Source organism: Amblyomma maculatum, chromosome 1 (genome assembly GCF_055883805.1).
Source record: "Amblyomma maculatum isolate TAMU_Amacu chromosome 1, ASM5588380v1, whole genome shotgun sequence".
Taxonomy (NCBI): domain Eukaryota; kingdom Metazoa; phylum Arthropoda; class Arachnida; order Ixodida; family Ixodidae; genus Amblyomma; species Amblyomma maculatum.
This window is the reverse complement of record NC_139344.1, coordinates 431,251,360-431,358,621: the sequence shown is the minus strand read 5'-3', so window position 1 is coordinate 431,358,621 and position 107,262 is coordinate 431,251,360. Positions and strand designations below refer to the sequence as shown.

Here is a 107,262-nt window from a genome sequence, read left to right as displayed (position 1 = left end):
GCAGTTAACACGTGAAGTGCTGGAAGCAGTGACAATTATTAATTATGGGGAATCTTTCATCTGCACCGCCTCTGTGGCGCTCACCGAAAAAGAGATAAAGTTTGTCAGACGGTTCTATAAGTTTTCAGTGCCCTAATTTTTCTTTTTATTATGTGTTTTTTTTTAAATCTACTTCATGCCGGGTTCAACTATTCCACCATGACTCTGTGTTTTGTGTTATCGCCCCTCGCTCCCCCACCCCCTTTTTTTTCCCTTTATATTTCTTACACCTTTATTTAAAGATCAGTTGTTAGTTCAGCCTCTTGTCGTCTTGTCTTCTCGTTTGTGCGTTTTTACTGTTAGGCTGTAGTTACACACTATCATGAACAAACTAGCTCAGATTCAGATCACCCTACAAGCTATTGAGCGAAAAAATAAGATAATTTTAAAAGAATGAACATCAGTACATAGAAAAATATGAGACCCCGTACGAGGTTGCTTTTACGCAATCTCGGCAGACGAGGTGCACCCATGGGTGTCTTAGCCCGCTACTAAACACCGCTGCCAAAACACGTTCCTCTACCACTGCAGAAAACACTTAGGGGGTGTCTATATTCCGAAGAAAGTTTTGCTGCGGTCATGGAAGTTCCGGAGCAAGAAAGCACTACGCTCCTAACACGTCCATGGCCTTTTCAATTTCTTTGCCAGTGTTAGCAGCAGTCGAGGAAATAACAGCGCTAAAGGTTCCCCTTTTGCCATACTGGGGTCAGTCCTGGCGATGAAGTTCTAGAAAGGGCACCTTAGCCAGTCCGGCGCTGCTGATACATTCGTTTCCGCTTCTTAGCTGCTCAGAGTCAGGTCGCGCGCAAGGCGTGTAGGTCGCCATGCAGAAGCGGGAACGTCGGGTCAGCCGCAGTCAGTAGACGAGACGCAGCCTGCTTGTAACGTTAAAAAGAGTTCGGCTATGGCGAAATATAAATACTTGAGACAAATTGCACGCCGCTAGAATTCTCAAACCAATAGTCGTCTCTGACACACAGTACACTAGAGTGGAAGTGCCTCAAGCCTAAGAGAGAAATATCTCGCCTGTCTCCCGCCTTGGTCATGCCCGGACGGTCGACGAAACTGGCCATAGAGTATGAAACTGGCGCCACAGATAAACAACGTGGCCGTAGAGAAACACAGCAGCGCAACCAATGCTGTGTCTGCAACGTTTAGCTAATTTACTTGCATTAACTAATATCGAAGCTATGGTAATTTTTCTGTCTATTTTGTCTTTTTCTAAGCGGAGTATTATATATATGACTGATTATGAATGGTGATGATTGTAGTCACGAATGCGAATACACGCTGAGCTGGTCGTTATCTAAAGGGTAAACTATCCATCTGACGGACAAAGTCACTCGGATGCGCAGTTTCTCTTTCTCTTTTTTATTTTAAGGATGCGGGATCAAATCCCGGCTCCGGTGGCCTCTTTTCGATGGAGACGAAAAGCAATGCTGTGCTATGTTAGTGCAGTGTAAAGAAACCCAGTTCGTTGAAATTTCCGGAGCCCAATTCACTACAGCGTCTCTCATAGCCGGAGTCGCTTTGGGGCGTTGAACACCGCAAGCCAAACAAAGCAATCTTCTATAATTTTGCGGGAATAGTAGAGAGGCCTCTTAGCACACGGTGATTTGTCCTTCATAAACCAGGTTGATTCGACGCGTGAGTAATACCTTTCGATGCTATGTCTAGTTCGTCCGCCGCTCAGATTTAGGTTGGAATGTCATCAATCCATCAAACTTCCCAATTGCTTATTTGATCTAGCGTGAGTAGCTCGTAGGCCTGATGCAGATATCTTAAAGTTGTCCTGGTAAATTATTTTCTGTCTTCTTTGCAACATGTCTGTTCTGCAAGTTTAAGCGGATACAAATTCTTCAGTAGATGGTTCTTAGGAATCTTGGTCGTGGGAAAAATTCATGTTTCATTTTAAAAATATGGAAAACCCACTCTGATATACCTTTTTTTTTTTTTTTTTTTTTACAGGTTTATGCACAAGCTGGTGGAGCCACATCAGTGTGTCAAGGACTGCAAAGCCAAAGAGATCTGCTATATACAAGCCGCCACGACAACAGGCATTCGGGACTGCATGATTGACATGGGTTTCAGCCCGATTTAGTGCGCCGGTGATAATTTTGCTTTCGAACTTGTGCATAGGACAGTGCCTCGGCCACATACACCGATACACGGGCACACGAGCGCTCTTCCGCCTTTCATCTATTCCAGTATCATCATCATTATCCATGAACGAGCACCCACCCTTTGTATAGCCATAGAGAGAGTTGTACAGAATGTAGTTTGTAGTGGTAGTGTCAATATTTTTTTTTTCCTAAAAATGCGCACTGTTTTGCTCCTATGGATGAAATGACTGGGTCCCATTTCCCCTTGGGTCCTACGTGAAAGTATGAAAGAAATAAAAGTATACGTGGTAAATAAAATGTACAGAAAACGTAAAAGTTTATTCGCTCGTAAATTATACATGCTGGTACGACGTTCTTTTCACAGGAAATGAGAGACACACGTATTCAATTTTTCAATGCAGAACATCGTTATTTCGTAGTAGTGACATTTTCTACCGACAAGCTCTTATTCTGATTTGGCCGTAGTTTATACAATGGTGTTCCAAATCAAAATGTCGGAAAGGAATGTCATAATTGTGGCAATCAAATAGGTTGTTCTTAAAAAAAAAAAGCTTTGATGGCTAGCTGTGACTTGTTATGGAAGCCCCCTCATCGCCTTAGTGTTTGTACTTCTCGAGTTAATGAATTATTCTTCTTTTATGTCCTGCATGAGTGAAGAAGTCTTTTTTCAGCTTGGCGCACCTACAAATCAATCGTCGGAACGTGATTTCGGAGGTGAGTACATGTTACGGTGAGTCCACATACTGAGTTCAGCATCGCACTGCTCGTTTCCTAGGCTGAGGAAGTGCGCCAACGACAAGGTAAGCTCGCGCGCTGCAATATGCAGTTTTGTTGGAGCGGCTCTGCCACGAAGCAGGCACGCAATCGGCGAAGTGGTCAGTACTTAGCAGTCAGTTGCACCCAACGTTTTGCTCGCGGAATATGCAAGCCATTTAATTTACTGGTATTTCCTGAAACACTCCCTAACAGGTTTGCTTGAAAATTTCACCCCGAACATGGAACACCGTAGAAATCCCTTTCGAGTATTGTGTTTACAACACGATCAGGTCACACACACACACACACACACACACACACACACACACACACACACACACACACACACACACACACACACACACACACACACACACACACACACACACACACACACACACACACACACACACACACACACACACACACACACACACACACACACACACACACACACACACACACACACACACACACACACACACACACACACACACACACACACACACACACACACACACACACACACACACACACACACACACACACACACACACACACACACACACACACACACACACACACACACACACACACACACACACACACACACACACACACACACACACACACACACACACACACACACACACACACACACACACACACACACACACACACACACACACACACACACACACACACACACACACACACACACACACACACACACACACACACACACGCGCGCGCGCGCGCGCGCGCACACACACACACACACACACGCGCACACACACACGCACACACGCACACACGCACGCACACACACACACACACACACACACACACACACACACACACACACACACACACACACACACACACACACACACACACACACACACACACACACACACACACACACACACACACACACACACACACGTGAAGTGTGTGCAAGTGACCTATATATGACAGCCATAAGAATACTGATACATGTACAGTGGCGTCGCTAGGGTCACTTGCACCCGGTGAGGAGACGCGGCGCTGCATCCCCCCCCCCTCTGTCCCCGCGATTTAGGCTCCGAATCGCAACTTCCTTTCTACCTCCTCTGTGCTCATGATTTGCATGAAGTAAAGTTCACTTTGCACCCAATCACGCAGTGCGAGTGGCATTTTCTTTTCTTTTTAACACTTATACGCAACGAGCGTGCCCGACGATTGATATTTCAGTAAAACATCACATCAAAAAGCACATGCATCCGCAAAAGGCAGAAACATAAGCACGTGTAAGTTGCGAGAAAATTCACTGAGCAAAAGGCTTAAGACAGGTGATTGCCCAGTATCAGACCATAAGAACAAAGTGGCGATGTGAAAACTACGCGATGTGTAAACATTATAAGCGTGTGCAATCACTGTAGCCGTATGTGACAAATATAACAAGGACGTGAAGTGGTAAATGCTACAATGGCTATAACGGAGTAGCAACGCAACTTCTCATACATATTTGGAGACTATCAAAAAGAATCAGCGAAGAAAACGTGATAACCCGTATAGAAGCGCCTTCCTGTGTCCCCCTTGAGTTAAGGCATCTTTATTTCAACATCGCAGAGATGTTAGGGGCGTAGCCAAAAAGCCTACCAAGGGTTTGACGAGGGGCCACGCCCCCATAAAAACACTTGGTAACTTTTGTGCGACCACAGACGTTCATTTCTTTGTCTTATTTTCTTTTTTACAGAAAAAGCAACACAGCGACACGACACATCAAAATAATGCTGGAACAAGGACATGCACGCAAAACAGAAGGCAAAAAAAAAAAAAACGGTTTCGGTCAGTTCATAAAGAGTATAGAATCTGCCTAACGTAATCAATCTATTGTGGTTAACAGAAGTGGCAAGTTGAAATTAATGCTTTGTCATCCGTAATTTGTTCTGGGTTGCGGAATGATGAAATCATTTTTAGCACGCTTGTGATAGTTACGCTTATAACGATGGCTACAAGAATATAGCCTAAGAATAAGTTTCCAGCGTGCAATAAACAACTGGACTTATGCCGGTAATAATTTCGTTCAGAGTAAAGTAATAGCCAACACAAACTATGTCGTACTATGCACGTTATCACGCGCGCAGGAATATGCGTAGGAATGACAAGTGAGAACTAGAGATGCAAATCTATAACTCAAGGACAACTGGAGCACACAGCAATGAACTAAAGTCGTCAAACAGACAAGTCATTAATCAGGATATTTAATGGGTATGCCAGAAAACCCGACACTTGTAAAAGTCACAAGGAGCAAGGAATTATGTCTGCCAAATATACAAAATTTAAAAGGCTTACACGTATCCCTAGAAGGCCTTCGTTAAACAATCAAGAACCGACCGATATACAAAACATTTGAACAATTAAGGCCAGTTTTCGTCATGTAAATTATTGCAAAATTATCACGGATATTTTAAAAGCGGACATTCCCGCAAGGAGCGCAAAGCGAAAGTACAAGCAACAACTTACCGACAGAGTAAAATTTCGGTGATACGAATCCGGTTGATACAAATTTCGGGATGATACGAATTCAAGAAATTCCCCGGCCGGAGTGCATTGTTTACAACGTGCAAAATTTAGGATGTTCTGGTCACTCCGCAACCTTGAGCACAGCGCGATCGCCAGCCGCGCTGTATGTACGCATCACAAGCAGTTTGCGGTGATGCGTGGTCCGCGCTTCGTAGACTGCGACCACTTTAGTCGCGCTGTACGCTTTGCGAGCAGTCTGCGGCGCCGCTCGGCCTGCGCGTCGCCATATTTTGTCGTGCTAAGCTTATATAGTAACTCTAGACGTGCCGTACGCACCGCGAGAAGTCAGCGGAAGCACGACGGCGACGTCGCGACGTCGCGACGACGCGATTGCCTGTCGCGCTGTACGTCTGCGCCGCGAGTGGCGGGCTGTAACCGCGCGACCGTAATAAACCTTCTCGGACGTAAACAGCTCCGTGCAACTGCCTTTCCCATGATTCTGCAAACTTATTCTCTTTCGTTTTGATGATACCAATGTTCAGGTGATACGAATTCTTTCGAGACCCCGTGAGATTCGTATAACCGAGGTTCTACTGTTACAAAATGTTTGAGCGTTTAAACACCACTTTTATTCATGTAATCACGGTTATATTAAAACCAGACATTCACGGAGTGCAAAGAAAAATCGAACTCAAAACAAAATTTTGCTTTCCTGGCCGTCAGGACTGCAAAGCTGCTGATACCTTGATCAAAATCGGTGCTTTTCGCCAGCTCACTTTCAATCGATAATAATGCCAGATCTGATAGCCTGGACTGAGCCAATGTAGATCTCAAGCAGTTTTTTCATTAATTTCAGCTTAGAAAAACTTCTCTCAAACCACCACCACCACCACTGACACGATGCCACAGACAGACCTATGGTGAGAAATAGTTTCAGCCCTAATGACAGGGTGGGAAGGCAATCTACAATCCCATTCCGTAATGAATGTCAAGAAGTCCAGTGCTGTCTAACTGTTGGCGACTTCGAGGACAATACCGGCTGTGCTTTGAGGTATCTCCTTATCTTAAGAATTTTTATAAGAGCGGTGTCAGACAGTCCGTCATAGAATTCGGTAAGTTTTGAAATAGACACTTTGAGTTCTTCCTCAGTTGAATAAAGAAGGCTATTTGCTTCAACAGGTCCAAAAAGAGTTGCCACGTCTCGAATCGCTTTTGGATCTTGTGCAGAGCTCGGCATAAAATCTGTTAATGCACTCCAGCATCGCCCTCTTATTTCTTCCTGCAACGAAAGTCCCAAATCTCTGGCTTGTTCACTTGCCATCCTCTCCTGACATGCCTCTCAACAGCAATTCCAAGTTCATTGCATTTTATGAGCGCCTGCTCAACCACATTTTCAACTATAAGCGACCACGTTTAGGGCCTGCAAGCTTTAGGGCCTTCAACTTTGCTACTGCTTTGTCAAGGGATAGTCATTTTGTCTGCAAATAGAGTTGTGCAGCATTGACGTCGTCAAGTACTGAACACCACGGGGGCAAATAACAGGTGCCCTCCTTCTCATTTTTGTTTCTAGTCAGCGTGCAGTGATCAGGCTTGCAACACTTGTTGCCCTGTTGCTGTTGCCCTGAGCAACAGGCATTCCCTGCCTTTCGGCGTTTTGGAAGTGTGAGGCGGATTTGTGACTGGGCCGAGGGGCAAGGAAGGTACAGGAGATAAATGAACAAGACGAAAGACAAAAAACTGCTGGAAAGATGCTGCAGCGGTCCTACCTTGGAAAAGGAGAGTGAGGTGGGTACACACGTACATAGGCGCGGTCCAACGTTAAAATGGCGTGGAGTCTGTAGCATAAACTGTTGAAACTTGCGTTTTTCTCCTTTTTTTTGCACCCTCGAAATGTGTACGGTTCCTTTATGTAAATATGCTCGCCTGACACTAAACAGGCGCCTTTCAGTAATTAATGGCCGGCGACACATCCTCCCCGGCTCACCCTGTGCGGGATGTCATGGGAGAGGGGCCAACGCCGGGACAAGCGGACCGCGGACCCCCTTCGACCGGAGGGAAAAGGAATGCGGGCAGAACGAACGGGGAGCCACACCGATGAGCATGCTCCCCTTGTTCCGAGCTCTTGCTCCACTTTTAAAGAAGTTGTATTTGGTTCATTAATGGTTTGTTGTAAATAAACGAAGTTACTTACAACGACGACAGCCTAAACGAAGTGAATCAGTTCCAACATAAACTAAGAAATGTGTTTTCAAGCGCTTCTCACAACAGAATAATTCGTTCTACGAGGAGATCACACTTGTCATTTAGTGTCTCCACCAGTGCGCGCCTTTTCGTGCCTTTACACAAAATTTATTTCGCACCCCCCCCCTTCCCTCATCTAACTGCTGCACCCCCCCCCCCCCCTGAGCTTTGCACTCACTGTGGACAGCACCCCCCTCGCGACGCCACTGTACATGTATATGCTAAACGACATCATTTATTAGGCCTCCTCTACGCGTAATTTGGTAGGTCTGAAAATTGCAGGATAAAAAATATACGCAGAAACAAAAAGTGGCGTATTTGAACGTGTTTGAACGCATCGCTATACACCAAGCATTCAGTCAGTCACTTCAGGCGTTCAGTCGTGTCCGACTCTTCGTGACCCTATGGACCTTACACGCCACGCTTTCCGGTCTCTCACTATCTTCTTAACATCACATAGCTTCATCTGCAATGCCTCGAGAATGCCATCTAACCATCGCGTTCGCTGCCTACCCCTTCTCCGGCGACCCTCAACCTTTCCCAACATCAAATCTTTCTCCAGCGACTTCTCTCTTCTCATCAGATGACCAAAGTAGCTGAGCTTTAACTTTAGAATTTGACCCTCCAATGAGCAGTCAGGGTTTATGGTCGACAATATCGACTGATTTGATCTTCTGGCAGTCCAAGAAACTCTTAAGAGTCTTCGCCAGCACCACAATTCAAACGCGTCAATTCTTCGGCGGTCAGCCTTTTTCACAGTCCAACTCTCGCATCCATACATCACAACTGGAAAGACCATAGCACGGGTTATACGGATCTTGGTTGGTAGACTAATGTCTCTGCTCTTTACTAGGCGGTCAAGGCTAACCATTGCTCTCTTTCCCAGAAGCAGGCGTCTCCTAATTTCATTGCTGCAGTCTCCTTCCGAGGTAATCTTGGCGCCCAAGAACAGAAAATCTGTCACAGCTTCCACTTCTTGTCCATTGATGCTCCAGGACTTGATAGGGCAAGACGCCATGATCTTCGTCTTTTTAATGTTCAGTTTAAGCCCAAACTTCTCACTCTCTTCTTGTACGCGCATCAAAAGTCTCTTGAGTTCCACTTCACTTTCTGCCAATAAAGTGGTATCATCCGCATATCTAAGGTTGTTGATACGTTTTCCAGCAATGTTCACTCCAGCTGAAGACTCGTCCAGACCGGCCTTCCTCATGATGCACTCTGCATATAGGTTAAATGGGCAGGGCGACAGTATGCAGCCTTGCCTCACCCCTTTTGTCAATCGGAAACCAATCAGTAAGGCCATGCCCAGTTCTGACTGTGGCCTCTTGCCCTTCATAAAGGTTCCTGAGGAGACAGATGAGGTGAATTGGAACTCCCATCTCTTGGAGAGCTTGCCACAATCTGCTGTGATCTACGCAGTCAAACGCTTTCGCATAATCAATAAAGCAGAAGTAAATGGGTTTCTGGAACTCTCTTGCTTTTTGCATGATCCAGCGAAGGTTGGCAATTTGGTCTCTAGTTCCTCTGCCCTTGCGAAACCCAGCTTGCACGTCCGGAAGCTCCCGATCCACATACTGCTGCAGCCTACCTTGCAGGATTTTTAACATCACCTTGCTAGCATGCGAAATAAGCGCGATCGTGCGGTAGTTGGAACAATCTTTGGCACTGCCTTTCTTTGGAATGGGGATGTAAACTGACCTCCTCCAATCATGTGGCCACTGCAGGGTTGTCCAAATCTTCTGACATAATGTATGCAGAGTGCTAACAGCATCGTGGTTGAGGTTTTGAAGCAACTCAGCTGGAATACCATCAATTCCGCTAGCTTTGTTCTTAGCAAGGCTGGCTAAGGCCCATTTAACTTCACTCTTCAGGATGCCCGGCTCGAGATCAGTAATCACAACCGTCCTATGTTGGGTTTGCACATCCGGGTCCTTCTTGTACTGTTCTTCTGTGTATTCCTGCCACCTCTTCTTTATCTCTGAGGCTTCAGTGAGGTCCTTGCCTCGTTTGTCCTTTATCACGCCCAGCTTAACACAGAAGCTTCCTTTGATATCTTTGATTGTCTTATACAGAGCTCTTGTGTTCCTTAATTGGCTGTTGTCCTCAACTGCTTGACACTGTATGTTCAGGAAGGCATTTTTATCTCTCCTTGCTATTTTCTGAAAATCCGCATTGAGAACCTTGTATCTTTCTCTTTCCCCCATACCTTTTGCCATCCTCCTTTCCTCAGCTATTTGCAAAGCCTCTTCAGATAACCAGTTTGCTTTTTTGCATTTCTTTTGCTTTGGAACTACCTTAGTAGCAACTTCTTGTATTATATCACGAACATCAGTCCACATCTCTTCGGGCTCTTTGTCTTCTAGATTTGTTAGCAACCAAGCATTAGTTGCTAACAAATCATTAGACGTTCTTGAATTTCTCTATAAAAAGTTTACAAAACGTGGAGGCAGGTCGGAGGGAAAGTCGGTTGAAAAGACGATATGATCTAGCCAGCATAAACAGATATTCCATTCTAGGCAACACAGTACGGTGTACGTCATTCTTTTATATGTGGCTGGGGCGTTACAGAGTCCCAATAGCATAACATTAAATTCGTACGAATGTCTGGGGTAGTAAAGGCGGTCTTCGCACAATCCGCCGCGGCCATGGGCACCTGCCATTACCAGGAGCGCAAATCGAGAGAGGAAAAGAATTCTGCGCCTTGCAAGCAAGTCTATGACATCGTCGATTCGTGGAAAGGGGTAGACATCTCAACGAGTAATTTTGTTGAGGCGGCGATGATCAATAGAAACTGGTATATAGCCATCCTTCTTAACTAGCACCACAGGGGACGACCATGGAGTACAGGAATCTCCAATTACTAGGCGTTGCAGCATGTCGTCGACTTGTTCGGCAATAACACGACGCTCAGTCGGCGACACGCGATCCTGCGCTGGTGGACAGGTGGGTGAGTGTCAGTGTCGATGAGTTGGGGAACGGTCGTCGTGCGGCCCAAGGAAGATTGCGGTGTGTCGAAGAAGCGGAATTGGTGTAGAAGGTCGTCAAGTTGCTCGCAGCGGCACGGCTCTAGAGCGCTGTCCACAGAATGGCCAAAAAGGTCCTGCTGCAGCAAATCGGATATCAAACGACTTGAGGTCAAAGCGACTGCTTGGAAACAAGGAATGGAACAGAAGGTCCACGGGCTCGATGCGGCCGAGGCACTACTCTTCGATCAACATAGCGGGAGACGCGAGAAGATTGGCTACCATATGTGTGCAGGCGTTGTTCATGTCAAGGACGGCAAACGGCAACGGTAAGTGGCGGCGGCGGCCGACAAGGTTAGATGGCACAAAGAGGAGTGTGGCGGCGGTGACAGAAGAGGCAATGGGATGGGATGGTTGTGTCATGAGCTACGAGGAGTTCGGACGCAAAACGAGGACACGGCTCGTGGAGCAGGGCATCAGACGGTGCACATTTGGTTCAATGAGCTCTACTTGAGGACTGGCGCAGTCAATGATAGCATGATGCTGGGACAGGAAATCCCAACCGAGAATGACATCATGAAAACATATGGGGGAATGACGAATTCGATAATGTACAAGGCACCAGCAATGATGACGCGAGCAGCGCAGATAGCTGTCGGCTATATACTGCGAGCGGATGCGGTACGAAGCGATAGTCCGACGAGAGTCACCTTTGGGAGGGAGCGGCAGAGTTTGGTGTAGAAGGTCGTCAAGTTGCTCGCAGCGGCACGGCTCTAGAGCGCTGTCCACAGAATGGCCAAAAAGGTCCTGCTGCAGCAAATCGGATATCAAACGACTTGAGGTCAAAGCGACTGCTTGGAAACAAGGAATGGAACAGAAGGTCCACGGGCTCGATGCGGCCGAGGCACTACTCTTCGATCAACATAGCGGGAGACGCGAGAAGATTGGCTACCATATGTGTGCAGGCGTTGTTCATGTCAAGGACGGCAAACGGCAACGGTAAGTGGCGGCGGCGGCCGACAAGGTTAGAGGGCACAAAGAGGAGTGTGGCGGCGGTGACAGAAGAGGCAATGGGATGGGATGGTTGTGTCATGAGCTACGAGGAGTTCGGACGCAAAACGAGGACACGGCTCGTGGAGCAGGGCATCAGACGGTGCACATTTGGTTCAATGAGCTCTACTTGAGGACTGGCGCAGTCAATGATAGCATGATGCTGGGACAGGAAATCCCAACCGAGAATGACATCATGAAAACATATGGGGGAATGACGAATTCGATAATGTACAAGGCACCAGCAATGATGACGCGAGCAGCGCAGATAGCTGTCGGCTATATACTGCGAGCGGATGCGGTACGAAGCGATAGTCCGACGAGAGTCACCCTTGGGAGGGAGCGGCAGAGTTTGGGCTCATAACAGATACAGCGGCACCAGTTTCGATGAGAGTATGAACGCCTAATAACATTCGCGGGAGGGAAACGAGCACTTGAAATTCTGTCTAATGCGCAGTTCGTGCCTCGTGAACTTCGGCGTTTAGTTCTCGGCTGAGTAGCGGGTCTTCGGCGCATTGGCGAAATTGAGCGGCGACGTGGTGAAGGCGAACAACGAGGGAGGAAGACCGGAGGATCAGGGAGTGTTGTTGGAGGACCCGATGGGACTGGGAACTGGGGGACCAACTAAGGTGACGGAGGCCTTACACCAAATGCCATATATAAGCGGCACCGGCAGTAGCATGGAGAGTGCCAAGGGATGCCGCAGTGAGAGTAGATAGGTCTGTTGTCGGAAGTGCGCCACGGAGATGTAATTTGAGGCAAAGGGGGAGCAAAAGCTGTTGGTGCCAAACGTACGGGGGGGGGGGGGGGAGGTGAGAATAGGCATATGCTGGCGCAGGAAGGGGACTTGAAGCGAATTCGGCATACGGGCGACGCAGTACCTGAGCAAGAGCCGGCGCGAATGCTGGAACCTAGCTCAGTGGTGCAACGCCGGAAGAAATAATTGTAAGCGCAGAGAACGGCATTGAGGGGGCGACCAGAGCTGCTTGAGGACCGGAATTAGGGACGACTTCTGAGACATGTCTCTGGATTGCACGGCGATGCTCCAGAGCAAGGCAATTTTGTGACTCCTTAACATATGGCGGCAGAGACAGTTGTCGCCCTACCTCCTCACGTACAAAAACCTTAATGTCTTCGGAGAGGCAAGATGACTTCCTTTCCGTGGATACTCCAGTTAGCGAAGCGTCAGGCGGGCAGCAAATCAAAACACGCTTCTTTGGGGTGCTCGTCGTAGCTTTAGCAGAGGTAGAATATTTCAGTGACAGTAGTGGCGCCCTTGGATATAAGCATATTGAAGGCGCCGTGATCAATTCCCGTGAGGACCTGACTTAGCGTATCTGCCTCGGTCATGGCTGGTTTAACGCGGTGACATAACTCAACAGTGTCCTCATTGTAACTGCTCTCGTTCTACTGGTCAACTGCGCTCGCGACCGAAGACGATGTTCCGCGCGTCGTTTTCGGGCGCCGGGCGGCTAAAGACCTCAGAAAATGTGGACTTTGAGTTAGCTCAGGTGGTAATGTCTGACTCGTGGTTTCGAAACCACAGATTAGCTACGTCGCTCAAGTAAAAGCTGACATTGTTTAGCTTGCAATTGTCGTCCCAGTTATTGTGACGGCTAACCCGTTCGTAATAAGACGTTGTCATCGCTGCTTCCCCTGTACGTAGCGGCGTCGCGTTGATGGATACCAGTGCAGGTGACGGGCGCAGCTGGATGCAAAGATTTCGGCTCTGTCATTGGGGCAGCCAACGTTCTGCTGCGAAGTTCAAGGGCGAGATGGGCACAGCGAACCTCAGATTGACCTTCGCCAAATGGAATGTGGATTTAATAGCTTGGGGGTGAACGTCTGTTGGTGCCAGTAGTTAAGACCCTGTAGGATAGAACTGCCAGCCGCAGGGCACAGCTTAAGCGCGAGAGATGGGCGCTGGAGACAAGTGACGGTGATGGCGATGCCGCGGCGCTGTCTGTTTTATGTCTTCCTTACAATGGCCAAAGTATAGATGTCATGCTGCCCCATAGGATACACATTCAATGTGTTGTGGGTAGTCTTATCAAGATGTGCAGCAGGCCTCCGTAACAATTGGCCCAGCCGATACGGCGCCCATGCAGCTTTAAATCCAGTGATGTCTTTTGAGGGTCACTTGCATTGTTCGTAATTGCATATGACTAGTGACACATTGAATGTTACTTGACCTCGGGACTACTACAAGCTAGACGCTGTCCGCAGCATGCATTGATTGTCCAAGTTAACATGTAGTTACAATGGTGGTATACATTAATGCAGTTTCTTTCTCGTGACTGAAAAAATGCGCGTTCATTTATTTAGGAGCGGTCTACAGATCGCGGAAGCCATGACAGATTTTCTCTTCTTAGGCTCCAAGATTACCCCGTAAGGGGACTGTAGCCATCAAATTAGGAGACGCCTGTTTCTGGGATCCTTTCTAGTTGTGATGTAAGGATGCAAGAGTTGGACTGTGAAGAAGGCTGCCCGCCGAAGAATTGACACTTTTGAATTGTAGCACTTGCGGAGACTCCTAAGAGTACATTGGACTGCCAGAAGATCAAATAAGCCGATATTGTCGACCACCAACCCTGACTGCTCATTGGAGGGTCAAATTCTAAAGTTAAAGCTCAGCTACTATGGTCATTTGATGTGAAGAGAGGAGTCGCTAGAGAAAACTTTGATGCTGGGAAAGATTGTTGGTCACAAGAGAAGGGGTAGGCAGCGAACACGATGGTTAAATGGCATCCTCGAGGCGCTGCGGATGAAGCTATATGATATTAGGTAGACAGTGGGAGACCGGAAAGCTTGGCGCAATATGTTCCTTAGGGTCATGAACAGTCGGACGCGACTGAACGACTGAACTGAACTGAACTTACAGATCGGGGATAGAAAACGTTGACGAGCGCCCAATGTTATGGATGAAAGAAAAACTTCGTTCTGCCGAAACTCTTACTCCACCGCTCTCTTCCCTGTCTGCTAAAAATGAGTTGCGAAACGTTTCCTTAAATTGTCGAAGATGGTACAGTGAACTCTGTAATTGACATCGCAAGATCAATGCATATTTTTTCTTTTGATGCATTGGTACAATATTGTTACTTAGCTGTATTCGCTGTTCGTGATGAGGTTGAAGAAGTGCTACAGACTCCGAGACGACGACGACGCTGAGTGTTGTGAAATCGGTGCCCTCATCAACGGTAGTTGTGCGGACAGCTTTAGGACTGTAAATCTTCCACGTAACATCTCTTGGTGGAGGTGAATCTATTCGATCCCCTGTCACAAGCTGGATCTCCGCAGCGGCCGCCACATCGGAACCACCACGATGACTACCGACGCCTCTACCTCTACAGCCGCCGCCCCTGCTGTTGTAATGGCCCACCCCCGTGACCCCGGAACCTTCTGCGGGTCCGACGACGTCGACGTAGACGACTGGCTAGCCCTATACGAGCGCGTGAGCAAGCACAACAGGTGGGATGCCACATTCATGCTCGCGAATGTAATATTTTACTTGGGTGGGACCGCGCGGGTGTGGTTCGAAACCCACGAAGACGCGCTAACATCTTGGGATATTTGCAAACAGAAGCTGCACGACCTATTCGGAAAACCTATTGGCCGCCACATTGCCGCCAAAAAAGCGCTCGCCTCTCGGGCCCAAACGTCTACGGAGTCTTATCTCACTTACATCCAAGACGTCCTGTCTCTATGCCGCAAAGTCTACCGAGGCATGCCTGAGGAGGATAAAGTCGGCCATATAGTAAAAGGCATTGCCGACGATGCCTTCAACCTCCTGTTGTGCAGGGATTGCTCCACCGTGGACTCTGTGCTACAGGTGTGCCGACGTTTCGAGCAGGAGAAACAGAGGCGCATATATCACCGTTTCGACCGGCTGCCGAACACGGCTGCTAGCTCCTCCTGTATCGATATCCCGACTCCTCGACCGCCTGCGAACGACAGCACTTTGACACGCATTGTCCGCCAAGAGCTTGAGGCAATGACTCCCGCGGCCTCGCTGTCGCATACACCCGACAACACACTGGCTACCATATCACTTATTAAGGCTGTTGTTCGCCAAGAGGTTGCGAATATGGGCCTCCCTTCTACCAGCACCACCGACACTACGGATTCAGGACCTGCCCCTGCAGTAATTGCTGCCACCTCAACCAACGCCGGTTTCTCGCCCCGATATCTGACCCTGACCCATGTCTCGACTTATTTGTGCTCCACGAGAACACACTATACCGACGTAATATGCGACCAGATGGCACAGACATTTTGCTCGTCGTTCCACAACACCTGCGTTCCACCATCCTTGAACAGTTCCATGATGCTCCCACGGCTGGCCACTTGGGTGTCTCTCGCACATACGACAGCCTGCGCCGACGTTTCTACTGGCCGGGGCTCTACCGCTCTGTCCAGCAGTACATTGCCGCGAGTGAACTGTGTCATCGTCGGAAGAAGCCCACAATTTTGCCTTCAGGTCATATGCAGCCGATACCCATACCAACTGACCCATTTTCCCGTATAGGCGTTGACCTCCTTGGCCCCTTTCCAGTTTCCACCTCGGGGAACAAATGGATCGCCGTCGCCACCGATTACGCTACTCGGTACGCTATTACCCGAGCCATCCCGACCAGCTGCGCCACAGACGTCGCTGACTTCCTTCTAGAAAACGTAATTCTTCATCGTGGTGCTCCTCACGAACTACTAACTGACCGTGGCCGCTGTTTCCTGTCGCGAGTGGTTGACGAAATTCTCCGTTCGTGTTCCGTCCGCCACAAATTCACCACCGCATATCACCCCCAGACCAACGGCCTCGCGGAACGTCTAAACCGTACCCTTACAGACATGCTGGCTATCTATGTGTCTGACGACCATCGATATTGGGACGTTCATCTCCCCTTTGTCACATTCGCCTACAATTCATCTGTCCATTCTACCGCTGGATACTCCCCATTTTATTTATTATTTGGCCGACACCTGTTACTACCCTTCGACACCTCTCTACCCGCGGCAGACGCCACCAGTACTTACACCAGTGATGCCGTCACCCGCGCTCATGATGCCCGCCGGATAGCTCATGCCAGTCTCTCTGCATCCCAAGACTCTCAAAAGATCCGGTACGACAGCCGCCACCGTGATGTCCACTACACTCCTGGATCTCTCGTTTTGCTGTGGCTCCCGTGCCGTCGAGTGGGCTAGTGTGAAAAACTTTTGCCCCGTTACACTGGCCCTTACTGTATTTTGCGCCCCGTGACCGACGTCAGCTACGAAGTTGAATCTGTGGTTCCGAAGTCCACGTCCACAGCTCCAACCTCCGAAATAGTGCATGTGTCCCGTCTGAAGCCCTATCATCAACGTTCTATTTCGCTAACATAGATCGCACCGGGACTGTGCTTTTCCCGCGGGGGAGGGGAAGTAGTGTTACTTAGCTGTATTCGCTGTTCGTGATGAGGATGAAGAAGTGCTACAGACTCCGAGACGACGACGACGCTGAGTGTTGTGAAATCGGTGCTCTCATCAACGTTAGTTGTGCGGACAGCTTTGGGACTGTAAATCTTCCACGTAACAATATTTTTAAGGAACATAGGAGTTCCTATTGCCCCCCATCAATGAGGGCAAGACGGCGACATGACCACGTAATCGCATCCTGGGTCACTGCAGTCGAGTTAGGATGGCCTCACGGCTCACGTTCACATTCTCGCTCTGCGACGCTTCTGTGTGTCTTTCGGACAGTTCCTATCTCAACAAAACCAACCTTGCTTCTCTAGCAGATAGCGACGCACGCATCCGAACAAACGAATTCCACTCTACATAAATCCCATCTGCTCACCTAATTTTATATTAGCCGACGGCATGCGGCCGTATTACTGTGATTGCACCTCACGGATTGATTATGTACTCTGGTTTTCGCTTGCTCGCTGTTACGAGACGCGGCAGGCTTCGAGATGTATCTCGAAAGAATCCAGCCACGTGCGAGCGCTTGTACAATGTTCCAGGTCATGCTAGTCACCGTTCGCAGTTTTATCTAGATCGTTCTTCGCCGCCTCTAAATTGAGCGCTGAGCAGTGAAACTCGCATTCAAAAATCGACTTCCGCCGAACATGCTTGCTGCTATCGCCGCCATCGATGGCTTAGTTCTTCTGCGGGAACAAGTCAACCCAGTAAATATTTTATTTCTTTAACCTGAGATTTCACTCTTACCCAGACTCCATGTTTCTTGTATCTCACTTATACCCGTCATTTTCTATTCAATATCTCTCCGTGTTACCCTCCACTTAAGTAGAACCCTTTCCTAAGCCTCCGCGTTTCCGCCCTTAAGGTGAGTACCGGTAATATGCACCAATTATCTACTTTCTTCTTAAGCGACATCAGTAAGCTGCTTGGGAGGGAAGGAAATCAACATAAGCCGCGCAGTTGGAAACTACCCTTCTTTGTATTTATTTTATGCGTAAGCACTCTCTGACACAGAGCGCCGACCATACAGCTGGCCACGATCAACTATAGCGTTTATTGAGTCTGAAAGTTTTGAGAGCACTGCAGTATTGCAGTGCATGTGCGAATTAAGGTTCACGTGTTATTTCTTCGACTCTGTAAATGGCAGAAAAATTAATCAGCAGGACATACACTGATAAAAAAAGTTCGCAGAAGATGCTTGTGTTCACAGACACAAGACCATAACGCGATAGCGTTGGAGACCAGCGACATATAAAGCCCCGCTTTAATTAATCCGTATGTTACCTGTTGCGTAGCCTCCTATCTCAACAAAACCAACCTGCAGCTGACCCAGTATCCAAGAGCAGTTGAAGGTTGATTCTTACTCCACCTTCCGACCTCAGATACGCAATCCGTGTTGGCAGCTCCTCCCAACTTTCAAATATCACGCGGCCTCCTTAAGTCGCCCCCCCCCCCCCTCCAAAAAAAAAAAAAAAAGCAATGTCCAACTAGACCAGCTGCCAGCACCACGCCCCACAGATTGCGTTCACATAGCCGGCAGCGACACCGGATTTTGTCAGCAACATGACCTTTAAAGGAAAGCTGCATCACGTTTCGAACGTTGCGCCATATTCAAATTTTAAAACCTTTACAGGCTGTAGGCAATGCATGCAAAGTATTTTTTTTTCGCTAGCATTAAAAGTGATGACATAATCCACGATTAAAAGTCGAGCTTCTTCTCATTGCAATGAACAGATGCGGTGAAGTTAGGCGATGACTTAAGGGTGGTAATAAATATTTATTATTTTCGTTGAATTTGCCTAAATCATGCGGTACCGTTAGGAATGGCTCGAAACAACGTTTTTAAAGCTTTGCTTGTGGTATCATTGGCTTTAATTTTTCAAACCGAGCGTTCCTATGCGCAAAATATACTGGTACCGTCAGTGACATCATCATGCGCCCCCACCCGTCGATGTGAGCTGAAGAGATGCCTGATAGACATAGCGATTTTAACCGGTAATTTCGCCACTGTTTCAAATGCTAGCAGCAAAACATTTTATGGGCCTACATTCCATGCTATAATAATTCGACCACTAAAATTAATCGAAAATAAAAACCGGGGCACTTTAAATTTAAATTATCGCTTTAATAAGGCAGCTAATTAACTTTTAAACAACATGCGAAGTAATGGTGTTATCACCTATGTAAAGAAATGACAGAGACGTAAATGTTACTAAGCAGCAGCAATCTTCTTTTACATGACCTGAAACACATGGCACGTTGTTTGGTCGTCGATATTTCTTTCAGTTTAAGATCTAGAGCATAATGGGGTGATGATATCCTTGTGGTACAAAAAAAATCGACACTTCAATGTCACTTACAGGAGGCCAGATCGTGATTATTTGAGGTGGTGAGTCTAAGAAAGAGAGAAACAAAGAGACCGTGTGCTCGATTTCCATCTCGGTCATTTTCATAAAAGCAGCTAGCTGTCGATCTGAGAGCTCCTGCTAACTCGGCTTACCACCTATTCTCATGACACGATATGTTCGGCGAAGCAATCACATGTTCGGTGACTTCCACGAGGCAAAATGAAACGAGCGCCGGCGCCCAACCGTGCCTCCTATTTGTCAGTGCCCGGAAATATCACCGGCCGACTCATATGTCCCAGCAAAAAGATCGTTACTTTTGGGTCCTGGTGTTTGACAACTGTCAAATGCCAAAGGGGGGCTCTTGATCCTTTGTGACTGTCAGGTTTCAAACACAATGTGCAAGGATTTTAAAGTTTGTCGGCTGCCAACCACCACCGGCCAGAGCTGGCCTTGATATTTAGAGGCTGCGACTTTTCAAACGGCCGACGTCACTGACGCTGACGCAGAATTTTTTCGACAAGCCTACTGACGCTAGCTTGATAAAAAAGGGTTTAGTTAGGCTAGTTTGTATAGATTCATGATGTAAACAGCACAAAAAACAAGGGACAGGACAAGACGAGCGCGGGCTCGCAATTAAAGGTTTGTTCGCTAAAACCTTCAAAATCACAACGAATGAAAAGGAATCAAAACGACAAACACCAAAATATACACCCTGTACTATCCGGAGTACCCTGTACTATCCGTACACCCTGTAAACCTTGTACTATCCGGAATATAACCTGTATTATCCGGAGTACCGCAAGGCTCTGTCCTTGGCCCTCTTCTTTTTTTTTTAATTATATAAATGATCTTTCTTTAAATTCCTCTGTACAATGCCGGTTCTTAGCTGATGACTGCATGCATTGTGTACCAGGACATTGAATCAGTGCACGATCAGGCTGTCCTGTGTGATTATCTTTTGGCAATTAGCCAGTCGTGCAACTCCTGGCGTATGAACCTGAATGCCTCAAAATTTGCTCATATGATGGTAAGAAGAAAGAAAAAGCCGTTATTACATACCTGAAAAATTAATAATGTGAATGTCAGACAGGTTGACAGTTTTAAATACCTGGGTATTAAATTGACTCAAAGTTAACGTGGAGCGCACATGTCGATTATGTTGTTTCGGCGTCACAGAAAAAGGTTTGGCTACTAAAACACCGTATGAAGCACTGCACCAGTGCAACAAAACTTGCAGCCTTAATAACGCTCGTCAGGCCATTACTAGACTACGCAGACACTGTGTGGGGCCCCCACACCAAGAAAAACTTAAATTGAAGGGATGCAAAAGAAAGGAGTAAGTACAACGCTTACAATAGAGGTGTCTCTGTCACGGACCTCAGAATACGAGCTGGACTCCCAACGCTAGAAATGCGCCGTAAACTACACCGCCTACAAATGCTGTACAATATTATTAACAATCATGTCAGAATCAATTTTAACACTTATATGCAATTTATTGAATGCAGAAAAACGAGAGGAAAGCACAGTAAGACAATTGTAATGCCGCAAGTTAAAACCAATGCTTACCGCTTTTCTCTCTCTCCCAGAGCTATTGCCGAGTGGAACGCCTTACCTTACGAAGTTGTTGATGCGTCATCCGTTGAATCTTTTGTAAATGCCGTGACACCTTATCTGCAATAGCAAACATTTCCTTTTAACGATGCTTCATTTTTCCCTCGCCGTCTGGGTGCCTTTCAAACTTTGGATTTTTTTCTTGTGCACTTTGTATGTCAACCGCATGTCAATCGGTGCCTTCCGAACTTTGGATTTCCTTTCTGTGCATTTTGTAAGTTAACTGCATGCTCTGTTTTCCGGCCGTTAAAATGTAACTCGGCCCGGTTTTAAGAACATTGTAACGACTCCTGCTTTGACTGCCAAGAGGTAGTTGGCAGTATTTAATAAATAAATAAAAATAAAAAGTAAAAACCTCCCAGATGAGCATTTAACACCCTCAAGCACTCTCGAGAAAAACAATCTCTCTATCGAAAACCAAAGCAGTCGGCTTGCTTCAACTATTCAACTATTTCCCGTATCTTCTGAGCTCTGTGGGTGTATAGTGCAGGTGTGTGAATAAACAATGTACCGCACTTTTTCTTTTTATTTTGCATCACTGTACACCCCATACAACTCAGGTCATTACTATTGTACAAAATTTTCCTGTGTTCTTGTAAGAGCTTGTTCAGGCAACATCCGCTCTCACTAAGGCAACAGGCTCCGCCGGAAAGGAGAACACCATCCACTACACCTGTTCTACAGGCCGCAATCTTATCCCGGTGCGCCACGCCACACCCTTCTCTTTTATTGGCCTCATTCTTTCTTTCAATTGCAGGGCATACCTGTTTGCGTTTGACAAGAACTGAAACAAACACGCCAACATTATATCTGTTTCCCACGTCTTTTAGACAATGTAAAATGGAATATATACGTCTTTGCCAAAAGCAGACAGGCTGCGTGTTCTGATTCTCACATGGGCAGTAGAGAACTCGTACAACGTTTGAAGATGTAAATCAGTCGAAAGTAAAGCGAGTTTCTCTCCTCGCGTTTTAACAAGTTGTGATACTCTGGGAATATATGTTGGCTTTAGAATACACGCGAGAAGCAAAACATCCTACCTAGCTCCTATTGGCTATCACTTCGTCTTGATATCCAGCAACCTTAACTCTAGACAAATTAGGCATGGACGATATCTGTATTGGCATGATTGCATGACTTCGTCAGAGCAATCCGCTGGCACAAACTAATAATGCTGTTTTCCTACCAATTCAGGATATCCTGAGTGTGAATTGAGAAATGCCTTTCAGGATCTCGGGTTGTGTTTCCAGCATACATGGTTCCGTTCGAATTGCAGCTTCACATCCAAAAACTGCTGTTCCTCGTTAACTGGCGCCTCGGAGGTGAACTGTAAACCTGACCCGCACTCCCTGAACACATTCAGGATGTGTAATAATCGAGGTGGAAAGCGCCCACGTTCTAGATAATCCAGACAGTCATCGACATATCTGACTGTCTTAATACGCAGGCGAAACAAATTCGTTTTCAAATTTCTGTTATTGCACCATAGAAAAATGTCACTCAACACAGGAGCAACGCTGGACCCAATAACTCCTGATTTGTAAGCAAATAGCTTGTCTTGCCACACTGACCTAGCGTCTGAACACGCGTTGATAGGAACACAAAATATTTTGAATAAACAAAATTCCCAATTACATCCGGTTAATAATTGCCTGGGGCGTAACGTGATGAAAAAAAAAAGTGCAGTACATTGTTTAATCCCACACGTCTACTATACACCCATGCAGAGCAGACGACATGGGAAGTATTGAGGCTTTCCATATCGCTAAGGACCAACACAATTGCGTCAGCAAACCAACTGTTTTCCTTTGCGATAGGGAGATTTCCAGAGTGCTTGAAGGTGCTGTGCTCTTATCTGGGAGGGTTTTAGCGGTTTCTTTTATGGTGTATGTGTTTTTTACTTCTCTTCCTTCACCTGATTGTTCATGTGTATAAGAAGGTTTTACCGAATAAACCTTTAGTTGCGAGTCAATGCTCTTCCGTTGTCCTTTGTTTGCGCTGTTTACACCGTGAATAGTTTACGTTACTTCACATCTTCTGTAGCTTATTGGAGCGGACAGCGCCCTAAGTTTAACAATGAATACAATAAGTTTTTTTTTTTTTTTATCTAGTTAGCAAGAATACAAAGATAGCCTTAGCAGCGCCGCATGATGGCTGACAATCTGCTTTTGTTTTGACAGAGCTACAGTGGCCGGGGGTTTTAATAATTTCCTAGGATAACGTAAAGCACACTTTGTGTGGACCATGGTCTGTATGCTAAGTCGTATGATACAGTATTCTAATTGCGCAGTTTCGCTATCAGCTATTTTTGGCTAGCCTTACCAGATAAACTTCTATAACGCTAACCATTGCCAGCTTCAGTCCTCTACAGCAGCTTGTCTGAACAAACGTTTTTACCTCCTTCGCTGATGTGACAGGCCTGACCACCAGCCACCTTGTTTGCTAAATTATGCCGTGGCGGCCACCTACAGCACCATGGTGAAGAATCCTATCATGACGACAGGATTTGTAGTAGGCTCTGGCAAGCATGGTGAAGGTGCACCTAAAGACATGGTACTGAATGCCTTCGACGCTGAGATTAGTCTGGCTTCTGTATTTTGCTTGGGAATGAATTCCTTGCATTCGGTATTCCACCCGCATCGTCCTTGCAAGCGATGGGGATGATCTTGCACAACGCCAGTCGTTCCTTGTTTTCTTGTGTTGGCGTTTTCGTATTTCATCGGTAAAGTTATATACACGCTGTTCACCTTCAACCGATGAATGCCATCCTATACACGCGTAATCGGGTTTCTTTCTGCATGTGAGTATTGGCTTTTTAAGAGTGCGCATAAGAAGCCTCTTACTCCATCCATTCCATACTATTCTGTGCTTCGCACGTTGCGAAATATTAGGCGGTGACAGTGGAAAAAAAGAAGCTATGTGTAGAGGCAGAATAAGAGCTGATGGAAACGGACAAAAAAAAGGAAAAGGAGGAACTGAAAAAGGAAGGCCGAGATTGCCCTCCATCAGCCGACCAGAACAGGCACCTCTTCAGTCTACTGAACAGGCACTTCTACATTTATTGAAAACGTATAAAAGCAACTTCTAACTGTGGGTTTATTATAGACCTTAGAAAAGCATTTGATACTGTGAAACATGAGATATTCATAGAAAACCTAGAGATGTGTGGAATTCGGGGCATTACGGTTAGCCTTACGGAGATATACTTACAGGGCAGATCCCAATAGGTAATTATTGACATTCAATAATCGACAAAAATGGAGATGCTACATGGAGTCTCTCGAGGATCAATTTTGATACCTCTACTGTATCTAATATACGTCCACGAGACAACTCTAATACCAGGATCCCCTCGGCTAATCATGTATGCAGGTGAAAATAAGATATTTTTCACTAGAGCAACGAAAGAACATCTAGAAAAAATGGTTATTGATTACTTATTAAAACTATCCACCTGGTTGAAATTGAGAAAATCGTATAGGCCTAAATGAAACAAAATCTGAAGATGTAATCGCCAAACCCGTCAGTAGGTCATACCTCAGCTCTATTAGCATCAGATATGCATTGGAAACCTGCTGGAGGAGGTTCCTGAGCAGAAATATCTGGGGGTTTGGTTTAGCAGTGATCTTTCAAGAAACTTCCACATCGATAACCTTAAGTCTGATTTGTCATGAGTAACAGGTTGTCTTTACAAAATTCAAAGCTTAATCCCATCTTGCTTAAAACATGAATAACCGGCTGCATATTAGTCTGGGGCACAACTAATGACTACAGTTACTATAAAGTAATTACTTTACAGAAGCTGAATTACGCGTATGCGAAAATTATCAAGATGATAACATAAACCAGGGACTTACCCATTATTTCTGACGTACAGTATACTTAAGGTAGACATGGTTTACTACTTTAAGCTGTTGCAACTGATACATAAGAATCGTTTGCACAACACTGCTACAGAGAGAGTAAGCTTGTACGCAATAAGGGATCCTAAAATAAAGAAAATGCATCTTACCGGACCAAATTATGGTCTCCAAATGCTGTCCTTCAGGTTAAAAAAATGCGCTCAATAGAAGAAATATCTCTATAAATTAGGATGAATCCTTTTGTTCATTTAAGAAAGATTGCAAGATAGTTCTTTTATGTAGTGATATTACATATTCGCAGTTATATTACCCAGCCCGTGCATGCTTTTGCTGATTTGTTGGCCAATGTTTTTTTGCTTCTATGTTTGCTTACCAGTGCGTTATTGTACTTATATCGTTTCTCCATTGTATATATTTGATTGTGTTATTTCTTTACCTGACCAATTGTTTAAGTGGTCAGAATATCTCATCACTCTGGCATAGGGTTTTGTACTCTATATTTTTCTCGTAATTGTTTTTTTTTTATTTCCATACCTGTTATACTCACCGTAAAATTGTACCAGTTATGTGTCCTCATCCTGTTCATATAGTACCTACATATATTTTTTTGCACACATTGTGCACAAATGTCACTATGGTCTTTTTTCCTTTTATGCCTTGATCAAGGATACTGTTGCGTGCTAGCATGCCGTAATATTTTAGTTTTCAAGCTTAGTGATCATGTAACAGGGGCTGAGGCCCCGTCAGGCGATCGAGCCTTTAGCCTCAGCCTCCCCTTAGGCAAACGTCTGAGCAGCAAAGAAAGAAAGAAAGAAGGAAAGAACGACAAAAAGAACGAAACAAAAAAGAAAGCAAAAACGAAAGAAAGAAAGAAAGTTTTAAGCGCGCTTCGCCAGTTTGTACTTTTAGATTATAACGGCTACTATCATACGAATCATTCTTAGGGCGCAGCTTTTCATCTGAAACGAATGGCATATGTGTACAGCAGTTCACCTATAGAGACCAGCAGTTGATGGAAAAACTGATTGAGTGCGCGTTCGGAACAAAACCACTGTCTTATTGAATGGAAATAGGCAAGGCCATTCGTTGGACCACTGCTGCTTTGTTTTCTGTAAACATGGATTTTATCACACTGAAAATATGTTTTATTTCTTAAGCACTAAGGCAGCTGAATCCTGTAACTGCAACAACGAATTCAGCCTTCCCAATATGTGGACTATGTATGAAGCGTAGAAAAGACAAGCGCAGGCTAGTCCCGGTATATGAACGAATCGATATCAGTCAGGAAGGGCATGGCCGTTTTCGTGCGGTACGCTTCCGCAGCAGGCTTTAGAAGAGCATTAAAACATCGACGAAGCGCTTATGAGGGCGTACATTGAGTAGAAAATCAGAATTTGTGTTGTGTACTACATATGCCCCTTCACTGCCGTCACTTCCGTGATCGTGGCAATGTTGTGACGTGTACTAGCGTCGGTTCCTGCCCAAGGCGTGGCCATGGGCGCATTGTCTTTCCGGTCCGCCGAGCACGACGATTCTTCCCAGGGAGACGATAGTGCACCAAGACCAGACGTGTCCTTCTTGAAGCGTCGCTTCTTTTCCAGGCAGTACAGATTTTCATACTTACACAAATCAAATGAATTTCTGTATATTCCTTATGTGCACCAAGCAAGCGACTCTTATACACATTTCAAAGCGTGTTATATTTGTGTCATTGCAATCTTAGCTCTTTTTCGCTGTGCTGCCGCTCAGCACTTTTTGAAGCAGAAATATATATGCTCTTCTTCGCGGATAGGGATGATGGCTTTGTTTCTTAATCATTGTTTTTTAATATATTTCAGGTAGAGGTCTGTTCTCATGCATCTACGTAAAATATGCCGTACTTTATCAAGGAGCCAGGAATGTTAGAGCAAGAGCAGGAATGTCGAAGAAAATGAATGAGGGCTGAGGGGAAGACTAGCAGGGCTAGACAATGTTCCAGTAATGCATCCTTCTCCTCGTTCTTTGTATACCGGGTGTTTTGTTTTTAACTATTTACAGATCGCTATTTCAAACGCTGGGACAGATACGTCAAGGCGCACATTATGTACATTATAGATATCAGGGATAAAGTAACTACTCAGCTAAAATTAACCAATCAACCTTTTACTTCTGTCTTTAGAGGCCAATATTACATATTAAAAATTACCGCCAAAATTAGGGCTCAGCCCCGTGTCTATATTTTTGTTATCCTCAATGCAGTTCCAAATATGTAACGCCAAAATTCCGAATTTTTAGATCTTAAAGCTAGCTTCACGCCCCGCATTAAATCTTTGTGGGACCAACATCGGCCGTAGTGGGGCAAGAAAACGGACATACCCACATGCTGCCCCAATCGGCCCCTTGCAGGTTTCTTGAGGGCAGGTGAAATATGAATAAGGGCTCAATTTGGGCAAGCCCTCGTGAAGCCCAAATGAGGCAGCCTTAGCTAAACCGCTTTAGGTCCCACAATGGCTGCAATGGGGCTGGAAGGCGGGCGTGCCCGCATGGTACCAAAATCGGTCCTTTGTGGGGACTTTGAAGGCCCGTGCAACAGCAGGTGGGCTCTAGGTTCAAAAACAACGTCCAGCCCAATTGGGGCTGCCCACATAAAACTGCTTTATATCCCACATGGGCCGTAATGGGGCTGGAAGGCGGGAGGGCCCGCATGATACCAAAATTGATCCCTTGTAGGTAATTTGAAGGCACGTGCAACAGCAAGTGGGCTTTAGGTTCAAAACCAACACCCAGCCCAATTGGGGCTGCCCACACAAAACCGCTGTAGGTCCCACATCGGCCGTAATGGGGCTAGAAGGCGTGCGTGCAATTGCGTAATCATTGTTTCCAACCTTTATTTGCATTAGATGTTGCCCTAAATTACTATTATAGATGATTTGTATAACAGTTGTTGCCATGTTTAGTCGATTAGAAATTTACATGGCTTTAGTTCTCGCGCTCATGCAAATTGCGCTACAAATACTAAAACAAACTGATTGCTAACTGCTGCCTCTTATGTGGTTGCTTTGGACAGCCTGCAACTCCCAGCACAATATTACTGTTCAGAACACACATCTCCATAGCCTGGACAAGATGTACATGAAGTCATTTCGCTAGATGAATGTTATGAATTATTGTAAAATTTAATATTGTGGCTGTTCAGAAAGTGCAGACACGTATAAAATAATTACTTAATTATGTGCATAAATATTGATTGGGAAAACTTGGACTAGGGCTTTCCGTCAATTTCCTGCGTCGGACCCTTATGAGAATAATGTGGGCAAGCCCAAGTGTGGCTAGAGCTATAGAACCCCCATTGGTCCTATGTCATTATCTGAGGGGCTAACTGAAATAAAAAAAAAAATGTTCCTCCAAAGCGTCTGCCCAAATCGGTCCAAAGTAGGACCATCGCGGGGAGTTGGCGGGATGTGCCCTTTTAACAATGCCGGAAAAATGTGGGCAGCCCCGCAAGGGCTGCCTGCATCGGCCCCTAGTGGGGCCCATTGGGGCTTTGTCGACAGCCCCCTTCGGGCCTACGTCGGCCCCTCTTGCAGCACCCACATTGAGCCCACAGGGGCTGTCCTGCATTGCCTACATAGGGCCCACCGGGGCCCACCCTTCATAGCCCACTTTGTGCTACCTGGACAGATTTCGATAAGCATCTGCTTAGTGGTAATCTGTTTCCCATCTAGAGTCTTGTCTGGAGGGAGTAGTTTCAAAGGCTGCCTTTTATAATACTGCGTCACATCATAATACGATAGCAGAAGCCCTCCTCTGTTGTAGCCTTCCTCAGCTTGCTCATTCCGACCTGCTCGGCAGTAGAGATCTCGAGCCAGGTTGTGAGCAGCCTCGTTGCCACTAAACGATTCGTACGCTGGGCTCCAAATCAGATTATCAGTACTATCCAATTCTTTTTGTCTTACAATTTTGAGTGCCATATTAGATATCCTCCCACTACCAAAATTTTGGATTGCAGTTTTACTGTCGCTCCACTCATATGTGGCCTTTGTGCCGACGCAAGCAAGAGCTATTAAAACCTCCTCTGCCACATAAATATCATCACTCTTAATCGATAGTGCCGACATAAAGCCCCCTCCCCCGTCAACTCCTATCGGTAAGGTGCCTTCCCCTCTTTTTCCGCCCTCCGAATCTACAAATGCGACTTGCTCCCTCGGCTTTCTTGAATATATACGCTCCACAGCCACAGCCCTTTTCTGCCTTCTGCCTTTATTGTATTCCGGGACATGTTTCTCGGCAATGGGGGGACTCGAATACACTCTGGGGCCTTCCACCCTATCCTGGCCAGCATGCCCCTTCCCCTAATCGGATTATGCCTCTTTTTCCAAAATTACCCTTCCCAACCTTGTAGTGCTTAACCTTTCTAGCGGCGAGACATTTATCGTCCCAATCAGTTCTACCAAAGTATTATGCATTCTGCTAGCCAACAATCTCTCTGGATTGCGTCGTAGGCAGCCCCAAAACCCTCTTAATACACTTTCTCATAGGCGAATCAATTTTGTTCCTCTCTGCCGCTCACTCTATACGTAATAAAAGCCTGAACTAAATTATTCAATATTTTCTAACATCCCTTTTCTTACTTGATATTCTCCTAAAGAGACTCAAAGTCTGCATGACATAGCCTTCCAGCTTTTTGATGGTAACAGCATTATGACCATTCGCCTGCTAATGTAAGCACCTCCGGAACCTGCACCCCACCTATCAGAATTTGAATTTTTGAAGGCAGTTTACTCCTAACTGCCCTGTCCTTGTATAGATATAATTCCGACTTTTCCGGAGAGCACTCCATGTCTCTTTCCGCCGTGTGTGCTACAATACAGTCGGCTCCCGCCTGGATTAATGCGTTGAAAAGAAATCATTCATTGCATCTCACGCTTCTATATCAGTCTTCCCATTAGCAAAAGCTGCATTATTAGGAGGACACTTAGCTTTAAGGTTATTAGATAAATTATTTTTTTTTCCATGGCTTTCTTGGGTTGTGTATTTCAGCAAATGACACTGATAGAGCATATTTTGCCTTTCTTAAATCAGCAATTTATTACGAAATGCTTTGAATTGTTTCAGTAGAATGGTTATCAAGTGACTGGAAGAAAGCGTGGTACACTTTTTTTTTCTCTTCTTCTTCTGTTATGCAAAGTGGTCATATTATAAGGCTTGTGTATTTTGTAGCGAAAAGCTACGCTACGCGGGTCAGAGAAGAGTTTCGCTTGAGTGTGCACCGCCCGTTATGCGCATGCGCGAAAGCCGCCAAACTTCATGCGACCGACCAATCGATACTTAAAAAATAAACTAATAAACCTTTTCTTAAAGCGGGGAATCGAATCTCCATCCCTTAGATCCCCTGCCCAACGCTTAACCACTGGGTGAAGCCCCAGAATTTTTTCTCTTTATTGCCTGGCTTTGGCACACGGATCGTGAAACGCTCTTCATAATTTCTCTTCTCTACAGTGAGAATGATAGTGAGATTCCGCGAGTGACAGCTACTGCACCACGTTTCCTTTCCTGTAGATGAATTATAGAACGTCGGTGATCTTTAATGCGTTCAAATAAAATGGTGGTTGCGTTCGACAAGGGGCGCGCGATGTATCGTCACGACAAGCCGCTTTCTCAGAGCAGCCGCGAGAGAGGCCCGGAAGACTGAATCTTCCTAGATCGCACTGCCGCGGGCGCTTTACGCTTTACGCATATCCCGGCATAGCAGAGCTAAGGAACTGCTAATTTGTTTCCTGCGGTTAGAATTGTGCAGCACGAAAAATGTTTGACATAGCAGGCCTTAGGTTGCTGAGGAAAATATGATGCGCTTGACTAGCATCGCATTTGGCGTAGATACTTTACCAGTGAATACTTTCTAATGCCGTGTAAAATTTCTCGAGCCAAGCAGGGCTTATGTCACGATAAGTAGACCTATACGTAATTTTTTGTTTGGCAATCGCTTCGGCAAAGATGTAAAAACCGGCAGGCGGTCATTGATATGAAGGGGAAGCACACCTCATAAGCACTGGTCACAAGGTACATTGGTAATGCAGATATATAGAAGCGTGGCACTGGTATTGGTAACACTGGTGGGCAAGGAAATTGCGTTTGAACTAGCGAAAGTTCAAAGTATGGTTTCTAGACGCTAAGAAGATGATTCTTCACCGAGCATATTGATATTCACATAACCCATAACTAAGAAGGCTCCTTACATTGAATGGAAGCTTGACAACCAAATTTCCATGAATTCAAAATATTGGGACTTGTCTCCTAAGGGGGGCCCATAGACAGTTGCTATAAGGATATTTTTGACCGTACCGCAAGACACTGAACGCTGGGTATAATCTGTGTTTATTCGCAGACAATTCAAAGGTAATTGAGGCTTTGATGAATATAGCAATTTCACCGCCTCGGTTCGCAGGCGGTACGATGCCGTGATAAATATACTCTGGTATTGTCGGTGGACTATCTTTTACAGAAAGCCAGGATTCTGTAAATATTATGCATACAATGTATCCCATATCTCAGTGAAGAACATGCGCAGATGGTGCAGTTTTTTTTAATGCTTGGAATGTTTGCGTGAAATGCCCTGAATTAGAAAAACGGTACTTTAAATACTTTGTTGAAACTGTCAAGTTCATAGCATTTACACTCTGCTGCGGTAGCCATATCGCTGTTAGTGCGAAAGTGAGTTTGGAAAAGCATTGCAAGTCCTACTATTATATTTTGTTCAAATCTTCTTGGCAGGCGATTCTCACCATATCTGGTGAATTTGTCTTCTTAGCACAAAGTTTTCGACTTGTGTCCAAACATATCTCCATCCTGCCTTTCGTTCTTGTGCTACTGCGACCCCCAAAAGCTGTTTGACCTGCCTAGTAAGATGTTCATTGACAAATACAGAAGCATCTGTTTCAAAACCAACATCTGTAGCGGTAAGACGTGCCTTCCTTGCTTTAGCCATTTCAGTTGTCACGTCGCGCGAAGCGTACGACAAGGTTCTTTGCATCAGTTCTGCTGGTTGGTACTTTGTGGCAAATGTCTATCTTTTTGAGTTACCGACACTCCTACCTTTTCACAAATCATCTGCACAGTGTCAAAAACATCTCCGCAATCACACACACCCTTAATGTCAAGGTTAATGGCCCGTGAGTGCTGTTCCAATTCTGTGATTCGTATGTGCCGTTTCTAATTTTCTGCATCGAGTTCTTGGTTGCAATTGCACATTGCATCAAGTTCCCCACGTAGAGCCTTTATTTCTGTGGAGAGTGTGCGGGACAGTGTCACAAGATTCGCAACAGTAGTATTCTACACGCTGGTTGAAGGAGCGAAGTTCAGCACAAATCTCCCGTTTGAAATCCTCACGCGTCTTACTAAGTCCCTTCACGTTTGACATGACAAACAATTGATTGAAACCACTGCGACTGTTCTTTGGCAGCAGTTCTCACAACAACACTATAGATAATAAAAAATGACAAAGAATGGTCCTTACGAGCATGGCAAAGAGCTTGGATGAGCGTTGTGAAAACCGCACGCCCTGCTGCCAAACTGAGGAGACGCGAAAGCGGCCCGTATATGTAGGCGCAGTCTGTGGCTTGGTAGGACACAGCTCAGGCGCGGCAACGTCGACGTCCTCCAGCTAATCCCAGAGGACAACGGTGCAGTGATGATCTCGCAATCGACACTTTACCTGGTCAGACAACTTTGCCAGCGCAGCTTGTACCCATGCAGAAGCCGACGGATCATGCCGAAAAAAATATGCACTCGGCACCTGTACGAAAAAGAACTTGCATGAGCGTTGTGAAAACCGCACGCACTGCAGCCAAACTGCCAGAGAAACCTAAAGCGCTTAGAAAGCGGAAGGAAGGAGAAAGATTTGATGTTGGGAAAGGCTGAGGGTCGCTGGAGAAGGGGTAGGCAGCGAACGCGATGGTTAGATGACAGCCTCGAGGTGCTGCAGATGAAGTTATGTGATGTTATGAAGATAGTGAGAGACCGGAAAGCGTGGCGTGATATGGTCCATGGGGTTACGAAGAGTCGGACACGACTGAACGACTGAACTGAACTACCATGGCGCAATCTAATCTGAAATGCATTAAACAAAAATGTCAAGCCCTTAAATGCGTCAGGCATGCTCTTTTAATGACAGGTATTTTAGACGATGCTTGAAAGCCTTTTTAATACGAGAGCATCTCTTGGAGCATCTCTTGTCTGATGAGTGGCCTGGTCAGGAATCGTGGACAGAGAGCGGCAGCAAGAACTGCCAATAGATAAAACAAAAAAAAAAAACCTTTTTCCCGACTAGGTTTCGATCCCGCGCCAGTACGAACAGATGTGCACTATACTATCGCCAAAACATTTTTGCTTTATAGCATGGAAAAATTTTCGAAAAGAAGAAACTCCAAAGGTTTATGTCTGAAATCCCAGGCTGCATAACAGGAGCCCGCCGCACCTCAGCAATTCGCCACCATCACAAACGTTAAAATTCTGGGAGACTCACACTATCCTCGAGGTAAGGTTGCGATGCAAAGGCGGATCTTCTGGGCGTCATATATCCCCCCGCCCCAAAGCGCACTGCTCTCTTGAACACTAACTTGTTGACTAGTCATTGTGGTCCTTCATTCGGCTTTAACCAATATAATAGTCCTATGAACATTAATCATTCACAAGACATGTTACAGTTTTTTAGAATAGGCAAAACTCGAATAACTGTACGTCTGATTTCAATTTCCTTCTCAAGCTTTCGCTGGGATATGTCCGAGAAGGACACAGCATCGTGGCACTGTATAAAACAATGATCACTCCTGTCTGGCGTGTTACACAGGCAGCAATTCACCTGACAGTGTGCAAACATCTCTCTAGCGGCAATTCGAGCCTTATTTGGGAGCGTAAATGTGTGCAATTTAAAAAAAAGTACGTTTTTTAGAAGATTTGTTACACATGCGCTTAAGTGGCTAGTGCCAAGAAAATACTGATGTTTGACGATACAAGGGAGTAAAGGTCAGGTTCGTTGTTTTTCTCCAATTTTTCTGCACCTCTTTGAGGTGTTCGTCGATTTGGCAGGCGACGTGCAGTTCACACACACAGTCAGACGAAGGACGACGGACTTGAAGTAACCAAGACGCAACCTAACTTTATATAACAAAACCACGAAGTACAGACAACTTATTTAAATTAGACAAGGCGACTGCACTTTGCAAAAGAGACGGAACAAAAACTAAGCGCAACTCCACGAGCTGGTGCGATAACTGCAACACGAGCTCATATCCCCTTTTTCGTTGAGGGCCAGAACCGGCCATCGCCGCGCGGCGCGCTCTCAAATAACCGCCGCCGAATATGAATATTCGTAACGCGGAACAGGTTAGCGCTGCCAAAGCTATGCTCCCATCCACCGCCTCGTTAGATAGACCTGTAATGTGCTAGTAGCCACGGTCAGTACGCGCGGCCTTCTCAATGACGCGAAGTGAGGAGGGCCATGTCCGCGCGGTGGGATGCAGGCGTGAGTCAGCGTGCCCTCGCTCCCATGTCTACGGTGGTGGGTGCAGCGCGGCGGCCGAGATTGCGCAATCGACCTCCCATCTGCGCCGCTTTCTCCAGCGTGCGCGCCGAAACATTAGAAAATCGACCACCGCGGCCTTACAAATGGTATGCGGAACAAAGGTTCAGCAGGGACTTGGGTAATCTGCCCTCAGGATAGGCTATGCTGGTATTCAGTGAAAAGCAGGAACAGAAAAATTAAAGGTGTCTGAAGCCTTCTTGGGAATTTGCAATAGGTCCCCTTCTCGTACTTATCCAATCAGTAGAATAGTAAGGTAAATCAGCACTAAGACGCCTAACACGCACAGCTAATTAAAAGGAAATGGTTCGCCAGTTTGAAAAAGAAAAAAGGGCGAAATGAGTGAGGCATGAACAAATAAACCTGTCGTATTCCGCGCGACTGCGCAATCCCTTTTCCTGAACGGTAGGGTCCCGATACTTCTTTCTCCTCACTGGTTGCCTCTCAGCGGGGTAAACGGCGATTGTTACCGCCAAGTGTCTCTGAACGTAACCTAAAAGTAATATACACTCACTTCAGGAAGTGGTTACGGTGAAGGTAATTGAATAGTGTTACCTTTCTCATGGCGTCACCTCTTGGCTCTGGTCACTGCTGGGTTTGCGGCAATTTAAAATTAAGAACAAAGCGACATCAATAAGCTTAAGTTGGTTAAAAAGAAATGAAATCAGTGCGGTTTATATGCCAAAGGTATGATAGGAACTTTTCACCCTCATCTGTTATTCCTCATCTAAGTCATTCCCGGCTGAGGACTCGTGACGACAATGAGCGTATAAACTATTTTCAAAATATTCCCAATTAATCACCTTCTGCTCTATTCAATGAATGCCTACAGTTTTCAAAACCGTCATCTAGAAGGAACTATCATTAGTTGAATGTTGCGCCTATTTACGTACGCACAGATGTTTTCAAATTTATCTTCCCTCGCGTCATTAGGCTCTGAAATTCTATGCCCTGTGGTGTACTCTCGTTGCCATTAGAATACGCTTTCAGAATTGTTGCAGAATCCTGATTATACAGTTTATTGTTTTGTCGTATGGGTTTGAACGTTTTGGCTGCTGATCGTTTAGGAGCTGCTAACTCCTGACTGTGCCGCTTACTTGGTGCATCATATGGATGGTGTTGGCTGTTCATTAGGCTGTATACGTCTCCATTCTGCATGCAATACCTCTGGTTTCGGGCTCGTCACAAGCAAACTTGTAATTATTTAAAAAACTAAATCCGTTGCGTGGTTACCTTTTGTAAACACGCTACTTGCTTTTTAAGGCATGTTACCACGCGGAAACATTACCAGCCTATATTGTTATTAAAAAGAACATTTTATTAAAGTAGTTTCGCTTCCGCGAGGAAAGTGGTTCCATAAAATCGAAAATACTGTTTTCTACGCTTTTCAGCTAAAGCTTTATCGTAAATATTATTGACATAGGATTCGCCAAGCAAGGTCATTATACATGAAAGACCGACCAAGTAAAATGGAGAGATCGCTAGATATTATTTAGCCTGCTTGAGGCTGAGTGGAGAAGGCTAATGGAAGTGCTCAGAAAAATACAACCTGCGCATTAGGGCTACATTAATTTCGACAAGGGCCTCCTTGTCCATTTTTTTCCTGTTGTCTCAGAAACAATCAGGAGAAATGTCGCTGTCGCTTGTGCTTTCTTTTTTTTTGCTGCGTTATCTTCCATATTGTGTATTTGAAACGTAAGTTCGCATTTGTGTTTAATTTTTCCAACCACTCTTGTGTTCGGCCCTAATTTAGCAGTTCTTGTATAATATGGAAATAGAGTAAGAACCGAAAGAACCATTAACCTTGCGCTTCAGCGCTTCAAAATGCACCATTAACCATGGCAAGTCAGCGCATCTTAAAGAGGACTTTCATGTACGTTACGCTCTTCAGATGCCCATCAGAAGGACAATACGAGCGTTGTTAGGTTTTTTAGGGTACATGATAACGAATCTTCTAGTGCCGAACCGTTTACTTTCTGCCGCTTTCTTTATTTCCGTGCCCCCCCCCCCAAAAAAAAAAAAAAAAAAAAAGACAGAAGCACAAATGTCTCTGCGGGATCGATCGCGAATTTACCTTGAATCGACATTGAAGGTCCCCCTTAAAGGGCGTGAGTCGGAAGTGGTGCTGGTTTCTGCCATGCCTCTTCTTACTGATCCTCCTTTGCGGAACATAACTTTGATAGTGATTTATTTGCTGATCTTCTCATTTCTTGCTTTCCTAGTTAACCTATGTACTCGTACCATGCATCCGAATGCTAGCACTGTATGAGAAAGACGACGGGACGTAAATATGAAGCCCCGCTTTAAACAAGCTTTACGAAAGTGCTAGCGTGGTGTGCGAACATTGTGCCTGATTCTGGATCCAATCGTCCCGGTACCGATTTTCATTTAGCCCTCGTATCTGAAAGGAGCACCCTGAGTTCGCTTTTTCTGCAATTCCTGCCATGTTACGTGGTCTTGTGGCGCAACAAAACTCGGAGTTAAATCAATGCCTACTCGTGTTTGCCGCTAAAGACGCCAACGCAGGATTTTCTAGTGAACCGAGCCTTTAATATCTCGCGTTAAAAGTAACCCATCTGCCATTTTGGGGACTACGCATTGACTTTTGAGAAATCTCTAGATGTATGTTCACATCTTAGCCCACTGAAAGAACTAGAAAAGAGCAAGATCTAGTTGAAAACTTGTTAATGGAGCTTTCTTGGCGAGGGGAGTTTCTCGCTTGCCAAGGTGTTCTTCGTAACTCAGAAGTCAAAGAACTCTCCGCTTTCTCAATGTACAACACCAACGCTGTTACATGTGTTCAGCTTATTATTGCGTTATCTTTGCGTGCCTCGCTAATAAAAATTTTGCGCTATTAGACGATGTCACCTCGCACGAATATTACATTCCAAAGGTAGACTTTGCGGCTGCGACTGAGTTTCGACTCTCGGCGGAGCGAACACTATCGCTGTGCTGACCACCACGTTCGATACCTGTGCCGTCGCGCTTTTTTAATAAGCGAGAAAAAGATGCCACAGTGATCCCATATTACGGGCTGTAGATGGATGGATGGATGGATGGATGGACGGACGGACGGACGGACGGACGGACGGACGGACGGAAGGAAGGAAGGAAGGAAGGAAGGAAGGAAGGAAGGAAGGAAGGAAGGAAGGAAGGAAGGAAGGAAGGAAGGAAGGACGGACAAATGGATGGATGGACGGACGGACGGACGGACGGACGGACGGACGGACGGACGGACGGACGAATGGATGGATGGAAGGATGGATGGATGGATGGATGGATGGATGGATGGATGGATGGATGGATGGATGGATGAAGTGGATGGATGAGTGGGTGGATTGATGGATGGATGGATAGAATATATGAGCGTCCCCTTTAAAACGGGGTGGCAGCAGTTGATATACCAATTTTCCCCCTATATCTTAATTTTTGTTGTAGATTGGTTAACTATACCATCATTCTATTTATTGAATTTTTGTTTCTACATTACTACAATTATGTAGTTTGTGGGCTTTTATGCCACCAATCTTCCAATCGTTTCTTGCTAGCTTCCACCGCAGGTTCATTCACCTGGCCACTGGTATCTCTAAACCCCAGAGCTTCAGGAAGAGTGACTGCGCCTGCATCGCCTTCCGGATGGATACCATTACATTCGAGTATAATATGGTCAATCGTTTCTGTGGAGGAACTGTACATGCGTCATCTTCATTGTTAAATTTTTGGCAACGCCAGCAGGACCCCCTGGGGAGAGCGGGAAACTGGCGCAGAAGGAAAGTGATCAAACCTTGAAAGAAATTGACATGGCCGCAACTGCGCCGAGACCGTGTTTCTTTATTGCGAAGAGGCCCGCTTCGTTGGCAACTTCACGAGAGCGCTTTGCTATGGCCGTAGACGGCCTCCACGAGTGTTTTAAGTCCCACTCTATCGTGCTGTGAACTTCACGTCAACATCTTCATCAACCTCCGCCAGTGAGCATAGTATCCAAACGCATCGCTGACGCATTGCCTTCTTAAAATGCGTTAAGCAGTCTAAAAATGTTTAATGCCCTAACAAAACGTCACCTGTCGCACATTTCGCTGAGCTGTTCCAAGTGAAGCGTTTTAGTCGATGTCACTGTTAATAGGTCTCTGCGCGCGTTTGATCCTAGTAACTGGACCACGTGATGTGCTTTGTCCGCTCCAAAACACCCCGATGCAATAAAAAGCCACATGGTGCCCTATGTTGTGCGGTCGAGACATCACGCAGCAGCTGGCGTCCGCGCGGTGCGGTATATCAAGCGCCACAGGTTCGGCCCTATTGCGACACAGTTCTACCATTCGCCCAACAGAAGAGTAACATATGTCAAGGAGCCAGTTGGCATGCTTCAAGATAAGGAGAATATTTATCCGCAGCCTCGGTCTCACGTGAGATCGAGGGCTAGCTTTTCGGTCTACGTTTTGCGAGCTCTGTTTCCATCTGGGCGTCGTAAGCCACTTTTACTGACTACATTACATACAATAACTACGTACAGTGTGCGGAGCAATGTGAAATGAACGCGATACACGACACGTCTAGCAGCTACGCGCATAAAAAGGCAATGCCGCACCGAACTACATATGTGGCGAACTGGCAGTCACTCGCGTTGTGCTATGTATGTCGGCGTTGTGTTCATCGCCGTTGGGTGGCTGTTCCTGGCCCTACGGTGCTGGGAATATTGGGCCCCGGGGGCTCACCGTTTGCCGGTGGCTGTACCTGTTATAGGCCGTCATTGCAACCGTCACCACTTCGGTAGCGGATGACGACTATCGCGACGCGCGTCCTTCTCTCCCACTTTTTCTTTTCTATTTTTTGTTCTGTCCGCGCAAGGCAGCGGGGGTGGCTTAGCTATAGAGCCAGTAGCAGGCCCGTGTATTTTTTTTCCTTCTTCCTAGAGTCGCAACAATAGCTCGTGTTCATCAAATTTTTTGTGTGTGCAGTTGATGCTAACACCCAAAACCAAGGTGAAAATCGAAGTGCTTGTACACCAGTGCCTCCCTAGCCTAGCAAAAAACCGGGTTGTCAATTGATGAAGTCTTAGGTAAATAAATAAAGAGATATATGGCTGCCAAAATGATAGTGAAATGGCCATTGGTTCTTGTTAATATTGGAGTAACTAGAAAGATGTAGGAGATGAAGGAATGGTACATTACAAAAATAAAAAAAATCGAGGACACTTTGGCGGCTAAGGCGATGAAAGGCGAAAGCCGGAGTGCTGCATTCTGCCACACGACTGTTGCACATGTAGCGATGAATGCTGCTACGAGTAAAGTGAGCTACTACTGTCATATTTAGTGAGTGCAATTAACCAGTGACTTCCGCTTGGATCACTCTCCTTGTATCTTCGCATTGTTCTACGTTTACTGTTGTTTGGTTGATTTTACCGGGTGAACGGTATAATTAGTTAATATTTGATTAGATAATTGCGCAACTGTCGCTAATTATCAATTATATTTCTTTAGGAGTTGATCATTAATTATTAGTAATTAGAAACTAGTAATTAGTAGTATGTCACTATTTAATATAAATAATTACGCTATTGTCAAAAAAGGATAATTATTACTTAGCCGTTACTTAGTAATCAGTGATCTGTAATTAGTAGTCAGTTGTTAGTAATCAAGATCAATATATTGTCATTAATTGGTAATGGATCACTGATAGCCATATGGCCATATGAGGCTTGAATTCGCGCATACTGTGGTGGTGCTCTGTGATTGGTCGAGACCTCCATGACGTCGCTCCGTCTCGACCAATCAGAGCCGCCGCAGAAGCGTGACACTTTTGCTGACGGCAACAATGAGGCAATAAAGGCTTTCGCCCTAAAGAAAGTTCCGACAGACTGCAGAATCCGCAGAAAAGAAACGCGAACACCTGGGCGTTGCTGCTGCACAAGATAAGTACAATGCGCGCCCATTGTGGAACATAACCAGCCTTCCATGGAATGCATCAAAATTCACCGGGGTTTTAAAATTGGTTTACGGGAAAAGAAAGGGAAATATCTGTCACTCGCGCTACTAAAGCTTTCGCTTTAAGATCAAACAAAAACATCAGGGCATAATGAAAAACGATCGTCAGTAAGAAATTCTTAACGTCCTGTTTGTTAGTACTTAAATGAAGTTGAACAGTTTTTCGCACCAATATAATTGATCCTCCTAACATCCCCAATTCTCCTATTCCCCGCCGTCAAATTAAAAGTAGAACGATGATTCTCAAAGATAAACAAATTTGCCGTGCTAGAGTGCGTACTTCCCTTTAGTTTAATAATATTAATAATTGGTTCAGTGAAAGGAAAGGTGCAGTATCTGTCACACGTTCTGTGACACCTAACAGCATAAAGGAGATAGGTTAGGGGCTTTGTGGGCACCACGCATAGGAGCCATTTTGAATTTAGAGTATAAAAAAGTTTCAGCGCTTATATAGGTATTAGCTTTGTTATCCAAACGACCGTTACGCTAAACTTTATATTGTACCGAAGGTACGATAATATTTCATAAAATCAGTATGTGCTACACATTGCTAATTTGGCATCTGCCTCTGGCCGATAGCAAAATGCTGAACTATTGCTGAAATGAATAGCAAAATTATTTTTGTAAATTCAGAAAATCACTTGTTGTCTGCAATATTTTTTCCTCCAAGATGATCTGCAAGCAGTTAAGCAAGTGTTTATGAAGAAGCTTCAGATCATATTGATGATGTACCTCACACAAGGCATTCAAGCATTCCTTTTGCTAGCTTAACTGGGCAAATAAATTTACCCAGTGTTTCCCTCGTAAGTACCTCTCAAATCACGTGCATTCGAATAGGTCGTTGCAGAGCCATCGTGTCAATGGGAATTAATTGCTGGGAACGAAAAGAATTGCCACATGCGAAACGCATCTAAAACGCACCGCATGAGAACCGTTTATTAAAGCCGGTTAAAGGGCAACTCCGGTGGTTTTCTAATCATTTTGTGTTTTTGATTGAATTACATTTCTCGGCACGTCCTGACTAAACACACACAAAAAAACGTTTTTCCAAATTCTAATTAGAAGTATTTTTTAAAAGGAAAAACAGCAAATCGAAACCGAAACTGCTTTCATGGCCAGAAATGACGTCCCAGTTAACGAAATGGTGACGTCACACTCAGTATTAGAAAAACACTTGTACGTGCGTTGGATGGTGAAAATAAAGTCTGGAAATCATGACGCGCAGCACAAAATGTCTGAGGTAGTTCAATATAAGCCTCACAATTTCATAATCACGCGGGAACTGGACAGTAACACCGGTATACTGTTTGTGACGTCAGAAACTCAGTGTTGTCCGCAGAAATAGTCTTGACTTAAGCCGTGAAAACAGCACATTTTAAAGTCGTGTTGCGCGCGAACAAATTGTTGTACGGCGCCCAAATGTTCTACTGTGCGTCAGGACGCAAAGAACCTACAGTAAAATTTTTACTAGAATATTCGAAGGGTCAAAAAACCTCCGGGTTGCCGTTTAAGGTTTTGACACCTTAGATGGCAAGCTTCAGAATCCTACGAGGTACGAGGAGTTTTTACTGGTCCTCTTCCACGCCAAGTTTTGAATGTTTCCACTGTGTAGTAAACAGATTGTTGGGCAAGCGATATCGAACCTTACCTTTCTGCTGCAGCTGACAGGACAACGTGGTGCAACCTCCGCAGTACTCCACAAAAGAGGTTCTCGAGTCACTTCAGCATCTGCAGTACAATAATGGCTTTGAGAGGGAAGCTTGAGAACGTCACTCTGAGGATCACCGGCCACCATGTACGTACGTAACGCAGAGTTGCACAATTATTCGCAGTTTCTTTATGCTCATATATCTGCTCAAACGGTCGACGTGCACGTTTATCATCCTTTCCTCAACACTCCCCCGCTGCCACATGTCAAGTTATGTCACAAGAGAGTAGTCTTTGTTAATCGAATACTTGTACTAAAAGTAGGTGCACCTTTTGATATTTGAGGAACACATTTTCAAATGGCAGATATCGGTGTCGATGCCACATTAAAAAAGTGTACATTTGATATAGAAACCTGTTAGAAAGAAATTATATTTTTTTTCGGACAGGATTTTTTTTCTGTTGTCTTTGAGACTGGAATGCCCATATTACTTGATCACCATCTTTGCTTCCTTTTACAGGGTCTTTTTCAAAACGTTTTCAAAGTGTGACAAGAACGGGCTAAGGCTTTAGGTTTTCTTTGCAACCTAGCGACCATTTTCCCCAGAATCACAACATCTAAAAATTTAGGCAGTTAACACTCATTGAGAACCCGTGCTGCTCTTGGTGGACACGGGAAGGCAAGAGGCATAACATGCAAAATGTCTGACTGACTTGGTTCCCGCACAGATGCAGCGGTATCACGTATAGTGATTACGAGTGTGTTAGGACGTCTGTATAATTCTCGGTAGGCGCCAGTTCGTGAGAGGCCTCAGCCGTGCATGACAGATGCGCAGAACAGCGACCGAAAAGAACTATATGAAGTAAGCCTCTGTTTAATCGTGCCTGCAGATGCCTCCCATGTCGACTGTGGTGATGCAGGCCGATGGGACGCCCAAGTTCGCTGGCATGTCAGGGTTCATGTTCGACTTGGTCGTTCAGGCGCTGGGATTCAAGTGAGACATTTCTGATTTCTCATTAAACATCGAATGGAAGGAAATTTCTAATACCAGCCAATTCCTGCTGCTCTCAGATAACTACTGTGCGAGTTCTATCTATTGTGTCCACAGACATTGAAGGGGTTGGTGCGTAGCTTTAAGGGTAGATGAAAAAGCAAGTCTTCGACACACAGCCCAAATGATGCTTTAAAACTACGCGAAAACAGTTTTTCGCCATGAATGTGAGAAGGCCTCAGATTTCTTAACTCTTGAAATCTCGGTTTATCACCAGTGCCACTTGAAGAAAGAAAGCCAAGCGTTATCATAAACCAGTTTCGTTAATTTCGGAGCCGCATGGTCTATTTGAAATGAAAATAACCAGTTTCCTAATTGCAGTATGAATAACATCCCAGAGTAAAGGAACGAGCGAAGAGATAACGTTTTTAACCGTGAAATAAATTTCTTACTGCTTTCATTGTTACATCCCAGCAAGGCATTGCCAAACATTTTGTGGCCCAGACATCTGGTCCTCATCTGGTTAGAACAGGGCCATAAACAGTTTAGCAAATAGAGAGTGGGAATGTTCATGCATGGAGGAAGCGCTTGGCCTCGTTTTTGGATATTATATCCTTTAAACATGTCTCCAAAGACATTTTTCTCTACCAAAAAATTATCATTTTCCCAAAAGATTCAAGGAGATCATCGTACAATAATTTAAAATATGGGAAGATATATGGTTTAATGTTTGTTTAATCTAGAGGGAATTTATTTGCCAGCTGGTGCAAAGTCAAACTCTTAATGAGCAAGAAGGCACTCGCACGTGTGATCTGCTCAGCCAGAAAGGTAGCCAAGTTAATGCGATATTTCGCGCTCTCAACAATATTATAAAGAGTACGCTACTGTAATTGCTGAGAGCTTACCAGAAATCACGCCATGCGGACAGTGCATTTCGGCCTGAGCTGAATCGAATAAGGGTCATGTCGTTCAGACAAAACCAGGGCCTCGTTTAACTAAGGTAGCTACTGCTAATGCTGCTCTCTACGCCCTTTCCTAGGACCCCATTGCCCGTGTTCTTATGAAATAATGCAATGCATTTCTGTCTCTTGGTTGGTTTGTTGGTTGGTTGGTTCATAGGAAGGGAAAGGCGCAGTATCTGTCACACTTGCTCTGTGGACACCTGAACCGCGCCGTAAGGGAAGGGATGAATGTAGGATTGAAAGTGGATAGAGAGAAAGGGGGGCCGTAGTGGAGGGCTACGGAGTAATTTCGACCACCTGGGGATCTTTAACGTGCGCTGACATCGCACAGCACACGGACGCCACTTCGTTTCGCCTCCATCGAAACGCAGCCGCCGAGGCCGGGATTCGATCCCGGAAACTCCGGCACAGTCATTAGAGGAAACAGAGAAAATGGTTACGGAATACAGGCGTCAGAGACAAAACATTTTGTCGCTGTCTCAAAATATAGGCATCTCAAGTTTCTGGTATTATGGGAGGACACTCGTGATCATCAACACTTTACCAATATCAGGTTAACGTCTCCCCGTGGCAAATTGATAAATTTACTTCAAATCTAAACATGTAGTAAAGTCATTGGCGACTGTGTGTTACAGCTCACACCAATTTATCGCCTCTATACCTGGAACGTAGCCAAGCACTGCTTTCGACATCCGCAATCTGAGCAGTATTTCGCAAATGCGTTACACGTAACTTGCAATGCAACCACCAGACGTTTACTACAGAAAAGAGTAAGGGCTCGTGTACTCTGTCCGCTCATACACTCGCAGGTACGTGATCAAACTGCCACCTGACTACAGCTGGGGCGCTCGAGATGTCCATGGAAACTGGGCTGGACAGTTTGGCATGGTAGTTCGCAATGTGCGTATATATGGTTTCCTTAGATCTCAACATGACGCACATGCGCAAACTTTGAGCACGCATGATTTTCTTCTGAGCCACCCCGTGTAATTTCCAATGCATCTCCAGTTTTCCAAACTTCCTGAAGGTAAGAGGGTTTTTGGTCTGCCTCTGGAATGAATACAACAGGTTTGCAGAACACTGCTGATAAACGAAATCCCTATGCTGCAAATGTATGCTAAAGAGTTTACAATGGGCGCCAATGATATTGTACACAACGCATTGTCTGTGCTGTAGGTGGAACGTAGCATTTGTGAAGTGCATAATAACCACCACGGGAGTACCTTGTTTTCTATGCTATTATATGCATTAAACATGTCTCTGTAATAATTATAGTAAAACTCCCATGGGGGCCTTCTTCTTTGCTTATGAGGAACAGAAATGAAGGCAGTGAACTAACATTCAGATGTATATTGCAAGGTAAATGCAAATATTTATCTCCAATCATCGCAATGTGCATGCGAAATATGTAAACTCTTTCGAGAGTATAATGTAATGTAACGCCTGCTTTATACTAAAGAAACATGGTGAATGCCATCGAGAGAAGTTCAGTCTAATGAACACTAAATGCTAATGAAGCACAAACACTTAACCATTAAACATAATACTGAGTTTATGTGGCAGGACAGACGTCCACCTTTTCTCGAGAGGTGTTATACACAGATCGTGAAAGCTACTATGCATCATCGGAAGATTACAAGAAACACGATGCTTTAACGCAGCACTAGGAAACCTTTGTGCGTCTGTCTGTAGTATGAATGTGCGAGGGTGTTCGTATCTGAAACCTTTACTCTTAAATGCATCCAAGCTATTCTGCATGACTACGCGTTATGAATAAAAAATACCCTTGAATTCTATGTTCTTCATTAGACATCGTCAGAATCAGTGTTGCACTAGCCAAGTATAAAAGTACTGTACAGATTATCATGTGCTTCGTACCACCACCAAAGACGCACAGAAGTTTCTCATGTATAAAAAAGCGTCCATACGCACTTCAGAACTCTCACTGTTCTCTCAGTGTCATGCGCATCGAGAAAATAAAGAGCGCCAATTGATTAAAGTGGTCATGATACCAATTACGGAATATAAACTGTTTACTGCATCTTAATCCTGATGCACCAAGCAATTAAACATAAACCTCAAAGATTCAGCTGCATCGGGGATGCATATATTTTTAAAACTAATAATTGCATTTCTTCGTGAACAACTTGCGTATGTGGCACAGGTGCAGCTGGTGGCAATATAGTCCGACGCTGCATCGTCTGCTGCATGCCCTGTGCACGAGCAGTGTCAACCGCAATTACGCGAAGCCGCGATCATCATCATCATCATCATCATCATCATCATCATCATCATCATCATCATCATCATCATCATCATCATCACCACCACCATCATCATCATTATCAGCATCATCATTTATTAACCCTTAAAGGTCCCGTTCGGGACATTACATAAGGGGTGGGGGGGGTAGTACAGGGTAGTTCAGCAGTCATACATGATCATAAATATAAAAGTAATATAGAAGTATAGAAAAAAAATATATATATAACAAATAACAAAATAACAAAGACACAAAATAGAAACAGCAGGTAAAAAAAAAAATATGAAAAAAGACAAGAGTAACAAATTCAGATAAGTCATGGCAGAGTGGCAAAAATATAAAACAATTTCAAATAACAGCTATGGAAGTAAAACCGGCTGGTTAGTCTGCAGGGCTTGGTAGCTGACATAATCATCATCATCAGCCTTATTATACCCACTGCAGGGCAAAGGCCTCTTCCATATTTCTCCACTTAACCCGGTTCTGTGCTAGCTGCATCCCCTTGACCCCTGCGAACTTCTTAATCTCATCCGCCCACCTTACTTTCTGCCGCCACCTGCTACGCTTTCCTTTCCTTGGAATCCGGTTTTTTGCCCTCAGCGACCTTCGGTTAACCTCTCTTCGCACTACATGTCCTGCCTATGTCCATTTCTTCTTCTTAATTTCTACTAGAATGTCGGCAACTTGAGTTATTTCTCTGACCCACTCTGCACGCTCTACCATTTTTCGTTCCATAGCCCTCTGGGCTGTCCTCAACTTAAGTAGAACTCTCTTGGTTAGCCTCCACGTTGCAGCCCCATAGGTGAGTGCAGGTAAGGTGCAACTGTTGTATACTTTCCTCTTGAGCGATACCGGTAAGCTGCTAGTCATAATCTGCGAGCGCTTGCCAAATGCGCTCCATCCCAATCTTATTCTTCTTGTTATTTCCTTTTCATGGTCCGGATCTGCGGTTACTACCTGTCCTAAGTAGACATATTCGCCTACTACTTCCAGTATTTCCAGAAGCCGCGATAATTCCTGCCAAACAGCAGTAACGCCGCTTACCGAGGTTACCGCAAACGGAGCTTTTCGTCGGTCTTTGTTAGCGCTTTTAACCTCGGGAATAGCGGCATCTGTGAGCGGGATTCAGGTGCACGTCGGCGCGCGATTACAAAAGGCGCGCGAGCTGACCCGCTCGAACGGCGTGCAGATTGTACACTAAAATAAGTGTTAAAAGCAACACAGAAGTTGCGCAATGTATACAGTGCCATCTGAAAGCGCTTGTGTACAATCGTTGGGTACCGTCTGACAGCGCCGCAGCATAGTTTATACGGCGCGGCGCACTACATTGAGGTACACCATACCCCGGCCTTCCCGTCTTAGCAACATCGTTTACACTGCTCAATATCAGGCCCAAGTCTGAACCTAGCCGCAACATGAAAGTAGATGACAAGCTCATGAGACTTAAAGCATCGGATGCCGTAAGATTACAGCTACGCCTGATAAAAGGACAGATTCGAGTGCTGACAACTGGACGCTCACAGATATACAGCAACGCCGCCCGCGAGCGAAGAGTACGACGGCTTCTCCCTAATCGTCTCTAGGCCTAAATTACTTCGCATCTAATCCACAGCGGACCCCACTTTGTAAACGATCAGCGAGACGTTTTAGTAAATGAACCACTCGATCATGAAGCGTCTTTATCTCAAACTCACTGTTTCGAAGTAAAGGAAATTATCATTTTTGGCGACGCCTTAAGAGCGGAGCTAGTGTACAGGAACAGGCGCACTGCACCGGCTTTGAGCGAACCCTCCCACCATATGGGTCGCCAATTCACAACAAGCACTCATTTTTGAAAATAGTTTTTGAGGGACTATTATTATTAGAAGAAACACAAATTTTAGTATGCTTTTATGACACTGGCGCAAGGAATCCGCCGTATCACTGGCTCGGATTGCACGGCCGGTGAGGCCGCGCGACGGTGGTTTCGGCGGTGGAGGCAGTGCTGCCATCGAACGATGGAGGCGGTCCGTCGAAGGTGGATGCCTGGGTAGCCTGGGCAGGAACTAAATCGCTCTGCATTACTGTCTATTCTTTTTTATAAACATGCTGGGTACGCATATTGGGAGTCATGTTAGCAAGCGCGAACGCAATACAGTGTATCGGCAATTTATCGGCGCCCGCACAGCAGCAGACGATGCAGTAGCCGGTGTCGCTCTGTGACTTCACCAAGCATTTCAACATGGGTATTGCTGTCGGTGGTAGGAGCTTTGCAGTGTCAACTTCTGCTCTTCATATCGGCGCTCAAACTTCGCAAATAGAGTAATAAGGTTCAGTATTATCTGGCAGAGTGCCAAACTGTAATATATTGGGTGACCGTGGCATGATACCTTTAAGGTTATTGACCGCAGATGTAGCTGAAGAGCGCGTGACCGAATAAAATGGAGGGCTAATGGTAAGTGCCTTCCAATGCCCAAACCATAGCGGATATGAAATTTGCAGCCTGCCATCTCAGAGTGTCGAAATCCGCAGCAGAATGTCGAACTCCCATGAATGCCAGAGAAAACCCAAAATTGCAGTCTATACAAGGCAGCGGCTTAGTTACGGGTGATCTTAGAAGCGTGTAGTAATGACTGGTTTAACAATAACGAAAATGTTTAATTATTACCATTCGATAATACTGCTACCAAATTTGCTGAGGACTTTTAGCTAAACAAATACACCTCAATAATTTAAAGATTTCATAAAGAATAACACCAATTTTAGAACAGCTATTAGAATTAGTATATAGAGCGAGTTAGCTGCTCCATAACAGGGTTAATTGTTTATGCACCATGTGTAGGCAGCGCCATACCGATGTCTGAAACAATGAACGGGCATTGGTTGTTCTTTAGGCACCGTTTCAGGAATCGTTTATAGAGCATATAATTTTATGCGCTTACTTTCAAATGTCAGGTGAGCTGAAAGCAAACACGAAGAGGTACACGGGTCCTCACACACATGCTAGTTGTAAGCCCGCGACCATGCAGAAGATATGCGTATTAGTCCTCGCTGTGGTAACAGGCTGGTGTTTCTCTCCGAATAGCATTTCCGCAGGTAATTTGGCAGTTAGCTCCAAAATGAGAGAAAAATAACACCGTTGCTTCCTTGATGCCTGCGACTATCTGCATTTGGCCTGCATTACAACTAAAGTGTTTTTGCGAAAATAATATATTCTCTTGCTGAATATTGTTCAGCAAACACCACTGACAAAGCTGAATAAGACCAACCTTACTTAGATGTATTTGAGGACGATGTGTTCCTTTCTCTAAACAATCTCTTCATTGTATAAATTTCAGAAGTTATCAGCAGTTTCCAATATGCACATATATGGGTGATGTCATTTCATGATAGTGCGAAACGTAAAGTTAAGGCTGGGAGACAACAAACCATACATTCCGCACTGAAAGGTCTGCAACAGCTCTCCGCCAGCCAAGGAAAGCAAAATACATTACCAAAACCAATGCTGCTGCTCTACTCGGTCATTTTCGCTTACAGGAGTGCGACATGCTAGTGGGTCCGGTAGCACCCACGTATGACCGCGCATCAGCGCTGGAGCCGCTACCGCAGTTCTACTACACCGAGGCAGGCCACTGCGGGGGCCTGATTGACCTGTACGTCACCAACGTGTTTGGCTATGTCAACTCTTTCGACGTAGATGTGAGTCCCCATGAAACATCTCATATTGAGGTAGTTGTTTTCGAGCATACAAGAATTTTTATTCTCTTTCATACGCCAATGCACTCCCTTTCACAGGCCTTTTTAATCTCTTTCATACGCCTGCGCTATCACACCTAACTAGCTGTAAGTACGAAACAGTGCACCTTTTGCATTGCTTTAACGAACAAACGCTTGAATGATACGAAAAGCACAAACTGAGTACATTGCTGAGTACGCCTATGTATTTACATGAATAAATAATATTATCAAACGAGTTCGGTCCTATAAAAACACCAAAACAATATGTGGCTTTTGTGAAGAGTAGTCGCCTTTGCTTGAAAAGTATGTGTTCATTATCCCTCAAGCTACACAAAACAGTGCACAGTTTGACAGACCTGTGCACTAAGCTATAGATAATTTGATTTTGTTGCTAATATGTCGAGAGCCACGCATGTATCTTATAAAGAGAAACGTGAGGGCGTACACATGGTGGCTTAATCGATAAAGTCAATATATAAATTTGGCGACACGTTATATAGCGCGCCAACTGGGGGTTGCGAAAGGGTACGAGCGCAGTCATCACAAGCGCATTCACCTTCTTACGCGAGTATGTTTGAAGACATCATTCTTTGTATATTGAGAGCTACACAATTGTTACTCTGATTAACTGCGCTGCCACGTCTGCGAGTCTATGCTGAAGAGCTAGTTGGAAGAAAGGGTATAGGTTAGTTTGGCGCTGACGAAGCTTGCGGTAAAAAACGCGTCGTGACTTTCGCTCAATGCGTATACGAACTCGATTTATCTTCTATACACTCTGCCGTCTTCAAGCTAGTAGCGATCTATAAAAGGCTGCCAATTTAACAGTCTTGCGGCGATACAGTTCAAATCGTTAAAAGTGGTTTTGAAGCTTCAAAAAGCACACTGGATGCATTTACGCAGGCGCAGGAACTCTGGGAGCGTGTAAACATCAGTAAATAAGACACTGTTTTGTAAATACAGCTTGTCCTGAAATTGTGAAGGAATTACGCAATTTGACGGGACACAGGGAAAACAGGCAGCAGAAACGAAAGTTTGCAATAAAAATCTTGCGTGTACTGGAGCTTAGGTATACTCTCATGGTCATAACGAAAAATGCTGTTTAAGTGCTTAATTAGGATGGCAGATTCTTTGGTATTCAATGCAAGTTTATGCCGAGTGTTCATAGGTTTTCTCTCCAAAGAGCGGATCAAGGACACTTCATAGTATCTGATTTGATGAAGAGAAGAATAGGAGGGCTAAAGAAATACTGATTGTAACAACGGTGAAAGCATTGGAGCACTGTGCACATGCCAAGAAAGATAGACACGACTAGTGCTACCGCGAGCTTCGCTCACAGCCAACAATAAGGTGACACAGGGCTCCTGCTTTAAACACGTCCTGGGCCTTAAGTGGTAATGATATTTAAAATGGTAACTCGCATTTCATTTCTGAGGTGTAACCGAACGGCCATGCATATTGCCGCGAAACATTCAAAGCTCTATTTCTTTTTTTTAGCAGCCACCGGCATGTGACCTCATCACTGTGATTTTAGTGCGCAGGTCGATTATGTATTCTATGTTTGTACATAACCGTTGTCGCCTTATCATTTCCTTTGTTTCGGAAGATGCTTCGAAATGTATCTCGAAGGGTCAAGCCACGCACTTATGTTTCTAAATTGTTACAGGGTAATCCACGCCATCGTTCACGGATTTATGTGTATGTTTATTCGCCGCATTTAAATTGAGCGGTGACGAGTGAAACGGGCATTCTCTGTTCAACGACCAGCGAGCACGCTTGCAGTTATCGCCGCCGCCGAATCGCTTCGTCTTTTTGCGAGTGCATGTCAGTCCAATAAAGAGCTTCTTTAGTTTACTCCCTATTCATTTGTTGTCAGTGGCCTTGTCACCACCACGAGACAATATTATAAACAAACTTAACATACAGGGTCCCCATGACTGAGCGTGTGAAATACCGTAGTAAAGTTAACCCCTATTTTCAGCTCCGGAAATGACATTTCATCCTAGCTAAGCGTTCGTTTTTAACTATGAAGTAATGAAATGATATATATCAAGGCTAATGTATTCAAGCGCATTTATTAGGATTTTTGATTAACGATTGATCACGTGGCCCTATGTATTCAATAGCAAACAGCGGGTTTGTATTCCGTGCTGATCAAAATAACCATTTGGTATCTTCCGGAATTACCGCTACCAACCGAGCCTATAGAACAATGTATTGTACAAAGCTATCTCTTGAGGTTTATTATTTTGCCAAATCACAAGTAGTGCTGAAATTTTATTTGCATAGCCGAATTGGCAGCGTGGCTGGCAGAACGACAATCATTACTTCGTTTTTCAATTACATAAAATAAACTTTTGCAGCACTTCTTGAATCTCAGCAGTATGCGTGCATGATAGTAAATATTCACGAGTGCAGAGTAAAAATTTGGAGGTATTGAGACCTCTGAACCAGTAACAAGGATAACAAGCGTAATTTGATTACCGTCGTTGCTTTGTAAACGTCGGCTGGATGCTAATGTGGAGGAATCTATTCACGAAACAGGATCCGCTTAATGCGTTCATCGCATACTCTCACTAATTTGGTCTTTGCTTTGTGCTCCAGCTTCTTTAAGAGGCAGCTGTTTCTCATTTCAGATTGCCTATCATGAACTAAAAGACGATAAAATGTAGAGAATACTTAGCTTCCCAAGCCTGTTGCAGCGCGGCCGTGATGTCAGTTATTGTATCGGACGTGAAATTTTCGACTTAATTCCTGTATATATACCCAGAAACAACAAGCGATCCAAGCTAATTATTATTTGGTGTAATACAGCTGACAAAATTAGAATCTTTCCCAAAAGTGTTAAAATGTTTAGGTATTTCAACCATACGGGCCTGAGTCGCAACTGTAACTAAACACTTTGCTGCTGAAAGAGTTCTAGACAAATGGCGACCTCTTTCTGACCATAAAAGCGTTTTGGTATTCCTCTGGAAGCACTTCTGTGGCTTTTTAAATTATTTCTCATAAGCCCACCTATGTGAGGTTATCATATTGTCACGTGCTCAGTACGCAACGTGAGTGTTCATTTCTCGTCTAGTGCCTGCGAGTCCGCAAGGCACGCCAGCTTCTGTTTCTTCTTTTCTCGCTAGCTTCTTCCTTCTCATGGCGATCTAAAGCACGTGATACACCCCCCTTCACAGACGAAGCCCTCAGGGCAAGCCCGTTAAACAAGCTACCTAGGATGGAACCTTTTTAGCCAAGCGACATGCACCACCTGGGTCATGCTTCAGGATCAGCCACATTCAGTGCGGCGTCATATCACATAGTTCACGTTACTCAGGCGCTCCAGAAAGACAATAGGTCCGCTATAGTGAACCAGCAGCTTCTGCGGTAAACCGCCTTTGCGCAGCGGCGTCCACAGAAACACTACATCATCAGTTACATAGCAAGAATGTGGGCGTCATGTTCATAACTCTCCTTCGAACGTTCCTGTGTTTCCAATATACATAGGCGGGCAATGCGGCAAGCTTCTTCGGCTCGACATAGACTGAGATGATAGAAGGCTTGTTGGGAAGGGAAAAAGGAAGCATGGTATTGAGACAGCTGCGGGGAACTCGAGCATAAAGGAGGTAAAACGAGCTGTAGCCAGTCGTCTCGCGATGTGCAGTGTTATGCGTGTATGTATTGAGAGGGAGGATGCCTTCCCAGGTCTTGTGACGAGAATCGACGTACATCGCCAGCATAGTGGTCAGAGTGCCGTTGGTGCGTTCAACAAGCCTATTCGTTTGAGGAGGATACGGCGCTGAATGACAGTAATTGGAGGCGCAGTGATGAAGTAGTTCTTCAATAACCCCAGCTGTAAATTGGTGCCCACGATCAGGGATGAGAATTAGCGGAGGGCCGTGTCGCGGGACGAGAAATCGCAAAAGAGATTAAGATACTTCGGAATCTGTGGCTGAGGATATAAGAAGGATGTTTCTGAATATCGAGTGAGATAGTCAACACGCACCAAATCTACCGGTTACCGTTCGAAGACCGCTGAAAAGGACCCAAAAGGTCGATTCCGACCTGCTCAACGGGTGCGGTTGGAGGCGCAATAGGATGCAGCTGGCGGATGGGAAGTAGGAAGCTGTACCGTTGGCAATTGACACAACTGGCTAAAGAACGCTGAATGGTTTGACGCATTTTCGGCCAGTAAAATTGTTCTTCTGTGTGATGAAGGGTTCGAACGACACCCAAGTGGCGCGACGTGGCATCGTCGGTTATTATTTCAAGAACCGGAAAGGGGAGATTTTTCGGCAATACAAGAATAAAGCATGCACCTCCGGGCTTCAAATTCTGCTTATAAAGTATAACTGTATGAATGCAGGAATGAAGCATGAGCAGCAGAGATGAGCAGTGCCGAAGTTTGATTATTGCGTTGTTCTGTCTGGAACAGTTGCAGATCAGGAAACGTTGCTGTTGTTGGCACCAGTTAGCCATCAAAATTTTGGCCATCACTACCAGTTGACGAAAGCAGCAAGCGTAAGAGACAGTCAACGTCAGCATGTGAACGGCCATTTTTGTATGGCAAAGTGCAGTTAAACTCATGTAACCGCAAAGCCTATCGGGCAAGCCGGCTGCAAGGGTCACGTAAATTTACAAGCGAACAGAGCGAATGGTGGTCGGTGACGATGGTAAAATCATTGCCATATAGATAGAGACGAAATCTTTGCACCGCGAAAACGACTGCGGGACACTCTTGTTCAGTAAGGGTGTAACGTTCTGACTTGCTCAGCGAACGACTAGCATAAGCTATCACGGGCTGATCGCTGACATGGTGCTGGATGAGCACAGCGCCAACACCCACACCACTAGCGTCGATGTGACCTTTGATGGGGGTAGAAGGGCAGAAATGGGGTAGAATAGGTCCCGATGTCAGAAGGAATTTGAGGTGCCTGAATGCAGAATCACAGTCAGTAGTCCAATTGAACGGCGACTCTTTGTGAAAAAGGCACGTGAGCGGGTAGGCAATGGCAGCGAATCTGGGCACAAAACGCCGACAATAGGAACAGTCTAAATAGCTCCGAAACTCCACTATTTCAGCGCTTTAAAACTGGTTAAAGCATTAATCTCATAATTCGCGGTACGGCTTCTCTTTAATCGGGCGAAAGGTTCTGCTATCAATCAAGTGATGAATGCGAGAATTTGGAATCGGTGACTGACGATCTCTGGCGAAGTCGAAAACCGAAGCATGCTTGGAGAGCAGGTCCGTCAAAGTTTGGCGCCCTTGTTCCCAAAGATGAGTTTATCATCGCCTAGATTCGAGACTCCGCAAAAGGGTGTGCTTTCTCTTCAAGAGCGCAGTCACTTAGTGCCACCATGGAATTCGACACACCTTCATTGAAATGCACGAAATTCATGTCACGAGTTAACACGGCTGGCTTCTCTGAATAGTTCACAGTCAAGAGCAAGTTCTGGCATTTGGTCGCTGAATTTATGCAACGAGGCACAAGAAATTCTCCTTTGCACAGGTTAGTGTCGTAGGTTCCACTGCGGCGCCGAAAGCTTCGCACAAATTGGTAGATGAATCAACTTTGATGAATTGTCTGTACATCGCAGGTATCTTTAGACATAGAAAACACTCTCAAATCGAGTGACAAGGTTTTTACAAGAGCTGACATCAATGTGGTATTCAGCGAAATCTCTCTGCTGCGGCAATGTTGCAAAACAGCGCTGTTGCAAAACGTTTATACCTAGAATTACTTCATCTGTGGAACAAGGCGACGCTATGAATTCGATTCAAAACGCTTGGCTGCCAATCACAACCCTCGCGTAGCACACACAAAAAGACACCAATGATTCACCGCCGACACCACGGAATACCACAGCTTGATTCACGTTGACAATGGCTTTACGTCCCAAATGATTCTTGAATCCTAAACTCATAACACAGACTGTTGCTTCCGTGTCAATTAATGGCATGGTGCGGATGCCGTTAATGAATATTTGGAGCCTATTCTTTAACATAAAAACAGACAGAGGTAATGGAAACACTGATTCTCCGGCGACGTCACCCTCATCGGCCGCGCCTTCTAGTTTTCCAAAGGCGAAGAACGGCGCCGAGGAGACGGTGAGCGTCGCTGTCTTGTTGGCGTCGTCAGGATGTGGTCGGAAACAGGCGATCTATTACGAATCCATGCCGGGCGGTATGTATCCAAAATCTATGTCGGATAAAATTCAGTTTTGAAACGATCGGACGCGTTGGGCAGCGGGCGATTGTCTTGTGGCAGCAGGCCCCACCGACGGCAATACCGGGAGATGTGTCCGGTCATGCACAGCTGTATCACACGGGTTGTGGGCGCCACTGTTCAGAGTAAAAGTGTGTGCAAACTTGTGTGGATGGCAGTTGTAGTCGGGCCTTCATTACTGACGAGCTACCCCGCATTTGTAGGAGGTTCTTCATCCCATCCGTGGCTGGAAAGAGATTAAATCGTCATACTGGCTACAGCTGTCAAGGCGTGGCACATTTAGGGTCGGAGTCCAGGAAGTTGCTGTGTTCACGGTTTCCGTTTGGAGACCGCAACCGTCATACTGGCGTTCAGTTTGGCAAGCAGAATCTTTGTTACGCAGCAATTCTTCCTGCACGATCCAGCGTATCAGATCAGCCATCGACTCCGGAGCACTAACATCAACGCTCGCAACGGATGTGACGTTGGCCAGTCACCAAAAGGAGATGTGATCTATGTCCTTTTTTCTCTGAACATTTAAGCAGTCAGAATGCTCCTTGTCTGGCTGCTGTTTCTGGTCAGATTCCAAGGGGCTCGCTGGCTGCACTGAAAATTGGCCTTGCTCAATCATGCTTCTTAAGCTGATAGGGCACTTTGAGCAGTAAATGTCTGGCTAGTATATAAATACCGGACGCTTACATCCGCCTTATATTGCGATGAGCGGAACAAGTTGAATAAAGGTCACCGCATACCACGCTTTTCATATAGACTCCTTAGTAGGTAAAGATGTGTTGGCTTTGATTACGGTAATTTGCTTTATCTAATGAGACTATGGTATCGTTCAGACGACTGGATATATATATTGTTACGCACTCAGTACGTAACGGGGGTGTTTATTGGTAGTCTAAAGCGCTGCGAATCACGCAAGGAACACCAGCACACACCACTGTGTCTTCCGTTTCTTCTTCGCCTCTTCTTCCTTTTCTGACGCCCCGAAGCACGTGACACTTCCCCCCTCGCAGACGAAGCCCCAGGACAAGCAGTTTAAGGAAGGTGCCGGGGATGGAACCTTTTTAGTCGAGCGACATGCACCACCTGGGTCCGGAATGAGCATCGGCCACTTTCGGTGCGGCGTGAAATTACATAGTTCACGTCACTAAGGCGCTCTAAAACGACAAAAGGGCCGCTATAACGAAACAGCAGTTTCTGGGCTAAACCACGCTTGCGCAGCGGCGTCCACAGCAACACTAAATCGCCGGGCACATAAGAGACATGTGGGCGTCGGTTGTCATAACACTCCTTCGAACGTTCCTGTGAGTCTAGGATGCGGAGGCGGGCAACGCGGCGAGCTTCTTCGGCTCGATATAAAGTAGTGGCGATAGAAGGCTCGTTGTGGAGGGAGGAAGGAAGGATGGTATCAAGACTACTGCGGGGAACTCGAGCATACAGGAGGTAAAATGGACTGTAGCCAGTCGTCTCATGCTGTGCAGTGTTATAAGCGAATGTAATAAAAGGGAGGACTTCATCCCAGTTCTTGTGATCAGAGTCCACGTACATCGCCAACATAGTGGTCAGAGTGCGGTTGGTCCGTTCAACAAGTCCATTCGATTGCGGGTGATACGGCGTTGTATGACGGTAATCGCAGCTGCATAGACGAAGGAGTTCTTCGATAACTTCAGCAGTAAATTGGCGCCCACGGTCACTGATCAGAACTCGAGGAGGGCCATGGCGCAGGATGAGAAATCGCAGAAGAAATAGGGATATTTCGTAAGCAGTGGCTGACGGTATTGCGGCTGCTTTCTGAATATCGAGTGAGATGGTCAACACATACCACTATCCACCGGTTACCGTTAGACGATCGCGGAAAAGGACCAAAGAGGTCGATGCCCACCTGCTCAAAGGGTGTGGTCGGAGGCGCAATAGGGTGCAGCGGTCTAGGTGGACAGGAAGCAGAGACCTTGTACTGCTGGCACTTGACGCAACTGGCTACATAGCGCTGAATGACTTGACGCATTTTCGGCCAGTAAAAGCATTCCTGTGTGCGATGAAGGGTCCGGGCGACACCCAAGTGGCCCGACGTGGTATCGTCGTGCATCATTTCAAGAACGGGAATGCGGAGGTTTTCCGGCACGACGAGGAGAAAGCGTGCACCTCCGCGGTTTAAATTCTTCTTGTAAAGTAGGCCGGCATGAACGCAGAAACGCGCATCTCTTGAATCATGAGCGGAAGAGAAGAGTGGTGCCAAAGTCTGATCGTTGTGTTGTTCTGTCTGGAACAGTTGAGGGTCAGGAAACGTTGCCGAGATAGGCGCCAGGTAGTCATCAAAGTTGTCATAATCACTACCAGTTGATGAAAGCGGCAAGCGTGAGAGACAGTCAACGTCAGCGTGTTGGCGGCCGCTTTTGTATGCCACAGTGAAGTTAAACTCTTGCAACCGCAATGCCCATCGAGCGAGACGGCCGCAAGGGTCACGAAGATTTACGAGCCAACAGAGCGAATGGTGATCAGTGACGATGGTCAAAAAATTGCCATACAGGTAGGAACGAAATTGTTGCACTGCAAAAACCACTGCGAGGCACTCTTGTTCAGTAACGGTGTAGTTGCGCTCTGCCTTGCTCAACGAACGACTATCATAGGCTATCACGTGCTGATCGGTGCCATGACGCTGGATGAGCACAGCACCAACGCCCACGCCACTAGCGTCGGTGTGAACCTAGATGGGGGCAGAAGGACAGAAGTGACGTAGGATAGGTCCTGATGTCAGAAAGAATTTGAGGTGGCAGAAGGCAGAGTCGTAGTCAGTAGTCCCATTGAACGGTGCATCTTTGTGAAAAGGCACGTGAGCGGGTATGCGATGTCAGCGAATCTGGGCACAAAACGACGAAAATAGGAGCACAGTCCTAAAAAGCTCCGAAGATGCTGTAAAGCTGGTTACAGCCGCAATGTTCTGAGGCTCCGGCGTACCAGATCAGCCATGGACTCCGGAGCACTGACATCGACGCTCGCAAAAGATGTACGTTGGCCAGTCGCCCAAATTTAGGAGTGATACGGCGCAACTTCAAGGTTTCGAAAGTGCGGCAGTGCCTGATGAAGTCAGCTGTAGAGTTCAAATCGTCTTTGCTGATAAGAAAATTGTAGACATCTACAGCGATACCTTTAAGCAAGTGCCCCACTTTATCTTCCTCAGACATCCGAGGGTTTACCACCTTGCACAATTTCACAATATCCTCGATATATGCGGTGCATGTCTCGCCAGGTACCTGGGCCCGCTGCATCAACGTTTGTTCTGCGCGTTTCTTCTTCGCGGATCCGTCGCCAATGCAGTCCTTTACCTCTTCTGTGAAACAATCCCAGCTGGTAAGCGAGTCTTCATTATCATCAAACCAAACTAGGGCAGTGCCTTCCAAGAAGAACACTACGTTCGCTAGTTCAACGGTCGCGTCAAAACGATTGTACCGGCTCACCCGCTCGTAGTTGGTTAGCCACTCGTCGACGTCCTCGTCAGGTTTTCCACCAAATGTGCGCGGCTCGTGGTAGTGCTGCTAGTTGCTCACTGCAAGTGTTGTTCGGTCAGCGTCGCCGTCTTGAGCCATGTTAGATGGTAGGGGTGGCACACCAGCTAGCCGGCGGCTTCGTCGAAGACATACGAGGATCCGTGTTTATCTACCCCGCACCTCCACCACAACTGTTACGCACTCAGTACGTAACGGGGGTGTTTATTGGTAGTCTAAAGCGCTGCGCGTCAGGCAAGGAACACCATCACACACCACTGTGCCTTCCGTTTCTTCTTATTCTCTCTAGCCTCTTCTTACTTTCCTGACGCCCCGAAGCACGTGGTAATATATATACAAATATGAGCTTTAATTTTGTGAGTACTGAAAGCAAGAAAGTATCTGGTGTTGCTATTATGTCATTACTTATTTTAAACTAAAGGTTATTGTGCGTAACTTGTATTGCGGAAAATATGTAGCTAACTGTATGCGATGGCACTGAGCACATTTGAATTGGCTTTAGCTGCTGATGAAATTAAAAAACTGCAATGGAAAGGAGCGCTATAAGCTGCTCCTCCTGGCAAATCATTCAAAGAGCAGGGTAAAGACAAAGCTGGAGCGCGCAGAGGAGCGTAAAATGACGTACATGATCCGATGCGCTATTGGTTCTAGCGGAGGAATAGCATCAAATGGTTTCTGTAAGCGAAGCAAAACAGAGATCAACGTTTCTACAGTGCGGACTATAACTGCATGCAATGGGCGCCGTGGTATTCACAGAGAGGTTTCGGATTATAGAAGACTATTTATAGAAGACTGCAGAAGGCTGTCTCGATTACTGCATTTGTAAACCGGACTCGGTATGTAAATGAACATAAGTGCTTTCTTTTCTCCTGGTTACCTGTTTTTCTTTGTGGAATCTTGACATTGAATGTGTAAATACGTGCACCCTACTTTACAAGTGATGAAACGCCGCCCATGAAAGATATCAGTTTTTTTCTCTGTCCTCAGGTGTGGATTGGACTATTTGCGGCCATGCTCTTTGTGAGCTTCTTGGTTGCACTTATCGACGCAAGCTGGCATTGGTCTCGCCTGGCCGTCGCCTACTACTACGCGTACCTCAACCTCTTCAGCATATTTCTCATGGAAGGTACTGGCACAGCGCGTTCCGCGGAAGAGGCGTAGTTGCTATGAGGTCGCAGATCGGGCAAGGAGGATTGCAAAAACCTGAAGGAGCTTTGACTGTTTTTGTCGATAATTGTTTGCTGAAGTTCTTTGAAACCTTTTTCTTAGCAAAAATGTCGTTTCGTAAAATGGCATGAATGAGCTTTATATATTTTCCTTTCATATGACTGTGCTTTGTGCGCTTGAATAGATATTCGACTTAGCGTTCTGTTGAATAAAACCAATTATGAAAACGGACGCTCATTCAGGAGTTATATCGAAACCAGAAAATGTCAACCCCCCAGCTTACACAACTTTTTAAACAAAAGTTGGAAGGAAAAGATTTGTGTTGCACCTTGAGACAACAAATGACATAAAAATGTACTATTTTTTAGAAAATCTAGACAGGACGCGGAACAATTTCACTAACCGTGTTGTAAAAAACGACCTTTAGGTTTTTATTATGTGTTGGTTCTTGCTCTTCGTTCTCGTCTTTAGCGCTGTTTATTCATCAGGTCACCGTATCAACTTGACCATATGTCTCTTCTATTAGTGCTAATTGCCTTTGTTCTGGTTTGCCAACAAAATCTGATCAAAAAAGAGCCCATTTCTTTGTAAGACAATTCACTATTCTCAAGGCCTAATTTTGAACTTGTATTCAAGGTATATAGGCAAGACGTAGATTTTTTTCTGTGTTGAATACCTAGCAAAATGTGTAAACTGCCTGGAGCGCTAGACAGAATGGTCTGAGTTTGAAGCAGCGTCAAAAAATTTGCGATTATTAAAAATTATTTGCTGCATTAGCGGAGCCCATTTAGTAATGTGGGATTGTCGGCGTTTATAAGTGAGCCCTAGCGGCTTAAGAATTTTTTTAAATACAATTCAGTTGTAACGCAGATAAATGTTTTAACTTTATGTAAACCAGCCACACGTAGTCAAGCAGTAGGACATCTCAAGTAATGCACCTAACGTAAATAATCTCAAACTGTGCCTTTCACTGATCCTCGTAGAGCCTTTTATTTGGTTAGAAATTTGTTGCTGTACCGAGTTTTATGTTGTTGGTGTTTCTCTTACTGAAGGGAGTAATGAATGTTGCTCAAGCATGAAGTAACCAATTTCACTGCTGTCGATGTATACTTGGGGCACTGGGTACTATTTCAAGCCGTATTAGGCAACGTTTTCCCCTATGCTTCCTCTTCCCTTAGTAATATGAGTTAGACAAATAAACTTTCTCTTCCCACCGGTAAACGTGCAGAAACCTTGGCGTAAGCCTTAGTGGCTAAATATAAGGCTGCCAGTGCAAATCCAGCAAGTTAAGAAGTTTATTTTACGCCTATACTAACCTTAACAGATTATAAACGTGTGTTGTTCAAGTTGAAGTAATCGGAACATTAATGCGTCGCAGGTAATGTTTGAGTGTTTGACAATAACCGATAAATGATGTCGTTTAGATTCCGTTGCAAATCAATTCCAGATAATTAGTTGATTACTTTACAAGGTTGCAGCTGTTTTTCTAGTTTGCCAGGCAAGCATACTGTATTCGCACCGTTACCTTGACAACGTTTCCTTTTCATCTTAAGCGATTCTATATTTAAATATACGCGCTGTCTGTAGGTGCCACAAAATTGTTCAGCAATGGAGAATGTTTCTCAACATACGCAAGCTTTGCAGCACGACCTGGACAAGCGAGTCATTGCTTCTGCAAAACCACTTCGATTAGCTTGTAAGAAAATAACCCTTTCAAACTGGCTTTCTGTGATCGAATGTTTACAAAATATAAGGCAACGATTCCCATGAAAGTGCGGCATCCATGCCCGCAGAAGACGTGCCCTCTGAATTCGATTGAATGAAGCTCACTGTGGCCTTCGTTTACGTGGGTCATACCTTCGTGTTTCAAGCAGCTGCGTGGCCCGACGGTTTCAATAGGGGCGACCGAAGGTAGAACTCTACAGCGGGCCTGTTGTTTAAAGGCACCGGTAGGTCATACTGACGTTCTACACCCTGCAAAACGATCGCCCCAGCTGCTGCTGCTTTTTCTACATCCGCCATCTGTCCCGAAATCTATTTACAGGCTTTCACCATTCAGGAATTTGGCCAGAGTTCGTCATTTAGTGAGAACCATAGCTAACCCCCGGACGTGTAACTGTTATGGGCCTATAGGCAAAGGCAGGGACACGCCCAATATGCAGGCTGGCTTCAGCCACACATCTTCATAGAAAACAATACCCACGATTGTAGAAACATAAAAGGCACAACCGATGTCATAAGTGATAAATCTGGGCACCACTATCAAAATCCCTACAACGTGCGCGTAGGCTGATCTCTTGCTTCCACGTTCTATAACATAATAGCAATATAACCGTCATTACAACCATGCAACATAGCGCAAAAATCTGCGGCACGTCCCTGAAGCGGCTTGCAAAAAGGAAAGCCACAAAGGGCCACGAGGACGAAGCCATTCCACTGAGTTATACAACTGCGTTTCGATGCCCTGAACAAGTCGAATTTATTACTCATGTATAGCATCAGGCGATTTCTGAACAATTAATGGTAATAGGTGCCTCACGCACTACACATCTACAATGAATGATCTGCAAGCACCGCCAAGCGGCAGAATTTGTTCTTACGAGTATCGCTGTCTGCAGCAGAAAAACGGAAACTGGGGTAAGCACTGCACTCATCTTTTACCATCGCTTTGCCGCTAGCATCTTGTGCGATAGCACAGCTCTTACGTTCCGCCTGCGGCTCGTCCAATGAACTGTCTTTAGCGCGACTCCTTAAAGACTTTGCAGTTTGCCAGCTATTTCAAAGAAGCGAACTGGACTAAAGCTGGAAAGCATGCTGATGACGTGCTGTCCTGGAGCAAATGAATGACAACGACCAAGCACAAGTGAATGAAAAATGCATTACGCAATTTTCCTCTCGCATCGGATACAAAGTGTGCTCCAAAATAAGTCTGCCGTATTGTTATATGTTTAAAATACAGAACATTTCATATAGCGTTGGTCAGAATATCGGCTTCATAGCAATGACACCTCCTGTACGAACTGTGTACAGACACCAACGCTACCTAAACAACAATTACTAAATGTTCTCTGCTTTCAGCGAACGGGGTGCCCAATAGCAAGCATAATAAGTGAAATTACATGTGCGATGCAAATATATAATTACCATAGGTCTAAGAACATGCTTAAATCATCACCATCATCATCATCAGCCTGACTATCCCACTGCAGGGCGAAGGCCTCTCCCATATTTCTCTAATTAACCCGGTTCTGTGCCAGCTGCACCCACTTGAGCCATGCGAACTTCTTAACCTCATCCACCCACCTAACTTTCTGCCGCCTCCTGCTACGCTTTCCTTCCCTTGGAATCCAGTTTGTTACCCTAAGCGACCATCGGTTATCCTCTCTTCGCACTACATGTCCTGCCCATGTCCATTTCTTCTGCTTAATTTCCGCTGGAATGTCGGAAACTTGAGCTATTTCTCGGACCCCACTCTGCACGCTTCCTATCTCTTAATGTTACCCCTACCATCTTTCGTTCCATAGCCATATGGGTTGTTCTCAACTTAAGTAGAACCCTCTTGGTTAGCCTCCCCGTTTCAGCCCCATAGGTGAGTACAAGTAAGATGCAACTGTTGTATACTTTGCTCTTGATCGATACCGGTAAGCTGCTAGTCATAATTTGCGAGTGCTTGCCAAATGCGCTCCATCCCAACCTTATTCTTCTTATTATTCCTTTTTCACGGTCCGGATCTGCGGTTACTACCTGTCCTAAGTAGACATATTCGCCTACTACTTCCGGTACTTCGCTACCTAATGTAAACTGCTGTTCCTTCCCAAGGCTGTTGAACATTACCTTAGTCTCCTGCATATTGATTTTCAAGCCTATCTTTCTACTTTTCCTGTCTAGGTCATCAAACAAGTTTAAAACATACTATTAGGCAATTTCTAAGCAATTTGTCTTCAATAATATTCTGTTTGTACATGACAATATTTTGCCTAGGATGAAATTTAAAGGAGAATAGACACCTAATTTTTGGTGTAGTGTTTTTTTGTTGGTAATGATGCATAAGACATTATATTACACAGGCCACCACGTGATATTCGCCTACGGCCGCTGAATAACTTATAACCAAATTTTTGCTCATCTGTTTTGGTTTTGGTTTCAGCAGCCGAGCGATGAATGTGGCGTCATAGTCAAGCGACGTGTGTCAAGTGAGCTTAAAACAATAGAGATATAATCGTTCCTCTAATGGTCGAATTTACTACAACGCTAAAGATAGTCTGCCTGATGAACAATATTATAAACTATTTGAATGTCAGCGATTATACGGCTGTTTTTTTTTTTTTCAAGCTGTGTGTCACCTAGATCTAATTTTAACGTCACAGCCATCTCCCTCCCGCTGAAACTGACAGAGACTGGTGAGGAAATATTTTTAATAAGAAATTATTTAGCGGTTGTAGGCAAAAATCACGTGTTAATTCGTATAGAGAAATATTCTGGCCATTATTAACTAGGAGAAAAATGGCATCCATATTTGGCATCTATACTGCTTTATGTTAGCTGCAGAAATATCCACTGTGCCACGGTGGCCATGTTACTAAATATTTGTAGAAGCAGGAAGCATGCTGAAAATTCCAAACATCAGGAAAAGTCGACACTGTCTCGCTCGTGTTCTTTTATTTCATAGCTGTAGTAGCAGACTCGATTGGTCAGCATACCAGCTCGCATCATTCGCCTGAACAAACAATGGGCAAAGCCACCCGTCCATCACTGCAGATAGAGCGCTTATTCGTTTAGCCATGATGTGAAGAGCAATTATTACAAACATCTGGGAAAGCCCGAGTAGGAAAGTGTAAAATATGTACTATAGTTACTGTTAACTGACTACGAAACCGGTCGGCGCAGAGTAACCTAGAGTAGAATGATATTTGTTGGCGAATGTTTTGTTACGTACATTCTTTGTGTACCCAGCCTCACCTCGAATTACGATCGGCTCCGCGAAGCGCTGGCTCATCGGCACTTGGTGGCTCGCCGTGTTCGTGCTGGCTGCGGGATTCACTGGTCACATGAAGGCCAGCCTCACCACAAAGGATATGCGCCCGCGCTTGGACACCCTGCAGGACATCATGCAGAGCAAAGAAGTGCTGCCGGTCATCATACGGGGCACCACTTATGAAGAGATTTTTCGGGTACCGTAAGATTCGCGATTGTGCTGAAAATGTTCTCTACAATAAAAGCACTTTAGTGTAAATTTTACAACAGCGGATGTACCCATTTCTGGCATAAGAGCTGCCAGTGCCAGAAGTTAAGAAAATTCTAAAACGACAAAGATATCGCGTGGCTTATTGGGCTCCTTAAAATGCCGATGGGTAATCCACTCATTTATGCCATTACGGACTGCGACATCCCGACATCCCCTGTTGCAAAAAATACTTGGCTGCTTGATGTTTTCCTCTTGATACTCTTCTCGGCCTGCGAGGGCAGCTTATGACACAGGGCTTCACTGCAATCTGGTGAAGGAGTTTCATATCACAAGCTACAAAAACGGCTTGGCCTGCAATTTAATCCAGAGGGCACACTTTCAGCTACACAATAATGAAGTGAATTCGCAGTAATCGCTGAGTAAGCCGGAGGTATCAACTAATTACCGGCTGGTTTATATAGTCATATTAAAACGAACACCTGGAGCTGTGCTCTATACAGGCATTTCCCAGTAAAGGCTGTGCCCTCCATTCTACCGAAATGTCGTTCACTTTACACTGTAGCTGCCAAATCAAGTTCGTGGCTTCATATAAAAAGTAACACCAAGTTGAGCGACTAAACTGAACAGTTGAAGATGTGTGCTCCAGCAAGCTGATTATTTCATTACGGAGCTCCTGATTCGTAATAGTGAGGATGATATACCGTCCCGTCTTTTTAGTTTCAAAGAGAGAAAGATCAATTTTAAGGTATCATTAGCAAACCTCTGTAAATCGTTGAAAACGTTAGCAGTGCTCAATAAAAGAACCACGAGAATGTCTTTGCAAAAGGCTACATGCGCTTCATCTCTGCAAGAGTGAGACGTGTGCGCCGTCCAAGTAATTCATACATGTTTACCTGTTTATGCGCTGAACTTGTTGCCTAACGGAGCCAAAGCATATGTAGCTTAGCCGAACGAGCGCACATGCATTATACAGTTGATCAGCAGTAGAAAGCACTAGATACATCTTGACCTCAGCTTCTGCAAGCTCATGAGGGACTGTTCAAGCTCAAGATTGAGTAAGGGAACGCTGGCTTAGCCTGAAAATTCAATTCTTGATTGCAAATGGAATGGACAGTTTTGTTAGGCTGTGCTGCTGGCACTACATTCATGGTTAAAAACAGGTTGCTTCGAAACTATAGTTGTTTAGAGAAAAAGGAAATATGCACACAGGAAGCGGTAAAGAAATTAAGGGTGACAAATAAACTCCGCCTTAAAAAATGTGACGCAATAGCGGCCATGGGCGTCTGCGGTGTTTCTGCATTGATGAATAGATGTAAACACGCACTTCGCACTCAGAAACCCGCTTTCAGATTTCGAGAGCGCAGGCGCCATCATTCTTGGCAAGGACCTATCGGGCCTCGTTTAGTTGCGGTGAACGCCACATGTCGGCATCAATTTTTTCAAGCAGTTTAGGAATTGTCCTTGAAACCTCCCCTAAAACTAGGGCATTTCAAACGTTTTTCGGCCTAGCAAGCTCTCCGCACTCTAAGGTAAAATATACACAGAAGATGTCACCAAGGAGTGATTGAAAACCTTCACAATATTCTACATGGCGAATTGAAATCTTTAGCGGGCGAGCTGAAGTAGCGTGCGCTCGCGCAAATGGCCCCGCATGGTTATTCGCACCAAGCTGAGCAGCGTAGTCCTCTGAATATGAGCAGAAATCTATGCTTAATCGCATCCTTGTCTAGCAGACGAACAGAGCATAAAGCCGCCTTTGAGAATTTATGCATTAATAAACTATAACGTCTATTTTTTTTACGTGATAAACCCTACACACCCCGAACGTTCTGCCTCTTCAGGGCGCTCAGATTCCAATCAACTGACGCAAAAAAAATTCTTGGTGCATAGCGAAAGTCCTGGTTGTAACATGGTGGTGTACCTAAATGGTAGAATTAATGAAGCGAAGGTTGGATGGACGTATGCAGGTATCGACTCTTTCGCCATTCAAGGAGGTTACGGCGGGTTTAATATTCGGGAAATATTCCTGTGGTAAATAAATTATGTGAATGCTGAAACATTTTATCTCCTCTAGCTGAAGAATTCGAAGACGGGGTACCGGATGCACGTGGGGAGCGAAGAAGCGATCTCCGTTTTTGACATAATTTTGTGCATATATGAGTTCCTATGCTTCTTTTGCCTGAATAAACATTAGTGTATTTTGTACTGGTAAATATATTTCACTAAATTGACAGAAGGAATATTTTAGCGCATAAAGCTGGGTTAGCCTACAATCAATGCAATTAATTTAACACTCGTGTTGCCTTTGGTTTTTATTACCCCGTTATTTCGATAAGCTCACATTAATGGCCTACCTTTTCGCCACGGCTCATCGGAGCTTTTTTTTTTCTTACCGGGTAGTAAGGAGTTCTGAGTCGAAGTTCACACAAAGATCCCCTTTCGTGCAGCTTGTGGAGGGAAACAGTGAAACACAGTAACTTTCTTGAGGTTCACTGAGTTGGACAATGGCATCTGCACCATGGCAGCTGTAACGGCACACTTGGAGCGTTGCTCGATGCAAGGCAGGCATCTTGGCTCAGCGATCAGTTTCTTTGTCCTGTTGTTGGTATAACCAGCACCAAACGGGAGGCCGCTGCATGATAACAAATTTGTAGTGGTTTTATCATTCTTATACTTAAATCAGTCGGCTAGAGACCGCTACACTACTAAAACCATCGCAGTAATTCTGTTGAAGAGGGGTTGATGAAGTTGGTTTGTTGAAGTCGCCGGAGGGGAGGGGGGGTGAGGGGGTCTGGAAACTGAGAACATTAACGTAAGATACTCAAGCAGTGGAGGGCAAGACTAGGTCTGACAAGGCTTAGGTCCAAACGCACACGTCACCGAGCAGCCGAAGTTGTTATTGTTGGCCTCTGGAAACGGTGAACGCACTCATTATGATTGGCTTGAGTAATCCAAGAGCATCATCTTCGTCGGTGTAGGTGCCAGTGTGATCTTCGTTACAATCAGTTTACCCGCAGTTACCGATATAGATCTGGCGGGATGAACTTCTATGGCTGCATAGTTTCTGTGTTCGGAATATATTTTGTTGTTTAGATTTGCTTGCAAGTTGTAGACTAGGGAGCGCCCACAGCCAAGACGGCGTTAACACAGCACACTTGTTTTTTATTGTTCTACGTAGAACTCGCCTGATATAAACCAGCGCATGATCTGGGCAAAGTCAAATCGTCTGGGTGGCATTCTACCAGTCAAAGATGTCTTCTCGAGACCTACATTCGATGATGTCCTCCAGTCCAAAAAGGTATGTTGATGGATTAGCAAGGCATTGAGGAGAAAACCCGGAACGACTAGGGAAAGGTATTTTATTTCAAACGTTTGTGCAAAAATTATGCATATTTTCCGTTATAAGAATGTCGAACGAGAAACATGACTGCGCGATAGACTACCTGTTCACAATAAATGCAATGATATACCCGAAAAGTGGAAAACAAAACATTTAATTTGCCTGCGAGAAGCCTGAGAAGACGAAAATGTATAGGATTGGAAGGCCTTGAAAATTCTGAGAATATGCATCTTTCTTTGATAGTCAGTGACTGCAAATCCTCTCCCTGAGAAGGAAATAAGCAGCAGACTGCGAATGGCGTGCTTAAAACTTGATAGACTATCTCTAATGAGAAAAGGAGGGGGAACATGCTCTATGAAAATAAAGTATATCTTAATTTCTTTCTCGCTCTCATTTGTGGCTGAAGCTTGGAATATTGGAAGACGACCCACTAATGTATACTGAAGACCGCAAATTCATGTATCAACGAAAACATAAAAACACCTCGGAAATTAAAAAAGAATAAAAAAAGCAAAAGCCGCTTTCGAGATCCAAACTCAGGAACTCCGGCACAGTAGTCTGGCGTCTTACCACTGCACTACCGCGGCTTTTTTTTCTTTATTGCGACATGTACAGTTTTGAGCAAAATAGTATACAACACTCAGCCAGTGGTGGTGCTCGGGAAAATTGCGTGCCAACTTTATCTAGCAACAGCGACCTATAATCGAGACAATAGTGGCAGTGCACCATTTTGTCCATATGCATGTTTCACTGTCGCTGTCCCTTACACTGTCGGTAGATGGCCTTTCAATGCAGTTTTTTTGAACTCTCTCACCGGCTGAGTGTAGTATACCACTTTTACTCACGACTGTACATAATGACAAAATATACAGTCAAATATTTACAAGGTTTGCAGGCCGCTTCCCGGCCGCGAACAATGGAGTCGTTTTATTTGTGCAAGATTTCTGGACACCGCAGCAATTTGAGCATCAAGTTCTGAATCTTTCAAAACATCATGTATTTTCACAATCATCATCATCATCAGCAATAGCAGCAGCCTGATTATACCCACTGCAGGACGAAGGCCTCTCCCATATTTCTTTACTTAGCTCGGTTCTGTGCTAGCTGCATCCACTTGACACCCGCGAACTTCTTAACCTTATCCACCCACCTAACTTTCTGCCGCCCCCTGCTAGGCTTTCCTTCCCTTGGAATCCAGTTTGTTACACTAAGCGACCATCGGTTATCCTCTCTTCGCACTACATGTCCTGCCCATGCCCATTTCTTCTTAATTTCCACTAGAATGTCGGTAACCTGAGTTATTTCTCTCACTCTGCACACTTCCTATCTCTTAATGTTACCCCTACCATTTTTCGTTCAATAGCCCTCTGAGTTGTCCTCAACCTAAGTAGAACTCTCTTGGTTAGCCTCCACGTTTCAGCCCCATAGGTGAGTACAGGTAAGATGCAACTGTTATATACTTTCCTCTTTAGCGATACCGGTAAGCTGTTAGTCATAATCTGTGAGTGCTTTCCAAATGCGCTCCATCCCAATCGTATTCTGCTTGTTATTTCCTTTTCATGGTCCGGATCTGCAGTTACTACCTGTCCTAGGTAGATATATTCGCTCACTACTTCCAGTACTTCGCTACCTAATGTAAACTGCTGTTCCTTCCCGAGGCTGTTGAACATTACCTTAGTCTTCTGCATATTGATTTTCAAGCCTGCATTTCTACTTTTCCTGTCTAGGTCACCAATCATTATTTGCAGTTCATCCCCCTAGTTGCTTAGCAAGGCAATGTCATCAGCAAACCGCAGTTTTTCACAATACCCTCGGCAAAATATTCATACAAGGATCTGGCACTAGTGTCACCGTGACGATAATCCATAGCACTGAGCCACACAGAATTCCTGATGGGACTGCACTACCACGGCGGGGCCTTACCGAAATGCATGGCCAACATTTGAGGGGTGGGAGGCTGCCCTATCCAGCTGTGACTAGAAGCCCATCGTACCCTCGTGACAGACGTGCGGATAGCAGCGTCAGCCGCTGCGGTCCTGGACTAAGGACCCCACCTACACATCCCTCTCCCTTATATATGCTCAATAAAGTTTTTCAGACAGTCAGACTGATACTGCGCCTTGCCTTTCCTATAAACTAATTATAGGGCGCTGGTGAACTTTGATGCAGGCACGGTGTGCTGTTGTGTGTGACATGGGGAGCGCGATGTACCGTGTGCAGCAGCAAGGCTGAGGGTTTCGCATTTCGGCACTGCATATGCTGCAGTGCTCTCGGATATTTTCTGACTGCAGCTGGCTCATTGCCATTTACACACTTTATAATCATTCCCACCCTTTTGTGCACTCAAGTGACGGCCTTTACCGCTTAATTGTTCGCATTCAAACATTTCAAATTTCCCGCCATGAAAATGTAGGCCTATGTCACCGGATGTTGAGTACCACGGGAAACCCTTTGAACATCTATACTACCTCCCGACTATTTGGATGTTTGATAGACTTAACTAGGCTGTAATATGTTCATAAACCCACATGATCAATTTCACCACTTTCCCACATTTCTTTGACACAGCGTCCGAAGGTAGTACTCTTTTTCGATATAAGAACTAGTGAAATGTGGATTCCCCTTAGAGTCCCCTTAGAAAGGGGACTCTAAGGACCTTAAAAATTACAGAACAATCAGCTTACTGTCTGTTACGTATAAGGTATTTACTAAGGTAATCACTAATAGAATCAGGACAACCTTAGACTGCAATCAAGCAAAGGATCAAGCAGGGTTTCGGAAACGGTACTCTACTATCGATCATATCCATACCATCAATCAGGTGATAGAAAAATGCTCGGAATGTAACCAGCCCTTATACATAGCATTCATTGATTACGAAAAAGCATTTGACTCAGTTGAAACCTCGGCGGTGATGCAGGCATTGCGAAATCAGGGGGTAGACGAGCCGTACGTGAAAGTGGTGGAATATATATATAGTGGCTGCACAGCAACCATAGCTCTGCATAAAGAAAGTAACCAAATTCCCATAAAGAAAAGTGTTAGCCAAGGAGACACAATCTCCCCAGTACTATTCACAGCTTGTTTAGAGGAAGTATTCAGAGACTTGGAATGGGAGCAGTTAGGGATAAGGGTAGATAGAGAATACCTCAGTAATCTGCGATTTGCTGATGACATTGCCTTGCTAAGCAACTCGGGGGATGAACTGCAAATAATGATTGATGACCTAGACAGAAAACGTAAAAAGGTAGACTTGAAAATCAATATGCAGAAGACTAAGGTAATGTTCAACAGCCTCGGGAAGGAACATCAGTTTACATTAGGTAGCGAAATACTGGAAGTAGTAGGCGAATATGTCTACTTAGGACAGGTAGTAACCGCAGATCCGGACCATGAAAAGGAAATAATAAGAAGAATTAGATTCGGATGGAGCGCATTTGGCAAGCACTCACAGATTATGACTAGCAGCTTACCGGTATCGCTCAAGAGGAAAGCATACAACAGTTGCATCTTGCCGGTACTCACCTATGGGGCTGAAACGTGGAGGCTAACCAAGAGAGTTCTACTTAAGTTGAGGACAACCCAGAGGGCTATGGAACGAAAAATGGTAGGTGTAACATTAAGAGATAGAAAGCATGCAGAGTGAGTCAGAAAAATAACTCAAGTTACCTTCATTCTAGTGGAAATTAAAAAAAAGAAATGGACATGGGCAGGACATGTAGTGCGAAGAGAGGATAAGCGATGGTCGCTGAGGGTAACAAACTGGATTCCAAGTGAAGGAAAGCGTAGCAGGGGGCGGCAGAAAGTTAGGTGGGCGGATGAGATTAAGAAGTTCGCAGGGGTCAAGTGGATGCAGCTAGCACAGAACCGGGTTAAGTGGTAAAATATGGGAGAGGCCTTTGCCCTGCAGTGGGTATAATCAGGCTGATGATGATGATGATGATGATGAAATGTGGATTTAAAAGTTCGTTTGAACATCTAGCGCTGCCAGTAATTCGGGCACAGTAGGGTCAAATTGCCAGCCGCAGGGCACAGCTTCAGCACGAGAGATGGGCACCTGAGACAAGCAATGGTGATGGCGATGCCGCAGCGTTTTCCGTTCTTTGTCTTCTTTACATTTCCCCCACGTGAAGAAGTCGTCATCCTGACGACTCAGGCAGAAGAGACGACCAGAGGGTTGTAATATGGCTGGAAGCGGCTAACGTGGACAATCTCGCGGCCGCGACGGTGGTGGTCGGAAGAAGGGGTGACTGGCTCGATGACGCAGTTCACAGGGGATGTGCGTTCCAAGACGCGATAAGGTCCGCGGTATTTGGTGTCTAGTTTGTTGGTGGCAGGAATGCATTGCTAAACGAAGCTGTCGGCCTGGAACGTGGGAGCAGGGGTATCGGTATCATGCTTATCTTTGCGATAGCCTTGAGTGTTGGAGGTAAACGTGCGAGCTAGCTGACGGCATTCTTCGGCCTTCTGTACAATGTCTGACAAAGCACTGTACTCAGAGGCATATGGATGGTATGGCAAAATTGTGTCCAGAGTAGAAGATGGTTCGCGGCCGTATAAGAGAAAGAAGGGCGAAAATCCAGTTGGTGCTTGGGTGGCCGTGTTGTTCGCGAACGTTACGAATGGCAGTACTTGGTCCCAGTTGGAGCTTCCAGATTCAGATGTAACATACATTGCGAGCATGTCCCCAAGCGTACGGTTAAAGCGCTCCGTGAGGCCGTTTTTTTGCGAGTGGTACGCAGTTGTAGCCCGATGTATCGATTTACAAGACGACAGGAGCTCTTGGACTACTTCTGAAAGAAAGACACGACCTCTATCACTCAGTAGCTCGCGGGGGCGCAGCGTCGAAGAATGAAGTGTCGCAGAAGAAAATGGGCTACCTCTCGGGCTGTCGCCGTGGGAAGTGCAGCAGTCTCGGCGTAACGGGTCAGGTGGTCGACGGCGACGATGACCCATCGATCACCAGCGACACTGCATGGTAGCGGACCATAAAGGTCGATTCTCACGCGATCAAACGGGCGAGCTGGACACGGTAAAGGCTGATGAGGGCCAGCAGGGTGGCGAGAAATCTTGCGTTGTTGACAGGCGGTACAACAGCGAATGTAGTGACGTACGAAATTGTACATTCCCCGCCAGTAGTACCTCGGACGAATTCGATCATAGGTTTTGAGGACGCCGGCATGAGCGCTTTGCGGGTCAGTGTGATGGTGGGCACACACCTCGGAGCGGAGGTAGCGCGGAATGACGAAGCCACGTTCTGCCATCTGAGTTGTAGTTCCTTCGGTAGAGAAGGCCGTCCCAAACGGCGAAATGGGAGGCCTGTCGGCGGAGTGCCCGAGGATGCGTAGCCGCGGAAGTAGTGCCAAGGATATCTAGCAGGTTAGAAACCCAAGGATCTTGTCGTTGCTCGAAAAGCATATCCTCAATGGTGAGTGCTGACAAGGATGCTTGAGGAGGGGACGATGAGTTAGGCGAGCGCACCGGTGACCGAGAAAGAGCGTCAGCGTCAGAGTGCTTGCGGCCAGAGCGGTACACTACACGGATGTCGTATTCCTGAAGCCTGAGAGCCCAGCGCCCGAGACGGCCAGACGGATCCTTGAGAGACGCGAGCCAGCAGAGAGCGTAATGATCTGTAACTACCTCGAAGGAGTGGCCGTATAAGTAAGGGCGGAACTTCGTTACAGCCCACACGATTGCTAAGCACTCCTTTTCGGTAACGGAGTAGTTGGACTCGGCTTTGGTGAGAGCACGGCTTGCGTAGGCGACAACGTATTCGGAGAAGCCAGGCTCGCGCTAGGCGAGGACGGCGCCGAGGCCGACGCCACTGGCATCGATGTGAAGTTCTGTGGTGCAGTGGGGTCGTAATGGCGAAGGATTGGCGGTGACGTCAGAACAGTGCGCAGTGTCGCGAATGAATCATCGCAGGCTGGCGACCAAGAGGAGAGGTTAGGGGTGCCTTTCAAGAGCTGTGTGAGGGGGGCTATGATGGTAGCGAAATTCCGAACAAAACGACGAAAGTACGAGCAGAGGCCCACGAAGCTTCGCAGTTGTTTCAAAGTGGTCGGTTTCGGAAAGTGAGCGACGGCGCGCAGCTTCTCAGGATCAGGCAGAACTCCATCTTTACACACAGCATGTCCGAGTATTGTTAGCTGGCGGGCACCACAGCGGCACTATCTGAGGTTCAGTTGAAGACCGGCGCGGGTTAGGCAGGTGAAGACCTGCCGAAGTCGAGTCAGGTGGGTTGGGAAGTCGGTTGAAAAGACGACGATATCATCAAGGTAGCATAAACAGATGTTCCATTTCAGGCCGCGTAGTACAGTGTCCATCATTCTTTCAAATGTGGCTGGGGCGTTACAGAGTCCGAATGGCATAACATTAAATTTGTATAGTCCGTCTGGAGTAATAAAGGCGGTCTTAGGATGATCCGCCTCTGCCATGGGCACCTGCCAATACCCGGAGCGTAAATCGAGTGAGGAAAACTATTCTGCGCCTTGCAAGAAGTCTAGGGCATCGTCGATTCGTGGGAGGGGGTACACATCACGACGAGTGATTTTGTTGAGACGGCGATAAACAACACAAAATCGTATTGAGCCATCCTAATTCTTAACTAGGACCACAGGAGACGATCATGGACTAGAGGATTCTGTAGTTACTCCGCGTTGCAGCATGTCATCGGCTTGTTGCGCAATAACACGGCGCTCAGTCGTAGACACACGATACGGCCGTTGATGGAGAGGTGGGTGATCGCCAGTGTCGATAAGGTGGGAAACGGTCGTCGTGCGGCCAAAGCAAGATTGCGGGATGTCTAAGGAGGAGCGGAAATTGTGTAGAGGGTCAACAAAATTGCTCACGGCGACGCGGCTCTAGAGCGCTGTCCACAGAATGGTCGAAAAGGTTCCGCTCTAGCGTATCGGAAGCCATACGAGATGGAATCAAGGCGTCAACTTGGCAAACAGGTAATGACATATCATCAAAGGCGAACAGAAGGTCCACGGGCTCGAAGCGGCCGTGACACTTCCCTTCGATCAACATAGCGAGATACGCAAGAGGATTGGCTACCAGAAGTGTGCAAGCGCCGTTGTCCATGTCAAGGACTGCAAACGGCAGCTGTAAGTAGCGGCGGCGACAGACAACGTTAGAGGGCACAAAGAGGACTGTCGTAGCAGTGGTAAAAGAGGCAGTGAGGGGAACCAGAACTGCGGTAACGGGTGGGATGGTTGTGTCGTGAGCTTCGTGTAGTTTGGCCGCAACACGAGCACACGGCTCGTGTAGCAGGGCATCTGACGGTGCATCACTTGGTTCAAAGAGCTCTTTGAGGACTGGCACAGTCAACGATAGCATGATGCTGGGACAGGAAATCCCAGCCGAGAATGACGTCATGAGAACATGTGGGGAGAGCGACGAATTCGATGATGTACAAGGCTGCAGCAATGACGACGCGAGCAGTGCAGATAGCTGTCGGCTGTATACTGTGAGCGGATGCGTTACGAAGCGATAGTCCCTCAAGAGGCGTAGTCACCTTTCGGATGGAGCGGCAGAGTTTTTGGCTGATAACTGATACAGTTTCACCGGTGTCGACGAGCGCAAGAGTATGAACACCTTCAACGATGACAGGAATAACATTCGCGGGATTAAGACGAGGACTTTGAAATTCTGTCGAATACGCAGTTCGTGCCTCGCGAACTGCGGCGGTTAGTTTTCCGGCTGGGTAGCGGGACGTCGGCGCATTGGCGAAATGGAACGGCGACGTGGTTATGGCGAACGACGACGGAGGAACTTCGGAGGATCAGGGGGTGCTGTTGGAGGACCCGATGGGACTGGGAACTGGGGGGCCAAATAAGGTGGCGCAGGCCGTACAGTAAAGGCCATATTTATTCGGCTCCGGCAGTAGCGTGTAGTGTGCCCAGGGATGCCACAGTGGTAGCAAATAGGCCTGTTCTCTAAAGTGCGCCACGGAGATCGTGTCGAAAGCAAGGGGGGAGCAAAAGCTGTTGGTGCCGACCGCATGGGGGGCGGAGCATAGGCATATGCTGGCTCAGGTGGACTTGAAGTGACTTCGGCATACGTACGACGCAGTACTTGAGGAGGAGCCGGCGCGAATGCTGGAGCGTAGCTCAGTGGCGCAACGCTGGACGATGAAATTGTGGGCGTGGGGAACGGCATTGAGGGTGCGACCGGAGCTGATTGAGGAACAAGATTAGGGAGGACTTCAGATACATGCTGCTGGATTGCACGGCGAAGCTCCGGAACAAGGCCAGTTGTTGACGACTCCTAAACATATGGCTGCAGGCACAGTGGTTGCGCGACCTCCTGGCGTACAAAAGCCTTGACGTCTTCAGAGAGGCTAGATGATTCTCTCTCCGCGGCTAGTGCAGCGAGTAATGCATGAGGCTGGCGAATCAAAACACGCTCCTTCCGGAGCTCGTCGTAGCTTTGACAGAGGTCGTAGATTTCCTTGACCGTAGTGGGGCCTTTCGCGATGAGCATGTAGAACGCGCCGTTATATATTCCTGTGAGAACATGACGTATCTTAACGGCCTCGGTCTAGACCGGGTCAACGCGACGACACATATCAACAATGTCCTCAATGTAACTGGTGAACGTTTTACCGGGCAGCTGCAGTCGCGACCCAAGACGCTGTTCCGCGCGGAGTTTCCGTACGGCGGGGCGGCCAAAGACATCAGAAAACTTCGTCTTCAAATTCGCCCAGGTAGTAAAGTCCGACTTGTGGTTTCTGAACCACAGATTAGCGACGTCGCCCAAGTAAAAGATGACATTGTTGAGCTTACGGTTGTCGTCCCAGTTATTGTGACGGCTGACACGTTCGTAAGTGGTCAGCCAATCGTCGACGTCGTCATCGCTGCTTCCACTAAAGGTAGCGGGGTCCTGTTGACGAATCGCACCTGTGCAGGTGACGGGCGGAGGTAGGTGCAATGACGTCGGCTCCGTCATTGGGGTAATTAACGTTCTGCTGCGAAGTTTCAGGGCGAGATGGGTACAGGCAACCTCAGATTGACCTCCACCAAGTGAAATGTGGATTTAATAGTTCGTTTGAACGTCTAGCGCTGCCAGTAATTCGGGCACAGCAGAGTCGAATTGCCAGCCGCAGGGCAAAGCTTCAGCACGAGAGATGGGCGCCGGAGAGAAGCGATGGTGATGGCGATGCCGCAGCGCTTTCCGTTTTTTGTCTTCTTTACACTAGTTTCTCTCTTACAGCGCCGACAAAGTCATGCCCGCGCGAAACCCGCCTTCATAGCCACATAATGCTTACCAATTAAAAATACTGACAGTTTAACTCAGTTAAATACGGCATATCGTTCAGCAACTGGGCGTTTCCACAGGATTGTTTAATTAATCAGGCGGTCATGTTTCCAGACCACACATTACATGTGCTTTACACATACGTCCTTCTTCAAGTTATACTTTTATTAGCTATTGCATTTGATACGAATTATTTTGTACGAAAGCCTGAGCATTGCTTCTCTACCTAAACCTAACGCCGGCCGCTCCTGGGAGGGCAGACTAGGCCGATCATGGCTCGTGCGCGGCACCGATTGGGACTCTCAAAGCTTCTAAATTTGCTTCAACTGCCTTGCTTACTAGAGCAACCACTGTATCTGCTAGCTCGCTTTACTGGCTCGCCTCCGCCGAAGTCCTACAGCCTACTGACAAGTTACGAAAGACCTCAAAGACGGGTGCCCAAATTGTCAGTGAGCGCGACCGATGCTCGGTGTCTCACGAGCGTCACCACAAAGGACGTTCCGCGGCGAACGAGTGCCCTCGCATGAAATATGAAACGACCGCCGTGGAGAACACGACACACGTCGCCATGCCCATATAGATGTGAAGCGTTTCAACATGGAGACAGACGGCAGTGACTCCGACGCGACTATTACTTCGTGTTAGTCGCATCATTCTCGGAGTTCCATCGTCCATGTAAGCACGCCTGACTACCAAATCGACTGGTCGCCGCGAGAAAATTCGGCACACGACTCCTATGACGGATTAGGTTTATGGGTCCTACAAGGACCAAAACGCCGGTCACGACCAAAGATACAGACACAGACAGCTCATCAGTGGTAAGCGTCTTACACCAAAGTCAGCTGCTCAACTACTTTATTACATTTCAACCCAGGAGTAAAGTAGTAATTGCCGACGTCCCAAAATGAGTTCTGCACGAAGCAGTGATGACAGAGGCCCCGTCGTCTGTCTTGAGCCAACATGCAGGTATCCGCAAGAATCGAGTCTCCAGTACTGTGACAGTCGAAACATGTGATGCCGAACACGCAGAACGTCTTTTGAGACTCAAGTCAATCACACTATCAGCAACGAAATGTGTCCCTATTACTATCCATCAGACGCCAGTAATTAATCATCAATAATTGGCTGCGGCTTTGCTCAGCTATGCCAGGATATACATAGCGAGATGCGTTGGGCCTCTTTGTCCCCCGTCGTCGACGCACCTTCAGCGGCTAGGCGACCCTGTCGAGCTGCATCGTCACGCTGTCACTTATCGAGACGTTCTGCGCGTTCTTCCTCGGTCTTTGGCTCTTAGCCTTCGCCTGGTCGAATTCGTTCCGCCTGCTAAGCCTGACTTGTTTCAAACTCCGACTCACTCTCCGCCACACGGCTACGACGAACTTCTCTGTCATACAGAGCCGCTACGAGCGCCTGCTGCTATCACCGGCTCTCTTCCTTCTCTGACGTTATGCTAGACGTGGCGACCGGCTTCTCTCCCTGAGGTCATGCCAATGGCGAGGAGCGCCGCTCTCCTCTACGTCATGCTAGGCGGCAAAACAGTGGTTGCTAGGCAACGGCGCAAGGGGCGTTGCGACGACAGCGGGGCCACGATCTAGGAAAAATTGCGACTTTACAATAATTGGTTCGCGCTACAATAATTGGTTCCCAGGACACCTGACCCGCGCCGTAAGCGAAGGGTGGAAGGTGGGACTGAAAGTGGAAAGAAATTAAGGGGAACCCTTGTGGAAGGCTAAGAGTTTCTTCGACCACCTGGGGATCTTTAACGTGCGCTGACATCGCACAGCACACGAAGGACTCTTCTGTTAGTCTCCAGCGAAACGCTGCCGCCGGTGGTCGGGATCTAAGCAGGGTATTCCGGCAATATAGTCGGGCATTGTAACGACTGCACGCACTAGAAAAAGGCATGTGTGAAGGGGTAACCTACCAGATAAACCGTTCGCAAACGCTGACGTCACTACGGGAAGCTCTCCACTCAGAAAGCTACCACATTGCCTCCGGGCTTCACTGGAAACTGCGGGACGAGGCTGATAAAATGGTGAGGTTTCCTCATGTATTTATGTGTGTCTGATGAAGATCAACTTTATGTGTATAAAATTACTCCCATTTCTTCCATTAAAACCAGTTGTTAGTTCGCGCTCCGTGGTGTTGTGTTTATTGTCGTTCTAGGCGTTAGTGCGGTAAACCACTATGAGCATGATCACGTTCGAAGGTGCAAGACCGCCACCAACGATCCGGTACTGGATCACTTTGACTAAGGACGCAGGTACGAGGCAGACCTTCGTATGCCACAAGTGCCTAGGACTTGGTCATAAGCAACACATTTGCCCGCACCCACGAAAGTGTGAGAAGTATGTTGCCTGCCGCGAGCAAACACTGTACTGCTGAAACTGCCGCCAAAGGTACCACCTGCCCGCAGAGGCCAATTCCCCCGTTTGTCGTCGCTACGAACACAAGCTAAAGGAAAGGGTGAACGCTCGCCGCTCACGGGATCGCCGCAAAGGGACATGCCATCGCTCCAGCAAACAAGGAAATCATCTCGCAACGCTATCTGAAACCAGTCGCAGCAGCATCACAGAACCCTCTGTTCTCATGCAAGCGATCATGCTCGCACCTTCACAGGGTCGCATGTCGGCGTTCAAGAGCTCCATAAAAAAGCCACCTAGGCCTCTGCGATACCTCCAAACGCACCGGGCATCGAATTGTCCGAACCATGTTTCCGATTGGGTCCTCGAAAATATGGTTGAGGCACTCCGCGAAGAGGAGCGTGCACTGCCCGAAAACATTCAGGAGATCCTTTGTGAAATGGAACTTGCGCTTGGCGACGCCAACAAGCGCATTGCAGAGATAACATGACTGCGCGACACAAAGAACTCCGGGCCCGTGTGCGACTATCACTTGAAGGGAACCACCAGACGCCCGCCTCCGCTCCGGTGACCACTAATACCGCCACGCCCACTTTAAAGGAGGCACCAAATTAGCTGAATTCTTTCAAGCGCAGCTAGTGCGACAACAAGAACGACAAGAGAGAATGATGCAGCAGTATTCGTTTGCTGAGCTACAGAATCACCAACTACTGCGGACGACAGTCCAGCAAGTCGCGCAAACTCTGGCACCTCTTCTCAATTATAATGGATCAGTACAGCAACAGCTAAATCCAGACTTGGGTAACCAGCCTGATCGCTCGGTCATCTGATCCCATTTCCGATGTTCTGCGGTAGAACTGTCACAGTCTACGTCAAAGCACTATGGAACTCAATAATCTGTTCCACCTTTCGGGGCGGCCAGTGGCTCTTCTACTCCAGAAAACAAGGGGAATAGAGCCTAAAGTGACTGATTACGGTTACTTTCTACCGACTACTGAACACAATATAAGCAGCGGGGGTCCCCAGAAGGTGACCGAAGCTCGAGTGGCGATATTTGTGTGCAAGGAAATCCAAAAGGCTGAAGTCGACACCGCGACTTACAATAACCCGGTCCAAGAAGTGGAAGTCGACACCGCGACTTACAATAACTCAGTCTAAGAAGTGGCGGCAGTGCGGTGCACTTTTGACGGCACAACCTATTGTTGGTAGGATACTATGGCTGACCTGAAGCAACTTTTTCTAGACATGGTATGAGGAGTACCGGTGATTTTCTCTGGACGACACCTGGGTATGCTGCCCACGAGAGAGGATGCTTCCGACGGCTGATTTAACGCACAGCACTAGGCTTGGGGCTACGGCTATATTACCAACCGCGGCAGGTGTTTTCGGGAAGCGGCCAAAGCAGCCCGCCTGACGCTGGTTGGTATATTCGCTGCAGTGGACCTTACAGAAGCGCGTACCACCGTTGCGTACCAGGCAACACATGTCGCTCTATAGAAGGCCGGGACAGGTACACAGATTACGAACTTCGTGCAGTTGTTCCTGGCTAAAAAAATTTGATGTTTACCTCCCACGACATCGCATTTAACCGATGACGGGATCCGAACATATCGAAAAACGCGAGAGGTGTGCCTCAAGCAGCAATTCTGTCCCTAGTCCTATTTAATCTGGTGATGCGGAACCTAGCGTTGAAACTGCGATGCATACCGAACCACTAATTGACGTTCCACTCAGATTACATCACGCTGTGGGTAGACCCTGGAAGAACGCATCTTAATACGGAAGAAATTCGCAAGCACTCAATGCACTAGAAAGATACATCCCGGTCATTCGTATGCTACCTTCGCCGGAGAACACCCACCTCCTTCTAGTGGGTGGGCAAGATTCGGAGAGACAAAACTTCTCTCACTCTATATGGTCGGTTCATTGTAAGCCCTGAGGGCCAATGGGTGCGGATATTGGGAGTGCCGTTGAGCGGGACCGGAGGACCTAGGAGTGGCTGCGCCAGTTCCGACTTGCCTGATGACGGCAGATTCATTTCATCAGGCGCTTCGACAGTCGCTTTGGAGGCGCCGGCGCCCGTGTCATCAAGGAACTGTGCTTCTCCACCTTCAGTTCTAAAGCATGCAACGGATCAACATGGTTCTACCTGAACAGAACACACAAATAGCTGGATGCCCTTCATTTGGAGCGCAGGCGTGCAATCACAGGACTACCGCTACACACACAAATCAACTATGAGGGCCGTAAAGTGCCACGATGGAATATTGTACCGGGGCGCAAATTGCTCACACTGCTTCGCAATGTTCCCCCACCTGATGCAGCAACACTGCATCAACCAGATCAACCATCAATCTCAAGACTCTTTCAACTATGGTGGCTCGTGCTAATGCGGCTTCTCAAACCACTCTGTGGTCAGCACCCTGGGACAAAACAGAAAAGACAGTATTTACAGTAGCGGCCAAAGAACGATCGGCAAATTACTCAAAACTTGTTGTGGTATCTGCCTCATGATAATTCACAAAATTACGCATCCATACGACCACACTCCCACCTCCACTCAAATTGAGTTTTCAGTAATCTTGGCCGCAGTTCAGAAAATAAGAGAGGAGGTTTAAGAGGACTGCGAGGATCAGGAGGGCCAGGTAATTATATATAGCAACAGGCGAGAAGCCCTCAAATGCCTTGGAGGCACACAAAGAATCAGCACAACACTGGGAAACATCAAAACATGCAGCCACGTACTCTCTAGAATCCATGGCGTGGAGGTGATAGTGGACTAAGTAAGGGGCACGCAGGTGGCATTGGCAACAACGCTCCGCACGCGTTGGTGAGCGAGACTATGAACGGCGGCCACTCCGTCCCGCTACATCCGGTCCGGCCTGCACCTGATGAACTCAACCCGATCAAAAGTGTCAGCACGGCCAGGCAAGAAAGGCGACATGCCCTCGAGGCGCAGACTCCTGTTAATCCTAACCTCCTACCACCTGGGCTTCCCCGTGGTGTCCAACCGCTCATACACAGGGCAGGCACTGGCTACGCATTCACCGCAGATGTATTTGCAAAATGACTGTCGAATAAAAATTCCAGGCGCCATAACCTGGCAGCTGAGCCAGAAGACCGGCAAGATTACGACCACATGGTGGCCGCAATTCTATGCAGAAAATACAATAAGAACAACCGCCTAACCGCACACCACCTGGCTTCCAAGACATTAGAAAAAGGCACTTTCCAGGCCTTGTCACCACGTTCAGTTTTTGGAAAACAGCGAGCAGCGACGAAGCTAGGACCCGACCCACTCTGCTATCACTCTGGTAGTTTGTACGTTAGGCAGGCATTGACACAGAAATGTGTTCACCCGGACCCTACTACCCCTCTCTCTTGAATCGGCCTTCGGGCAAACTTCAATGATAATTAAAGAGTACTCATTTACTCACCGTCGTTCCATAAGTGATTTACAGGAGAAGAAAGGCATAGTATCTGTCACACTTGCGTCTGTAGTATCCCCAAGTCCCTCGGAAAGGTCAAAGGACAGAACGGCTTCAGATATCGGGTTTTTGCAATAAGATGGATAGCAGTGCTGTAGCACTAAGATGTTACCTGATTTCATAACAAAATACGACGCAACAATTTTTTGTGCAGCAATCAGGATGGCGTTTAACGATTTTGTTTCCATTAGCATCCATCAGCATGTCAAGTTGGTGGCTACAGACAGGGATTCGAACCGGCTTAAGCAGCTGAAATTGTCAAGTTACAGTTACTCGAACACCGGTCATTCCTATCAACATTGTGAGGCAACCGTTCATCGTACAACTTTCCGGGTGATAAACGATTTGAAGCTGCCTTCAGCATACGTCTCCTAATCAAAGTTCAGACCAGCTCGAGACAGCTCAAGACAACGTTGGCAACGCAGCTTTCAATAATCCAGTCTCAGGTACAACGTACTCAAATTTGATTAATCCACTACCAAACTCCGTTAACTTTTATTCTGCAACTACAAAATAAGTCAATGGTTTAATTAAAAACTTGAAAGATAACGAATTAGCAGGGCATCATGACATCAAAGCATCGCCACTAAAACACGTATCAATGCTTATATGTGATGTCCTGACGTATATCATTAACCTAATGCTTCAAACTGAAACATTCCCTAATCAGTTAAAGATAGCTAGAGTATGCCCGGTACATAAAGGTGGAAATAAGAATGAAATTTCTAATTATCGTCCAATTTCCATATTTCCTGTATTATCCAAAGTGTTCGAGGGAGTAATCAATACTAGGCTCGAAAAGTTCTTTCACAAATACAGCATTATAACCAGCTTTCAGTGTTTGTGAAGCGAAGGTGCGCTGAACAAGCATTGTTAACCATAAAAGAAAAAATAATTGATAACATTGAATGTCGGAAATATACCCTTGGTTTATTCCTGGATTTTTTAAAAGCATTTGATTCTGTACAACATGATATTTTATTAAGTAAATTGGCTGATTATGGAGTCTGTGGTGTGCCACTAGATTTATTAAGAAGTTATCTGTGGAACAGGCTACAGTTTGTACGAGTTAATAACTGCTGCTCTATTAACATGGGTATACGGCAAAGTGTTCCCCAAGGATCAATTTTGGGACCATTGTTATTTATAGTGTATATTGATGATATCACAAATATTCCTAACTCACCTGATTTGATCATGTACGCGGATGATGCAAATATTTTTTTACCAACTGTGCCTTGTCCAGATTAGAAATTACTGTCAATTAATATTTAAACAATTTAGATATTTGGTTGACGGCAAATAAACTCAGTTTGAATCTTAATAAGACTACCTAGATCATATTTAGGCCAATCAACACCTCTCTTCAATGTAGTATAGTAATTAAATATAGCAGCAACGTTATAAAGCAAGTTACGAATCACAAGTTTCTGGGCGTTTGGTTCAATAAAATCCTTTCATGGAATACGCACAATATAAATTTAGTAAAATACTTGAGCAGAATTGTAGGATGTCTTTACAGAAGCTCTAATTTGGTACCCGTTTGGTCAAAAATTTCAATTTATTATGCTCTTTTTTATTCCAAACTAACATACTGTATTCTCATATGGGGAACCACAGCTTCTAAAAATATTAATAAGTTGCTTGTTCTCCATAAAAAGCCCTTTGAGGTATTGAAGGTTATTACGGTATACCGCGCGACTTGCGTACAAAACCCTTATTTAAAAAATATGCCATATTAGCCGCTAATCAGATTTACTACTTTCGTCTTCTGCAGCACATTCACCATAATAGGCTGTATACTACTCTACCTGATAGATCTGCAGTAACGTATGATCAGCGAACACGAAAAAACGTGTACCTATTACTCGAACCAACAATAGAAATCAGAAATCACCGTTTCAGGTGCCATCCCTTATCAACACACCAAATGTGGAATTTTCATTGGCACGTAGGGTATTTAAAAAGAACGTAAAACAACATTTAAATGAACATCCCCTATAATTTCATTGGTGGTAGTAACTGTATTTTTCTCATATGCAATCCTTTTTGTGTAAATATGTTCTCCTATGAAATTTATGTTATTGAGTTCGTGGTCTGTTGGTTTGAATATCCAATGAATACTGCATGTATCATATCATATGTATCAGATATGTAACATACCATATCTTTTACATATGGTATGTAAGTGTTGCAGAATGTTTTTTTTTATATTTTATATACACTAGAGGTGTGTGCTGTTGTCTGCCTGTTAACTGTTTTGGGAGCCAAGGCCCAGTCAGGCTTGTCGCCTTTTGCCTTGGCTTCCTCTTGTAAAAGAAAGGAGAAGCCAACTCCAACTTCAACCGGGATTCCAACCTGCGACTTATGTATGTTCAATGTAGCGCCACTCCACTACTTTTATTTCAGAGCTGTGATGTCCGTGTTATGCAACGTTCCGCTGTTAGTGTTCACTTTCTCATTGCACATCATCATCAGCCTGACTATACCCACACTGCAGGGCGAAGGCCTCTCCCATATTTCTCCAATTAACCCGGTTCTGTGCTAGCTGCATCCACTTGACCCCTGCGAACTTCTTAACCTCATCCGCTCCCCTTACTTTCTGCTGCCCCCTGCTACGCTTTGCTTTTCTTTGAATTCAGTTTGTTACCCTAAGCGACCATCGGCTATCCTCTCTTCGCACTACTTATCCTGCCCATGCCCATTTCTTCTTAATTTCCACTAGAATATCAGTAACTTGAGTTATTTCTCTGACCCACTCTGCACGCTTTCTATCTCTTAATGTTACCCCTACCATTTTTCGTTCCATAGTCCTCTGGGTTGTCCTCAACTTAAGTAGAACTCTCTTGGTTAGCCTCCACGTTTCAGCCCCATAGGTGAGTACAGGCGAGATGCAACTGTTGTATACTTTCCTCTTGAGCGATACCGGTAAGCTGCTAGTCATAATCTGCGAGTGCTTGCCAAATGCGCTCCATCCCAATCTTATTCTTCTTGTTATTTCCTTTTCATGGTCCGGATCTGCGGTTACTACCTGTCCTAAGTAGACATATTCGCCTACTACTTCCAGTGCTTCGCTACCTAACGTAAACTGCTATTCCTTCCCGAGGCTGTTGAACATTACCTTAGTCTTCTGCATATTGATTTTTAAGCCTACCTTTTACTTTTTCTGTCTAGGTCATCAATCATTATTTGCAGTTCATCCCCCGAGTTACTTAGCAAGGCAATGTCATCAGAAAATGGCTGATTACTGAGGTATTCTCTATCTGCTCCCATTCCCATGCTCCCATCCCTAACTGCTGTTATTCCAATTAGAGGAAGTATTCATTGCACATATTATAGTAGATACCAGTCAGATTGGAGGCTAGCTGATGAGACGAGTTCCTACAAACAACATATGAACTCTCGTAGATATATTAACAACTTCACCTTCAAAGCTTATACGTAGCCTTAAGTGCCTTCTATCAGTGACTTTTTTCTCATTGACAAGGCCATGTCAAGCCTTATCGATGGCAGCTCCACTTGCGCGCCCTCTCTGGCTTTTGGTAGTTTGGCGACTCACTGCATACAAACATCGTTGAGAACACTTGCATGCCAAAATTTTATTACACAAAGTCTCGCTTCTTCTTTTGCATATCCTTGACATTGTTCAAGGAGTTCAAGGATTTTGAACTCGTTTGTGCTACTGTCACAGTCTGGTTCTATTTTCAAGATTATTGGAGCAAGAAACAAGTGTATCAAGCTATCCCTATCTTTGGAGCCTATTTTTTATTTTTCTGTTAGTAAACAATCTCCTCATTGTGCACCGTTTTTTCTCTCGACCACGCACCAGCTTGGAATCTCCTTCTCTCCTCTTGCTCTTCATTCAATAGTTTTAGCGTGTCAAGCTCACCTGTTCGCCTTCACTGAAAGAACTATATGTCCTCAATAATATTGAGAGTAGGGGCCTTGTACACTGAATTGACTTTTAGATGGCTGTTATCCAAAGCGCAGGTTACCGCTCGTTCGGTCGAAAAGAATTCGCCTTACCCTAACTTCGGCTCTAGTGTGGTCGAGAGTTGTCGGAAGTGTTTAGAACATGGAACGAAATATGGATTCCTGTAGTTAATCGATTAGCGCTAGGTAACGGATGGAAAGTGTGATGAGCTATTGGTCGTTCGTGCTAAAGTCATAATTTATTGAATAATTATTCACAAGAACGCAACTAAAAGTAATTATAAAAAGTGAGGACATATTAGTGTAAACGTACAAATAAAAACAAAATATCAGTAGGACGTGCTGCGTCATTGCGTTGTATTTCATTGTAGCTAAAAAAATTCAAAGTGATGAGCCACAGTGTCGTATTCTGTCACAACCAAAACAAAGTGATTTGTCGTCGTACCGTAGTACCTTGTACAAAAATGCTGAACCATTTCGTCGTACAGTATCGTAGCTAAAAAAGTAAATGGAGCAAACGAACACATCGCTATGGCGTCTATCCTAACGGCAATCTTAAACGTTCTCCAAATGCTATATTTAAACCTTTTGACCCGACGCTACCGACTGCGGCACTAAACTAAACACGTACAACACCTATAATAAACGAAATATTGCTCACGTCTGCTCTCGTGAAAGAGGACGAGGAAGGAAGGTGCACTCGCTTACAAATTTCACTGGCATGGTGATGCGCCTACTAGTTTGAAGTGGCTCCCATATGGCTAGGAAATAGCCACATGGGTATAGGATGCCGTTGAAATGGAATGATTTTAACATCCAGACCTTTGCTGGCAACTGAATTCAGGCTGTACGGCGAAGGGGTCTGAGGACCTCCCAAGAGTTTGGGTAGGCTACCTACGAGAAAAAAAAGAGAAGGGAAAGAAAATATTTTAGAGTGTGGATAATGCGTCTGTGTTATATTCGCAGGATATTAAGTGGTTTTGCAGAGTAGTCCCTAATTAGGCTCAATGGATCGAGTGACAATGATTGGTGGATAATATCTGGTAGAGGTCCGCAGAGATTGCGTTAAAGAGAGCAGTTTATGCCACAGCTGCTCTGTTCATGGCAAGTTGATGATAATTTTTGTATGCAACCGTTATGACTGAGCCGAGATAAGTTCAGCGGAATTGGAGCGATTTTCGTGGTGGACTCATGCGAGAGTAAGAATACCCACGTGGGAACATTCAAGGAGTTGCAAGGGGCAGCAGACAGTTCTTACCTCCCTTAATGCGGTGCGAAATGTTGAGAAATTTGCGAATCTCTACATAATATATATTAATTTTTAAAAATTTGAAAAATTATTGAGGTCACTATCAATGAGAGTATGCGTGCATGCTTTTGGATCCAGGTATAGGGTAGCATTGTAGGCAGTGCGCAGTGCAGTCCTAAGTTACAGGTATTGACTTTCAAGAGTGTGTACAAAGGAGGACTGAAAAATACAGATTGCTTTTTAAGTTTTAGCATTTGCGGTTAAGCCATTAGGTTTTTTTGTAGCGTAAGAAGCTCAATGTCTCTAATTGCACTTAGGTGGTGTTCCTGGACCAGACGCTCTTGTACCATGCTCTGCTGCGGCTCTATAAAGAGCCCCCGAAGGGACTTTTCTACATGGGGCAAGAGATTGCTATGAACCTCACCATGGGCATGTGGGTGAGCCGGAATCTCCCGACAAGCTTGCGCAAGATATTCCATCAGCGGTAAATACCACACAAAATTCCACGTTATCTTGCTTAAGTTGCACGTGCCGAATTATGTATGTGTTTGTAGTCTGCGTTAGCCACCTACGAGTGACTCTTCAGTGAATGCTTCCTTGTTGTAGAATCCATTTTCTGCATGTGGTGCTCGTTAAACCTTTTAACCAGATAGCGTTTAATACCCCATTCTCCAAGAAATCTGGTGGCAGCTTTGTCGGCAATAGCGTCGCAAGGGAAAAACAACAAGCGCGTCTTTGACGGATGATAGTTGGGAGTTTGTGTCGAGGTGATTGTCTGGGTGTCGCATTTTGTGACGTTATTAGGCCATATCACATCGTTAGGCTGGCAGGTGCTTACCACTGAGGTTTTGTCGTTCAGATAAGAGGATATGGAATGGAATCGTCCCCTGTATTTGAATGCGATGCCCCTGTAAATCCAAGCTACCACGTTCTTGTACCAGTATTAAAGCCGGGATATATGTTTATGACGAGCAGCCTTTTGCATAGCGTTGCATCTTACGACTGTATGCTAATGAGCGTTTGTGCAATAATAGATGCGTGAATTAAATACAGTAATTGAGCAAGTAGAAAATATCATGTGCGCTAACATAGATTTCCAACGGGAGAGGGGCAATTGGGAGCTATTTACTCTCTCATGCGATACCTTTAAAAGTGGAGCTTCAGCTTTGCCGCAATTTATTGTGGGAACGCTGAAGCTACATTTACACTAAGACTACAAGAATATCGATCGCATTATAAATTATGGCCTGGTCATTTGCTTGATTGTTAATCTTCGGCTTCCGGTAAAACCTTTATTTTACAAGTGATCCATCCTACAAAAGGTTTATTTTACTTTCTTTTTTGGCTCCGGAACAGATTTGCATGCTGAGTATGCGTGTTGGATTTGAGTAGAATGGAATTATTTGATAAAAACAGTTTCGAAAACAAGGCCACCTTTTCTCCCGTAAGGCTTCAGTGAATTTACCATCTGGATTACTAAGGAGGAGCATCAGAAAATGAGCATTGTTTCAAAAGACGCGCACTATTGAATGACATGAAAGCAACACCTGCGGCTTATTATGGAGATGCATAAAGGCAGCGCTGCGATATTTAAAACCTTAATATGACACTACACTGCGCTAACGTCCTTGGCGAACAGTAATTATTATTTGGATCTATCTGTTACGATACGTTTCGCCGATGTTAAATGCATTTCGTTACATATTTTTTAAAATCTGATTGCGATTTCTCGCTTGAAGTTTTCACATTCAATCACCAAGGCTGTTTTATTGACGACGCGTTTAGGATGGTGTATGCGATTACTGGTGTAAGTTCGTGTCTGGCAATTTCTGCCCTATCATCGTTCCCGCCTAAATTTGCCTTCTAGTAACAAAGTAATAGCTCAGTGAATTCCAATATGAATTTTATTACACTGGTATATAGTACATTAAACGGTTTTGAACCTACATTAAAATAGCGCTTTATAATTTTTGAGCGGGTGTCATTCGGTAATGGGACCGTAACAAAATTAGAAAGGGAAAGTAACTGTTCGTGCAATGTTTTAGTAAAAAAAACTTGCTTTCCGGTGACGTTAAAAAGCAATAATTTGAGATATGTATGCATCAAACAAACTTTGGTTCGGTTTTGTTTACGGGGTTTAACGTCCCAAAGCGACCCACGCTATGAGGGACGCCCGTATAGATGGCTCCGAAAATTTCTACCACCCGGGAGTCTTTAATGTGCACTGACATCGTGCTGCACAAGATGCCTTGCGTTTCGCCGTCATGAAAAGCCGTCACCGTGGTTCGGATTCCATCCCGAATCCTTGGGAAGAGAAATCGAACGCCCTAACCCCTGCACTAAAGCGGCGGGGCTGTATCGAGTAAAGTGTTTAAAATACAATTGCCACCACACGAGATCGCTCTCAAGTACCACCTATGCGCTGAGTAGCGGCACAGAAGCCTGCGGGGCAGGTTTGGGCTGGCAAAGAAGTAGGCGCTGTACTTCATGGATGAAAATGTGCGGTGCCCGAAAACCAGGCTGTTTGGTCGCCATACTTCGGGCTACCAGGTTGTCGCACTGGAATTCGTTGCTGAAGATCGGAACAAGGCTCGAAAAGGAGAGCCAAAGGATGTCAGCGACGGGGTGTTTTACTTTAGAATCGTATATTGTTGTGCTCGAGATAATTTCACTCATTATGCGCGTGTGTTTTATACAAATGATATAGTAGGGCTATAATCCTGAATATTAATGCATTACTTTCGGTGGTCGATTGCAGAGAGGCTCAATGTCTTAGTCAGGATACGAGTGGCTTGTATTTAAATGTCCAATCTTTACTTTTCTAAAAAATAATTGCCAGTTTTGTGCTCTTATAAGACAGTAAATTGCGGTTCCGCTGAACTATAGGCTGTAACATAAAGTGCTTCATGGGCTAGTCCCATTGTCGCATTTGCCAACAATTGTCTCACAGACGAGAAAATGTTAATAGGGCGCCTCAAAAACATGCGCTAGTTAACCGAAGTGCTTCCCCATTTGCGCGCAGCACCCGTTGGATCATCGAGTCAGGCCTGCCAGAATGGTACCGCCTGACCATCATCGAGAGGGCCAAGCAAAAAAGCCAGACCGGTTCGCAGTCGGCGCAGTACTTCACCTTCCACACAATTAAAGTGGAGGACGTGAGCGGCCTCTTTCTTCTGCTCCTAGCCTGCTTCTCAATCTGCGTGGTTGCCATTCCGATGGAGTATGTGGCATTCGCCCTAAGCAAATCCCGTTGTTGCCGTCACCGTCGCCTGCGCAACGCCTGATAATGGCCAAAATGTATTTTTGCAGAACGCCACACGTGTTTACGTGCAGTAGAAAGCACTGGTAAGACTCTACTTAGTCTACGTGCACGAGTGTCCCAAAGTAGTGTGTAATTATTCAGCTTCCAATTGCGCGAAGTCCGTAGTGTCTAGTAAGTTTCATTTCTCTTGTAACTTCTTCACGGCCAGAGAAGCTGCTGATTTCGTAGTATAGGACGTTTGGCCTTCTTAAGGATTCCGGCGTTGACTCTGTCGTCCTCTCACAAGAAAAAAATGTCTTCGCTGATAAGCTACGCCTTCCCTCGCTTGCCTTCCCAAGTTTCGAATGTTAACAGAGGAAATATGTTTATTTTCAAGGAAAGATGTTCACGAGAAGAAAAAAAAAAAACAAGGGTAGAAACGATACTGTCGAATTTGGCTATTTGCAGAAAATGTTCGCAAAATAAATGAGTATGATGATTCCTTATACAGCCGTGTCATTTTTTGCGTTGGCTGGTTAACTTCGGCTCCTTATTGAACAAGTAGGAGACGCATCCCGCATAGCTTCCGACGTAACTTGTCTGAAAGATTTTATGTGCACCATTTTATATACTACAAATAAGAGGAACGAAAAAAGGAGGGCGGAAGGCAGGGATGTTAACCAGAAAAAAAGAGGAAAGTTTTTGCTGAAATGGCGAGATAACACAACCTCTTATCAAAAGAGGCATTCACAGCCCCCTTTCGCACTCCTGCAACAGATGCAATGTGTTGGTCTAAAATGGAAGGTAAGAATTTCCTGCGCCACCGAACGAAAAATGGAGTTCACTGCATATCACCTAGACGTGTTAAAGTGGACACGGGTATTGATGAGATTACCGTTAATATAGCTTCAAAACAACAAATATTCGCGAGGGCGCACGAACAACTCTCGAAAAGGCAACTGATTTTTCTTCCTGTTTGAAAGCTGTGCCCCTTTTGTTTTGCAAGTTGTGCACGAGAGCAACCAGGAGCGATTTCCAACGTCCGAAAAGACATTTGCAAATTTGCGCTCGGATTGTTTCACGCTACTATTTTGCATGAAATGTTTCGTCAGTGATCGAATTGATAAATAACAGGGAGATGTATTAATAATTTCGCACATGGGAATCGCCTTGAGATCAAAATTAGTGAGCTGTTGTCAGGAAGACGTCCACATGTCTGGTAGATATTGGATGCACGTCAAAGTAGTACATATGAGACCTTGGCCAACAAAAATGCATTGACCCTCAATTGACAGATGAAAATCATTCTTTTTGCTTGGACAGAAGATCAATGCGCAATAGAAATTCACTGTTGTTTGGACGATGCGCCGCATCTTCCAATTACTCTTTATTTTTATTTTTTTGCCTGTGTATGATTCTCAGTGTATTGTGAGTAAACTGGTTTTGTGAGCTTTTCAATAAAAAATTGTTTTACCCTGGCACTGTTTTATCGCTCTTCGACATGTGATCGTAATTCTTTACTGGATATGTCACGCAACAGCAATTACTACTGCGCCGGGTTTATACTTTATACATAAAAAAATGCGCGTTTTAGACGTCAGTACATTTCCTGTATTCTATATAGCCTTGACTTCTTTTCCGGGTTTGTGTCTTGCACCGGCAGCCTTTAAAGCAGACAATTACTAGTTTGGAGGTTTGCCAATTTACTTTTGTAAGCATAAAGCGCCTCTTCAGGGACTGAAAACCTCTTAGTGAGCATTACTAGTTTGGAGGTTTGCCAGTTTAATTTTGTAAGCATCAAGAACCTCTTCAGGGACTGAAAACCTCTTAGTGATCATTATTTGTTTTTCTACAGGGAGCATAAAATCACGCACAAGCGATCGATGGGTCATTCCAAGGGTATTGTGATAGTATGGCTTGTTGCAACGGCTATATCACCAGATGCACTTACCTGCAGGGTTTTGTTTCGACGATATCGGAAGCAGGTTCTACGCAGAAATTACACGCGTTTACAGAGCTATGTTCATTAAAATGCAAGCATCAATTCCTAAGAAATAAAAGGAAGGTTAATAAAACCAGCGTCCAGTGGGTCATCCACCACCAATACCCAGAATTTCAGCGAAATCGAACTGTCAACTTGCGAGTTCAGTCTGACACGCCCCCACAGACACCCATGCCTTCGTTGGTCCCCATCTCGGTAGACTGGGAACTGAAAAATTGACATCTGTTACGTGCTAAGCCTAACGCAGATTCTAATGCATCCTGTTCTCCACTTGGGAGCCATTTTGGGAGTGCGTACTCATCTACCGAAAACCATCTTGCTAGATAAGTTATTGGGCCCTTTTTCGGCCGTATACAGTACAAAGGCAAGGCAGGGACTTTCAAAGTATTTGGCAGACTTTTATCAAAACAATTTTGGCAAACTTTTATCCATAATCCTTTAATTGGCCGTTACAATTTCTGCGTGTAGAATCCTTTTCTTTGGCTTTTGTACACACAGTTGTGTGCTGCTGTCAGGGACAAGGGGACCAGTATTGCATCGTATTTTCGATGGAAGTGTTCGCAATCGTATTTGCTCTTTGAATTTTTGCTGGCGGTGAAAAATTTCTTCCAAGCTGTAGCGCACATAAGACGAGGGACTTGGAGACGAATGTCTTCCAAGCTGTAGCGCTACAGCTTGGAAGTATGAACCAACAAGCCTAAATTTCGATATTATTGAAAACGTTCTGTTTGGCGATGCTATTTTTTCGTTTAGGAGGATTAACGCACCAAGCCGACTCAAGCTATGAGAGACAGTTCTTGAGGGCCCGAAAATTTCGACACTCTTGCGTTCTTTAATGTTCGCTGACAACGAACAGCACACGGACGCCTTGTTTTTGCGCCAGCATCAAGCAGCGGCAGCCGCGACCGGGATTCGATTCCGCATTCTTCGGTGCTCCATTCGAATGCTATAACCACCATGCCACCGCGGCAAGGCTGTAGTTTTCCTTTGAGCTAAGCTTTATAAAACAAAAAATATGGACAGTAGCCCATCCAGAATTGCCTTCTTTTATTATCAGCATAGTAAGTCTCAAATCTGCACAGTAGCTTGGTAATTGGAAGTGCGCCTGCAATATTGCAGGCAGTTGAGCGATTCAGTGGCCGTAGCAGATATATTTAAAGAATAATTGATAATAACTAATAATAAGCGGAATAACTGGTATCTAACAGTCGAATAAGCCGCGGGTGACGTTTATGGTTCTCCGCACAGCACACTGCGGTTTCGTTGCTGGTTTGGGTGGTGAAGCGTAAACGACATTCACCTTTTGACGAGGCGTGATTGTACTGGTCAGGTACTGCTAATCTTTAAAGAAACTCCGTGTTGCTTTTCCGTCGGTCGGTCCACACCACTTCCGAGCAAAGTTGAGAGGACATCATTTAGTACGCTTTAGTCAGCGCGCTGCAAATTCTAAAACACAGGGCTCCGAGCGTTCACAATTTTCACTGCGTTTTATTGTATGGACATTTGATATGTTGGAAAATATAGTTTTACAAGGAGCTTACGGTAGAGATAATGTAAACCATCTTGAAGGATAGTCCGGAAAGCCATAGGATGAGCGTCCGCAGACGCTTAAGTAAGGCCATCAAAAATATGTTTAAATTTATGTGACGAAAAACACAATACCCACAAGGTCGTTTCTTCATATGTCTTCTTCTATTCAATACCACAAAGTATGAATCCACCCACATATTTCCTTTTAGGCTCCCTTAAGAGGGAAACGAGGACCACGCCTGAAGCTGTTATGTTCACCTTCCGTCAGGATGAAGAATACCTGGACGTCGCCGCCTACATGCAGAGCGCCGAATCCGCCAAATTTACCGGCGGCCACTTCGCGATCAAAAGCGCCGTGTCGCCCGATCGGCGCTAGAATCTACACCGACATCATACGGAGTGCATTGAAGAAACAGGGTATATATTAGCCACACGTCAAAGTACCGAAACGTATGCTTAGTGACTGCAGAGAAACCGTATTTCTTTAAAAAGAAGGTAATGAAATCCACATAAGAAAGAATTTTAGACAAAAAGACATTATATTGGCAGTGCGACTGACATATTGCGCACAAGGAGTTATTCAATATTCTGGATGCAGAACAGCTGGAAATAGCATAAATACCTCAGGAATCTGCGATTCTCTGATGACACTACATTGCCGAGAACTAAGGAGATACAATACAAAGGTTGTTTAGTGATATAGATATACAACTATAATGCTAAGCTTCAAAATAATTATGCAGACAGAGAGCTTATGTAAGGTTCAACAGCCTTGATCTCTTAGAAGGAAAGTGTATAAATATAAGATGTGTGTTGTGCCGGTACTGGCCTATGGAGCAGATAATCGAATTTACCGAACGCAGGTAAAGTTACACTGAAAAATACTGCGGAAGGATTATAGAAACGGAAACTATACATTAAACACAAACTGCAGGGAAGCCTGCAATCGGGGCAGGCAAGAAACAAGAGTTATAGACGCTCGGTTACCCAACCGAAAATTAACAGCTCCAGGGCATCATTGGACGGCTGCCTATCGACGACCTTGAATGGCCATTTCGTGGTTCACAGTGAGCGCGAAACTGTAGCCGGAGCTGGGCTTCTAAGGCGAAAGCCTTTTATGGCTCATGGCTCGCCGGTGTTTGCGTGCGTGTGTCCAAGGCAGCCGTTGTCAATCATCTAAAGAAGAATTAGAATGTCTTCAGTACTGATAGGTAATCAATCGATAATATATTAGCAGGTGCTTGAACATTAGTTGAAGAATGACTAGTCATTTAGTAAATTGTAATTGGTAATTAGTGAATGCTAATATGTTAATTTGTCCATAATAATTTGTTTCTTAATTTATATAGTTAATAACTTAGTCGATAATAATTAGTTGATTAGTAGGCTTTGAGATGTCGTAAACGCACGCAGTGCTCACTCGTAGTGGAGAATATCTCCAACCACTTCTTAGACCACAAACAATGGTTGCAGAACCCGAAACGGTGGCTTTCAATAGATACTTGTCAAAAAGTAGTATCTCAAAACAGGTCTCGTTAATGCATACCAGCGCCGCGACACGGAGCCGTTAGGCCTTGTCTCGCGCCTATAATGTGCCAAACAGTCACCAGACGAAACCAAGCAGTGGCCAAACAGAGGGCTGCGACAGAGGAACAGTGGTAGTTAGAGGCTTTCGCCTGTGCGCACTTTATATCGTAAAATTTCGTCCTGAATTTTTTATTAAAAAGGCTCATGGTCAGTGGCATTGTTTCTTTAATTCTTCTTTCATTAATAACGTTTACGTGCTTTACTCTCTCTCTGTCACTTTGAAAGGAATATTCTCGTCCGACGAAGAGAGAAGTGCACGTGGTCAGGTAAACTAATGTCAAAGCAAACTAACTGATTGTCTCTACGGTTGACGGACTGGATTCCAAGAGAAAGCAAACATAGCAGGTGAGTGCACAAAGATAAATGGGGAGACGAGGTTATGAGGCTAGTATTAGGCCTCGCCGTGATGGTGCAACAGATAGGGCACTCAACTACTGTTCCCAACAATGCGGGTTCGAATCCTGGCCGAGGCGGCCGCTTTTAAGGAAGGCGCCCATGTGCTGTGTGATGTCAGTTCGCGCTAAAGAACCCCAGACGGTCGAAATCACCGGGGCCCTCCATTACACCGTCTCTCATAACCTGAGTCGTTTTGGGACGTTAAGCTAAAACTAAGCTTGTACCAGGTAGCCGCGACTTGCACACGACGGAGGGACTTCATGCCTTATTCGGTTTAGCGTGGGACAGAATAAGACATGGTTTGCTGTTTTGGTAAGGTTTTCTCGCAACCAGAGAACTCTTATTTTTTTTTAAACATAATTGGGCACATTCGACGCCGCGTTTGTATACGGATCAAGAGCAATGAAGAAATTACTTTGAAGCGTAATCTGTTCAATGAATCAGAGAACGCGTCGATTGCGCATTATATTCACGGCACTAAACCAATGAAACTATCCGCCGGCCGCCAGCGAATTACTCGGGAATTGATTTTTCATTCAATTATCTTTTTTTTTTTCACTAGTCATTGAAGATGCAGGGATGTCGTTGTCACGGCTAAACTAACACACATACATAAGGCACTAAGGATTTCCAGTCCTATTGAAGTCAAGTCGGGGTCAGCCGTATGTCTGCAGGGAGCCGCTTGTGGTCACTGAATAAATTAAGCATACACCGTGCATAGAAGAGAGCTGCTTTGAAAGACGGACCGTTTCCGCCAGATATTTTGTTTTTATGCCAGAAATTCAATTAAGAAGATCTCAATCAACAGCACTGCACAGTTTAAATGAGGCCGAATCTCTGCTTGTCAGTAGTCTTATTCGCACAAAGGAAACTTCAGACAAAGGGCTACGCCAGGAAAACATACATCGCCTCGTCTAATTTCTGCTAATACAACTACGTCAGATATTACATATTACCCTTGCAGCGTTACCCAAGAGGTGACACCTCAATCGCTTTCCTAAGCCTCAGAGAGGGTGCTGCCGCAGTGGTGGGTAAAGATGCCTGGGCAGCACAAAATTACCGGCTTCTTGCTTTGCGGCAAGGATGTGGCTTGTATTGAGGAATGGAAATTTGTACAATGATTGATACTGTATCTTGTTGTACAATAAACACTAGCTCACTTCATTTTCTCATTGTTTATTTCCTTGGAGCAAAAGTGCTGAGGGACGATATAAATGTGACTGCGCCGTTCGCCTCATACTGCCCACAGACAAGCTATGTGGGCGCAAGAAATCGGAAGAGCCATCGCCGCTAGAGCCCACGTTTGGAATACCGTGACAATGTGTTCTTGCTGATGGCTAGAAGAAATAGATTGGGGCTCAACCTCACACGTTATGAGTTCTGCAGCAGGAATGAATGGATGGATATCTAGGTATTTGGAAGGGGGAGGGGGGGCATGCAATATGAACCTATGACACTTGTTAGAAACGATATTTCAAACTCATCGCTGTCTGCCGGCCTTTCGATTACACAGCTGAATTTTGTTTCCAGTACGGCCACAGAACGTAGTTGTGTAAGGCCACTGATAAACGCCTTCGATGTGTAGAGCACGCGTTTTTGTGTAATTGACCAAAGTAAAACTCCTCGGAAGAAATAATACAATGAATTAATATTTAACAAGATGTCACGAAATCGGCACACATTTTCATCAAGCCGGTACGGCGCGAGGCCCGCACGGCGTCGCGTGGAAGGCATGGAGAGAAAAGCCCCCTTCCCCGCGCGGGAGAGCGCGTAGCTTTGTACGCGTTGCCGTGACCCTCTTTCCCATTGCCCGGGGAGGACGGTGGTTCATCGGCCTGGAATGTGCCAGGCCTTTCGAGAACTTTCTATGGGACCTGACCAATGACGACGCGCGGCTCAACGGGAGGAGAAGAGGGAGCTATAACCAGCGAAGCTATGTGTGTGTGTGCGCTAGCTTTAACGCGTGCTAACAAACAGACGCGGCGCGCCCTATTTAAAGCGACCGCGCCGCTTGTGAGTCAGTCAGTCAGTTCGTCAGTGTTTTGCGACGTGCTCGCCTGTGCTTCGGCTGGACTCCCGGGGGTCACCCGCTGCTGGCAAGCCCACGGACCTGCAAGGGAGCGGCGCTCGTCTCGTATGGCGGCCACATCGTGACTCTTGAGGCGTCGGACTGCAACAGTGCCCGGTGAACAATTTGGTGTTTGTTAATGTAACTCTCTCGTGTTTGATCTGTTGTAAAGTCTCTGTGTTATTGGATCATTCTGTAGTTGCATGCTTAGCGTTTGTTATTCTGTGAACCTCTCGTCTGTGCATTTCAAGTGATCTTGTGTGTTCCTTTGTATCGTCTCTTGCTGTGCATAAATTGTGTTTTGTTTGTTACTTCTGACTCCGATCCTTACTCTGGTTTGAACCGGCGACAGCTGGGCACCAAACGACCGCCCCTTTCTGTCACTACAAGGTAGTTGAATTCCGGCTGACCTTGCCACACAGGTCGAGGGCATCTCCTTTGCGACCGGAACAGCTACCCCCACTCACTCTAAGGGTGTCTGGGAGTGTGCGCACCGTTAAGGGCGCATCGTTAATAATACCCCCATAATTATTAACGGGTGACACAAGAGCATAGCTTTTAGAAATTCGCGGCCAGATAGGGTGGCGCTTGGAGGTGAAAGCTGGAATTATTCCCCAAAACACCAGCGTCACTGGTGAAGTGATCGAGTGTCAGGCCGCTATAGAGCCTGTCATTCACTGCAACCACGTTGGCCACGACGTCAAGGACACACTTCTGGTAACTTCGAAGGTCATCTGCTCGTGCCTTGCATGAACCCCTTAGTACAGCTAACTAGAAGAGAAAATATTCTAGTTAATGGTACTTGAGACGTGCGCGAATGAAGTCAATGCCTTTGCGCACGTGGTTCACGTGGATTCACACTCTAAAAATAGTTGGTCAGTGACGTCTGCAGCAGGACGTTTGCGCCTTGCTGGTGATCCTGTCTCACAACGCCAAGACGAACTATTATTTGTAAACATGTCGTCGCCAACTAACAGCGGTCGCCAACTTTGCTCTATAACAGTTGGGCACCAGTGTGCCACACAGCGAAGCCTTGTTCTCCTGCTGCCTTGTCAGGAGCCGCAAGCTTCGGTAAAATATCGCCCAAATTCCTGCACTACGCGGCGCTACGAAAAATTAAACAGCGGGACAGCTTTTCTATAGCGTGAACTTGCTTTGACAATTAAGCAGGGCACATAAATGCTCGCGGGCAAAGTACTAGGGATCATATTTATGTGGCGCTGCTTTCGTACATTTTTTGGAACTTCGTTTTCGTGTGCGCGAATTAGGTGAGTCTGGAGCGAAAACTCACAAATTTCAGCTTATGTGAATGACCGTTGAGTATATAGTTTTGACTACAGTGAGCTCTAATCGACCATTCCTAACGTCGCAGTATGCGCGGATACAATTACCACAAAGCCCCGGTGTGACCCACGTGGTTCGACTAGCATGCAGGCTACTGGCCAACCGTGATTGGGCCGTTTCAGTCAATATAAGAGGACAAGATGTGCGCTCGTATAGATCAGCTTATATTCAAAAATCTGATCAGCGCTGCCAGAAACTACACACTTGCCGTTGCTTTCTGTCGGTCGAAAGAGAGAAATAAGCATTATTTTGCGCATCTGCTGCTTCAGCTCGGGTCCATTTCGGAGAGGAGCCTTAAACACCATACAGACGAAGCCATACAAACAATTGAGCTAGTCGATTATGTGTCTGTGGAAGGAGCATGATTCTGGCCTGTTATATTTATTTTTATTTCAACCTCCATTGCGGCGCTCTCCGGCGTCTGACATGAGGGGAAACATTCAGCAGTCATTTTCAATCGCCGCTTGTTCAAGGGTGATGGACAATTCAGTATCTGTCAGCATTTAGACCTTTTTCTAGCCTCGGCGCCAACCTTATATTTCATTGCGCGTCGCCACCAGCTATGATAGACGGGGATTAAGGAACCAAGGAAATCCGGCTCCCAGACTCTTTGGACCGCCTGCGAGGTGTAGGAGAGCGACTGTACATCATTTAACCAGTACCCCGCACCCATATGCAACCGTGGAGTCAAGGTAAAATGCGAGGCGCCCTTGTTTCACACTAACGGCTGACAAATAAAGTTAGGGACACTATTTGTGGGAAGCAGCATTAAGGCAGCGTTTCACTCACCTGCAGATGTTCAAGCGTAAAACCTAGGCAATGTGTTTCTTTGCGCTAATATCGATGTAGAACAGCAGAGCTTTGCTTTATATATACTGCGAAGCGCATCTGGTGGACGAGAGCTTAATAATTCATTTTCGTGCGCTCAGTAAATATTCGTGCTTGTGGTCATACCTGCTCGAACACAACTCTCTTATGCGGGCTGTACGCAAAATAAACATGAGTATTTCGGTGCATGATTGTAGTGATTAAGATAGAACAGTACTTACGAAGACGTCTTCATTAACATTCTTTACTAGGGTGGCTGCAATTCATTCTGAAGGCCACAATGTTGAAATGATATCAATGACCAGGGATACAATTTGCGTCTGTTCTGTTCAGAGTTCAAATATCTGTTATTTTGTGACTAGAGGAAAGGAGCCATGATACAGTTTTTATTGCATGACCGATATCCAGGGTAAATGCCTAACCTGGTTATGAAAATGGCATTTGCATCAAGTGATCCATCTGTAACCAATGCCGCTTAAAATGTCATAATATATTTTAGATTGTAGTTTGCATAAAATTCAGAGCTTCTTCAGCAATTTCACAATCGTGAATTGTTAATAGTGTTTCATTCGAAAACAGCGCTTTTTAGACTCAGTGACATTGCATTATTTTGCGTATTTATCTTCAGCGTACCATTTGGGTGTACCTTGCGCCTACAAATCCTGAAGCAAAACTTTCTCCCAGGTCTAAATATAGGTTGAAAGTAATAACTTGACGGAATGCAATGTGCTGCGCACGATGCTTGTTAGAAAAGGTCAGGTAGGTAAGTGCACGTTATCGATTTAACAGTATTTACTCTAACACCAAGACTGTTAGTGATCATAACTAAATTAATAAATTCCTTTCACTAGAGCCACTTTAAGCCTCTGGTATTGTGCTCATTTTCATCGTCATCATCATCATCATCATCAGCCTGATTATACCCACTGCAGGGCGAAGGCCTCTCCCATATTTCTCCACTTAACCCGGTTCTGTGCTAGCTGCATTCACTTGACCCCTGCGAACTTCTTAATCTCATCCGCCCACCTTACTTTCTGCCGCCCCCTGCAACGCTTTCCTTCCCTTGGAATTCAGTTTGTTACCCTCAGCGACCATCGGCTATCCTCTTTTCGCACTACATGTCCTGCCCACGTCCATTTCTTCTTCTTAATTCCCACTAGAATGTCGGTAACGAGTTATTTCTCTGACCCACTCTGCAGGCTTTCTATCTCTTAATGTTACGCCTACGATTTTTCGTTCCATAGCTCTCTGGGGTGTCCTCAACTTAAGTAGAACTCTCTTGGTTAGCCTCCACGTTTCAGCCCCGTAGGTGAGTACAGGCACGATGCAACTGTTGTATACTTTCCTCTTGAGCGATACCGGTAAGCTGCTAGTCATAATCTGCGAGTGCTTGCCAAATGCGCTCCATCCCAATCTTATTCTTCATGTTATTTCCTTTTCATGGTCCGGATCTGCGGTTGCTACCGGTCCTAAGTAGACATATTCGCCTACTACTTCCAGTATTTCGCTACCTAATGTAAACTGCTGTTCCTTCCCGAGGCTGTTGAACATTACCTTAGTCTTCTGCATATTGATTTTCAAGCCTACCTTTCTAATTTTCCTGTCTAGGTCATCAATCATTATTTCCAGTTCATCCCCCGAGTTGCTTAGCAAGGCAATGACATCAGCAAATCGCAGATTACTGAGGTATTCTCCATCTACCCTTATCCCTAACTGCTCCCATTCCATGTCTCTGAATACTTCCTCTAAACAAGCTGTGAATAGTACTGGGGAGATTGTGTCTCCTTGCCTAACACCTTTCTTTATGGGAATTTTGTTACGTTCTTTATGCGGAACTATGGTTGCTGTGCAGCCACTATATATATCTTCCAGCACTTTCAGGTACGGCTCGTCTACCCCCTGATTTTGCAATGCCTGCATCACCACCGAGGTTTGAACTGAGTCAAATGCTTCTTCGTAATCAATGAATGCTATGTGTAAGGGCTGGTTATATTCTGAGCATTTTTCTATCACCTGATTGATGGTATGGATATGATCGATAGTAGAGTACCGTTTCCGAAACCCTGCTGAATCATTTGCTTTATTACAGTCTAAGGTCGTCCTGATTCTATTAGCGATTACCTTAGTAAATACCTTATACGTAACAGACAATAAGCTGATTGGTCTGTAATTTTTAAGGTCCTTAGAGTCCCCTTTCTTGTGATTGAGGATAATGTTTGCATTCTTCCATGGTTCCGGTACCGTCGATGACACCAGGCACTGCGTATAGAGTGTGGCCAGTTTTTCTAGCACGATATCCCCCCGTCCTTCATCAAATCTATAGTTATCTGATCCTCTCCAGCTGATTTCCCCCTTTTCATGGTTTCTAGTGCTTTCTTGACCTCGTCCTTCGTCACTGGTGGAACGTCTGACTGTTTTCCCTACCGCTAATCTCATTACGGTCCTGACTACTTTGGCTAGTGTAGAGATTTGTATAGAACTCCTCGGCTACTTTGACTATCTTGTCCATTTTAGTGATGACGTTTCCCGCCTTGTCCCTTATCGCATACATTTGGTTTTTGCCTATGCCCAATTTCTTCTTTACCGCTTTAAGGCTTCCCCCGCTCATTTTCTAAGGGGAGCAAATTATTAGAACAAAATCTTAAAAATCGCAATCAGAACTGCAAAACGTTATGAGTTTTGCGCTAAAGTTCTCAATTTTCATCTGAATAAACACAAACAGAGAATGAGAATGAACAAGTATTTTTCCTGAATCCTAGTCTCAAGCATGTGAGATAAATAAATAATTTTAATTTAAACAAGAACGGTTCTTCAAATGCAAATATCGCTGGGGACTTCTAAATGCATGGAGTTTTTTTTAAGTAATGCGGCTTGAAGTCTGCGTTGTTTTTTACCTTTGCTGTACATCAGGCATATTGACCGAATATGCTAGGATAAAAGCTTAAATATAGACAAGCGGAAGCCACACAGTCAGTTGGGATATGCTGATAAAAGTTACAATGTGGATGATGCCGCTTCGCCATTGCTCTGCCTTCGTTTGATGAAACGACATTTTTCACACAGTCAGCGCCCGATGCCTTTTTTTCTGATACCTCATATGGACAAGACTTCGTTTATTGACGTTTGCAAATCAATACCTTTTAATAACATGCATCTAGTATCCGACCGCAAGGTAAAGCAACAAAAAAAGGTGTCTGCTTCAAAATCTACAAATTTTCAATACAAAGCCAAAACCTAATTGTTCTTTTATCCAGCACATCTTTAAGGATCAGGCCTGAGGAAATAATGTTGCCAATTAACTGTGCGAGGCCTAAAGATTCACAAAGACCCAGCTAGTCAAATAAAACGCCGAGTATAAAATAGCATGAAAATGAAATGAATTGGCTGTCAGGGGTTAACATCATTTCAACATAAATATGCTTCTAACTTCAATACGTAGCAACCTGAAATCCAAATAAGGCAGCCTAAAATTTTAAACACGGGAATGAATAATCTCTTTTGAAGGAGCACAACCAGCACCTCCTGTGGTAAAAATTGCCCTTCAGTTTCGCAGGTCGACTTAAGCAAACTCCATCCACCACTGGAGGGCACCATTTATGTGACTTTGAAATGACTTTTCATTCAACCAGTCCATGTGTGACGTTACACCTTTTCAATCAATCAATCAGTCAAGCAATAATACAATCCAATTTCTAGCATCGTGTGGTTGAGCCGGGTACTCCGCTGGACGGGAGCGTAACGTTATTATAATCATGTGAATGTCTGGTTATCGTAATGCACAATAAGCTCCAGCAACGGAAGCAGAAAGCTCCAAGAAACATAGCCTTAATGAACAAGATCGTAATGGGAGAACAAAACATTGTACATTCTGCAGCTTCTCTAGATAAACACGAATGCGACCTTGGCTTGGTGGTTTTATTTTCCTACTATTTTAGCTCATTTGTATCTCGCATATTCTGGCTATTCTGTCTATGTGTAATTGCTACTTCTATTTGTTGTTAGCTCAAGAAAGCATCATGTTGCGCATTCTTTGTTTTATGTCGTGTGCTGTTTTTCTCCTCATTTCTGTCTTGTTTTCAGCATTTCGTCGCGCCTCCCCGCCCCCCCCCCCCCCTCTCCCCTGAAGCTGAGAACGTAAAGCTTGAATAATCAAAAAATTCGAATGTATAATAACACAGGAGTAAAAGGGAGTGAAGAATAAAAACTGTTTTGCATCCGTGTGTCTCCTACGAAATAGGGGAATGAGGCATGTTTGCAACGCGCGTTATCAGCTCTGCTTTTGTTTTACAGGTACAGTGACCTAAGATGTGAAATATGGCTAATGATTTTTACATTTCGAGTATTCTGGGTCTTTGAATTCAGTTTGCTGATTTTCTTTGCATTTATTGCTATTGTTGACTCCAAACGGCTTTTTAGTCAGCCTTCTTTCAATTCAATCTCAAGGAAAAAGGGAATAAATAGCCTTTTTAGCACGTTTCTGATGAGTTTATTTCGCTTTATGAA

The 107,262-nt window shown here is 45.4% G+C and overlaps 2 protein-coding genes and 1 long non-coding RNA gene across 3 annotated transcripts in view; 2 read left to right on the top strand and 1 right to left on the bottom strand.

Moving 5' to 3' along the window:
• LOC146209389 (sphingomyelin phosphodiesterase-like) overlaps nt 1-2,772 on the top strand; it is a 58,910-nt gene extending 56,138 nt beyond the window's left edge. The window contains exon 12 of the mRNA XM_084587400.1: nt 2,008-2,772. Coding sequence (XP_084443526.1) covers nt 2,008-2,140 — 133 coding nt within the window. The 3' untranslated portion in view covers nt 2,141-2,772. The remainder of the gene's footprint in view (nt 1-2,007) is intronic.
• A 28,784-nt stretch (nt 2,773-31,556) lies between these two features.
• Nucleotides 31,557-68,757, bottom strand: LOC146209388 (uncharacterized). Its single transcript, XR_014703430.1, has 4 exons — nt 68,523-68,757; nt 65,904-66,040; nt 42,145-42,224; nt 31,557-32,730 (listed from the first exon to the last, which is right to left on the bottom strand). It is a non-coding gene; the product is annotated as an uncharacterized LOC146209388 (long non-coding RNA).
• LOC146209387 (uncharacterized) lies at nt 65,993-93,049 on the top strand. The gene is made up of 4 exons (XM_084580200.1): nt 65,993-66,115; nt 69,308-69,427; nt 90,081-90,247; nt 92,786-93,049. The coding sequence occupies exons 1-4, from the start codon at nt 65,993-65,995 to the stop codon at nt 93,045-93,047; spliced, it is 672 nt and encodes a 223-aa protein (XP_084436326.1). The 3' UTR covers nt 93,048-93,049.
• Nucleotides 93,050-107,262: the final 14,213 nt, after the last annotated feature.

Excerpts from the sequence above, each read along its gene's own strand:
- LOC146209387 (XM_084580200.1), top strand. The coding sequence starts at position 65,993 with ATGAAGGCCAGCCTCACCACAAAGGATATGCGCCCGCGCTTGGACACC. Across the intron at positions 66,116-69,307 it reads CTTATGAAGAGATTTTTCGG|AACTCGCCTGATATAAACCA; the intron begins GTACCGTAAGAT and ends TGTTCTACGTAG. Across the intron at positions 69,428-90,080 it reads ATGTCCTCCAGTCCAAAAAG|GTGGTGTTCCTGGACCAGAC; the intron begins GTATGTTGATGG and ends AATTGCACTTAG.